Below are 144,179 nucleotides of genomic sequence, written 5' to 3'. Positions count from 1 at the left end.
ACGTAATTTTAATTAATTTTAAAATTAATAATTGAATTATTTTCTTGGATTTTAATTTTGAATATTGTAATTATAATAAATTCTATTTATTCTAATTATTTTACTAAAATTAAAATCATGAATTAATTTAAATACGACTGAAATTAAATTAAACTTTTTGGATTCAATTATAAATTTATATGAGCTTTAAATTTTAATTAAATTTGTATGTTTCCGGTTAGACTTGAAATACATTTTTATGTTTAAAATTAGTAAAGCATATGAATTTATTGGTTTAAGTGGGAGCCCTTTTAGTCATAAAACTCTTGATTAGGTCTACAAATCCTTAAGGTTAAAACAACTTGATTTGAATTAATAAGGACTGAATAATTGGTAGATTATTGGTGCCCTTGATTAATTGCTGCAAATGTTTACGTGATGCATAATGTGTTTTACTAACCAGCTATGTGGGCCATTCATGATAATGAATGGGTGAATGGTATATATTGTATATGTACTGTTTTGCAGGTTATGAAGTGACTAGTATGGCCCAAATAGGATAGAAAATATGGTCTGCGTACCATTAATTTGAATGTAATTGGTCTAAAGTACCAAAGTTGTTTTTCAATTCAAATATGGTCTGCGTACCATCAAATAGTTGTAATTAGTTATAGCTTATCCTATTTGAAGAAAATGGTGCCTCCCACGGAGATTTTCAAGACGGACTTTGAAGTCAAAGCTTCAAGATGAAGTCGGGCCATACTAGATCACATTTATCTTATGCATGTTTTAAGTTATTTATTGCTTTTAAATATGTCTTAAAATGCATGAGATCAAAAGCTTGATTATGTTGCATGATTAAGGATTTTAGTTCACTTAAAATCTAACCAACATAGTAAGAGCCTTAAGTTCCAAACTTAAAAATTGAGTTAAAAGGTGCCATGCCAAAATATACACTTGCTTGGATATCCTTTACATCAATCTAGTAATAGTTTTCGCTCAGCGAGGTGTTACTTATTGGTCCTAAAGGGGCAAGGTACACAAATAATTGTGAGTACACGTTAGTTTTGGTGAAACTCAACGATATAAGTAAGGAGTCCTTTTATGTCGTGGAAAAATCGATAGGTTTACCTAATAAGTTCTTAGACGTACCTATCAACCAAGAATAGTTTCTAGACTATTAGCAAAAGGCTTTTGCTTACCTAAGATGTTTTAGGATTAAGTCGACAAACTGTGCTTAGTTCTTCAATGATTTTAGGGTCTTGGAATCATTTTATTCACACCTTCCGGAACACATAGTTCGAATAAAATGCTAATGACTTGTTTAAATTGCATGATTGCTTTCATTTTCAAGTTATTATTCATGATAAATTTTTAGACTTTGCATGCTTCAATGTATGTTTTAATTATTGTTTATAATTAAATATCTTGCACTGCAATAAATCCTTTTAGAAAGGTAACAGTAAATTTCCTCGATTGGTAGTGAATCCAAGAACGATTCACGGAAATGAGAGAAAGTGAGCAATTTAAAATGTACGTTTCTTATAGCGACTTTTATGGTTGTTTTCGAATATCAAAGTCGAATGGCAAACCAATTGGTGCTTGTGAATTCAAAATACACTGTAGTTTTGAGATCATAAAGCATTGAGTTTAACACGCTCAGCTTTACCAATGGTTAACAACCTAATATCTTTGTCGATTTAATTCTCGAATGAGTCTAGTCCCTAGACATTCGAATAGATCGATGCTTAGAGAACTTTAGAAGCTTCTGGTAAGATCATCTAGTTGAAACAAAATATTCAACATAAATTAAAATGGTAAAGAACCTTGTTGGTGACATTGGACATGTCTAACAAAGTATAAAAGTCAACACTAAAGAATTCAATTCTTAAGACTATAAGAAAGGGTACAAGAAATAGGAAAACGAGGAACAAATGAAAGGAATTTACGATTCCGTTTCTACCTATAAATTTATGTTTAAAGAGAAGTGACCTAGCAATCAAACTTCCTTGGTATCATATACCGCTTGAGGTTCTTACTTCGGTAATAACTCAAACAATGGAAGCTAGGATACACTAATGACCTACAAGTGGGAAATGAAGCATGGCAATGCTACATTAGTTGTAGGGTCATCTAGTTTGTTTTAAGTCCTTTCAAAGGCTGGAACTTAATGGCTATTTTGTTCCATAATCAACATACCTAAATTTCTGTTTTCAAACACAGAAAGACTCACATTCAAGAAAAACAAAAACAATGTTTGTTTGTTTATTTGAATGAAATGGTCAATTACAGGTTGAGTCAATATGCTTGATTAAAACAAACAACTCTTTAAAGAACTTTACTAGGTTCAAATCAACCCCTTGATTTGAGTTCCACTAATCTTTGGCACTGTTGCTTAGACCATATCAACAAGTTAACATTCAAAAGCTCTATTTTGATAGACTTTTGAAAATTGATTGATTTCTAGATCAATTTAAGACAACTAGTCTTACTTGTTGAAAGTAACAAAAGATATGAACTATTGTTAGAACGCCTAGACAATAGAGTTCAAAGCTAAAGAAAGATTTTATGACTTTATTATTTCACATGGATTTGAGTGAATATAGGTTTATTTACTCAAATGTGATATAAATTTGAATCTGTTTGGCTAGTTCAAAGATTCAGAAGTATAAAATCCACTTGGCAAGAAATCATAAAGATCTAGGTTAGATCATGTTCATGATTACTTGAGACCAAATATGATCATCAATGATTGTGTGTTCACAATCTAGGTCCATAAGATATGGCATATCTTAGTTGGGATAATCGAAGTCAATTAGTACTTGATTCGATTAATGATGAATCATAAAGACTTTTCCTATAATTTCTAAAACAAAATGCTCAACTACCACCAAACTAAACCAAATTCGTCAAAGCTTTTGAAAAAGTAATTTCAGAATAACTTTTCATAAAATATCTAGAGAGTTGCAAAACTCAGTGGGAGCTTAGTGTTTGTCATTCGACAAACTAAGGCCCAAGTATAGATATATGTTTCATTGTGATTTATTCAAATGAGACACAAGGGTATTGTTTCTACCACGAATTTTTGAGAACATAATGTTTGTTTGCTCGAAATAATGTCCTTTTGGAGATTCGTTTCCAAAATGACAAGTGGGAGAAAATAGACCTCGAAAGTCTTCGAGGCGAACAACAAACATAAACGGACATTCCGGAGGCTTTTCGAAGTGCTTCAGAAAATCCGAACTTATTCTTTAAGGACTTTAGAAGTGGCTTTAAAGAATAGACATCTCTTAGAAGACTTTACAAGTGCTTCAAGGAGAACAGAATATTCAAAGGACTTTCAAGTGGCTATTGATATTCTATTGTTTGATGTTCTATACCCAAGTAGGCATAGAATTCAAGTCACTGAAACTATGAGATTCTTCTATTAGATAGTGAAGAAACATAGAGATCAGGTCAATGAAACTATGAGATTCTTCTATTAAATAGTGAAGAAACCTACAACTTGCAGTCAAACTATTATCATGTAGATTAATGAGTTTGTGACTTGTAAGAAAGCTATGACGAAACCCAGATTCCCTAAAATGGTTAGAGGCCATATATAGACTCAAATGTTTTAAATGGTTAAAGGCCATAAAACATACTCAATGTTTTGATGACAAAATTGAAATTTTGTTGATTTGCAAGAATAGGTTCACACCTATTGGTTGCAAGTTTGTTTTAAGGATAAAAACCATCAAACATGAAATTGTGTTCACACACAAAGCGTGATTAGTTGCTAAAGGTTACAAGCAAATTCATGGTGTGAATTGTGTTGAAACCTCATGCATAATCGTAATGCTCAAGTCTATAATTCAAGCAATGATTGCATATTGGTACATATAACAATTGAATGACAAAACGTATTCCTCAATCAAATGTTGGAATAAACTATGTACATGGTATGTCATAGGATTTGTGGATCCAAATAAATGCTTGAAAGAGAAAGCTAGCTTATAAAATCTAAGTACAGATTTAAGCAAGCAATTGGGGATTGGAATTATATTTTAATGAAGCTAATAAGTATTTTAGTTTCATAAAATTTACATGATTCTTATAGATATATAAGAAGATTAGTGGGAGTACATAAAAATTTAATTGGTCCTATGTGTATCACACACATATCTCTCTATTGTAAAATAACATTCAAATGCTAATGACTTAGATTTGAGATTATTCATCAATGATGGACCATGGCGAAACTTAGTACATACTGGGTATTAAGATCTATTTACAAAGATCTTATATTAATGTTTTAGATTAAGTAATGGCATTTACTAAATCAAACACGAATGACTCCATTGGAGATATTCGACCCATGTGAATAAATCTAAGTAAAGAATGTTTGAACTATGTATAAGCATTTACTAAGTTAAACATCCAAGGATCTAAGTAAGATTCTTAACCTATAATATATGTCAAAGAATTTAGCTGGATTTAGTATCTACTGAAACTAGATGAGCTAAAGTTACATGAATAGAATTCAATTGGGAATTATTCTACAAAAGAATTTATCATGTATGATATAATATGAGGATCGCCAAAAACGTATCGTATGACTTTAGGCATGACGAACATATACCAATCTCTATTGATCTAAGTGAAGATCAACTAGATTGAGATCAAGAATACTTATGATACTTGAAAAGGTACATAGGAATAGTTCTTGATTCAAGGAAACAAAGATATGCTAAATATTGATGCTACACGCATAAACACTGGCAAAGGATCAAGCAAGACCCTTTGGAGTTAACCATTGATAAGGACGAGCTATAGAGCATCGTGTTTTGAAAATGGCAACATGGGTTGGAGACCATGAGTTGTTGCGTGGGAAATTAAAATAATAATTTCTATGTTCCAAGATATAGTTGGAGAATCTTCCACATATCTATGAACTGCATGGATAGGTAAATCCAAACAAAGCATCACTAGCAACCTATACAGTTGAAGTAAAAGTAATTATTGCCTAAGAAGCAATAAAACAGGGTTGTTTAAAGTTCTTCACTGAACTTGGGTAGATCACCTATCTGCTGGCTTGATGGTTCTTCATTGAAAAATGCGTAGAACCACTCTTGAAGCAAGAAAAACGTCTGCTAACTTGATGGTTCTTCATTGAAAAATGAGTAAAACCACCATCGAAGTAAGAAAGACTAGATCACATAATAAACAAACTCGAAAAGATCTTATCATCATATCTCGAAGAACATTCGATGAAAAGTATATTAAGATTGGCAAAGCATGATAACTAAACCTATGCAACAAGTGAGAAGCAACACTCACGTTGTAGCATTGGAAATCAAGCATAGCTTTGAATTCCATGAATTGTTTTAGAAGATGGGTTTGAGGCCCATGGTTATAAAACATTGGGGTTGAACATTTATCATATATGAAATGTATTTTCATATTCCATTTAATCTTGGTTTAGTATTAAATGATGAGTCCCTTCAATTTGACGATATATTCAAGATAGACTGTCAGGACCAGTCCTGTGACTAAGAAATGTCTATCAAGTGAACTTGAATGTCAAAGGTTGAAAATGGTCCCTAGTCGGAGTTTTCTATAAAATTGGACGCATAGAAAACGTTAGACGATTAGAATGCAAGATGACCAGTAGTTCTGTTTCTTGAACTATGTGGACATGGCAATGTCATAATCATTTGCATAGATACTTACTTTGGGAAGACTAGTATCGGACAAGACCTATGAAACTTTACTGTAAGAGATGAAAATCTGTCATAAGTAAATTTCATTAAAATTATTAGACACTAAATCCTCAATACCTGAGTGATTTGAGATTACTTGTTTGAGAACTGGTTGCTTTGACGTTGACCAACCGTCGCACCGTAAAAGGAGGCTATAAAGGCAACGCTCAGGTAATCACCTATCAAACGAAGTCTAATCTCAAGATCACAAGATTGGGATTGTCCTCCCATAAATCGGGATGAGATGCTTAAAAGTTGTACAAGGCTACTCGGAGAGCTAGAAACTGTGAAATGCATGGCCGTGCTCGGATGAATCATAGGCTATGATTATCTGTTTATTTGATCAGTTGAACTCTGAAACCGAGGAACACCTCTGGACATAATAAGGATGACAACTCTTACCTTATGTTCAAGAGCAAGCATCGAGCGACAAAGGAATTAGGAAATGCACACTTGTCCCTAAGGACAAGTGGGAGACTGAAGGAAATAATGCCCTTGGTCCAAGTATGCATTCTATGTTAAGTCTAATAAATGCGGTTCAGTATTAATTAACAAGTTAATAATTCAGTGAGATCAAGTGAGCTGAATGCCTAGCTAGAGGCCGCTTCAGTTCAAGTGGAATTAATGATATTAATCCACAGCTTACTCTTGACTGAACCCGTAGGGTCACACAAATAGTACGTAAACGGATCAAGTATTTAATGGCATTAGATACTCCATCTATGGATATTCGGAATCGACGGATCTTGGTTTCAGTGGGAGCTGAGATCGTCACAGGCAAGAAATGAATACTCCGGAAACGATGATATTGCCGGAAACGGAAATATGGATCGTATCGGAAATATAAATATTATCCAAGTCGTAGATGTTGCCGGAAACGGAAACATGGTACGTATCGGAAAATGTTATCGGAAATGGAAATATTACCAGAATCGGAAATATTGCCGGAAACGGAAATATTGTCAGAATCGGAAATATTATCGGAATCGGAAAATAATTCCGGAAACGGAAATATTAAATATTTGTTCGAAACGGAAATTGATTCCGGAATCGGAAATATTAAATATTGTTCGTATCGGAAATGAATTCCGGAACCGGGAATTTAATCGGAATCGTATCGTACGAATTAGCATCGGACGAGGCCTGCCGGACGAAGGCCCAGCATGAAGTCGGGCCATCGCCCAGCAAGCCAATCGCGCGCCACAAGCCCAGCCAAGGCAGCGCCCAGGCCTACCGCAAGGCAGGCCCAGCGCGCGCCAAGGCCACGGCTGCATGGGCCTCGCTGCGTGGGCTGCTGCTCGCACGCACGCGCATGGGCGGCCCTTGTGGCTGCCGTGTGTGTGTGAGTTTGTGTTCATGCATGATTCCTAAAACTATTAGAATTAGTATATGATTAAATTCCTATTCCTAAAAGGATAAATTAATTAATTAGAGTTCTTGTAGGATTCTAAGTTTAATTTATTCGTATCCTACTAGGATTCCAATTCCCTTTCCATAACTCTATAAATACGTGCCTAGGGTCACATATTTTCAGAGATTAATTCAAGTATTCAAAGTGAGTTTTGAGAGAAAAATTCAGCCATATTTCTTACCTAAGATTGCCGAAAATTCTAGTACCTTAAGGGCGATTCTAGTTGGTCAATCTTAAGGCGGATCCGGACGTGCTGTGGACTATCTACGGAGGGACGACACTTGGAGTCCTAAAGACTTGTTCTTGTTCGGTTCGGGCGCAGCTAGGGAAGGCACACAACAAAGAGTATGCATCTAAATTATGCTACATGATTATGTGTAAATAATATGTGTTCCTGGCTAAATGGTTTTTCCGCATGATTTATGAATTGTCATATGTATCATAACCTAACAAGAGTATGCATCTAAATTATGCTATATGATTATGTGTAAATAATATGCATTCCTGGCTTAATGGTTGTTTCCGCATGAGATTGAGTTTGCATATAAGCTTTAAAGATCTTACCAAAATAAGTTATCGAGAATTAGTCTATCTATCAGATTGATGATATCAATGAATGTTATGAAATTCGAAAAGTATTATGAATGATTGAGGAATACGATGGAGTTGAGAATAGAAATCGACAAAATGACATGTCTGTAAAACCAGGTAGTCTGAACTAAGTTTCTGGAAGCTAGATAAAGGCATGCTTGATGTCTTAGAATTTCGGCCAAATCCAAGGTTTGTTGACTTAAAATACTAAGGATGAGTAACAAAGTCTTATGTCTAATGATGTAGTTCCTTTCACGTGATTGGACTCGAACCCCCACAACGAACGTAGTCAACAAAGTTGTTTGACGCATAAGGAAATATCGAAGATCGAAATCAAAACAAATCGAATAACGAAAGTCAACGACAAGAATTCCTGTAGCAAAGAAGGCAAGAGCAAACGAAACCGCGATATCTCCAAATAGTCGCATGAGAATGATATAATGTATGGATCATGATGTTTTTGTAAACGTGTTATGAATCAACCATGCTCATGTGTTAGATCAAATGTTATGCTTATGTTGAATATGGAATTTTCAATTTATGAACTATGTCTATATGATATGGATTATGCTTATGCTGACATGATTATATTGGTAATCTAATTGTTATACATGGAAGCCATCTCTGATGGAAGTTCTCCTGAGCTCAGAGTACGAGAATGATATAATAAACGACTTTTACAAATTATTCGAGTATTGAAATTGGTTGATAAATATTTATTTTCACTACATATACATATATTTTCAGAATTGTAATTTAATTTGCATTAAAAGTTACTGTTTTCGGTAGAAAATATAAAGTAAAATGGAGCCTAGTCTATGCTAACAAGTTTGCCACTTTAAGTTCTTTGCTCCTCGATCCTATTTTATGAAGTAAAGTAGAGATACGAAAGACGATGGCGGAATGTAATTGACCTTAATGACGATTAAGGATTAATATATAATTTTGCCCCTTTTGTATTCTTTACTCTTCGATTCTAGGTCTCGAGTTGAAGCGGAGTCCTAAAAGATGATGGCGGAATGAAGGCTAGACATTGTCAGAATTGAAATTGTGAAATCTTGGTTTTAAAATAAAACATCATACTTTTATTCGAGTGTTTTCAATTTCATCAATCATTTTCATAAATCTAATTTTCAAGTTTCGAGGACGAAACTTTTTCTAAGGGGGTAAGAATGTAATACCCCGCATTTTTAAAACTCGATTAATTATGCTTAATTATTTTTATTTAATTTAAAAACGTTTTAAATTAGAATTTCGAACTTTATTTAATTAACGAAGTTTTATTTCGCTTGAATTTTTAATATTGTTACACGAATTACTATTTCTAGATTTTTTAAATTTTTAAATTATATTTTGTAATATGTAAAAGATTTTTAATAATTTCAAAAACGTTCTTATCAACGACTAATTTTATTCGAAAACTAAATTTATTTTATTAGCACTTTATAAAAGAATTATTCTAGAAATTAATTTTATGATTCTATTTTCATCCGAAAATAGCAATAAAATTCTGAAATTTGTCCCACAATGGTAGATTTACCAAAATGCCCTTTTGACCAATTGAAACCAAGTCAACCAATTCCTTTTCTCCTCTTCTTTGTCGTGTAACTTGGCAACTGGCAGCCATGGTGTTTGCCATCTAATCTATCTAATTTCTCTAGCCTTGCTGATTCACTCCCCTAAATTCCTAGATTCCATTACTCATCACCTTACTTTCTTACATTTGTCATCTTCAACCTTTGCAAATTGAGATCATCACTTACGTAGATGAACAAACCCATTGCTATAAATAGCTGTTATGTTAGACTGAAATTTCAAGCAAAAACAACCATCAACAAACAATAAACATCTCAATTTCAATTTCAATTTCAATTTTAAATTTCAATTTCAATTCTTGCACTCACCACCACCACCGACTGCCTCGCCGGAAAACCACCACCAACGCGACCACCAAGCATCACCCTAACCTCCCAACACCACCTTGACCACCCAGAACCACCGTGCCCAACCTTCCCTTCACCGCCTCCCCTTTCGCGGCCATCCCCCCCTGTCTCCCTCTCCCTCCGCGGCTCCGCGCTCCACCTCCCTCTCCTCCACCACAGCTGCAGCCACCTCCACCACCCACCTCCGACGCGCAGAACCGCCCAGCGCATTGTGCCGCCCCGACCTAGCCGTCACCCTTCCTCCTTCCCCTATTCCGTCGTTCCTCTTCCTGCCCTCCTCTCTGTTCTTTCTTGCGTGAGTTTTAGGAACTGTGTTCCTATAAACAAGCTTTGGGTTTTATTCTACAATTCAAGTAAGCCCAACTCCTATCTTGGCCCAACTCTCTTTACTAAGTTGTTTTACTCATTCTAATATTGTTGGTATCTTTTACTTATTTATTCTAAAATTGTTAATATGTTTTACTTAATATGTATTATTCAAATAAAATTAATATGTTTTACTTATTTATTCTAATACTGTTATTTTATACAAATAAAATTGGTAATTATTCTAGATTTAAATTTTACCTAAAACTTGAATTTAACTATACATTTTATTTAATTATTTCATATTTAATTGATTTATGACTATAAACTAACAATATTATTTAGAAAATATTAACTTTATAGTATTTGTCGTTTTAACATTAATTCAATAATTTAATCTTTTAAAAGAATTCGGAATCGGAGCTCAGGACGAACGAATCAAGGAAAAAGACTTAGCAAATTGCGGAATTGAGGTAACGGTTATTGCTAGTACCCGTAATCCCTTCGAAATGTATTTATGAATGATGTTATGAATGATTGATGTTTTATAATGATGTTTTATGATTTGCGGGATTACAAGTATGATTTGATTGAATTGATTTACGATAATGCAGCTTTATGCAAAGTATTGATTTAATGAATTATTATTCCTGAAAGAATGATTTTATGAAATAATGAGATTTAATGATTTTATTGAACTATCTTGATTGAATGAGATGTTCCTGATTAATGTTCAACTAAAAAGAAATGTAAACATGATAAATGAAAGTGCAAGAGCTGGTCAAGTTTCCCTGTTATGGAGCCTAGGCTCCCCCTGATAAGAAGCACTGGCTTCCCCTGATATGGAACCAAGGTTCCCCCTGATAAGAAGCACTGGCTTCCCTTGATATGGAACCAAGGTTCCCCCTGATAAGAAGCACTGGCTTCCCCTGTTATGGAGCACTGGCTCCCCCTGTTATGAAGCACTGGCTTCCCCTGTTCGTAGGAGACGTCCTACCATGTTTTCCTGTAAAGTTCTGACGACCAAAATAATACTCTTAAAAAGGAAAATGATTAATGAAATGATGTTCCTGAGATAATGATGTTCCTGAAATGATGTTTCTGAAATGACGTTTCTAAAATTATGTTTCTAAAATGATGATGCTTCTGAAATGATGATTTATTAAATGTTTTACTATATTCTATTCTCCCTGTGTTATTAAATAAAATGAATTGAAATGATGTTACGATTCTAGGGTAACTCGTTACTGAGTCTTCGGCTCACCGTTTTGTTTTCTGTTTTAGGTACTGCTGGGATTGACGGAAACGAGTAGTGGCGAGGATTTCACTATAGCTATGTTCACCTAAGTTAATGTTAAGTTGTAACAAGTTTAAGTAAAGATTCTTGATTAATGTACTTGGATTAAGGAATTAATAGGAATATTATATTATTTGGAGATTTAATGATAATTAATATGATGGTTGCCTCGTAATATGGAGTTTAATAGCTTATGATTGATAATTGCCTTGTAATTTCCAAAAGGGAGTTACGGCAGGTAATGGGCCGGCCGAATTAGGATGTTTTCGCTGCTAAGTATGCTTAATTAAGTGAATTAGAGGTCGGGGTGTTACAAAGCCAAAGATAAAGTTCTACATCCAAGCAATGAAATCATCTTCCCTGCTTTGCCAGACAATCTGCAACTATATTTGCAGGCCCGGCTATAGGGCGGTCCGGGCGGTGCTATAACACATGGCCCAAACATTTGGTGGGCCCAAAAATTACAGACTGTTGGCCGGGTTAAAGAAAACCCCTTCTTCTTCTTCAATTCTCTTCCCCGTGAAACAGAACCCCAAAATCACTCATCAAAGTCTCTCTCCTTCCCATGTTTTGATCTCCAAAAACTAGTCAATTAATTCTCTTAATTCCTTTAATTATCTCTCCTAAAAACTACTAAATTCACTGAATTCAATTCGTCTCTGATGAATTAAAAAGTGATACCGCAAGTTTCACGGTGTCTGTTGTTAGCAGATACTTAGCAAATACGGGTCGATCCTACAGGGAGACAAGTTCTATTAGTTTTTGCCCAATTATACGAACTGCTTCAATAACGAAAGTTGATTTTGGATATTATTAACTAATGAAGCTAAAGCAATAATGTAAATGTGAAATTATCAATGAATTAAAAGGTCTAGGGCGTCTGTTCGGTTCACCATTCTTATACCAATCCAAGAACACAATTCAATCCAGAAATGAATAAACTAAGCCGAGTAATTAAAGTACATGTTAATCCTACGGTCGGGTCTTAACACTTTCAATTCAACATATGCAGTACGGTCGCTAACATAATCAGAATTGCCAATTGTACTAAGCCTCTAAAAATACGATCATTAGATTCTAATTTCTATTAGCTAGATAATCAATTCATGAAATTGGCCGATAACATGAATCAACAATTAAAACAAATCAATCGGAATACTCAAGCAATAATCTATAAATTAACAAACTTTATGCATAATAATCATGGTATAAACATGGCTTCCCTTACTTAGCCCTAGAATACGACTACTCGCTCATAATTGAATTAACAAACATGATAGAAATAATAAACATGAATTTCATAATCAAAGGAAAAATTAAACTAAGGAACGAAAACAATAATAATAAATTAAAGCAAAAAGAAACGATTCTTGAATTACCTCTAGATTGATGAATTGAAAATTGAAAAGCTAGGGTTCAACAATGGGAAAAGGGAAGAAAAACAAAACTCACGTGAAAAGCGTTCTAAGGGATTCCAGACGTAAAAAAAAAAATTAAAGCATAAGGGAATACATTAATTCCCTTGAGGTATTTTAGTGTTTCCTAAATTCTCAACAAAAAAGGAAAATAATAATAATTACATAAGTTATCATTTAATTGAACGATCACGAGAAACGACGCAACGAACCCGCATGGAAGTAGCTGTGCGGAGAAACCAGCGGGCCCGCTGGTGGGTCGCTGGTTTTCACGCCCAAGGGGAAGATTGGGCCATCGTTTTGGGCTTCGGGCGAATCGGATAGTCAAGCCATCTTGTTTATGTCATAACTCTTGTTCTACAATGCTTATAAGGACGTGTGACCTGTCGTTGGAAAGCTCTTGAAGTCTACTTTCTAGGCCAATAAAAATCGCCTCATTCCGACATGTAGAACTTGAGATATCATCAAAAGAGTGAACGCTTGTCCGTTTTGATGCTTAGAAAAATAGCGTTTAGCTTCGTTATTGACTCAAAATTATCCCTAGAGATATGCAATGATCCTCGAGTCAACATTCCATCCGTTCATTATCCAAATCAACTCATAACACTCCGAAAGCATCCAAATGACCGTAAAATCACCTGAAACATTAAGAAAACACAAACGGGGCGTAATAGAGTACGACAACGATAACTTATGCAAATGTGATCCTAAATGCAACTAAAATGATATAAATGCCTAATAATGAAACCTAAATAAAGCCTAAAATACCCTACAAATATGACTCATCAGTCTCCTACCTTTTCTCCAATTATGAAAAAAGTTCCATTCATCTACTTCCTCCGTTCCGGAAATATCGCACCATGGTTGACTTTTACTCATTTAACCATTATTTTGACTCTTAATATATCAAATTGTATGCAAATAAAGATTATAAAAAAATAATATTAAGAAAATATATATCGATACGAATCTAACAAGACCCCACAAGACTAAAATTTCCTTACGTACAAATCACAAAAAATGACCAAAGTCGTAGTGTGAATAGTGTAAAAAACAAATGGTGCGATATTTCCGGAATGGAGGAAGTATATTTTTGTGTCAAGATCTACAATTTCGAATTATTTCAATTCAAAGAGGGGAAAATCGAAAGTATCAACATCTATAATTTTCTACAACTCAAAGAGGGGAAGCAATCAATTTCTTCTCTTTCTCCAATTGACAAGAAATCAATTCAGGTTGTATCTATCTTTCTTAAAAATTTTATTTTTGTAATTTATATGTAAATTTAAATTGTTGTTTGATTTTTCAAATGCTCTGAAATATTGTAATTGTAATTTTTTTTTTCTGTTTAATTTTTCAATAATTGAATTATACCAAAACGTGAATGAAAAAAAAAAGAATGGGAAGAGTTTGGAATTAAGGCTAAAATATTTCTCACAAAAGCCGTGATTCAAATATGCAGGGCCGGCTCCGACGATTTGGTGGCAAAAAGTTGTATGCTTCATAATTTCTTATAATATTTCATACGGCTTTTGTGAGAAATATTTTAGCCTTAATTCCAAACTCTTCCCATTCTTTTTTTTCCATTCACGTTTTGGTATAATTCAATTATTGAAAAATTAAACAGAAAAAAAAAACAATTACAATATTTCAAAGCATTTGAAAAATCAAACACCAATTTAAATTTACATATAAATTACAAAAATAAAACTTTTAAGAAAGATAGATACAACCTGAATTGATTGCTTGTCAATTGGAGAAAGAGAATAAATTGATTGCTTCCCCTCTTTGAGTTGTAGCAAATTGTAGATGTTGATACTTTCGATTTTCCCCTCTTTGAATTGAAATAATTCGAAATTGTAGATCTTGGTACAAAAATATAGATGAATGGAATGTTTTTTATAATTGGAGAAAATATAGGAGACGAATTCAGTGAATTTAGTAGTTTTTAGGAGAAATAGTTAAAGGAATTAAGAGAATTAATTGACTAGTTTTTGGAAATCAAAACATGGGAAGGAGAGAGAATTTTATGAGTGATTTTGGGGTTCTGTTTCACGGGGAAGAGAATTGAAGAAGAAGAAGGGGTTTTTTTAACCCGGCCAACAATCTGTAATTTTTAGGCCCCCCAAATTTTTGGGCCCTGTGCTATAGCACCGCCCGAACCGCCCTATAGCCGGGCCTGTGTGGGATGTTGTAGAAGAGGATCAAAATGTCAAACCAACACCAACTATTCGGGTTCGGGCAAAATACGCGTCAATCTACCATGAAATTTACATTAATTCCTAGTCTTCATTTGGAAAATATATACGCGTCAATCTACTTGGTTTTTCTGATGATGATGAAAAATTGTAGGGGAATTGAAGAAAATGTTAGCATAGCCAACAGGGTTGCATCATCAAGATATGAAAGTGTATTGCAAGGATAAGGAGAGAGATACGAAGGAGTTTCTGGATATTGTTGGGGTGAAGGATAATCGAAAATGGAATTTGAGAAGAAGAGAGAAGGAGAAAGTTTTTTTTTTGTTAATGGCATCGTTAAGGAGCAAACACAGAGAAGGAAATGGGAGGGAGGAAGCTTTAAAGGGAATTGAACCTGCTGAATTAGCTAATAGTCATTGCCACGTAGGACAGGTGACCTATTTTTGTAAGTCGCAATTTAATGAGGTCTGTTTAAAGAAAATAGGTGTCAAAAGTTGATTAGTGTGAGATATTATATTAGTGGGACTGTTATTGGAAGATCAGTCAAATATTGGATTATTAGAATTAATTTGTTTCGAAACTTATTTCACTATAACTCCTGTAATTGTTCGTTTTCATGGTACCACGTACTTGCATTCATCAGAATGCACGTACCCTTTAGTTTAATTTGGATGAGACCACATAAATCTTCCCATTTTCACTTGATGACAAATTGATTCGGGTTCATGAGTGCTCCATATATATAAACTTGTGAAGTGATAAAGGTCGCAATTTGTTATAAATTATTTTTGTCGAATAGGTAGCGTGTCATGTTATGCCACGTACTAAAAAGAGGAATTAACTAAAGATTTTCTAAAATAAATACAATATCATTAGAATTATGTTAAAAAAGGTAGGCAATGTTTATATCTTTATTTCCAACATATTTTTTTTTTTTTGAAATAACATGTAAAGGACTTAATTTTTTTTCAAAAAACACACTCACATATTATTTATGGAAAATTTTCCAAGTACAACCCTCGAAACTTTAATCTTTACTAGTTACAACCTCAAATTTTCATCTCTATTATATAAGCCAAGAGCTAAGGGCTTTTTCGTAACCTCACGTTTCGTGTCCCCCATGAAATTTACAAAAATACCCTTCACAGTTTTACTCCCAAACCCTTCGCGTTCTCTGCCATCCGCCGCTTCACTCTCACTGATTTTCTCTCTCCTCCCTTCAGTCAATCTCTCCTCGATCTCATCCTCGATCTCACCTCAGGTAATTCATTCAATCAATTTCTGTTTTTTAATTTTTTTAATCAAATGCGTTTCGTTACTTCTCCTCTCAATCATCTGACTCCGACTTCACTCACCAGCCCAACTTCGTCACTGAATCGGAGCTCCGTAATCTAGGGTTTATCGACGATTCTCAATTTATGATTTTCAGCTTTAATTATTTCTAATATTTAGTTCTCAGGTTATGGTTTTCAACTTTAATCTGGTTGATGTTATTCAATTTGTAGAAAAATTAATGAAAATTATGTTATTGGTTTTACATTGGTGGAGTTCAAAACAGTAATCGTTTTTGTAAACGACGGCTTCTCTTTAATTAAAAAAATTCAGTCATTTTTTCTCTGAAATTTTGAATCAATTTGTGCTTTTTTGTGCTTTTTTTTTCCTGAAATTATGAGTTCTTTGTGAATATATTTTTTTTTTTTGCTGAAATTGGATCTGTGATGGGATGATAATGATGGAGAAATATGTAATAGTCGAGAATTTAATAAATGGGATCTGTGATGGGACCTGATGGTATTGTTTGTTTCTTATGGTCGATTGATATGGATAATGTTAGGTTATGATACATATAACTGAATATAAATCATGCGGAAAAAGCATAAAAGCCAGGATTTCAAATTAATTTCCACATAACAATTAGCATAATTTAGGATGCATACTCTTTGTAGCGTGCCCTCCCTAGCTGCGCCCGAACCGAACAAGAACAAGTCTAGGACTCCAAACGTCGTCCCTCCTTAGATAGTCCACAGCACGCTCGGATCCTCCTTAGGTTTAATTAACTAGAATTGCCCCAAAGGTACTATGAAATTTTCGGTTTTTATGACAAATAAAAATCTGAGTTGGGCCCGCACGAGGGGCGCCATGCGCGCGCGCTGAGGCCTGGCCCAACGATTGCTCGCAGTCCACGAGGGGCGCGCGCCTGCTGGCCTTGCTCGCGCTTTGGCTGGGCTTTGCTTGCTTGGTCGCGCGGGCTTCGCTAGGCGTTGGCTCTAGCTTCGTGCTAGGCCTTGCGTCTAGCAAGCTCGTCCGATGTTTTATTTCGTACGTCGCGCTTCCGATTAATTTTCCGATTTCGGAATTCATTTCCGATACGAACAATATTTAATATTTCTGATTCCGGAATAAATTTCCGTTTCGAACAAATATTTTATATTTCCGTTTCCGGAATTATTTTCCGATTCCGATAATATTTCCGATTCCGACAATATTTCCGTTTCCGGCAATATTTCAGATTCCGGCAATATTTCCATTCCCGATAATATTTTCCGATACGTACCATGTTTCCATTTTCGGCAACATCTACGACTTGGATAATATTTATTTTTCCGATACGATCCATATTTCCGTTTCCGGCAATATCATCGTTTCCGGAGTATTCATTATTTGCCTTTGACGATCTCAGCTCCCACTGGAACCAAGATCCATCGATTCCGAATATCCATAGATGGAGTATTTAATACCATTAAGTACTTGATCCGTTTTACGTACTATTTGTGTGACCCTACGGGTTCAGTCAAGAGTAAGCTGTGGATTAATATCATCAATCCACTTGAACTGAAGCGGCCTCTAGCTAGGCATACAGTTCACTTGATCTCACCGAATTATTAACATATATAATTAATACTGAACCGCATTTATTAGACTTACCATTAAATGCATACTTAGACCAAGGGCATTATTTCCTTCAGTCTCCCACTTGTCCTTAGGGACAAGTGTGCATTTCCTAATTCCTTTGTCACTCGATGTTTGCTCTTGAACATAAGGTAAGAGTTGTCATCCTTATTATGTCTAGAGGTGTTTCTCGGTTTCAGAGTTCAAATGATCAAATAAACAGATAATCATAGCCTATGATTCATCTGAGCACGGCCATGCATTTTACAGTTTCTAGCTCTCCGAGTGGCCTTGTACAACTTTCAGCATCTCATCCCGATTTATGGGATGACAATCCCAATCTTGCGATCTTGAGATTAGACTTCGTTTGATAGGTGATTACCCGAGCGTTGCCTTTATAGCCTCCTTTTACGGTGCGACGGTTGACAACGTCAAAGTAAGCAGTTCTCAAACAAGTAATCTCAAATCACTCAGGTATTGATGATTAGTGTCTAATAATTTTAAAGAAATTTACTTATGACATATTTTCATCTCTTACAGCAAAGTTTCATAGGTCTGTCCGAAACTAGTCTTCCATAAGTAAGTATTTATGCAAATGATTGCGACATTGCCATGTCCACATAGTTCAAGAAACAGAACTACTAGTCATCTTGCATTCTAGCCGTCTAACGTTTTCTATGCGTCCATCTTTATAGAAAACTCCGACTAGGGACCATTTTCAACTTTTGACATTCAAGTTCACTTGATAGACATTTCTTAGTCACAGGATTGGTCCTGACAGTCTATCTTGAATATATCGTCAAATTGAAGGGACTCATCATTTAATAAACCACAAATTAAATGGAAAAATGAATTCTATTCATTAATGTGAATGGTTAACCAATAATTTTTTACAAAGTATTAAACTCTAAAACTTTAAAACATTAAGTAAGGACATCATAGCCATTCTCCAACATGCTTGATTCCCATAGCTGCAGTGTGCGAGTTGTGTTTCGCCTGCGGCAGAGGTTTAGTTAATGGATCTGAGATGTTGTCATCAGTTCCAATCTTGCTTATCTCGACTTCTTTTCTTTCAACGAACTCTCGTAGAAGGTGAAATCTACGAAGTACATGCTTGACTCTCTGATGGTGTCTAGGCTCCTTTTCCTGTGCAATAGCTCCGTTATCATCACAACATAGAGCTATTGGTCCTTTAATGGAGGGGACTACACCAAGTCACCTGTGAACTTCCTTAGCCATATAGCTTCTTTTGCTGCTTCATGTGCAGCAATGTACTCCGCTTCAGTTGTAGAATCCGCAATGGTGCTTTGCTTAGCACTTTTCCAGCTTACTGCACCTCCGTTGAGGCAGAAGACAAACCTAGACTGTGATCTGAAATCATCCTTGTCGGTTTGGAAACTTGCGTCCGTATAGCCTTTAACAATTAATTCATCATCTCCACCATAGATCAGGAAATCATCTTTGTGCCTTTTCAGGTACTTCAAAATATTCTTGGCAGTAGTCCAATGTGCCTCTCATGGGTCTGACTGGTATCTGCTCGTAGCACTGAGTGCGTACGCAACATCGGGCGTGTACATATCATAGCATACATTATTGAACCAATCAATGATGCATATGAAATCCCACTCATTCGTCTACGCCCATCTAGTGTTTTTGGGCACTGAGTCTTGCTTAGAGTCATTCCATGAGACATGGGTAGGTAGCCTCGCTTGGAGTCTTCCATATTGAACCTTTCAAGCACCTTATTGATATAAGTGCTTTGACTGAGTCCAGTCATCTTCTTAGATATATCTCTGTAAATCTTGATGCCCAGTATGTACTGTGTTTCTCCTAGATCCTTCATCGAAAAACATTTCCCAAGCCAAATCTTGACTGAGTTCAACATAGGTATGTCATTTCCGATAAGTAATATGTCGTCGACATATAATACTAGAAAAGAAATTTTGCTCCCACTGACCTTCTTGTATACACAAGATTCGTCTGCGTTCTTGATGAAACCAAAGTCACAGACTGCTTCATCAAAACGTATGTTCCAGCTCCTTGATGCTTGCTTCAATCCGTAGATTGATTTCTTAAGCTTGCATACCTTTTTAGCATTCTTTGGATCCTAAAAACCCTCAGGCTGTGTCATAAACACAGTTTCTGTTAAAACGCTGTTTAAGAAAGCGGTTTTGACATCCATCTGCCATATTTCGTAATCGTAATATGTAGAGATTGCTAACATTATCCGAATAGACTTTAGCATTGCAACTGGTGAAAAGGTTTCATCGTAATCCACACCGTGGACTAGCCTATAACCTTTTGCAACCAATCTAGCTTTGAAAACTTTAAGTTTCCCATCCTTGTCCTTTTTCAGTTTGAAAACCCATTTGCTTCCTATGGCTTGGTAGCCATCTGGCAAATCGACCAAATCCCAAACTTGGTTTTCAGACATGGAGTCTAATTCAGATTGCATGGCTTCTTGCCATTGCTTGGAGCTAGGGCTCGTCATAGCTTGTTTGTAAGTCGCAGGTTCGTCACTTTCAAGTAAGAGAACTTCATAGCTCTCGTTCGTCAAAATACCTAAGTATCTTTCCGGTTGAGATCTATATCTCTGCGATCTACGTGGGGTTAGATTTCTAGATGGTCCTTGATTCTCACCAGATACTTCTAAAGATCTATGAGTTTCATCCTGAATGTCATCTTGAGCATTCTCTTGAGTTTGTTGTTCGACTCGAATTTCTTCGAGGTCTACTTTTCTCCCACTTATCATTTTGGAAATGTGATCTCTTTCCAAAAAGATACCATCACAAGCAACAAACACTTTGTTCTCAGATGTATTGTAGAAGTAATACCCCTTTGTTTCCTTTGGGTAGCCCACAAGGATACATTTGTCAGATTTTGGATGAAGTTTGTCTGAAATTAATCGTTTCACGTATACTTCACATCCCCAAATCTTAAGAAAAGACACTTTTGGAGGCTTTCCAAACCATAACTCACATGGAGTCTTTTCAACAACTTTAGACGGAGCTCTATTTATAGTGAGTGCAGTTGTATTTAGTGCATGTCCCCAAAATTCTATTGGAAGTTCGGCCTGACCCATCATTGATCTAACCATGTCTAGCAAGGTTCTATTCCTCCATTCCGACACACCGTTACATTGAGGTGTTCCAGGAAGAGTCAATTCTGATAGAATTCCACATTCTTTCAGATGGTCATCAAATTCATAGCTCAGATATTCACCGCCTCTATCAGACCGCAGTGCCTTAATCTTCTTGCCTAATTGATTCTCTACTTCACTCTGAAATTCCTTGAATTTGCCAAAGGTCAGACTTATGCTTCATTAGGTAGACATAACCATATCTACTGAAGTCATCAGTGAAAGTGATAAAGTAGCTGAAACCACCTCTAGCATTTTCACTCATTGGTCCACATACATCTGTATGGATTAAACCTAATAGTTCAGTTGCTCTTTCTCCAACTTTAAAGAAAGGTTGCTTTGTCATTTTGCCAAGTAAATATGATTCGCACTTACCATAATCCTCTAAGTCAAATGGTTCTTGAATTCCTTCCTTTTGAAGTCTTTCTATGCGTTTCAAGTTAATATGGCCTAATCGACAATGCCACAGATAGGTGAGATCTGAATCATTCTTTTTGGCCTTTTTGGTATTTATGTTATAAACTTGTTTGTCGTGATCTAATAAATAAAGTCCATTGACTAATCTAGCAGATCCATAAAACATCTCTTTAAAATAAAACGAACAACTATTGTCTTTTATTAAAAAGGAAAATCCCTTAGCATCTAAGCAAGAAACAGAAATGATGTTTTTAGTAAGGCTTGGAACATGGAAACACTCTTCCAGTTCCAAAACTAGCCTAGAGGGCAACGACAAATAATAAGTTCCTACAGCTAATGCAGCAATCCGTGCTCCATTTTCCACTCGTAGGTCGACTTCACCCTTGCTTAACCTTCTACTTCTTCTTAGTCCCTGTGAATTGGAACATAAGTGTGAGCCACAACCTGTATCTAATACCCAAGAAGTTGAATTAGCAAGTATACAGTCTATAACGAAAATACCTGAAGATGGAACGACTGTTCCATTCTTCTGATCTTCCTTAAGCTTCAAGCAATCTCTCTTCCAATGCCCCTTCTTCTTGCAGTAGAAGCATTCAGATTCAGAAGTGGGTTGGCTCACCTTCTTCTTTTCAGATTTGGTGCCGCCAGGTTGCTTAGTCGTGCTGGCCTTGTTGCTACCTTTCTTAGCATTCCTCTTCTTGTCAGCTTTCCTAAACTTGCCCCCACGCACCATAAGCACATCTTGCTTATCACTTTTGAGCGTCTTTTCAGCGGTCTTCAGCATACCGTGAAGCTCAGTGAGAGTTTTGTCCAGACTATTCATACTGTAGTTCAGCTTGAACTGATCATACCCGTTATGAAGAGAATGGAGGATGGTGTCTACAGCCATTTCCTGAGAGAATTGCTGATCCAGCCGACTCATATTCTCAATGAGTCCAATCATTTTGAGAACATGTGGACTTATGCCTTTCTTAAGCTTGGTCTCAAGAATTTGCCTATGAGTCTTGAATCTTTCGACTCGAACCAGATCTTGGAACATGTTCTTTAACTCACTGATGATCGTGAAAGCATCTGAGTTGATGAACGTTTTCTGTAGATCTGCACTCATGGTTGAAAGCATTAGACATTTTCTCTTTCCAGGACATACTCCTTTTCTTCCTTCATAAGAACTATTTGCAAGTTCCTTTGCCAGTCAAGGAAGTTTTTCTCGTTCAACTTCTCCTTTTCGAGAATTGATCGGATGTTGAATGAATTGTTGTTTGCCATAGTTAAAACTACAATTGAAAAAGAATAAACAAATAAATAACCATTCACAGTTTCTCTTAATAAACTTTAAATTCTAGCAAACATGCATAATTAATCATTTATTAAGCATTTTATTCAAGTTATGTGTTCCGGCAGGTGTGAATAAAATGATTCCAAGATCCTTAAATCATTGAAGAATTAAGCACATTATGTATTTAGACTCAATTATAAAATATTTTAGGTAAGCAAAGCCTTTGCTAATAGTCTAGAAACTACTCTTGGTTGATAGGTACGTCTAAGAACTTATTAGGTAAACCTATCTCATTTGCCACGACATAAAAGGACTCCTTACTTATATCGTTGAGTTTCACCAAAACTAACATGTACTCACAATTATTTGTGTACCTTACCCCTTTAGGATCAATAAGTAACACCTCGCTATGGCGGAAAACTATTACTAAGATTGATGTAAAGGTTTATCCAAGTAAGTGTTATTTTGGCATGGCACCTTTTAACTCAATTTTAAAGTTTGGAACTTAAGGCTCTTACTATGTTGGTTAGATTTTAAGTGAACTAAAACCTTAATCATGCAACATAATCAAGCCACAATCTCATGCATATTTAAGACATATTTAAAGCAATAGATAACTTTAAGCATGCATAAGATATAAATGTGATCTAGTATGGCCCGACTTCATCTTGAAGCTTCAACTTCAAAGTCCGTCTTGAAAATGGATTGGAAACTCCGTCTTGAATTTCACCATGGGAGGCGCCATTTTCTTCAAATAGGATCAGCTATACTTTAAACTAATTACAACTATTTGATGGTACGCATACCATATTTAAATTAAAAACTTTGGTGCATTAGACCAATTTTATATTCAAATTAATGATACGCAGACCATATTTTCTATCCTATTTGGGGCATACTAGTCACTTTTCAATAACCTGCAAAACAGTACATATACAATATATACCATTCACCCATTCATTATCATGAATGGCCCACATAGGTGGTTAGTAGAACATATTATGCATCACATAAACATTTGCAGCAATTAATCAAGGGTTCCAATAATCTACCAATTATTGAATCCTTATTAATTCTAATCAAGTTGTTTTAACCTTAAAGGATTGTAGAGCTAATCAAGAGTTTATGACTAAAACGCTCCCACTTAAACCAATAAATTTACACGCTTTACTAATTTTAAACATAAATTGTATTTCCTAGTCTAACCGGAAACATACAAATTTAATTAAAATTTAAAGCTCATATAAATTATTTATTGAATCCTTTATTTTATTTCCAGTTGAATTAAATAAATAAATTTAAATTTATTTAAGGTTTTAATTTTAGTAAAATAATTAGTATAAATTAGAATTTATAATAATTAGATTATTCAAAATTAAATTCCGAGAAAACAATTAAAATTACAAATTTTAAAGTTAATTAAAATCGTTTCCGAACTGAAAATTCAAAATTAAATTCAAAGCGCATCAATCGTAACAAGACGAGGCACTTGGGCTTGCGCCCAAGCCCCATCGAGTCACGAGGAAGCAGCGCCCCAACGATTGATCGCACAGCAATGCACGAGCAGGCCACATGCATCGTAGCCAGCCCAGACCACGCTGCGCGCAACCCGCCTCACTCGTCGCGTCTAGTCTGTTCGCTGGGCGAGGCAGCGCGCGCTGTGGCGCAGCACCCATCGCTGCCCACACGCGTCTGCTCGCTCGGCTCATGCCTTGCCCCCATCGCCCATCGTGCAGCACACACGCCCAGGCAGCAATGCCTTGCGCGCGCGCCACACGTTTGTTGCTCGCTGCATTCATACCGCATGGCGACGAGCTCCCTTGCTCGTCGTCGCATGCCCGCACTATACAACACCCCTTAAGGGTAACACGTAGCTTCCTTTGCTTTGTGCGTGCAACATTCATGAGCGAATTATATAAAAATTAAAACTTTTTAATTCAAATTTGTAGACAAATTAATAAATTATATTAATTTCATAAATTTAGGGCGAAAAATCAAAAAATTATTAATCAATTAATTTCCGATTATCATGGATTCAAATCTAGGTCATAAAAATTTAAAATTTATCAAAAATTAACAATTTTTATGGTGGTTTTTAATCATTGATACCTAATTAAATCGTCAATTAATTATGAAAATCAAATCAAATTCTAAATTATTCGAATTTCAACAAATTAATTACAATTACAAATTAGGTTGTATAATTAACAAGCTTAGGCACTTAAATTTGTTAAACATATACTGTAGGTCAATCAAAAATTCAAGATTTAACAACAAGAAGCGCAAATATTTAATTCAACATCATAAAAATTACAAATTTTGCGTTCGAAAAACTAAAACCTCCAAAAAGTCATAGTTAGGCTTTGAATTTGGGAATTCTGAGTTCGGCCGGAAAAAAGTGTTTTGTCAAAATTTTAGAATGCCTTTTACATGCAGAATTGACACAAAAATCACTCGATTTCGTTGAGTAACGAAGAAACTGCCGAAAAACTGCCAACATATAATTAAATAATCGCTAATTTGCAATTAATTACAATTACGAAATTAATCACCCCTTTTAATTCCTTGCAAATTTATAAAATTTAACCATGTTAAGCAATTATTATGGAATTAATTAGAGGCTCGTGATACCACTGTTAGGTTATGATACATATAACTGAATATAAATCATGCGGAAAAACCATAAAATCCAGGATTCCAAATTAATTGCCACATAACAATTAATATAATTTAGGATGCATACTCTTTGTAGCGTGCCGTCCCTAGCTCGCCCGAACCGAACAAGAACAAGTCTAGGACTCCACACGTCGTCCCTCCGTAGATAGTCCACAGCTCGCTCGGATCCGCCTTAGGTTTAATTAACTAGAATTGCCCCAAAGGTACTATGAAATTTTTGGTTTTTATGACAAATAAAAATCTGAGTTTTAAGCCTAAAACTTGAATGAATACTTGAATTACTCGTTATGAATTGTGAACCATGATCACCTATTTATAGGGTATGGGTATCGGATATTTGAATCCTACTAGGAAACAAATTAACTAATCTGAATTTAACTTAAATTCATTTAATTAATTATCTAATATATTTAGGAAATCAATCTAAACGAATCCTAATCGATCAAGGTTTCGTACACAAACACAAACTCACACACACGCACAGCAGCCCACGAGGGGCGCCATGCGCGCGCCCTGAGGCCTGGCCCAGCGATTGCTCGCAGCCCACGAGGGGCGCGCGCCTGCTTGCCTTGCTCGCGCTTTGGTTGGGCTTTGCTTGCTTGGTCGCGCGGGCTTCGCTAGGCGTTGGCTCTAGCTTCGTGCTAGGCCTTGCGTCTAGCAAGCTCGTCCGATGTTTTATTTCGTACGTCGCGCTTCCGATTAATATTCCGATTTCGAAATTCATTTCCGATACGAACAATATTTAATATTTCCGATTCCGGAATAAATTTCCGTTTCGAACAAATATTTAATATTTCCGTTTCCAGAATTATTTTCCGATTCCAATAATATTTCCGATTCCGACAATATTTCCGTTTCCGGCAATATTTCCATTCCCGATAATATTTTCCGATACGTACCATGTTTCCATTTCCGGCAACATCTACGACTTGGATAATATTTATTTTTCCGATACGATCCATATTTCCGTTTTCGGCAATATCATCGTTTCCGGAGTATTCATTATTTGCCTTTGACGATTTCAGCTCCCACTGGAACCAAGATCCGTCGATTCCGAATATCCATAGATGGAGTATTTAATACCATTAAATACTTGATCCGTTTACGTACTATTTGTGTGACCCTACGGGTTCAGTCAAGAGTAAGCTGTGGATTAATATCATTAATCCACTTGAACTTAAGCGGCCTCTAGCTAGGCATACAGTTCACTTGATCTCACTGAATTATTAACTTGTATAATTAATACTGAACCGCATTTATTAGACTTACCATTAAATGCATATTTGGACCAAGGGCATTATTTCCTTCAGATAATGCCATTAAATTTATTAAGAATTTAATAAATTCCATTGCAATGTTTGCTAAGAATGTTGCCGTGAAAAAGATGTGACATCCTTTTGATGCCATCAAGATTTGAACCATGTGGACTAAATCAGGTTTATGCAATGAGATATGGAACAATACCAGTATTTCACTCCACTGGAGGGCTTCGAGTGAGTATTAAGCAAGATTACGAATCAGAATTTTTATGGATAGCTTATGCTGCTTCATTTCATGTTTCTCAGGTAAGGGATTAATCTATTTGTGTTATTTGCTCTTAATTTCCGAGTTTTGTGAGTTCTATTAATAGAGATATAAGTTGTTAAATATTTTAGGCATCTTTAATTAATGATGGTTGATTATATATACTTCGTATGTTGTACTCCCTCCGTCCCTTAATACTCGACCCGGTTTGACCAGCACAGAGTTTAAGGGACTTGAATTGACTTATTTAGTTTAATAGGTAGTAGTTGATAGTGGGGTATTATTTTAATGTAGTTAGTGGGAAATGTGTAAAGATGTGGGGTTGGGGGAGAGTAGGGTTGGAAATTTTAATTAATTTTTGTATGGAGTAGGGGTAGGTGGGTTAATAGGGGGGAGTGAGAAATAATATAATATTGTTAGAATATTTCCATTTTTAGAAACAGGTCAAGTATTAAGGGACGACCCGATAAGGAAAACAGGTCAAGAGTTAAGGGACGGAGGGAGTAATTGATAAGCAATTGATGAAACACGGTGCATGGATCAGAGTGTATTTTATGCTGTTAACAACAAGTTAAGGCTTTTTCCTTTTTCCGGTGGTGGGCGTGGTGGTAGTGGTGGGGAGGGGGGAGTACAAGAAAATACAAATTTCTTGGTGAGGAAAAGTTATGTACAAATTTCTTGATTTTGATGGCTATTTAATTTTGTTGCTTAATTTTGCCAGAATTAAAAGTTTTATAATTTTGCTTCATATAAATATTTTTAGGAAGTCACCTTGGCTGATCCATAAGCAGAAACCAAAGGAATGCCTGTTGAAAACAACCAACACAAAAAGAAAACGACGCGAATAAGCAAATGACATTTTAGAACAACTCCAATGAGGGAAGGCCGGGCTATTCTGCTCACAGGTCAATCACCTCCAAGTTTTTTGGGGGGGGGGGGTGTTTGCAAATATTGAATGTGGTTTTATGTTGATGTGTTGGATATGGCAAGTAATTAAAGTTAGAAATAAGCAAGTAATTTTGACCTTTTTTTGGTATGAATTAGGTTTTCGGATTTAAAAAATAATATTCTTGGCTTAATGATTTTTTTTAAGTAGGGATCTTGCTCTGTTGATCTTCTCCACTAATACCTGTCAGTCAAAGTTTGGATTTCGTAAAAGTTTATGCAGTTTATCTACATTCTCAGCATTTTGTTAAAATTCTGATATTATCTCGCACGCATCGCGTGCATATAAGACTAGTTTTTATTAATTACAACTCAAACTTAACTCTGCACTTTAAATTACAACCTCGGGCCAAATTCCGGCTAACAACATCGGAAAATGATATCATAATTATAATTTCAACCAATTTCTCCCAATTAAATAAATTTGAAAAGAAAAGAAAAGAAAAACCAATCTTCATCCAATCTTCATCACGCATCATCACCATCAGTAAACTGTAAACAGGGCGCATCATGACCATCATCAGACATCACACATCATGATCTTTACCATCATAGACCAAAAACAGCCATGGAGATTGAGGGTTCATATGGCTAAAAATTCTACTAGAACCCGATTCAACCTCCATTTTCGGGAGAAGAAATAGGTTTAATTCAAATGACTTAACAGTCTCTCATCGTCATGTTTCGTTCGACTTGAACCCTACACGGCCACATCCGACATTCAAACAACCCCCAGGGTTTCATTTGAAGTCCTGGGAAGTGGGGAAAAAACCTAATTTGAGTTTACAATAAACAACATGATAATGGGAATATGGAAGTTTTCAAGAGATTCAAAGGGGTGACTTGGGTGTTGAATAATAGCCATCAAAATCAAGAAATTTGTACATAACTTTTCCTCACCAAGAAATTTGTATTTTCTTGTACTCCCCCCTCCCCACCACTACCACCACGCCCACCACCGGAAAAAGGAAAAAGCCTTAACTTGTTGTTAACAGCATAAAATACACTCTGATCCATGCACCGTGTTTCATCAATTGCTTATCAATTACTCCCTCCGTCCCTTAACACTTGACATGTTTTCCTTATCGGGCCGTCCCTTAATACTTGACCTGTTTCTAAAAATGGAAATATTCTAACAATATTATATTATTTCTCACTCCCCCTATTAACCCACCTACCCCTACTCCATACAAAAAATAATTAAAATTTCCAACCCTACTCTCCCCCAACCCCACATCTTTACACATTTCCCACTAACTACATTAAAATAATACCCCACTATCAACTACTACCTATTAAACTAAATAAGTCAATTCAAGTCCCTTAAACTCTGTGCTGGTCAAACCGGGTCGAGTATTAAGGGACGGAGGGAGTACAACATACGAAGTATATATAATCAACCATCATTAATTAAAGATGCCTAAAATATTTAACAACTTATATCTCTATTAATAGAACTCACAAAACTCGGAAATTAAGAGCAAATAACACAAATAGATTAATCCCTTACCTGAGAAACATGAAATGAAGCAGCATAAGCTATCCATAAAAATTCTGATTCGTAATCTTGCTTAATACTCACTCGAAGCCCTCCAGTGGAGTGAAATACTGGTATTGTTCCATATCTCATTGCATAAACCTGATTTAGTCCACATGGTTCAAATCTTGATGGCATCAAAAGGATGTCACATCTTTTTCACGGCAACATTCTTAGCAAACATTGCAATGGAATTTATTAAATTCTTAATAAATTTAATGGCATTATCTGAAGGAAATAATGCCCTTGTTCCAAATATGCATTTAATGGTAAGTCTAATAAATGCGGTTCAGTATTAATTATACAAGTTAATAATTCAGTGAGATCAAGTGAACTGTATGCCTAGCTAGAGGCCGCTTAAGTTCAAGTGGATTAATGATATTAATCCACAGCTTACTCTTGACTGAACCCGTAGGGTCACACAAATAGTACGTAAACGGATCAAGTATTTAATGGTATTAAATACTCCATCTATGGATATTCGGAATCGACGGATCTTGGTTCCAGTGGGAGCTGAAATCGTCAAAGGCAAATAATGAATACTCTGGAAACGATGATATTGCCGAAAACGGAAATATGGATCGTATCGGAAAAATAAATATTATCCAAGTCGTAGATGTTGCCGGAAATGGAAACATGGTACGTATCGGAAAATATTATCGGGAATGGAAATATTGCCGGAAACGGAAATATTGTCGGAATCGGAAATATTATTGGAATTGGAAAATAATTCCGGAAACGGAAATATTAAATATTTGCAAATATTGAATGTGGTTTTATGTTGATGTGTTGGATATGGCAAGTAATTAAAGTTAGAAATAAGCAAGTAATTTTGACCTTTTTTTGGTATGAATTAGGTTTTCGGATTTAAAAAATAATATTCTTGGCTTAATGATTTTTTTTAAGTAGGGATCTTGCTCTGTTGATCTTCTCCACTAATACCTGTCAGTCAAAGTTTGGATTTCGTAAAAGTTTATGCAGTTTATCTACATTTTCAGCATTTTGTTAAAATTCTGATATTATCTCGCACGCATCGCGTGCATATAAGACTAGTTTTTATTAATTACAACTCAAACTTAACTCTGCACTTTAAATTACAACCTCGGGCCAAATTCCGGCTAACAACATCGGAAAATGATATCATAATTATAATTTCAACCAATTTCTCCCAATTAAATAAATTTGAAAAGAAAAGAAAAGAAAAACCAATCTTCATCCAATCTTCATCACGCATCATCACCATCAGTAAACTGTAAACAGGGCGCATCATGACCATCATCAGACATCACACATCATGATCTTTACCATCATAGACCAAAACCAGCCATGGAGATTGAGGGTTCATATGGCTAAAAATTCTACTAGAACCCGATTCAACCTCCATTTTCGGGAGAAGAAATAGGTTTAATTCAAATGACTTAACAGTCTCTCATCGTCATGTTTCGTTCGACTTGAACCCTACACGGCCACATCCGACATTCAAACAACCCCCAGGGTTTCATTTGAAGTCCTGGGAAGTGGGGAAAAAACCTAATTTGAGTTTACAATAAACAACATGATAATGGGAATATGCAAGTTTTCAAGAGATTCAAAGGGGTGACTTGGGTGTTGAATTGTTGATGATATGTTTTGTGTTTCTCCTAAAACTCAAATTTGGTTAACTCTCAAAAAAGGTTGGAGAGGGTTTTGAGGAGAGATAAAGTAAATGTGAGGAAATACTTTACTGATTTAATCCACAATTTGGAGTTTCTTAAAACCCTAAAAAACTCTTTGATTGATTACTATTGTATATTTGCGAGAAAATTTCTTCGATTTTCAAATAGATATTAATAGGGTGTCAAAAATTGACCCGATCCGAGAAACCGACCGAAACCGACCGACATCTGAACCGAATATATCCGAGAAGTAGAGGCTCTTGAATCAGATCCGAACCGATCTGACATTGATCCGAAATCCGATTTGACCCTTGAATCAAAGACCAGAACCCGATCCTCTAACAACCCGAGGAGACTCGTAACCCGATTAGTACCCGATTAGCTTTAACCAAACCGAACCCGCATCCGACCCGATAGCAATCCGAAATCCGATTTTACCCGATAACAACTGCAATCGACCCGAACCGATAAAACCCGATATCCGATTTAACCCGCATTGTTCTTGACCCGATCCGAATGAACCCGAAACCGACTTTCAACCGAATTATCACCTATCCGACTTGAATCTACCCGACATCCAAAAATAACCCGACTCGATTTAACCCGATAGCCAAAAAGTAACTACCCATACTCGATTTTATTCTATCCGATTTGATCCAACTAAAATTTAGTCTACTCATTATTAATATGACTCACCTAAACAAGTGAACTATTAATTACCTAAACTCCAACTCGATATACACATTTTTGTCATATCATAGCTAATTTATTGTCATTATTCCCATATAATTAAAGGTCTTAAACATTATAAAACAGCATGAAATTAATTAAAAATTACAATACTAGTTTTTTATATCTTTGGTCTTCCCATTTCAGTATTATTTAATCAACCAAGAACTTAGTTGATGAAGTTTGGTTCTACAAATATTATACTTCAAAACATTTGTTAATCATTATTACGTTAGAGCGAAAATGTAACCTTCAGACAATTACAATATTCATTGTTGGGATATTTAATTGTCTAAATTTAACTTTATAAGTTCGCTTTTACTTAATTTAGATATCTTCTATCACATTTATTTTACTTAACACTCCACTATCTTCTATCACATTTATTTTTTTTCTTAAGCAATAAGTAATGTCAATCCTTCGGGTGAGTTTTATGGAAACAAGTATTAACACTCCACTATGACACTATCTTCTACCACATTTATATTTCAATAAATAATACGGAGAATCTCACTATCTCATTTCACGTCTACTTTTACAATAAATTAATATTTATATGAACAATAACTTATCTTCTACTCCGTAAAATTTAGTGTCAACGAATCTTGATAAGTGTAAAGGTTAATTTTGGACGGAGGAAGTAGAATTCTAAAAATTCATTATTTGGCATGAGATATTAGAATAATAAAGCGATATGATTTGATAGTGAATTCAATAGTTACTCGATCCATAAAACATAAGAATACTACCAACCCGATCCTAGCTCAAACCGCAAACTCAATATGTAATTGACCCGGATCCGAGGTATGACCGATCTGAACTTGACCCTAACCCGAGACTCACGATCCAAACTTGACCCGAAACCGAGATTTTATCCGATCCAGACATGACACATTCCAGCAGTAAACCGGTTAAAATATTAAGTGAATTCGACATTCACCTGAACCCGAGACTTATCCGATCCGAACATGACCCGTACCCGCAGTAAACCGGTCAAAATGCAACCGTATCCGATATGCACCCGAACCAAACTAGACCCGAACCAAAATAAACCGACACAAAACCGTTTTTAACCCGAACCGGTTCAAACCGAACCCGAGATTTAGCCGAACCGAAATTACCCGACCCGAAACCGACTCGAACCCGAAACAATTAATTACCCGACTTCACCCGAACCCGAAGTTATCCGAACCGATCCGAATTGACCCGGATAGAAACATTCACCCGACATTATCCGATTTCGACAGGACCCGAACCGTTTATAACCGATCCAAAACCGATCCGATGACCCGATTTGACACCCCTAGATATTATGAAGGAAAATTTGTAAATATTAATCCAACATTTGCCCGGTTTTCTTTAATTAAGCCAACCTATGCAATATTTTTGAATAATCCAACCTTTATGACCCAACTACTATTATTAAGCCTGGGTGACCGGTTACCTGTTACAAAGAAAAACGTTGACAACCTAAAGTTGATTTTCTAATTTTTTTTCTTCCAAAAAACCCTTAACCCTTCTCTCCTCTTAACCCTTAACCCGGATCCAACAGTTGATTGGTTTAACCCAGTCATAGCAATTGCTGATTATTTTTGACGAACTTCGAATCTAGAGGTATGAGGGATAAACAATGGTGGAGAAGAGGTAGAAGAAAAACGATGAACAGAGGAGAGAGGAACGAAAATTGTAAGGGTTATATTGCCACGTAAGGGTGAATCGGTTACAATAGGTTATTAACTTGCTAGGCTTACTAATAGTAGTTGGGTCATAAAGGTTGGATTATTTAGAAATATTGCATAGGTAGGCTTAATTAAAGAAAACCGGGCAAAGGTTGGATTAATAATTACAATTTTTCCTATTATGAATTGGGTCATTTGTTCCAGAGAAACTTTTGTATGAGACCGCCTCACAGGAAAGACCGCCTTATTGGCAGCCCCGTTGGCAGCCATGTTGGCGCATGTGCTAATTTTTTTTTTTAAAAAAAAAATTTGAATTTTTTTTTCAGGCTTAACTAATTGGACTTCAAAGTTAACTAATTTGATTTCAGGCTTAACTAATTGGATTTCAGGCTTAATTTTTTTTTTCAATTCGATTTTTTTTTTCGAAATTAAAATTTTCAATTTTTTTGGGTACTAACTAAACTAGTGTAAAACATAACTAAAAGTAATAAAATCATAACTAATTGAATAACAAAATAGTTAAGGTATAAAAATAAATAGTTATTAATTTTAAACAAACTTATTATTAACTAAAACTCATAAAATCTTAACTAATTAGTTGCAATGCTTAACTAATTGATTTCAATGCTTAACTAATTCGTTCATTGCTTAACTAATTGGTGTCGTTGCATAACTAATTAGTTTCGTTGCTTAACTAATTGAATCTCAAAGTTAACTATTAGTTCTAGTGGTTAACTTAATTAAATCCAGTGCACAACTAATTACTTACAGTGCTTCACTAATTGGTTTCAGTGATTCACTAATAGGTTGCATGGTTTAACTAATATGTTACATTACTTAACTAATTTATTACATTGCTTAACTAATTGGTTCTGAAGCTTAACTTATTAGTTTCATTTTTAACTAATTGATTTAATTACTTAACTAATTATTTTCAATGCTTAAAATTTTAGATCTTAACCAAAACTCTGAAATTCGTTATCTGAAACTCAAAAATACATAACTAAAGCTCCAAAAATGTTAACTAAAACCAAGAAAATCGTAACTTAAACTGAAATCATAACTAAAGCCCTGAATGAAAACTAAAAATACGTAACTAAAACTCAAAAAACCTTAACTAAAACAAAAAAAAACGTGACTAAAACTTAAAAATTCAAGAAAATCAGTCCAGCAATTCCACTAAAAAGACCATTATTTCAGAATTATAACTAAAACTAAAACATAGTTATTCTTAACTAAATACCAAAAAAAGTGTAACTAAAACATTACAATTCTTAACTAAAACTAAAACTAAAACGAAACACCAGTATATTCGACCAACATCAACAACAGTCACAGTGCTTCAAGCTACGAATCATCAGTCTGGTGCGATTCTCCTCCCATCGGCCCACCGCTGTTCAATATATATTCCTTTTCATTCCGTTCTCCTCCCATCTCCGCGCCGACGCGCAACCACAACCATCAGCAGGCCCGCGACTCTCTCGATCTCCTTCACCTCTCATCCTTTATCCACCTCAGCCACCACCGTCGTTCGATCCTCCGTTCCATTCCGCTTTATTCTCCCATCTCCGACGGCTGTTGCAACGAGGCGAATCACCGGCGCCACCTTGATCACAACCACCACCTGCTAGAAAAATCAAACAAAAACCTAATTTGTAAAATCAACAAAATTAATTAAAAAGCTGAAAAATAATAAACCTAAAACTATTGATGAAGAATGGAGGAGAGATGAAAGAGTTACGCTATCCTATTTCGGCTATTCCGCCATAGAAGCTCCGACATCGAAGCTCCGCCATCGCCTCTGTCAAGCCTTGCGCCGCCGTCAAGCTTATGGAGGAGAGATGAAAGAGTGAAGCTTATGCGCCGCTGTCAAGCCTATGGAGAGGCTCCGCCGTCAAGCTTATGGAGAGGAGAGAGAGGGGCAGTGTTCAGGAGAGAGAGAGAGGGGCAGTATTCAGGAGAGAGAGGGGGAAATGAATTAGGGTTTGGGAAAATGAAAAGAAAAGGAGTATATATATTGCCGATGTCAGTAATTTACGTGGAAGCTTAAGTGACAACAAGGCGGTTTTTCTCGTAAGACCGTCTTTTACAAAAGTTTGTATTTGTTCCATGTTTGATTGATGGCGCTGCTTCTTTTTGAGGATATTTTTAATATTACCAGAATTGATCCTGATGGCAAGAAGTTCGAAAAAGATATTCTGCTAAATAAGGAATATCTTCAACTGGAAATTAAATTACTTCTATTTCTATTTGAATCCATTATTTTATTTTATAGACAGAAAGATCGTGTCTATTAGGAACAGAAGTCGTGAAAAACTTGTGACTAACATCAAAGCTTTGTGCTTGTATCTTGTTTGATGATGATGCTTGATGTTTGATGATGATGAACATTGAATGAAGATTGGTTAAATGTTTTTTTTATTTTTCAAATTGGTTGGAATTATAATCATGTCATCATTTTCGGACAACGTTAGCCGAAATTTGTCCTGAGGTTGTAGTTTAAATGAAAAGTTAAGTTTTACTTAAAGTGAAAAGTTAAGTTGTAATCAACGAAAAATGAAAGTTTGAGGTTGTAACCCATAAAGAGAGAAGTTTCTGAAGGAAATAATGCCCTTGGTCCAATTACGTATTCAATGCTAAGTCTAATAAATGCGGTTCAGTATTAATTATACAAGTTAATAATTCAGTGAGATCAAGTGAACTGTATGCCTAGCTAGAGGCCGCTTCAGTTCAAGTGGAATTAATAATATTAATCCACAGCTTACTCTTGACTGAACCCGTAGGGTCACACAAAATAGTATGTGAACGGATCAAGTATTTAAAGGAATTAAATACTCCATTTATGGATATTCAGAATCGACGGATCTCGGTTCCAGTGGGAGCTGAAATCGTCAAAGGCAAATTATGAATACTCTGGAAACGATGATATTGCCGGAAACGGAAATATGGATCGTATCGGAAATATAAATATTATCCAAGTCGTAGATGTTGCCGGAAACGGAAACATGGTACGTATCGGAAAATATTATCGGAAATGGAAATATTGCCGGAATCGGAAATATTGTCGGAAACGGAAATATTGTCAGAATCGGAAATATTATCGGAATCGGAAAATAATTCCAGAATCGGAAATATTAAATATTTGTTCGAAACAGAAATTAATTCCGGAATCGGAAATATTAAATATTGTTCGAATAGGAAATGAATTCCGGAATCGGAAAATTAATCGGAAGCGTGTCGTACGAAATAAACATCGGACGAGCTTGCTAGACGCAAGGCCCAGCACGAAGCCAGGCCCACGCCTAGCAAGCCCAGCGCGCAAGGCAACGCAGTTGCAGCCAAGGCACGCAAGGCCCAGCGCAAGGTCAGGCCCAACGCGCATGGCAACAGGCGCGCCCAAAGCTCGTGGGCTGCAGCGCTGTGGGCTTCTCCGCGTACGCGCATGGCCAACACCCCTTGTGGGCCGTGCACGTGTGTGTGTTGAAGTTTGTGCATGTATCAAATCCTTAAGCAATTGGGATTAGATTAAAAATTAATTTCCTAAAGTTACTAGTTTTAATTAATGTCTAATTCTAATAGGATTTGATTACTTGAAACTTAGTAGACTTCTAATTCCATTATTCCAAACCTATAAATATGTGATGGCATTCACAATTTATGGACACATAATTTCAAGTATTCACATAGTTTAAAGGATTAAAACTAACGTTAATTTTGCCTCAAATTATTCGAACAAACATAAAACTTTAGGTGCGATTCTAGTTAATTAAATCTAAGGTGGATCCGAACATGCTGTGGACTATCTACGGAGGGACGTCACTTGGAGTCCTACACTTGTTCTTGTTCGGTTCGGGAGCAGCTAGGGAAGGCACGCTTCATAATTATGTAACCTAAATTATGCTAATTGTTATGTGGCAATTAATTTGGATTCCTGGCTTTATGGTTTTTCCGCATGAAATACATATGATTTGTATGTATCATAACCTAACACTTTCGAGGGTTGTAGTTGAGGATCTTTAACCAAATTGATTACTTTACAATTTATTTACCAAAATGGCTACTTTTATATTCTATTTCCCAAACTACCCACTATTTATTTACCAAAAATGACTATTTTGACTTTGAGGCAAAAAAAACCAATGAACTGGTTTGTATTTTTTTTTAAATAAAAAATAAAAAAAAAATTGTATATAGTGAACCGTTATATATATATATATATATATATATATATATATATATATATATATATATATATATATATATATATATATATATATATATATATATAGGCTCACGTGAGAAGGGCATCTTACGTGAGAAGCGTGAGAAGCAATAAGAACCCTTTGATTAAAAGAACGAGTGGCCGCGATTACACGATTTACCGCCAACTTTCACTACAACCCAAAAAAAGCTCCACATCACTCACTCTTTTTTCTCCTTTCTACTCCCTCTCCTTCTTCCCTGTACTTCTGCTGAAGCTCTTCGGTAATGGCGCCCAACATTTGTCAATTCTTTCACATCCACAAAATCAGCAATGGGAAAATGGTGGATTTAAATACCTATGGAATTATGGATTTAGGCTTCTCTGAGACCATGAGTATTGTTTGGATTTCAAATATGATGTATCCAATTTGCATTTTTTTAACTGTTAATTTTTCGTCCGTAGGTTGAGTATTAATTGGGAAATTGAATGAATTATGAAAAAACGAATTTTATTCAATGTATCTCAAATGCATTTTTTATGTTTCTACAATGTAAATGTAATGTATCTATGACATATTGGTGGTGTATTTGAGTGTCTTTTGTACTGGAGACGAACAAAAAGAGGGATTTGACATTTGGGATTTGGGCATTGAGTATTTTTATTTTATGTGCTCGAAGGTTGCAGCACCATAGATGACATTAATTTGCATTAGGTCCATATTTTGATGTATCTGTAGTTCATAGTTGATGTACCTGCAAGGCTTTGTTGATGTACCTATAAAGATTTGTTGATGTATTTGCAAAATATACCTAACTTTTTGGTGTAAATTTGATGGTCTAGTTTAATTAGCATAGAAGGTTAACGAAAAGAGAAAGAGGAAGAGAAGGGAGTGAAGAGTAGATTACAATTACAATACGTGGGAGGTGAAAATGGGGTTGATTGCTTTCATCAAAGGGAGTGAAAAGAGTAGATATCATTGTTAGGTTATGATACATATGACAATTCATAAATCATGCGGAAAAACCATAAAGCCAGGAAAACATATTATTTACACATAATCATTTAGCATAGTTTAGATGCATACTCTTTGTTGCGTGCCTTCCCTAGCTGCGCCCGAACCGAACAAGAACAAGTCTTTAGGACTCCAAGTGTCGTCCCTCCGTAGATAGTCCACAGCACGTCCGGATCCGCCTTAAGATTGACCAACTAGAATCGCCCTTAAGGTACTACTTATTTTCGGCACTTTATAGGCAATTGTGTAATTGAATTTTGCTCTCAAAAACTCACTTTGAATACTTGAATTCTCTATGTAAATATGTGACCCTAGGCACCTATTTATAGAGTTATGGAAAAGGATTTGGAATCCTATTAGGATACTAATTTATTTAATTATAATCCTACTAGGACTCTAATTAAATAAACTAAATCTTTTAGGATTAGATTTAATCATATGAAAAATCCCGGAAGCTTTAGGATTCGAGTAGCACACAAACACACACGCACGCACAGCAGCCCACGAGGGGTGCCATGCGCGCGCGCGCGTAGCCCGCGAGCTCGCAGCCCACTGCCGCAAGCCCACACGCTGCCGCAGCCTTGGCGCGCGCTGGGCCTGCCTTGCGGTGGGCCTGGCGCAGCCTTGGCTGGTGCGTTTGTGGCGCGCTGGCTTGCTGGGCGATGGCCCGGCTTCGTGCTGGGCCTTCGTCTGGCAGGCCTCGTCCGATGCTAATTCGTACGATACGCTTCCGATTAATTTCCCGATTCCGGAATTCATTTCCGATACGAACAATATTCAATATTTCCGATTCCGGAATCAATTTCCGTTTCGAACAAATATTTAATATTTCCGTTTCCGGAATTATTTTCCGATTCCGATAATATTTCCGATTCTGACAATATTTCCGTTTTCGGCAATATTTCCGATTCCGGTAATATTTCCATTTCCGATAATATTTTCCGATACGTACCATGTTTCCGTTTCCGGCAACATCTACGACTTGGATAATATTTATATTTCCGATACGATCCATATTTCCGTTTCCGGCAATATCATCGTTTCTGGAGTATTCATTTCTTGCCTGTGACGATCTCAGCTCCCACTGAAACCAAGATCTGTCGATTCCGAATATCCATAGATGGAGTATTTAATGCCATTAAATACTTGATCCGTTTACGTACTATTTGTGTGACCCTATGGGTTCAGTCAAGAGTAAGCTGTAGATTAATATCATTAATTCCACTTGAATTGAAGCGGCCTCTAGCTAGGCATTCAGCTCACTTGATCTCACTGAATTATTAACTTGTTAATTAATACTGAACCGCATTTATTAGACTTAACATTGAATGCATACTTGGACTCATGTTTCGACTCGAGCCAGATCTTGGAACATGTTCTTCAACTCACTGATGATTGTGAAAGCATCTGAGTTGATGAACGTTTTCTGTAGATCCGCACTCATGGTGGCGAGCATTAGACATTTCACATTCTTGTTGGCATCAATCCAACGATTGAGGGCTGCCTGAGTGACCCGGTCGCCTGCGGCTTCGGGCATCGCCTCTTCTAGGACATACTCCTTTTCTTCCTGCATAAGAACTATTTGCAAGTTCCTTTGCCAGTCAAGGAAGTTCTTCCCGTTCAATTTCTCCTTTTCGAGAATTGATCGAATGTTGAATGAATTGTTGTTTGCCATATTAAAAACTACAATTGAAAAGAATAAACAAATAAATAACCATTCACAGTTTCTCTTAATAAACTTAAATTCTAGCATACATGCATCATTCAATGTTTATTAAGCATTTTATTCAAGTTATGTGTTACGGCAGGTGTGAATAAAATGATTCCAAGATCCTAAAATCATTGAAGAACTAAGCACAGTTTGTCGACTTAATCCTAAAACATTTTAGGTAAGCAAAAGCCTTTTGCTAATAGTCTAGAAACTATTCTTGGTTGATAGGTACGTCTATGAACTTATTAGGTAAACCTATCGATTTTGCCACGACATAAAAGGACTCCTTACTTATATCGTTGAGTTTCACCAAAACTAACATGTACTCACAATTATTTGTGTACCTTGCCCCTTTAGGACCAATAAGTAACACCTCGTTGAGCGAAAACTATTACTAGATTGATGTAAAGGATATCCATGCAAGTGTATATTTTGGCATGGCACCTTTTAACTCAATTTTTAAGTTTGGAACTTAAGGCTCTTACTATGTTGGTTAGATTTTAAGTGAACTAAAATCCTTAATCATGCAACATAATCAAGCTTTTGATCTCATGCATTTTAAGACATATTTAAAAGCAATAAATAACTTAAAACATGCATAAGATAAATGTGATCTGGTATGGCCCGACTTCATCTTGAAGCTTTAACTTCAAAGTCCGTCTTGAAAATCTCCGTGGGAGGCACCATTTTCTTCAAATAGAATAAGCTATAATTAAAACTAATTACAACTATTTGATGGTACGCAGACCATATTTGAATTGAGAAACAACTTTGGTACTTTAGACCAATTACATTCAAATTAATGGTACGCAGACCATATTTTCTATCCTATTTGGGCCATACTAGTCACTTCATAACCTGCAAAACAGTACATATACAATATATACCATTCACCCATTCATTATCATGAATGGCCCACATAGCTGGTTAGTAAAACACATTATGCATCACGTAAATATTTGCAGCAATTAATCAAGGGCACCAATAATCTACCAATTATTCAGTCCTTATTAATTCTAATCAAGTTGTTTTAACCTTAAGGATTTGTAGACCTAATCAAGAGTTTATGACTAAAAGGGCTCCCACTTAAACCAATAAATTCATATGCTTTACTAATTTTAAACATAAAAATGTATTTCTAGTCTAACCAGAAACATACAAATTTAATTAAAATTTAAAGCTCATATAAATTTATAATTGAATCCAAAAAGTTTAATTTAATTTCAGTCGTATTTAAATTAATTCATGATTTTAATTTTAGTAAAATAATTAGAATAAATAAAATTTATTATAATTACAATATTAAAAATTAAAATCCAAGAAAATAATTTAAATTATTAATTTTAAAATTAATTAAAATTACGTAAACTGAAAATTTCAAATTAAAATTTCAAAACGATCTAATCGCAACGCAACAACCTTACGCATCGCACGCCCATGGGCCACACGCACACAGCCATCGCTGGCCATGTGCGCGCAGCCCATGCGCTGCCTTGCATCGCTGCTGCTCACCAACGCAAGGCATCACGCATGGTGCTCGCTGCGCGCGCCAGCGCTCGACGCACGCGAGCCATCGCTCGCCAGCGCTCGCTTCATGCGAGCCAGCGCTCGCTGCGCGCTCTCGCCAGCGCTCGCTTTATGCGGGCCATTGCTCGCTGCGTGCGCTCGCCAGCGCTCGCCAGCGCTTGCCAGCGCTCGATCCTGCAAGCCATCGCTCGCTGCGCGAGGCATCGACGCTGGGCGTAGCACTCGTGGCACGCGAGCTTGCGCTCGCTGCGCGTGAGGCTCCGCACGCTTGCGCGAGGCAGTGCGCGCTGTGGCGCAGCTCGCTTGCTGCCCACACGCGACTGCTTTGCCTTGCTTTCGCCCTCGCCCATTCGTCCATTGCTCACAGCCCACGACACAAGGCAGGGCTGCTGCCTTGTAGTCGTGCACCATGGCCTTGCTCATTGCATTCGTGCCGCATGGGCGACGAGCTCCCTTGCTCGTCGTCACATGCCCGCACTATACAACACCCCTTAAGGGTAACACGTAGCGTCCATTGCTTTGTGCGTGCAAGTTATATGAACGAATCGCATAAAATTTAAAAAATTTATATTTAAAATTAATGACAAATTAATAAATAATATTAATTTCATAATTTTAGGGCGAAAAATCGAAAATTTATTATTCAATTGATTTTCGATTAACATGGATTCAAGTCTAGGTCATAAAAATTTAAAATTTATCATAAATTTACAATTTTTATGGTGGTTTTTAATCATAGATATCTAATTAAATTATAATTAATTATGAAAATGAAATTAATTCTAAATTATTCTAATTTTCAACAAATTAATCATAATTACAAATTAGATTGCATAATTAACAAGGCTAGACATTCAAACTTGTTAAACATATACAGTAGGTCAATCAAAAAATTCAAGATTTATCAACAAGAATCGCAAATATTAAATTTAACATCTTAAATTTACGAAATTTTGCATTCGAAAAACTAAAACCTCCGAAAAGTCATAGTTAGGCTTCGAATTTGAGAATTCTGGGTTCGGCAGAAAAATACTTTTTTGTCAAAATTTTAGAATGCCTTTTACATGCGAAATTGACACAAAAATCACTCGATTTGGATGAGTAACGAAGAAACTGCCGAAAAACTGCGTACGTATAATTAAATAAACGCAATTTGCAATTAATTAACAATTACGAAAATTAATCACCCCTTTTAATTCATGCAAATTTGTAATATTTAACCATGTTCATGCAATTTTAGATTATGAAAATAATAAGAGGCTCGTGATACCACTATTAGGTTATGATACATATGACAATTCATAAATCATGCGGAAAAACCATAAAGCCAGGAAAACATATTATTTACACATAATCATTTAGCATAGTTTAGATGCATACTCTTTGTTGCGTGCCTTCCCTAGCTGCGCCCGAACCGAACAAGAACAAGTCTTTAGGACTCCAAGTGTCGTCCCTCCGTAGATAGTCCACAGCACGTCCGGATCCGCCTTAAGATTGACCAACTAGAATCGCCCTTAAGGTACTACTTATTTTCGGCACTTTATAGGCAATTGTGTAATTGAATTTTGCTCTCAAAAACTCACTTTGAATACTTGAATTCTCTATGTAAATATGTGACCCTAGGCACCTATTTATAGAGTTATGGAAAAGGATTTGGAATCCTATTAGGATACTAATTTATTTAATTATAATCCTACTAGGACTCTAATTAAATAAACTAAATCTTTTAGGATTAGATTTAATCATATGAAAAATCCCGGTAGCTTTAGGATTCGAGTAGCACACAAACACACACGCACGCACAGCAGCCCACGAGGGGTGCCATGCGCGCGCGCGCGTAGCCCGCGAGCTCGCAGCCCACTGCCGCAAGCCCACACGCTGCCGCAGCCTTGGCGCGCGCTGGGCCTGCCTTGCGGTGGGCCTGGCGCAGCCTTGGCTGGTGCGTTTGTGGCGCGCTGGCTTGCTGGGCGATGGCCCGGCTTCGTGCTGGGCCTTCGTCTGGCAGGCCTCGTCCGATGCTAATTCGTACGATACGCTTCCGATTAATTTCCCGATTCCGGAATTCATTTCCGATACGAACAATATTCAATATTTCCGATTCCGGAATCAATTTCCGTTTCGAACAAATATGTAATATTTCCGTTTCCGGAATTATTTTCCGATTCCGATAATATTTCCGATTCTGACAATATTTCCGTTTCCGGCAATATTTCCGATTCCGGTAATATTTCCATTTCCGATAATATTTTCCGATACGTACCATGTTTCCGTTTCCGGCAACATCTACGACTTGGATAATATTTATATTTCCGATACGATCCATATTTCCGTTTCCGGCAATATCATCGTTTCCGGAGTATTCATTTCTTGCCTGTGACGATCTCAGCTCCCACTGAAACCAAGATCCGTCGATTCCGAATATCCATAGATGGAGTATTTAATGCCATTAAATACTTGATCCGTTTACGTACTATTTGTGTGACCCTACGGGTTCAGTCAAGAGTAAGCTGTGGATTAATATCATTAATTCCACTTGAACTGAAGCGGCCTCTAGCTAGGCATTCAGCTCACTTGATCTCACTGAATTATTAACTTGTTAATTAATACTGAACCGCATTTATTAGACTTAACATTGAATGCATACTTGGACCAAGGGCATTATTTCCTTCAATCATTACTCCACGTGGCTGGGACTGCATCACACACCAAACTACTAGTAATAACGTGGAAGCAAAAATCAGCGTTAGATTTAGGTGATCCGACGGTTGGGAGCACTTCTCACGGTTCTCACCATAAAACACCTTCTCACCGGATCCCTTCCCTATATATATATATATATATATATATATATATATATATATATATATATATATATATATATATATATATATATATATATATATATATATATATATATATATATATATGTAGGGGAGGGATCCGGTGAAAATAGGTCCCTATGTGAGTATACTAGTATATATGAGAATGAATCTAATCCGTAGGATTAGATTCAATCTGATGGCTAGGATTAAATGATGAAACAACCATCCACCTTCCCCATTAAAAACCACGTTTCTTTCATTAAACCCCATCCACTTTCTCTCTCTAATACCTCCCTCTTCACTTTCTCTCTCTCGCGACTCTCTGTTCTCTCACGAAATTTTCTCTCTCCTCTCGACAAAACCATATTCAAAGCTCCAAGAACGGTATCAACCTCCTTCATCGCCGGTGTATTGTTGATTTAAGGTATTTCGAGCTCAATTGTTCTATATTTCTTCTCTCTTTCTTCAAGTTCCCCTAATTTTAACCTAATTTGTTCAATTGAAGATGGCTGGAGCAGAAAAACATGAAGGTAAGCAAAATTCACAAATTTTTAACCTAATTTTGAACTTCTTTCTTTGTTTTTATACATTAATTGAAGTTATCTTTGTTAAATTTTGATTTACAGCAAAAAGAACCACCACAAACTAGCAAACAATCCAGAAAATCCACAAGAGTAAGTATTCGATGCTTTAATTTTAGCGAAATTTATTTATTAATTTTCGAATTTTTTGTAATTATTTTCGGAATGCTTCTAATTAATTTGTTATTATCAGTGGTTATATTTTTTGTTAGAACATATAGCTGAACTGATTAGAACATGTAGCTTAACTGATTAGAACATATGGAAATAATGTACAGAGTATATAGCTTTACTAGTTGAAAGTTTGGAACATATGAATTCAATTGTTAGAACATATAGCTTATGTTTTTAGAACATGTTGGTTCACTAGTTAGAACATATAGTTTCGTTGGTTAGAACATATAACATATGTTATTTTTTAATATAATATCCATATTAAAAACATAACTAAATTTTGGTTGCGATTGATTTAGCGGAATTACCTGTTGTGTTGAGCTTTGGTTATGGTTGTTAGCTACTGCAGTCTGTGCAATTGAGCTTCAGGTTTGGCTAGCAGTTAGTCCAAAAGTCTATTAAATCTCTCAAATAGTAAACAAAATCTCTCCAAAAGTAAACTAAATAACAATGAAACATCATCTCTCACTGTGCTAGAACATATAGCTTAACTGCTTAGAACATGTAAGAGTAATGTACAGTGGTAACAATCCAAACAAAGGCGAGAGAAGCCATTAACGAACATTAAGCCTATTGTCTTTTTTCTGTCTTCCTTTATGTTGTTTGTCTTTTGTAAGCGATTTGTAATTAAGAGGGGAGGGAAGTGAGTATGCAGGCATGTTGATTGTATTAGGTGAAAGTGGGAGAGTAGAGAACCTCTTGAACGTTCTCAAGCAATACATGTTTACAAGCTTTAAGCATTTATCAATACAAATTACAATCTTTCCTTTAAACTATGAGTTTGAGTGAGTGAGTTCATTGCATGATGACCAGCAGAACCACCTGGACTTTCCATTTGGATAACAAAACCAGGTTCATAAGACCATTATCCATTTATGACTCATGTTAGTAACCAATTCGGAAAGAAAAATAAGTGTATCAGTTTAGAAAGGTACAAAAATCTTGCAGGGAAAGTGCAATGGTCTGTTTTTTTTTGTTTTTTATGCTAATGTTCCCAGAGGAGTGTAATGGATGTTCAACATCAGAACATGTACTTTGTTAATGCATAACATGTCCCTTAACTAGTTAGAACATATTGCTCAACTTGTTAGAACATATAAGTTTAATTGTTAGAATATATACTTTAGCTGGTTAGAACGTGTAGGTTTAATTATTAGAACAATTAGATGAAATGTATAGAACACATGGTATTGGTCCTTGGAACCTATATTAAATGAGTTCAGAACATAACTTTAATTACTTCAGAACAAAAGATAAGTAACTCAGAACATATACTTTGTTAATGCAGAACATGTTCCTTAACTATTAGAACATATTGATCAACTTGTTAGAACATATAAATTTAATTGTTAGAACATTATCTGCATTATTTATGGATATTTATGTTTTAAATTTCATAAGAAGATGTTCAGAAACTAGAAGGATATGTTCCAATATTCTCTTCTTGTATCTAATATGTTCCTGAATCTGCTTTGGGTCTGATTTTTTGCCCGTTTTTATGACAATTTTGGCCAGGTTAGCTATGTTGCGTTTTCATGTGCAACATTATGGGCTAGTATAGTTGTTGCAAAGATTGGGTTTGGTCTAAGTGGTTGATAGTTGCTGGTGTAGGCTATTTGTTTTGCAGGGAGGGTTGTCGCAGGTAAGTCTAGGGTGGGCAGCGGTTCTGCTTTGTTTGGTTGTTGCTAGAAGTTTTGTCTGTGTGGTGTTGTTGCAAGTAATGGTCGTCAATGCTTGGTGTTTTGGTACAATGCCTATTAGCTCAATTGGTAGAGCTTTGTGCGGCTGCACAATGATGTAGGTTCGAATCCTACATAGGCAACTCTTTCCATTCCATTTATAATATTAATTTATTCTCCTATTTGATGATTCTTTGATTTTGAATCACTTTTGTTTACTTTTGAATTTGTTTACTTACTTTAGAACATATGCATAAATTTTTAGAACATTAGCCTTAGTTTGTAAAACATGAAATCTAACACTTGAACTGAAGGCAACAGTTTGTGGAGAAACTAGCTAGGGAGCAGGGAAGCATGACTGAGATAGCCAAGATGTATGACCAACATAATTCCTCATTAGAGGAGTATGATAAGAAAGCTGGTAACTGCTCTGGACCTTTATGCATAGCAGTTGACAACAAATTATCACGAGTTGGTGTCGATATATACCAATGAGGTGATAAGTGAGGATTCAATGGACTTAAAACCACTGCAGGGGTGTCTTTGTTGCTGGCTTTACTCACAGGTGAAATGAGAAATTTGTTTGATTGTGAGCCTTGTTTACCAACATCTGAGGCCCTATCCCGAACAACTAAAAAGTATTCTCGAGCTGGTAGAGCTGCACTAGTAAGCTTTAAAACTATGATCAACAAGGACACGACTGACATTCTCGAGTCATGGGTGGATGTTTAAGACACTTAGCTCAGCTTGTGATGGAGGGTATTTCTCTTGTAAAACCCATCCCTATAAATACATTGGAGCTAAGTTGTGTGTTCTCAATAACCTATGTAGGATTTGAACCTACATCCATGTGCAATGGCACATCGCTCTACCATTTGAGCTAATAGGTTTTAACAAAATATTCAAGAAAAAAAAATGCATGTAGTACTGTCTATAGAAAATAGAAAAATGCAACAACAACTTGGATTATAGAATAATAAAGAAACATATGCACCAATAATTAGAACATACACAACGATAATTAGAACATACACAATGGGGATCGGATAAATATATTACTGTAACGAAAATTAGAACAGTAGTCAACGGTCAACTTAAACCATAATCTACAAAACTAAACTACACTCCACCAACTTCATTAAGTAGTCCGGTCTTCACAACTCAATGTCTGCTTGCTAAAAACACTCCAACTGACCATCAACAACACTAGTAGCATGTCAATAGTATATTCCCTGTCCAAAAAAAAAATACACTTGTTGGAGTTGGCTACAAGATGTCAAAGTCCAACAGCCTAGTACATTATAAACAGAGTCACATAGAGCATGAAGAAAAAAAACAAAGGAGGCTGATATAAGAGACTAATTAAGGCCGTTGCATCCATAGCTTAATGTTATCCCTAATGACCCCTCCAGATACTAAACTTCCAATTCATGGTTTCATTAATTGAGTAGGACCACTGAGGCAAAGTTTCATGTATTTGGTTGGATGCTGCACCACCATTAGCTCATCCACAAGTCGAATTACCCCCTTCTATCTGTATTTTATAGTAGAGCAACTGAAACCAAGCACAAGTAGGCCTTGAGGAGATTCCCCCCATACTTAAATGGGTTCATAAACTCTTCAGTAGAAGTATGTCATTATATATATAGCTAGTTTACATAATCTATGTGCCACCATCTACTGTTTGTAATTCCTTGCTTGCCATTGGTGTGACTACACTCACTAGTGGTGTGACAACCACCAAGTTAGAGAACACGTAGCCTGTAGGGTCTCGGGTCCTAAAAGAGCAGCTACATGGCCAAATGTTCTAAAAAGCAATATATCAGAACATAAAAAACAATGTAAAGCAATAATTCAGAACATCAAAAACAATGTCACCGGAATTAAAATCAACTATACAGAACACTAGAAGAAACTATTCAAAACAAAAATGACTATTACTCAGAACATTTAAAACAATTGTTCACAACATGTAATGCAATAATTCAGAACATCAAAAATAATTTCTCAGAAAAGTAGAAACAACTATACAGAACACTAGAAAAAACTATGCAGAACAAAAATGACTTTTACTCAGAACATTTAAAGCGATTATTTAGAACGCTAAACATCTGACACATTATAAGAAAACTCACTGAATTCCATCAATGATGAGGTTGGATTGTGATGAACTTTCGATGTCATTGCTCAAACAGAAGAATATTGATCTGTAAATCAAAAAGCATGAAACATACACATGATTGAATCCGAATTTTAACACATAAATTTTAAAAAAAATTGAGCAGAACAATTCGATAATAAAAAATCTCAAAACAATAACAAATCCAAATCAAAAAAACAAAATAAAAACAAATCAAAAAATCAAAAACAAAACAAATCAATAACATAGTGAACAATTCGGTAATAAAAAAACAGCTCGTGAAATTCGAAATAAAAAAGCAGCTCACGAAATTCAGCAAATCGATAATAAGAAATTCCATAATTGCAATTCGATAATGATAAATTGAATTCGATAATCAAAACTAGGTCAAATATCGAAAAATTATCACGCAAAATACACAAATCAGAATCGCGAAATTGAACACAAATTGATAAAATACCTTTAAATAAGCAATTAGATGAATGTATTCGAGAATATAATTGAATTCTGAAGCGAATTTGAGATCAATTCGACCTTGATTGAGGTCCTGGTGATGGCGGCAGTAGAGGAGAGAGAGAGGAGAGAAAGCAGAGGGAGAAAACATAGGTTAGAGAGAGAAAGAAATAAGCGTGAAAAGGAAAGGAGATTGGTTAGGTATATCTTGAACAAATTTACAAAAATGCCCTTAGGAATCCCTTGATTTTCAGCTGTTAGATTAGAAATTATTCAAAGGCCAAGATATGTTCTCACATAGAGGGGGTGTTCTCACATAAGCCTTCCTCATATATATATATATATATATATATATATATATATATATATATATATATTGGGGAGGGATCCAATGAGAAGTACTCTTATGGTGAGAAATGTGAGAAGCTATATCAGCGCTTGGATTAAACAGATCCAACGATGTTAATTAAGCCTGTGCTTTATCGTAATATACTACGTCTTGCTTCCACCTTTTTATTACTGTGTTGCAAAACTGAAAAATAGTGTCTAGGTGGAAAGATTCCCACGTGACTCACGCACTCACACTTCAAAATTTATCTTTCTCTCCCACCTCAGCTTCTTGCCTTCTACCTTCTTCGATCCATCCGCACCAGACCAATATTAAAGACATTAAAACACACCCCCTCTTCTCCAAGACTCCAACCTTCCATAATTCTATACCAAACCCCTCTTTCTCTCTCCTTCATCTTCACTTGGATATGGATACTCAAATACATTAACAAGACATCACAGATACAAAACGCTTACATTGTACATACATCACAAATGCATTAGAGATACATCAAATAACATATGATTTTTTTGTCATTATTGTCCTCAGCCGAATCAACGAGGAAAAGACCACAATTTAAATTATATGCAATTCCAAGCTAAAAATGCCCACTAAATCCACTGAGATAAAAAGACAATTAACCATTAAAAAAATTGAACCAAACATCAGCTATATACGGAGAAAGCAAGTTTAATCATCAACTACTATCAGATACATCAAAAGTCAATTTTAGATACATCAAGTATAAATTTTAGATACATCTACTATCAATTTCAGATACATCAAAAAGAATTGTTTCGTTTATTATACATATTTCAGATTGTAAATTATGAAAGATGGGAATAAATAAAGGTAATGGTAACGCTTTAAATTTTCTTGGGAGCTGTAGAAATGGAGGAAAGCGAATTGGGGAAGAGAGGTTAGGCTCGTGGACTACAGCTGAGTCCTTTTTCTTTAAACTTCCGAATTTTACCATATTATCCTTAATGAAACGCGTGTAACGTGAGCCATCCGATCAAACATATCAACGATTTAGCAAATTAAAGAACTCCATAAACTTAAATTTAAGAACTCCATAACTAACCATTGAACCAAAATTTGTCCAAAACAACCTGTATTCCCCAGTAGTCCAGTAGAACTTGATACTCAAGAGAAAAATTGAATGACATAAACAAGGCAATGAACCCAAATAAAGGTAGAAAACGAGATATCCGTACACATTTAAATAATATATGTTAAATCTCAATCAAAGTATACACTTCTCAAAAATAAAAGTAGTCCAATTTCTTCGGAAATCAGACTATTTTGGACCCTTTGTCTTCATTTAATTCATCTATTGTCTCTTAAATTCAATAAATTTTCACCATATGGACGGAGTTCGTCCTTGTTCGTTAGTCTCTCTATGGTGGAGTTAGTTGTAGTATGTTTGGTTTGTCGTTCACTCGTAGTGGATTTATGTAGAATTGATCCGTTGGTAAAGTTTTATGCGAGATTGCAACATATATCAATTTTCCGAGTACATTCAAATGAATCAAGTGGAAATAATTCTCGCTGCTACAACAAATCGTTAGACCCTCTCTCTGAAGAGGCTGCATGTTCCAGCGTTATATACGGGAGACGTTCTACAGTGCAAGATCTATTCAACGACCGTAGTTTTGATGAAGGAAACCTTTATTTGATTCAATTGGCACTAGAGGAAAAAACCTTTTAGGTTGCTCATCAAAGGTTGCCCTTATACAACAAGAGCAACCTTTGATGGCTAAAAAAAAAAAAAATTAAATTAATAATTTTTTTCCTCCAATTTGAAACAAGCGCAACTTAAACCTAGCAATTAATTCCAACTTGCGCAGCAGTCACATAACCCCGTACGTACTTCCATCCATACTCACGTCGATCTCCTTCTTCTCTCGTCCACAGTCAAACCCTCACCGCCCACCATCACCGCCCACTCCTCTCCTTCGACGCGCGTCCGGCCGTTCTTCTTCACCGGCCTCCAACCACCGGCGCAGTGCATAATGACGTGTGGCCTCTAACTCAGCTGTTCTTCTTCACGGCCTAGCTGCGGCAACTTCACCGGTGACGAGGCACTGAGCCTCCTCTTCACCGGCCTCCTCTGAGGCACTGCTTCTCTTCACCGGCGACGAGGACCCACTGTTGCGCCTCCTCTGCTCCTTCTTTACGTACCGGCGACGCAATTCTCTTCACTCACCACGCAATTCTCTCCATATTCGGTGGTTGATGTTCCTAGGTATGGTGTAATTGCATAATTTAGTTAAATTACACCTTATTTTCTATGAAATTGCTTTGTCGATCGGATTTGTTCTTGTGGTGGTAGTGGTAGTGCGTTGGTTGATTTGGTGGTGGTGGGAGTGGAGGGAGGGGGACGTGGCAGTGGGGGAGAGGACGTGGAAGTGGTGGGTGGAGGTGGTGGTGGACAGTCATGAGTGGAGGTGGTCAGTGGTGGTACGTGGGAGGGTACTGTATTGCATAATAATAATAATACAAATAAAAATTATAAATAATAATAATAATAATAAAAATAAAAACTATAATTATAATTAATAATAATAATAATAATAATAATAATAAAAATAATAATAAAATAATAATAATAATAATAATAATAATAATAATAATAGAAGTACAAATACAATTAGAAATAAATAATGACAATAAAAACTAATTAAACCAATTAAACTTTAAAATTTAATAAAAACAAAGAAAACAAACGAGTTACGAAAATAAGGCCTAAATCTTTTTATTATCAAGAACGAAATTCCTTATTTTTAATTTGTTGATCTCATCTGTATGCGGCCTAAAATCTTTTTATTATCAAGAACACAATTCACTTTTTTGTAATCTAATAGCTTCTTGCTCCTATGTGCAGGCTAGACGCTTCCCCTTTTCAGTAGAAAATTCAATTGTCGATTGGTTTTTAGGTGAGTTTTCCTCCCTTTATACTTTATTATCGAGCATTTATGCATATATGTTTACTGTTTACATTATTGGCTAGAAGTAAATGCATCATCATCATATACCTAGATACCCGTTCAAGACTTACTCGTTAGGAGTAAGTCTTGAATAGTCCCCGGTTTGGGACTGTTCTTGGACGTCTAATCTCACTTAGGAAGTGAATGTATATCTTCTTTTTGATTCTAAGGAATATACTGGCTCGTCGTTTCCCTATTTTGTTCTCTGGGTACATATGTAGGTAATAACTTACCTACATCGTGTACTTGGTGAACAGTAGGGAAATGCTGCCGGATTTTCCTTAGAATTGAATAGTTGACATGCATTCACTAGTGGGGTTAGACGTTCAAGGATGGGTTAGGTTGGAGTGATAAGGACCTTTGGAAGCATGCATTCATTCGATAAATCAACTTCTGTATGCATATGCTAAAGTGGTAGAGTTTTTGTTTTTCTATGCCAATTAAACGGGAGTTTTGGTTTGTTTAGAAGTTCCCGGAGATGGATCGTAGTTGGATGTATGGTAGACGTGACACAAAGGATTTCATGCATGGGGTTTCGGAGTTCTGTATGAGTGCTTTGCAACATCAAGCTAGTACGGGGGTCAAAGAGTTTTTTTGTCCTTGTTCCGATTGTGAGAATGTGAACACGGTCAATAATATTTTGGTGATTAGAGATCATGTATTTATGCGTGGTTTTAGACCTAATTACCATGTATGGGTTTATCATGGTGAGAGTGGAGTGTACGTAGGTAATTCTAGTAAGAATGTTGTGCATGAACAAGAAGAAGCTATCTATGTGGAAGAGGAAGCCGATTGTTTTGAGGATGACGATAAGGTTGAAAATAGTATTGATGATGATAATGATCGTGTGGAGGACATGTTACACGAGGTCGAGGATGAGGTTCGCAATCGTGTTTTTGAGTGCTTGTCTAAGGCGGCTGAAACGCCACTGTATCCTGGTTGTACAAAGTATAGCAAGCTTTCCGCTGTGTGCACACTCTACAATATCAAGACAAGCGGAGGCTGGACTGACATTAGTTTCACTGAGTTGTTGGTGGCGCTAAGTGATATGTTATCGGCTGGCAATGAACTTCCTAGGTCGAACTATTATGCCAAGAAGCTCATGTGTCCCTTTGGTTTAGAGTACAAGAAGATACATGCTTGTCCAAATGATTGCCTGCTATATCATAAGCAGTATGAGAATTTGGATAAGTGTCCACGGTGCGGAGTGTCGCGTTACAAACGCAAAGGGGTAAGCGAGGGTAAGAATGTGTACCCAGCTAAGGTGTTGTGGTATCTTCCCATAATACCGAGATTCAAGCGCCTGTTTTCGATAAAAAAAGATGCAAGGAATTTGAGGTGGCATGCAGATCCTGATCGAAGGAAGAAAGATGGTTTGCTTAGACATCCTGCTGATTCTCCCCAGTGGAAGACTATTGACAAGCTTCATGACACTTTTGGTAAGGAACCTCGGAATTTGAGGCTTGGGTTATGTACGGATGGGATGAATCCATTTCGCACTCTTAGCTCCCAACATAGTACATGGCCAGTACTTTTAGTCATATATAATTTACCTCCTTGGTTGTGTATGAAACGCAAGTACATCATGTTGTCGCTTCTTATATTGGGGCCTAAACAGCCGGGAAACGACATATATGTCTACCTTGAACCTCTCGTTGATGATTTGAGAAAGATGTGAGATGAAGGGGTTTCCGTATTTGATGCACATGCAAATGAGACGTTTAGATTGCGTGCAATGCTTTTTTGCACCATAAATGACTTCCCTGCTTATGGTAACTTATCCGGGTACAAGAACAAAGGAAGGAAAGCATGCCCGACTTGTGAAGATGATACACAATCCAAATATATTTCTGAATGTCACAAATATGTGTTCTTGCGAACGCGAAGGCTTCTTAGACGTGATCATCCCTATCGTAAGATGAAGACAGCATTCGATGGGGATGTTGAGATGGATGTCGCCCGTAGAACGTTGACTGGTAAGGAAGTTTATAAGCGGGTTAAGGGTGTTGAAACGGTCTTTGGCAAGTCAGTGAAAGACAGGGTTACAACTGGATTATGGAAAAAAGAGTCCGTGTTCTGGAAACTTCCATATTGGAAAGATCTACCGGTTAGGCATTGTCTTGACGTCATGCATATCGAGAAAAATGTTTGTGAAGCAATTCTTGGGACACTTATGAATATTCTGGGCAAGACAAAGGATACCAAGGGAGTGCGAGAATACTTTAAAAGTAAGGGGCTTCGTCCAGAGCTGTGGCCTCAGACTTCGGAAAATAATAGAAGGAAGGAAATGGAAACAGGGGGTGCCAAGACAAAAGGCAAAGGCAAAGGCAAAGAAAAGGGCAACGACAAAGGGAAGAAGAATACCCATTACTTGCCTCCGGCTTGTTACACATTGTCCAAAGTAGAAAAGCGGTTATTTTGTGAGTGCTTGTATGGCATTAAGGTTCCCTCGGGGTACTCATCGAACATGAAAAGATTTGTGTCTTTAAATGGCGAGTTGAAGTTGACAAGTATGAAATCTCACGATTGTCATGTCATGATGCAAACCTTCTTACCCATTGCAATTCGTGGGATATTGCCAAAGCATGTGAGACATACTATTACTAGTCTTTGTTCATTTTTCAATACGATATGTAGCAAAGTGCTTGATTCGTAAACACTCCATGAACTTCAGAACAAAGTAATTATATGCGAATTTGAGATGTATTTTCTGAAGGAAATAATGCCCTTGGTCCAAGTATGCATTCAATGTTAAGTCTAATAAATGCGGTTCAGTATTAATTAACAAGTTAATAATTCAGTGAGATCAAGTGAGCTGAATGCCTAGCTAGAGGCCGCTTCAGTTCAAGTGGAATTAATGATATTAATCCACAGCTTACTCTTGACTGAACCCGTAGGGTCACACAAATAGTACGTAAACGGATCAAGTATTTAATGGCATTAAATACTCCATCTATGGATATTCGGAATCGACGGATCTTGGTTTCAGTGGGAGCTGAGATCGTCACAGGCAAGAAATGAATACTCCGGAAACGATGATATTGCCGGAAACGGAAATATGGATCGTATCGGAAATATAAATATTATCCAAGTCGTAGATGTTGCCGGAAACGGAAACATGGTACGTATCGGAAAATATTATTGGAAATGGAAATATTGCTGGAATCGGAAATATTGCCGGAAACGGAAATATTGTCAGAATCGGAAATATTATCGGAATCAGAAAATAATTCCGGAAACGGAAATATTAAATATTTGTTCGAAACGGAAATTAATTCCGGAATCGGAAATATTAAATGTTGTTCGTATCGGAAATGAATTCCGGAATCGGGAATTTAATCGGAAGCGTATCGTACGAATTAGCATCGGACGAGGCCCGCTAGACGAAGGCCCAGCACGAAGCCAGGCCATCGCCCAGCGAGCCGCACGCAGCAACGCACGCCTCGACCAGGCCCAGCCAAGGGCGCACGCGCGCGCAGCACCGCACATGGGTTGTGCGCTTGTCGTGGGCCGCAAGGCCTGCACGGGTGCACGGCTTGTACGATGCGTGTGTGGGAAATCCTAATCCTATTAGGATTCGTGCGAAGATTAAAATCCTAATCCTATTAGATTTGCTTTGTTATTTAGAATCCTAATAAAGTTCTAATTAACAAATCCACATCCTAGTAGGATTACAATTCCTTTTCCATACCTCTATAAATAAGGGCCTAGGGTCATTATTTGAAAACACGATTCAAGTATTCAAAGTGATTTTTGAGAGCAAAAATTCAGTCATATAATTGCCTACAATAGCCGAAAATTCTAAGTACCTTAAGGGCGATTCTAGTTGGTCAAGCTTAAGGCGGATCCGGACGTGCTGTGGACTATCTACGGAGGGACGACATTTGGAGTCCTAAAGACTTGTTCTTGTTCGGTTCGGGCGCAGCTAGGGAAGGCACGCAACAAAGTGTATGCATCTAAACTATGCTAAATGATTATGTGTAAATAATATGCTTTCCTGGATTTATGGTTTTTCCGCATGATTTATGTTTTGTCATATGAATCATAACCTTACATTTTCCACCTTTGTTCTTTGACATAATGGTTCATTTAATTTGCCATCTTGTTCGAGAAATTAAGTTGTGCGGTCCAGTGTTCTTGAGGTGGTGTTATCCTTTTGAGAGACACATGGGTGTTTTACAAGATAAAGTGAGGAATCCTGCACAACCAGAAGGTAGTATGATTCAAGGCACCGTGGGTGAAGAAGTTGGAAATTTTGTGGCCGAGTATTTAGCAAAACTTGAACCGATTGGACTTCCTACATCCCGGCATGAGGGAAGACTAGAAGGCAAGGGTACAACTGGGTCAAAATTGATCTCACCTCCTACGCATAAGCTGTTATAAGCTCACTTATATGTGTTGCATCATATTCTAGCCGTCCACCCGTATTTGGTGATGCATAAGCAGGAATTGGCTAATGAATACCCTTCCAAAGGGGAAAGAGAATTGACGCAATTGCATAATAGAGAGTTCATTAAATGGTTCCAAGATAAGGTGATGGGTGAACTAGAAGTAGCTGGTAATACTGTTTGTGAAACTGTTCAGTATCTAGCTCTTGGTCCTGAGGAAGCCGTGCAGTCATTTCAGGGCTATGATGTCAATGGATACACATTTTGGACCGAGCGCCAAGATCAGAAGTCGTTGTCAGTGCAAAATAGTGGTGTCTCCCTTGTGGCGTCATCAAGAGAGTATGCTAGTGCTAAGGATAGATCTCCGATTGATGCCGAGTTGTCTTACTATGGGCGAGTCCAAGATATATGGGAGCTTAAGTACGGAATAAAATTGACTGTTGATCTGTTTTGGTGCAAGTGGGCTGACAATAATAAGAGGTGTGTAAAAAGGGATGATCCTTGTGGGTTCACTCTTGTAGACCTGGGTCGTTTGCGTGAGACTGATGAGCCATTTATACTTGTATCACAAGCTAAGAAAATATTTTATATAACCGACCCCGCCGATAAGAAGTGGTCAATTGTTGTACCGGGAAAGAGAAGCATCCTCGGTGTCGGTGATGTTGAGGATGAGGACGAGTATGATGCTTTTGATGATACACCTCCTTTCACCAATCCCGAAACTGAAGTGACAAACAATGTGGATAATGACACAAATTACATGCGTTCAGATCACACGGAAGGAATACTTGTTGATGATGAAATCTAGCAATGGTTAGAGGTATGAACTAAACAAGTCAAATTGGCACAACATCTAGCTTTTTAATTTAGTTCTTGTCACTGTGTGTTGGACCGTACTAACAGGCCACATGTTCAATTGGTCTACAGTACATGAATCAAGAAAACACAAGAGGCGACTTCAGACCAGCCTGAAGAAACAACCAACAAGGAGCAGTTGGTGGTGCAAGACTTGTGTATTGCGTTGGTGGTGCAAGACTTGTATATTGTGTACTGAAGAAAACCATATTGATGCAATGTACTTGTGTATTGTGTTGTGTTGAAATTTGTAACCTAGAGTTACTATATTGGGCGTAGTCACATTTTAGCTATTGGTAGTATGTATTGTACGTATTTGGTATTTTGGTATTTTATATTGTACATATTTTGAGCCTGACTATTTGGGCTTCGGCCTCGTAGTCTTGCTTTGTTTTTAAGTTCATTTCTTTTAATATAAGTTTGACTATTTCCTCTGTGTGCTTATGTTTGAAATGTTTAGAATGTGGACTATATATATGTCATTTTGGGCCATATAAGTTTGTCATTTTGGGCCATAGATAACTTGAAATGAATCTTAGAAACATCTAAAAAAGGTTTAGAATTTGGACTTAGGTTCATTTGTTTAGATTTGGGATCGAAAATGCCATTTTTGGCCATAAATGACCTATATCGACCCAAATGACCCATAAGCGTGCATAACGAACTTGAAATGAGTCTTATAATCATATAACTAATCATAGGAATCATTTTATATATTGTGATAATTATTATGCAAATTATGTATTTGTTTTGTGACGTGGTTTTGTTTCTTTAATTTCAGGTATAGCTCTATCATGGATGATAATGATGACCATAGTATGGATGAGCTGATGGATGATGACGATGACCGTAGTGAGGATGGGGATTATGATGCAGCGGTGGAGGAGGATAAAGGTGAGCCGGAAGATCGTGAACATGATGAATAGTTACATAGAATTGATCAGTTTGAGGTTATGGCGGATAGGGCACCCCCAATTGAAAACCATCAACATGTGGTGGCAAATGAAGTTAGCACGAGTAAAAGTTTTAAAAAGCGTGTGAAGAGAAAGGGGAGAGGGCCAACAAAAGGACTTGGGGTGAGAGAAGAGATGTACTTGGAGTACAATCAATTCGATAACCCTTGTGGTAAGTGGCGCCGTAAGTATGCAACATTTATAGGCCTTTGTATGCGGAAGATTTCAATTTTGTTGAAATGGGAGGATGTACCCGAGGGCTTGAAGAAAACTTTGTGGGATGATACAATGGTAAGCCTAATTTTTAATTCTAGAAATTTATCTAATCGTGTACTTGATGTCCGAACTAGAGCATGCTAATAGTCCGAGCATAACTAGGGCATGCACAACTAATACGTCCGAACATAACAACGACATGATTAGCTGCTGAACAGATCAGAAACTGATCTGTTCAGCTGAGGATCAGCAGCAACAGATCAGCAGCTGAACAGATCATTTTCTGATCTGTTCAGCAGTTGATCTGCTGCTGCTGATCTGCTGATGAACATATCAGTTTCTGATCTGCACAGATGAACAGATCAGTTTCTGATCTGTACAGTTGCAGATCAGCAGCAGCATATCATCAACTGAACAGATCAGAAACTGATCAGTTCAGCTGCAGATCAGCAGCAGCAGATCAGCAGCTGATCTGATCAGTTTCTGATTTGTTCAGTTGATGATCTGCTGCTGCTGATCTGCAACTGTGCAGATCAGAAACTGATCTGTTCATCTGTGCTTGTTGACGTATAATTTTATTGAAGTTTTGCATCCTTCCTTTCCGTTTTCGCCACTGAGGCAGTTTTCGCCCTAGTGAGGCAGGTTCATAGGTGGAAGTGACATTCCATGATTTTGCATTATGTAAAATGAAGTTATAATTTGATAAAAGCCCCTTTTCGTGGTTAAGGATAAGAAATAGGTGCTCGAAAAGGTATTAAGCTTTTCCTTCTAGCACAAGGAATCCTCCCCTTCCCCCTGCAAGTTGTACATTCCTTTTTCCGGTCACCAATTCACCATATATATGCACGATATGAGGTGAAGACTGAATTTGTTTTTCTAGCTTCATATTATGTCTATCTTTATCATAGCTCATCCTTAATATGCTGATTCAACTGATGGATTCAATTGACGAGTATTTCTTAGTTTCCAATTGTTCTCTACAATATGTGTTTAAACTTACCTATACAATTCATAGCATACCATACCAAAATCCAGACAACAGAACATTTACCTATGTGGGATAAATAGGCTAATGGCCTTGTAATCTAATGGGGTCATAGGCAGATCAGCACAGATGAACATATCAGTTTCTGATCTGCACAGTTGCAGATCAGCAGCAGCAGATCAGCTGCTGAGCAGATCAGAAACTGATCAGTTCAGCTGCTGATTTGCTACTGCTGATCTGCAGCTGAACTGATCAGTTTCTGATCTGTTCAGTTGCAGATCAGCAGCAGCAGATCAGCTGCTGAACAGATCAGAAACTGATCAGTTCAGCTGCTGATCTGCTGCTGCTGATCTGCAGCTGAACTGATCAGTTTCTGATCTGTTCAGTTGATGATCTGCTGCTGCTGATCTGCAACTGTGCAGATCAGAAACTGATCAGTTCAGCTGCCGATCTGTTGTTGCTGATCTGTAGCTGAACTGATCAGTTTCTGATCTGTTCAAATATTAGATGTTATATTGATGTGTTTTAATGAAAAGGCTCGGGAATATATGCTCAGGACTATACATGTTAACTAACATTTCCATTTTTATTTGTTTGTGTAGAATCAATTCCATATTGAACCTTCCCTTGCTAAGAAGGACGTTTTTGAATCTGATCTACGTATGAGATTCAAAAATTTCAAAGCCAAGTTGGTGAGTGGCTGGATATCTAAGACGAGAGAGAGAACTAAGGCAGAGAAAGGTGAAAATGAAGGAGAAAATGATGGTGAAAATGAAGGTGAAAAAGAAGGTGAAAAAGCGCCACCTATAAAGCTCCCTTTTGACATTTGGAAGCACATCACACCAGAGGAATGGGAGGCTTTTGTTGCACAAAAAACAACTCCACATGCAGTGGTAAATTTTCAAATAATCTACCTACGTACTTAATAAATTTATTGTTTACATTTTGCATTGAAGTTGACATGTATACTTTGTAGGAAAAGCGCAAAAAGTGTTCTGATTCTGCAAAGAAGAAAAAACATAGTCATCGGCTAGGTCCCGAGACTTATGAAGAAAAGAGGAAGAGATGGAAAGAAAAAGGATTATACCCCAACAGTGGCAACACCCGTGCCAATGATTGGTGGTGTTCGATGCATAGTCTCGACAAAAACGGGAAATATATAATTGTTAATCCCGAAACAAAAGAGGCTTGTGATAAACTAGTAAGTAAATGGAGTGATTTTCAATAATTTGAATTTATATATATATATATATATATATATATATATATATATATATATATATATATATATATATATATATATATATATATATATATATATATATATATATATATATATATATATATATATATAAGCATGTGCTGAAGGCAAGGTTTCTACATTTTTAAACAAGGATCCCTTGTACATGACTCTTGGACCTGCCCCTCCCGGGCATCCAAGAGCTTTTGGAGGGGTACGTGTTGGCTTGAAAAAGGCGTATGGTGAAGAATATCGCAAGCCCACCAACTCAAAATCCATTGCTTCTTCAACAGCTTCAGATATTGCTTCGATGAGAGAAGAACTGAAGAAGGAGATAACTGAGGCAATCCTACAACAGATGGGCTTACAAAGCTTGGAGTTGCCCCGCCGTAGCCCTTTGGATTCATCAAGCCAACCAATTCTTGACCTTCAACCACCTACTGAAGGTCAAGAACCTACTGGAGTTCAACCACCTGCTAGAGTTCAACTGCCTACTGAAGGTCAAGAACCTACTGGAGTTCAACCACCCGCTAGAGTTCAACTGCCTACTGGAGTTCAACCAACGTTTGAATTAAAGGTGAGGTGAATTATAGAGTTTTAATTTAGTAATGTTCTTATATAAATTTTGGAGTTTTAATTCATTCAATAACGTGATGGCTATTTTTACTCGTGATGGTTGAATGTTAGGAGGAGACGCCTTGCGAACTACTACACCCGGGACAATCAAATGGTGATAAATTGTATGTGGTGGCTGATGCGAATGCACAACCACAAAGTGACCGGCCACTAGTCCACTTCAAGCAAGTCCCGAGTGGTTATTATGCGGTCAGCCCATACAATGTTCATGAAGACTATTTGGATTGGATACTTCCGGTGCCCAATGCTTTTCTCCATACTTTGGGCGATGCCTCCGGTTCTTATGTACTATGGCCATTTGCATGGGTGAAGTTTTCAGACGAGGTGCTTTGTGTTTCTAATTCCACGCCTTTCTATTTTGCATAACATTTCCTATATGTTTCGATAAACAAGTTTTTTCATAATCTCTTGGTTTTGTAAATTAACCTTGCAGATCATCAAGAAACTAAAAGCGCCACCAAAGACAGCTAAACCAAAGAAACCACCAACTCAAGCTAGCAAAGATGGTCAACGATCAATGGAGTTGATTGCAAAAGGAAGTTCACAAGTCAAGAGTCAAGACTACAAACTTAAATCATCGAAAGGTTCAGTTTCTCATGCAAATTTACTTGTGGAATCAGATGTGTTTGACTCTCTCAGTAAGGCGTGCAAATGGTTGCATAGTCTTGTTAGTGGGTTATCGGGTGATAATGCTATTGGAGTTGAGATGGACATGTCATTATTCCACTTTTTCGAGCATGGCATAGCATGGGTAACTAAAGACGATATATGTGAATTCCTTAAAGGTGATATGCTTAATATCTCAATGATACAAGTCTTCATGAGGTAATTAATATAGTTAGTTATGGTAATATATTTAATAAGGTAAATGGTGTGCCAAATTTCGATTATTCTTATGTTTGCTTGTTCTTTAGGTCACTTCAGTTCGATGATTTTAGTTCGGATAGTCATATTGGGTGGTTGGATCCACAATCAATAAGTGGTGCTAGTTGCATGAACAATCGAGCCGAAGTCAATCAATATCCCGATTACGGTATCCGTCAATGCACAAAAGCTAAAAACAAGTTCATATTAGCCCCGTACTTTGAAGAGTATGCCTTTGCTTTAATATCTTTATTGTCCTACATTAGTGTCGATTCTAATGATATTTTGTGATTTTAGTGGCATATTATGGATTATTAAACCACTATTTTGTGATTGCAGCCTCCATTGGATGCTCCTTGTGATATGTGTTCCAAGCCACACAATTTATCAATTTGATTCTTGTCGTCGAGATCCATTACGATCCGTGTTGGTCAAGTCACTATTGAATAAGTACATTCCGTAATTTTTTTTTTTGTACATATCAAATAAAACTTGCAATCATATTTTACATTCAAGCATTTAATGTTAATTAATGTCCAATGAATTGTGGAATTGCAGAGTGTTGATGAAAATGAATGTCAAAAAAAGCGCAATTCCTCAATGGAAATCAGTTAAGGTAAATAATAATTTGTTCACTACTTATTGTACGGCCAAAACAATTATATTTCCTATTAATTTATGTTCTCTTTAATCTAGTGCGCCCAACAAGAGGGTGGGGACGAGTGTGGCTATTACGTGATGAAATTCATGCATGACATATTCAAAAGTTGCAAGGAAGTTCAAGATCTGGAAAAGGTACATAAAATAGTATATTTATGATGTATTATTAGGCTAGAAATTAGTTTAAAAAAAATATTCGCCTATAATTGGCATGAACCGTCAAAAATGTCATTTTGTGCCAAATATGACCTATCGTAATTGCCATGAAATCTGTCACTTAGTTTCTCTTATAATTTTCATATGTTCTTCATTTTTCTTTGCGCTATCGGAATATTATTGATATCGGAATGCTTCTCATGTGACATTTATGCGTTAATGTGTGTTACAAGATACAACTAATGTTAATAACTCATTTGTAGCTCTAAAAATGAGCAAACGAGCAAAAATAATATCGCAATGAGAAAGTTGACAATGGACCAAAGGCCTGTCACAACTGATCAGTTTCTGATCTGCACAGTTGCAGATCAGCAGCAGCAGATCAGAAACTGATCAGTTCAGCTGCTAATCTGCTGCTGCTGATCTGCAACTGAACAGATCAGAAACTGATCAGTTCAGATGCTGATCTGCTACTGCTGATCTGCAACTGAACAGATCAGAAACTGATCAGTTCAGCTGCTGATCTGTTGCTGCTGATCTGCAGCTGAACTGATCAGTTTCTGATCTGTTCAAATATTAGATGTTATATTGCTGTCTTTTAATGAAAAGGCTCGGGAATATATGCTCGGGACTATACATGTTAACTATTCGCCTATAATTGGCATGAACCGTCAAAAATGTCATTTTGGGACAAATATGACCTATATCGTCCCAAATAGGCCTTATGAGTGCATAAAGAACTTGAAATGCATCTTAGTAAACTCTAACTAAGCATATGAAACATAAAAAAGATTTAGAAAGTGTCATTAGGTTCATTTGTTAGTAGTTGGGATCGAAAATTCCATTTTTGGCTATAAATGACCTATATCGACCCAAATGATCCATAGGCGTGCATAAAGAACTTAAAATGAGTCTTATAAACATATAACTAATCATATAAATCATGAAAAAGGTTTAGAATGTGGATATAAGTTCGTTTGTTGGTAGTTGGGATCGAAAATGCCATTTTTGGCCATAAATGACTTATATCGACCCAAATGACCCTTAGGCGTGCATAATGAACTTGAAATGAGTCTTATAATCATATAACTAATCATATAAATCACGAAAAAGGTTTAGAATGTGGATATAAGTTCGTTTGTTGGTAGTTGGGATCGAAAATTACATTTTTTTTCCATAAATGGCCTATATCGACCCAAATGACCCTTAGGCTTGCATAACGAACTTCAAATGAGTTTCATAAACATATAACTAATCATATGAAACATGAAAAAGGGTTAGAATGTGGAAATAGTTCGTTTGTTGGTAGTTGGGATCGAAAATGCCATTTTTGGCCATAAATGACTTATATCGACCCAAATGACCCTTAGGCGTGCATAACGAACTTGAAATGAGTCTTATAATCATATAACTAATCATATAAATCATGAAAAAGGTTTAGAATGTGGATATAAGTTCGTTTGTTGGTAGTTGGGATCGAAAATTCCATTTTTTTTCCATAAATGGCCTATATCGACCCAAATGACCCTTAGGCTTGCATAACGAACTTAAAATGAGTTTCATAAACATATAACTAATCATATGAATCGTGAAAAAGGGTTAGAATGTGGAAATAGTTCGTTTGTTGGTAGTTGGGATCGAAAATGCCATTTTTGGCCATAAATGACTTATATCGACTCAAATGACCCTTAGGCGTGCATAATGAACTTGAAATGAGTCTTATAATCATATAACTAATCATATAAATCACGAAAAAGGTTTAGAATGTGGATATAAGTTCGTTTGTTGGTAGTTGGGATCGAAAATGACATTTTTTTTCCATAAATGGCCTATATCGACCCAAATGACCCTTAGGCTTGCATAACGAACTTCAAATGAGTTTCATAAACATATAACTAATCATATGAATCATGAAAAAGGGTTAGAATGTGGAAATAGTTCGTTTGTTGGTAGTTGGGATCGAAAATGCCATTTTTGGCCATAAATGACCTATATCGACCCAAATGACCCATAAGCGTGCATAACGAACTTGAAATGAGTCTTATAAACATATAACTAATCATATAAATCATGGAAAAGATTTAAAAAGTGTACTTAGGTTCATTTTTTGATATTTGGGATCGAAAATGCCATTTTTGGCCAAATATGATCTATATCGAGCTAAGTGAGCCTTAGATGTGCATAAAGAACTTGAAATGAATCTTAGTACACTCAGAAAGTTGTTTTCGCGACCAATATAATTTGTGTTTTCGCATATGAAACTTAATTTAATTTATTGGTTTGCATGTACGTTGTTCTTTTAAAGGTATTCACAACTCCAAGGGAGGGGCCCTTCACCAAAGAGGAGTTGGATGAAGTTCGAGACAAGTGGGCTACTTACTTCAACGATTGTGAATTACCTCAGTGTAATAATTAGAGCAGACTTGTAGTTATTCGTGACTCTTACATTATTTTGTTATTTATCGATTTAATTAATTACATTTGAATTAATTCGGAAATATTATTGGAAATTTGAAATTTATATAATTTTTGAGGAATGTCAAGATATTGTTTGGTGAAACAGTATTCTATAAATTATAATGCAGAATTTTATATTGCAAAATATCAGGTACGACCGTGCAGATTTTTTTTAAAAAAAAAAAAAAAAGAAACTCAAAAGTTGCCCTTGTTTGCAACAAGAGCAACTTATGTGCAGCTTATAAGTTGCCCTTGTTTCAAACAAGAGCAACTTATGTGAAGCTTATAAGTTGCCCTTGTATGTGACAAGGGCAACTTATAAGTTTCACATAAGTTGCCCTTGTTGCAAACAAGGGCAACTTATAAGATTATAAGTTGCCCTTGTTAAGGGCAACCTTTGATAATTTCACAAAAGTGACCCCCCCATATGTTGCCCTTGCAATTGGCAACCTATAAGCCTATTTTAAGGGCAACCTATAAGGTTTTTTCCTCTAGTGTTGTCAAGTATTTGTTAAATTTATATTTCTCCTATAGATGTCGTAGGACTCTTTATTAATGAATTAAATTATTTTTTTCAAAAAAAAAAGAATAATTTGGTATTTACTACCTTAAAAATATTCGACTTTTGTAGTTACTACTTTATGAAATTTTAATTTTAAATTACTATCTTAAAGTCCCAATATTTTTTTGTTTACTACCACTTGACAATTTCCATCCAACATTCTGTTACGTATGGCCCACTAACAACTAGTTTTTGATGTCAAAAAAAACAACTAGGTTTTTTATTTTCGTTCTTATATTCTTTCATCCAACCACGCTTTATACAATTTTTTGATTGATTTCAGCAACTGATTCTCTTTAAGATCAAGTGGTTGCCGAAATATCGTTAGAGTTTCTACATAATATGATTGGACTTTTGGTATATTTCTGTAATAAATCTCATTTTGAAAGGTTTTTTTGAAGGTAATTTTGCAATTCTGATATGATTGCAATGAAGGTACTTTGAGCTCTGTAATGTAGGGAAGGAAATTAGGGAATACTCCAGTTGAATATATTATCATTTGGGTTTTTTTGGTTTTTGTTGAAGCTCAGTTTGTTAAACATTCGACGACATATTTCAAGAGAGAGAAAAAGGAAGATGATTCTTGTACAAATCTATCACTAACAGTGATTGTGGACTGGTGATGATTTTCTTATTTATTTACTTTTTTTCTCCTTTTTTTGGTTCTTGGGTAAAAATTGGAATAAAGAGCTCCTATTAGTAGAGAGAATTGAGATTCTTGGCACTGAGATCAGGGTATCCACTTAGATGTCTTAAATCCCAATACTTTTCTTAGTTGGGAGTCTTGGGAGTATGGGAGTATGTGTATCAGTATTACCCCATGCTCAATTCTGAGGATCCTTGGGAAAAATTTTCTATCAGGTATTTCAATTTTGAGTTACCAAGGTTGAAGAAGAGAGAGAAATTACAGAAGGTGAATTGAAGGAGAAGAGAGAGAAAGTGAAGCACATTGAAAAGAAGGAGGGAAATAAGAATTAAAGCCATTAGTGGACCCCATTTGACGAGCTTTTGGATGGAAACTATCAAGTGGTAGTAAACAAAAAAAATATTGGAAATTTAAGGTAGTAATTACAAAAGTCGGATATTTTTAAGGTAGTAAATACCAAGTTATTCCCAAAAAATTTACACTTCTCAAATTTGCTCAAGTAGGCAATTAAGTTTGTAAGAACAAGAGCTTTTGTCATATTAGGAATAAGAATGCAAGTGAATTAATTTCCAGAATTTAAATCACCCCCAACTAGTAGGGAACTAGAGAAGAAAATTTAGCAAATGCATACCGAACCCAAGCACGATGAGCAAATGTTACCCAGAAATGGTTACAATTTCTTATTTGAATTGAAACCAAAATCCCAGAACATTGAATACATTCGAGTCTCAGATATGCATGAAAAATAAGCCTTAAATGCTCAAAGAGAAAGAAAATTACATACTTTTCAATTTTCCTCTTGGAATCTTCAACCAGAAAATGTTAGGGTTTATGAATGCCGATAGTCAATTGGGAAATTGGAAAACGCCAGAATACAGTTAAGTCGACTTAGGTATTAGAAAATTAAAAAGAACCCAAAAAATATACTTCCCCTGTTCTTATTTACATGAAACAACTATTTATTTATGTTTTCCAATGCATGATTTCAAACATTAATATATTCAACTATGGATAAGAAAAAACTATAATAAATTGATATTCAAAAAAATATTTATTGAGACCAATCTAACAAGATCCCTCACGACTATGTTTTTTCTTAAGTATAAATCACAAAAGTAAGTTAAAGGAGTTTGTGTGAATAGTGCCCAAAACACAATTGTGTTATATTAATAAGAATGGAGGAAGTATATAATAAATGTGGCCTCTACGAAAAACCCCAAATCGGTTCACTATTTTGTTTAAAAAAAACTTAAACCAACCCGATTCACTATTAAAAAACAACTCAAACCGATTCATTATAAATAAAAAAAAACTCAAACCAGTCTGTTGGTTTTACTTCAAAGTCAAAATGGTATCTAGTCTAGGAAATAAAATTCAAAAGTATCTATATTGGTATATAAAATTGTAAATGTAGTTAGTTTGGGTAAAGATCCTGTATTGGAAACCGCGTACCTGAGGAGGTCGATGACTCGAATGAGGGGTTATATCAAATTTACATTTGCCAAATATTGGTAAAATTATTATCGAGAAATCTAACGGGTTCGAATGTATTTGTTTACACTTTGTTGAACCGGTTGGATTTATAATACTTTGTGAATGGTGGTGCAGACGATAATTCCTGGTCAAATTATTGTAGATATATTTGTTTGATAAATAATGAAGGGTAATCTGATCATTTCTCAAGCTTCACTACACTCCAAAATAGGCCACCTATTGACAACTTTCAATGATTGCACATAGCAGCTAATGGAAGATCAACCTAGATGTTAGGGTAGCCGTTTTTCTAGAATAAATGGATGGCTTTCTTTGGTTGTAACCTAGCAGTATATAAGGCAATGTATGACCATTATAAACCTAATGAGAAATGATCTAATCTTCTTCCTACTCTCTGCCTCTCTCTTTTATTCTTTCTGAAATCCTCTTGCATCATAGGCAAATATTAGTCTTTATGGTATAAGAGTCACTGATGCAAAATCAGGATACATTTCTACAAAAATATTGATCATTTCTCAACTTAAACACATCACACATCAACACAGCAAACAATGCAGCAATCGGCCTTTAATACAAGATATATTCTTGAAACTTTCTAAACCCAAATTCTGTGAAAGATCTCAGTTTTGAAATGGCCACAGATACTACTAGTGTTCTGTACCTACACCCTTCTTATGGCTCTTACTCTATTACAGTTGATAAACTGAATGGTGTCAGTGATTACAGATCCTGGAAATAGCTCTCACGTCCAAAAGGAAGATTGGATTCGTTCTGGCGACTGTGCTAAGAGCAACATATGCTGAAGATGCTGCTAAAACAGAACAATGGGACACCTGCAATTCTATGGTAATTTCCTGGATCCATGCTTCACTATCTGATAGTATCAAAAAATCAGTGCTTTATTATGTTAACACTGCTAGGGAAACTTGGGTGCAACTTGAAAAACGTTTCTTTATGTCTAATGGATCTAGGAAATATAAATTGAATAGAGATTTATACAATCTGAGACAAAATGAATCCTCAATAAATACTTATTACACTAGCATGAGAACTTTGTGGGAAGAGCTTGATGCTATGAATGTGTTGCCTGTAATTGCTGAAACCAGTACTGAAATTAGAAATCTCTTGAGTACAATCTCAAAATATCAAGAAGAAAGTAGACTCTTTCAAATTTTGAATGGCCTAGATGATGTCTTTGGATCATTAAGGAGTCAACTTCTCAAGTTAACTACACTCCCAACCGTTGAGTCTGCTTGCTCCATGCTTCAACAAGAAGAAAGTCGAAGAGAAGTGTTACAACTTCCTAGACATGACTCGGACCTCACTGCTATGTATAGCAGAAGTGGATCTCAGTCTACACAAAACAACTACCATGAGAGAACAGTGATGTGCTCTGCGTGTGGTGTGAAGGGCCACAGCAACCACAGATGTTGGTCTGTTGTTGGATACCCAAAGTGGCATCCAAAATACAAACAGCAACCAATGAGAGGCAATACTAGGTCTCTGGACCAGAAATGGAACACTAACTCAAAGCCAACACCTAGAGTGGCTGCAATTTCCCAAGCCTCATCTCAGGGAGGTGAAAGTGTCACTTTTACTCAACAATAATTTGAACAATTGTTCAAAAATCACCCTGCAATGAATCTTGCATCTCAAAAGGGAAACGAAACAGCTGAAGAACTAGAAAATTTCTCTGGGATGGTCTCAAGCTGTGATGTTGTGAACAGTTCTGAATAATGGATAGTTGACTCAGGAGCCTCGGATCATATGACAGCCTCATTGAGCAATCTTACAGATCCTAAAGAGGTCAACAAGCACCTGAAGATCAACTTGCCTACTGGAGCAACCTCAAACATCTCTCATATTGGGACAGCATACCTTCACAACTCCTTGGCTTTGAAGAATGTATTATACGTGCCAAACTTTAGACACAATTTGTTGTCTGTGAACAAATTGGTCAAGGAAAGTCAGTGTGAGGTCAATTTCTATGGCACCCACTGTGTCATAAAGGACTCTAACACAAAAATGATCAAAGGTGTAGCTAAAGTGAGGAATGGTTTGTACTATCTGATCAATACACCATTCGATTAGTTTCACACAAAATCTCACTCTGAGGAAAACTTAGCTGCAATGAGTTCTCCAACTTGCTTGACTGTTGTATCTTCAATCAAACTTGTACCATTTGCAATATGGCATCACAGGTTAGGTCACGCATCTCTTGGAAAGCTCCAACACATTGACTGTGTAAAGAAAATAATCATAAGCAACAACCAAGTATGTGTCACTTGTCCTATGGAAAAACACACAAAACTACCCTACCAGTTGAGTGAATCTCATGCTCAAACACCGTTTGAATTGATCCATATGGATATTTGGGGACCGTACAAGCTATGCACAAGAGGGAAGTACAAGTACTTTCTAACAATAGTGGATGACTACTCAAGAACAACATGGGTATATTTGCTGCAGTAGAAATCTGAGTCCTTGACTCACCTTCAAATATTCTACAATTTTGCTAAGACTCATTTCAATAGAAAAATCAAATATCTCAGGTCGGATAATGCCTTGGAATTTGATGATGGTCCTTGTCAAGAATTCTTTACAAAGCTTGGAATTGTTCACCAAACTTCGTGTGTGGATAGGCCCCAACAGAATGCTAGGGTTGAACGGAAGCACAAACACATATTGGAGATAGCTAGGGCTCTCAGATTTCAAGCTGGATTGGCATTGTCATATTGGGGTGAGTGTGTTATGACTGCAGTGCACATAATTAACAGGCTGCCAACTCCTATTCTAAAGAATAAAACTCCTTTTGAAATGTTGTTTAAAACAACTCCCGAGTACAGCCACATGAGAGTTTTTGGTTGTCTTGCATTTGCTACTAATACTTCCAGGATTAAAGATAAGTTCCAGCCTAGAGGAATACCATGTGTTTTTCTAGGATATCCTGCAACACAGAAGGGATACAGACTTCTAGATTTGAAAACCTTCAAAATATTTGTGTCAAGAGATGTTTTATTTCATGAAACAATCTTCCCATATCAACTACAATCTCTTGACCAAATCATGAAACCAATACCTACCTACCTACCCCATACAAAAAGCACCTCTCATATATTCCTAGATGATGATCTTGTAGATGATCAACCAACCACAAACACTCAAACAGTCACACAAAACCCTTCTTCTCCTCCCATCTCACTTAATCAAAAATCTATCCAAACTTCTTCTCACCCTCTAACCTTTTCAAATATTGAAAGTTCTGAAAATTTTCCTGAACCTGAAATCAGACAAAGCTCGAGAACCTCCAGACCACCGGGATGGATGAAAGATTATTACATCATCCCTGGTGCCAAGAAGGACAAACAGATCGCTAATGTTGCAATTCAAGAAATACAACCTGAATTTCATTGTTTCCTCACCATGCTTACAGAAAATGATGATCCCATATATTTCAAGCAAGCTTTAACTGAACAGAATTGGGTAGATGCCATGAATCAGGAATTGGAACAATGTGAAAAAAGTGGCACTTGGGAAGTTATAGCTTTGCCACCGGGAAAAAAGGTGATTGGAAGCCAGTGGATTTACAAAAGAAAGTTTAAATCCTCTAGAGAGTTTGAGAGAAACAAAGCAAGGATAGTAGTGTTGGGTTGCAATCAACAATATGACATTGATTATGGAGAAACATTTGCTCCTGTTGCCAAGATGACAACGTACAGTCAGAGCGTTGTTGGCTATAGCATCCATGAACGACTGGTACACCACTCAAATTGATGTCACCAATGCTTTTTTACATGGAGACCTTGAGGAAGATGTATACATGTCCCTTCCTCAAGGATACACTGCTTTTGGAAGTAGAATCAAAGCATCTAAGGATGGGTATAATCCTCCAAAATGTGGAAATTTGGTGTGCAAACTGAAGAAATCATTGTATGGACTCAAGCAAGCTCCTAGACAGTGGTTCTCTAAACTCTCAAATACTCTCATGTCCTTTGGTTTTCTTCAATCAAAGGTCGATTACAGTCTGTTTACTAAACATACAGATCAAACTTTTACAGCAATCTTAGTATATGTCGATGATTTTTTAATCACTGGAGACAACCTCCATGAAATAGACAGCCTCAAAAGATTGCTATCATCTCAATTTCAGATGAAGGATTTAGGTCCACTACGATTTCTTGGCTTGGAGATTGATACCTCCTCTAGAAGCATCTTGGTGTCTCAAAGGAAATACATCAAGGACTTGCTTAAAGAATATGGTATGACTAACACCAAACCATTGAAACTACATGTGGATACTCATCTGAAGTTGACTGCAGACAAAGGAGACCCTTTGTCAAATCCGACATCATTTCAGCAGCTCATTGGAAAATTAATCTACTTGACTGTAACCAGGCCAGACATCTCATTCACTGTGCAACTACTAAGCCAATTCATGCATTCACCAACTACGGTTCACATGCAAGCAGCAAAAAGATTGTTAAGGTACCTAGCTGGTACTTCTAATCAAGGCATTCTCCTAGCTTCCTCTTCTGCTGTACAACTGACTGCATATTGTGACTCTGATTGGGCAAGCTGTTGTTAGGTTATGATACATATGACATTACATAGATCATGCGGAAACAACCATTAACCCAGGACAACATATTATTTACACATAATCATATAGCATAATTTAGATGCATACTCTTTGTTGTGTGCCCTCCCTAGCTGCGCCCGAACCGAACAAGAACAAGTCTTTAGGACTCCAAGTGTCGTCCCTCCGTAGATAGTCCACAGCACGTCCGGATCCGCCTTAAGATTGACCAACTAGAATCGCCCTTAAGGTACTAGAAAATTTCGGCACTTTTATGAGCAAGATGTGTGTTTTAATTTTCTCTCAAAAAACTCACTTTTGAATACTTTGAAACTTATTATAAATTGTGAGCCCTAGCCTCATATTTATAGGGGTATGGAAAGGGAATCGAAATCCTATTCAGATACAAATTAATTAAACCTAGAATCCTAAAAGAACTCTAATTTAATTAATTTATCAAATAGAATTAGGAATTTAATCATTAACCGAACTCTGCATGTTTTAGGAAACGTGCACGAACACAAACACTTGCACACACACGCACGGCAGCCACGATGGGCCCCATGCGTGCGCGCGAGCAGCAGCCCACGCAGCGCCCGCGCGCGCTGCGCGCTGCGCGTGCTGTGCGCGCTGTGCGCGCTGCGCAGCCTGCTGGGCCTGGCCTTGCGCTGGGCCTGGCGTGGCTGTTTCTGCGGCGCGCTTGGCTTGCTGGGCGATGGCCTGGCTTCGTGCTGGGCCTCGTCCGGCAGGCCTCGTCCGATGCTTATTCGTACGATGCGCTTCCGATTAAATTTTCCGATTCCGGAATTCATTTCCGATACGAACAATATTTAATATTTCCGATTCCGGAATTAATTTCCGTTTCGAACAAATATCTAATATTTCCGTTTCCGGAATTATTTTCCGATTCCGGTAATATTTCCGATTCTGACAATATTTCCGTTTCCGGCAATATTTCCGATTCTGGCAATATTTCCATTTCCGATAATATTTTCCGATACGTACCATGTTTCCGTTTCCGGCAACATCTACGACTTGGATAATATTTATATTTCCGATACGATCCATATTTCCGTTTCCGGCAATATCATCGTTTCCGGAGTATTCATTTCTTGCCTGTGACGATCTTAGCTCCCACTGAAACCAAGATCCGTCGGTTCCGAATATTCATAGATGGAGTATTTAATGCCATTAAATACTTGATCCGTTTACGTACTATTTGTGTGACCCTACGGGTTCAGTCAAGAGTAAGTTGTGGATTAATATCATTAATTCCACTTGAACTGAAGCGGCCTCTAGCTAGGCATTCAGCTCACTTGATCTCACTGAATTATTAACTTGTTAATTAATACTGAACCGCATTTATTAGACTTAACATAGAATGCATACTTGGACCAAGGGCATTATTTCCTTCAGTCTCCCACTTGTCCTTAGGGACAAGTGTGCATTTCCTAATTCCTTTGTCGCTCGATGCTTGCTCTTGAACATAAGGTAAGAGTTGTCATCCTTATTACGTCCAGAGGTGTTCCTCGGTTTCAGAGTTCAACTGATCAAATAAACAGATAATCATAGCCTATGATTCATCCGAGCACGGCCATGCATTTCACAGTTTCTAGCTCTCCGAGTGGCCTTGTACAACTTTTAAGCATCTCATCCCGATTTATGGGAGGACAATCCCAATCTTGCGATCTTGAGATTAGACTTCGTTTGATAGGTGATTACCTGAGCGTTGCCTTTATAGCCTCCTTTTACGGTGCGACGGTTGGTCAACGTCAAAGCAACCAGTTCTCAAACAAGTAATCTCAAATCACTCAGGTATTGAGGATTTAGTGTCTAATAATTTAATGAAATTTACTCATGACAGATTTTCATCTCTTACAGTAAAGTTTCATAGGTCTTGTCCGATACTAGTCTTCCCAAAGTAAGTATCTATGCAAAAGATTATGACATTGCCATGTCCACATAGTTCAAGAAACAGAACTACTAGTCATCTTGCATTCTAATCGTCTAACGTTTTCTATGCGTCCAATTTTATAGAAAACTCCGATTAGGGACCATTTTCAACCTTTGACATTCAAGTTCACTTGATAGACATTTCTTAGTCACAGGACTGGTCCTGACAGTCTATCTTGAATATATCGTCAAATTGAAGGGACTCATCATTTAATAAACCACAAATTAAATGGAAAAATGAATTCATTTCATTTATTGTGAATGATTAACCAATAATGTTTTACAAAGATTTAAACTCTAAAACTTTAAAACATTAAACAGAGACATCAAAGCCATTCTCCAATATGCTTGATTCCCATAGCTGCAGTGTGCGAGTTGTGCTTCGCCTGCGGCAGAGGTTTATTTAATGGATCTGATATGTTGTCATCAGTTCCAATTTTGCTTATCTCGACTTCTTTTCTTTCAACGAACTCTCGTAGAAGGTGAAATCTACGAAGTACATGCTTGACTCTCTGGTGGTGTCTAGGCTCTTTTGCCTGTGCAATAGCTCCGTTATTATCACAATACAGGGCTATTGGTCCTTTAATGGAGGGGACTACACCAAGTTCTCCTATGAACTTCCTTAGCCATATAGCTTCCTTTGCTGCTTCATGTGCAGCAATGTACTCCGCTTCAGTTGTAGAATCCGCAATGGTGCTTTGCTTAGCACTTTTCCAGCTTACTGCTCCTCCGTTGAGGCAGAAGACAAACCCAGACTGTGATCTAAAATCATCTTTGTCGGTTTGGAAACTTGCGTCCGTATAGCCTTTAACAATTAATTCATCATCTCCACCATAGACCAGGAAGTCATCTTTGTGCCTTTTCAGGTACTTCAGAATATTCTTGGCAGCAGTCCAATGCGCCTCTCCTGGGTCTGACTGGTATTTGCTCGTAGCACTGAGTGCGTACGCAACATCCGGGCGTGTACATATCATAGCATACATTATTGAACCAATCAATGATGCATATGGAATCCCATTCATTCGTCTACGCTCATCAAGTGTTTTTGGGCACTGAGTCTTGCTTAGAGTCATTCCATGAGACATGGGTAGGTAGCCTCGCTTGGAGTCCGCCATCTTGAACCTATCAAGCACCTTATTGATATAAGTGCTTTGACTAAGTCCAATCATCTTTTTAGATCTATCTCTGTAAATCTTGATGCCCAATATGTACTGTGCTTCTCCTAGATCCTTCATCGAAAAACATTTCCCAAGCCAAATCTTGACAGAGTTCAACATAGGAATGTCATTTCCGATAAGCAATATGTCGTCGACATATAATACTTGGAAAGCAATTTTGCTCCCACTGACCTTCTTGTATACACAAGATTCGTCCGCGTTCTTGATGAAACCAAAGTCACTGACTGCTTCATCAAAACGTATATTCCAGCTCCTGGATGCCTGCTTCAATCCGTAGATTGACTTCTTTAGCTTGCATACCTTTTTAGCATTCTTTGGATCCTCAAAACCTTCAGGCTGTGTCATAAACACAGTTTCTGTTAAAACGCCGTTTAAGAAAGCAGTTTTGACATCCATCTGCCATATTTCGTAATCGTAATATGCAGCGATTGCTAACATTATTCGAATAGACTTTAGCATTGCAACTGGTGAAAAGGTTTCATCGTAATCCACACCGTGGACTTGCCTGTAACCTTTTGCGACCAATCTAGCTTTGAAAACTTCAAGTTTCCCATCCTTGTCCTTTTTCAGTTTGAAAACCCATTTGCTTCCAATGGCTTGGTAGCCATCTGGCAAATCGACCAAATCCCATACTTGGTTTTCAGACATGGAGTCTAATTCAGATTGCATGGCTTCTTGCCACTGCTTGGAGCTAGGGCTCGTCATAGCTTGTTTGTAAGTCGCAGGTTCATCACTTTCAAGTAATAGAACGTCATAGCTCTCGTTCGTCAAAATACCTAAGTACCTTTCCGGTTGAGATCTATATCTTTGCGATCTACGCGGGGTAACATTTCTAGATTGACCATGATTCTCACCAGATTCTTCTAAAGATCTCTGAGTTTCATCCTGAATGTCATCTTGAGCATTCTCTAGAGTTTGTTGTTCGACTCGAATTTCTTCGAGGTCTACTTTTCTCCCACTTGTCATTTTGGAAATGTGATCCTTCTCCAAAAAGACACCATCTCGAGCAACAAACACTTTGTTCTCAGATGTATTGTAGAAGTAATACCCCTTTGTTTCCTTTGGATAGCCCACAAGGATACATTTGTCAGATTTTGGATGAAGTTTGTCTGAAATTAATCGTTTGACGTATACTTCACATCCCCAAATCTTAAGAAAAGACACATTTGGAGGCTTTCCAAACCATAATTCGTATGGAGTCTTTTCGACAGCTTTAGACGGAGCTCTATTTATAGTGAGTGCAGCTGTATTTAGTGCATGTCCCCAAAATTCTAATGGAAGTTCGGCCTGACCCATCATTGACCTGACCATGTCTAGCAAGGTTCTGTTCCTCCGTTCCGACACACCGTTCCATTGTGGTGTTCCAGGAGGAGTCAATTCTGATAGAATTCCACATTCTTTCAGATGGTCATCAAATTCATAGCTCAGATATTCACCGCCTCTATCAGACCGCAGTGCCTTAATCTTCTTGCCTAATTGATTCTCTACTTCACTCTGAAATTCCTTGAATTTGTCAAAGGATTCAGACTTATGCTTCATTAGGTAGACATAACCATACCTACTGAAGTCATCAGTGAAAGTGATAAAGTAGCTGAAACCACCTCTAGCATTTGTACTCATTGGTCCACATACATCTGTATGGATTAAACCCAATAGTTCATTTGCTCTTTCTCCAACTTTAGAGAAAGGTTGCTTTGTCATTTTGCCAAGTAAACATGATTCGCATTTACCATAATCCTCTAAGTCAAATGGTTCTAGAATTCCTTCCTTTTGAAGTCTTTCTAAGCGTTTCAAGTTTATATGGCCTAATCGACAATGCCACAGATAGGTGAGATCTGAATCATCCTTTTTGGCCTTTTTTGGTATTTATGTTATATACTTGTTTGTCGTGATCTAATAAATAAAGTCCATTGACTAATCTAGCAGATCCATAAAACATCTCTTTAAAATAAAACGAACAACTATTGTCTTTTATTAAAAAAGGAAAATCCCTTAGCATCTAAGCAAGAAACTGAAATGATGTTTTTAGTAAGACTTGGAACATGGAAACATTCTTCCAGTTCCAAAACTAGCCCGGAGGGCAACGACAAATAGTAAGTTCCTACGGCTAATGCAGCAATCCGTGCTCCATTTCCCACTCGTAGGTCGACTTCACCCTTGCTTAACTTTCTACTTCTTCTTAGTCCCTGTGGATTGGAACATAAGTGTGAGCCACAACCTGTATCTAATACCCAAGAAGTTGAATTAGCAAGTATACAGTCTATAACGAAAATACCTGAAGATGGAACGACTGTTCCGTTCTTCTGATCTTCCTTTAGCTTCAAGCAATCTCTCTTCCAATGCCCCTTCTTCTTGCAGTAGAAGCATTCGGATTCAGAAGTGGGTTGACTGACCTTCCTCTTTGCAGATTTGGCGCCAGTTTGCTTAGTTGGGCTGGCCTTGTTGCCACCTTTCTTAGCATTCCTCTTCTTTCCAGATTTCTTGAACTTGCCCCCCACGCACCATAAGCACATCCTGCTTATCACTTTTGAGCGTCTTTTCAGCGGTCTTCAGCATACCGTGAAGCTCAGTGAGCGTTTTGTCCAGACTATTCATACTGTAGTTCAGTTTGAACTGATCATACCCGCTATGAAGAGAATGGAGGATGGTGTCTATAGCCATTTCCTGAGAAAATTGCTGATCCAGCCGACTCATATTCTCAATGAGTCCAATCATTTTGAGAACATGTGGACTTACGGGCTCGCCTTTCTTAAGTTTGGTCTCAAGAATTTGCCTATGAGTCTCGAATCTTTCGACTCGAGCCAGATCTTGGAACATGTTCTTCAACTCACTGATGATTGTGAAAGCATCTGAGTTGATGAACGTTTTCTGCAGATCCGCACTCATGGTGGCGAGCATTAGACATTTCACATCCTTGTTGGCATCAATCCAACGATTGAGGGCTGCCTGAGTGACCCCGTCGCCTGCAGCTTCGGGCATCGCCTCATCTAGGACATACTCCTTTTCTTCCTGCATAAGAACTATTTGCAAGTTCCTTTGCCAGTCAAGGAAGTTTTTCCTGTTCAACTTCTCCTTTTCGAGAATTGATCGAATGTTGAATGAATTGTTGTTTGCCATATTAAAAAACTACAATTGAAAAGAATAAACAAATAAATAACCATTCACAGTTTCTCTTAATAAACTTAAATTCTAGCATACATGCATAATTCAATGTTTATTAAGCATTTTATTCAAATTATGTGTTCCGGCAGGTGTGAATAAAATGATTCCAAGATCCTAAAATCATTGAAGAACTAAGCACAGTTTGTCGACTTAATCCTAGAACATCTTAGGTAAGCAAAAGCCTTTTGCTAATAGTCTAGAAACTATTCTTGGTTGATAGGTACGTCTAAGAACTTATTAGGTAAACCTATCGAATTTGCCACGACATAAAAGGACTCCTTACTTATATCGTTGAGTTTCACCAAAACTAACATGTACTCACAATTATTTGTGTACCTTGCCCCTTTAGGACCAATAAGTAACACCTCGCTGAGCGAAAACTATTACTAGATTGATGTAAAGGATATCCAAGCAAGTGTATATTTTGGCATGGCACCTTTTAACTCAATTTTTAAGTTTGGAACTTAAGGCTCTTACTATGTTGGTTAGATTTTAAGTGAACTAAAATCCTTAATCATGCAACATAATCAAGCTTTTGATCTCATGCATTTTAAGACATATTTAAAACAATAAATAACTTAAAGCATGCATAAGATAAATGTGATCTAGTATGGCCCGACTTCATCTTGAAGCTTTGACTTCAAAGTCCGTCTTGAAAATCTCCGTGGGAGGCACCATTTTCTTCAAATAGGATAAGCTATAACTAATTACAACTATTTGATGGTTCGCAGACCATATTTGAATTGAAAAATAACTTTGGTACTTTAGACCAATTACATTCAAATTAATGGTACGCAGACCATATTTTCTATCCTATTTGGGCCATACTAGTCACTTCATAACCTGCAAAACAGTACATATACAATATATATACCATTCACCCATTCATTATCATGAATGGCCCACATAGCTGGTTAGTAAAACACATTATGCATCACGTAAACATTTGCAGCAATTAATCAAGGGCACCAATAATCTACCAATTATTCAGTCCTTATTAATTCTAATCAAGTTGTTTTAACCTTAAGGATTTGTAGACCTAATCAAGAGTTTATGACTAAAAAGCGCTCCCACTTAAACCAATAAATTTATATGCTTTACTAATTTTAAACATAAAAATGTATTTCTAGTCCAACCGGAAACATACAAATTTAATTAAAATTTAAAGCTCATATCAATTTATAATTGAATCCAAAAGTTTAATTTAATTTCAGTCGTATTTAAATTAATTCATGATTTTAATTTTAGTAAAATAATTAGAATAAATAAAATTTATTATAATTACAATATTCAAAATTAAAATCCAAGAAAATAATTTAAATTATTAATTTTAAAATTAATTACGTGAACTGAAATTTTCAAATTAAACATTCAAAACGATCTTTAATCGTAACGCAAACACCCTACGCGTTGCACGCCCATGGGCCGCACGCACACAGCCATTGCTGGCCATGTGCGCGCAGCCCATGCGCTCGTCGCATAGCTGCTGCATCCCCATCGCAAGCCTCCGCACGCATTGGTGCTCGCTGCGCGCGCCAGCGCTCATCGCACGCGAGCTATCGCTCGCAGTGCGCGCGCGACATCGCTCGCTGGGCGCGCGACATCGCTCGCTGGGCGCGCGAGCCATCGCTAGCTGGGCGCGCGACATCGCTCGCTGGGCGGGCGACATCGCTCGTTGTGCGCGCGAGCAATGCTGGCTGTGCGAGCGAGTCCTCGCTCGTTGTGCGCGCGAGCAATGCTGGGCGCAGCGCTCGTGGCACGCGAGCTTGCGCTCGCTGCGCGCGAGGCTGCGCGCTCTTGTGCGAGGCAGCGCGCGTTGTGGCGCAGCTCGCTTGCTGCCCACACGCGACTGCCTTGGCTCGCCCTTCGCCCATGCCCATTCGTCCATTGCTCGTGGCACACGACACAAGGCAGGGCTGCTGCCTTGTGCTCGTGCACTACGCCCTTGCTCATTGCATTCGTGCCGCACGGGCGACGAGCTCCCTTGCTCGTCGTCGCATGCCCGCATTATACAACACCCCTTAAGGGTAACACGAAGCGTCCATTGCTTCGTGCGTGCAAGTTTTATGAACGAATCGCATAAAAATTTAAAATTTATATTTAAAATTAATGACAAATTAATAAATAATATTAATTTCATAATTTTAGGGCGAAAAATCGAAAATTTATTATCCAATTGATTTCCGATTGTTATGGATTCAAGTCTAGGTCATAAAAATTTAAAATTTATCATAAATTTACAATTTTTATGGTGGTTTTTAATCATAGGTTTCTAATTAAATTACAATTAATTATGAAAATCAAATTAATTCTAAATTATTCTAATTTTCAACAAATTAATCATAATTACAAATTAGATTGCATAATTAACAAGACTAGGCATTCAAACTTGTTAAACATATGCAGTAGGTCAATCAAAAATTCAAGATTTATCAACAAGAATCGCAAATATTTAATTTAACATCTTAAATTTACGAAATTTTGCATTCGAAAAACTAAAACCTTCGAAAAGTCATAGTTAGGCTTCGAATTTGAGAATTCTGGGTTCGGGAGAAAAATAGTGTTTTTGTCAAAATTTTAGAATGCCTTTTACATGCGGAATTGACACAAAAATCACTCAATTCGGATGAGTAACGAAGAAACTGCCGAAAAACTGCGTACGTATAATTAAATAAACGCAATTTGCAATTAATTAACAATTACGAAAATTAATCACCCCTTTTAATTCTTGCAAATTTGTAATATTTAACCATGTTCATGCAATTTAGATTATGAAAATAATAAGGGGCTCGTGATACCACTGTTAGGTTATGATACATATGGCATTACATAGATCATGCGGAAACAACCATTAACCCAGGACAACATATTATTTACACATAATCATATAGCATAATTTAGATGCATACTCTTTGTTGCGTGCCCTCCCTAGCTGCGCCCGAACCGAACAAGAACAAGTCTTTAGGACTCCAAGTGTCGTCCCTCCGTAGATAGTCCACAGCACGTCCGGATCCGCCTTAAGATTGACCAACTAGAATCGCCCTTAAGGTACTAGAAAATTTCGGCACTTTTATGAGCAAGATGTGTGTTTAAATTTTCTCTCAAAAAACTCACTTTTGAATACTTTGAAACTTATTATAAATTGTGAGCCCTAGCATCATATTTATAGGGGTATGGAAAGGGAATCGAAATCCTATTCAGATACAAATTAATTAAACCTAGAATCCTACAAGAACTCTAATTTAATTAATTTATCAAATAGAATTAGGAATTTAATCATTAACCGAACTCTGCATGTTTTAGGAAACGTGCACGAACACAAACACTTGCACACACACGCACGGCAGCCACGATGGGCCCCATGCGTGCGCGCGAGCAGCAGCCCAGGCAGCGCCCGCGCGCGCTGCGCGTGCTGTGCGCGCTGCGCAGCCTGCTGGGCCTGGCCTTGCGCTGGGCCTGGCGTGGCTGTTTGTGCGGCGCGCTTGGCTTGCTGGGCGATGGCCTGGCTTCGTGCTGGGCCTCGTCCGGCAGGCCTCGTCCGATGCTTATTCGTACGATGCGCTTCCGATTAAATTTTCCGATTCCGGAATTCATTTCCGATACGAACAATATTTAATATTTCCGATTCCGGAATTAATTTCCGTTTCGAACAAATATCTAATATTTCCGTTTCCGGAATTATTTTCCGATTCCGGTAATATTTCCGATTCTGACAATATTTCCGTTTCCGGCAATATTTCCGATTCTGGCAATATTTCCATTTCCGATAATATTTTCCGATACGTACCATGTTTCCGTTTCCGGCAACATCTACGACTTGGATAATATTTATATTTCCGATACGATCCATATTTCCGTTTCCGGCAATATTATCGTTTCCGGAGTATTCATTTCTTGCCTGTGACGATCTTAGCTCCCACTGAAACCAAGATCCGTCAGTTCCGAATATTCATAGATGGAGTATTTAATGCCATTAAATACTTGATCCGTTTACGTACTATTTGTGTGACCCTACGGGTTCAGTCAAGAGTAAGTTGTGGATTAATATCATTAATTCCACTTGAACTGAAGCGGTCTCTAGCTAGGCATTCAGCTCACTTGATCTCACTGAATTATTAACTTGTTAATTAATACTGAACCGCATTTATTAGACTTAACATAGAATGCATACTTGGACCAAGGGCATTATTTCCTTCAGCTGTCCCATAACCAGAAGATCCACCACTGGTTATTGTATTTTGCTTGGAAATTCTCCAATATCATGGAAGGCTAAAAAGCAATCGGTGGTGGCTAGATCTTCTGCAGAGGCAGAATATAGAGCAATGGCACTAACCGCCTGTGAAGTAACATGGATTAAGTCTCTGTTGAAGGATTTAGGTATCTCTTACTTAGCTCTTACTTAGCTCTTACATTACTTTTCTGTGACAATCAAGCTGCATTGGCAATAGCAGCAAACCCAGTGCTCCATGAAAGGACAAAATATGTCGAGATAGACTGCCATTATGTCAGGGATATGATCAAGGAAGGCAGTCTAACCACTCAACATGTTCCATCACATGGTCAGTTAGCTGATGTTCTAACCAAGATATTACCAGTTCAGCAACACAATGATCTTCTACTCAAGCTTGGAGTCATCTCTCAATCTGCCTCTCACCTTGACGGGGGTAATGAAGGGTAATCTGATCATTTCTCAAGCTTCACTACACTCCAAAATAGGCCACCTATTGACAGCTTTCAATGATTGCACATGGCAGCTAATAGAAAATCAACCTAGATGTTAGGGTAGCCGTTTTTCTAGAATAAATGGATGGCTTTCTTTGGTTGTAACCTAGCAGTATATAAGGCAATGTATGACCATTATAAACCTAATGAGAAATGATCTAATCTTCTTCCTACTCTCTGCCTCTCTCTTTTATTCTCTCTGAAATCCTCTTGCATCATAGGCAAATATTAGTCTTTAATAAAAATTGGCAGAAAATTTGTATTAAACTCCTATTTTCTTTTTAGTTGGTGTGATATAATTTTTTTCAGTAAAAAATATAAAATCACTTATGATTTTAAATCGATTAGTGATGATCTTCCCGTTTTTGAAAATATATCTATTTAGAGTAGCTAAGTTGGGGTTGATAGTAACCGAAGGAGGGCCTATTTTGAGAAATAGACCGTTAACTTGTCCTAGTATCTATAGGGTTGAGAGTAACCAAAAAAAACACTATTAAATAGGTTTTCACTTAATATCTGGTTTCGTATGAAGATATTTTTCATTGATATCCACAGATGATAAACAACTTGAAAAACACTTGATCGAATATACCTAGGTGTTTAATGAAAAGAAATTAGCCTTAAAGTTGTTGGGTTTCATGTTTCTTATCCCAATAATAAAGGTGAACTGATGATAACTAAATTTTGAGTTCATAATCGTTTATATCAAAAACGATTTTATCAAGTTTATATTTGATTAAAAATGCTGAAAGTATTACCAAGTATCCAACGGTTTTGAATGTACTACGTATCTGTTTACACTTTGTCGAACCGCATAGATTAATAATACTTTGTTTGAATGGGTGGTACGGCCGATAAATGCACTTGTTTGTTAAAAATTAGCAGATAATTTGTAGTGTATTAAGAAGCATCATGTTGGAGACCAAGAGGAAACACCTGAAAGTTTGAGTATACAATTAAATAAGTTCAAAATAAAAGGTGCGGAAAAAATGATCATGTTTTGTGGATTGTTGATGGTGATCCTAAGAGAAGATCAGGGTGAAATGAAATATAGAAGGGGGAAAACAAGACATGCATTCCGCCAACCTACTATGTCAGTTACGAAGTCTATTCTACTATTGTGTTATTTTGTTTTTGAATATTAACTAAATACCAGTTAATTAGATGTTGTTTTTATTTTTTATTTTTTCTTAATTCAACCTCGGGAAGTGAGTGGATTGAGTGGATCGGATAATGACTACTCTCTCCAATTTTGAATATTAGTCATTTTTTGACTTTTCCACCTATTTCAACTCAATATTTAATCGTAAACAAATACGTATGTAAAAAAAAATAAGATTTTGATATTGTGAAACTACAAATTGAGACGAATAAAATATGATCTCACATGAATATGTTTTTGAAATATCTATTGGAAAAAAATTAAAAGATTCCTTTTAATTACAAATAGTGTCAAGATTCCAACTAGGACTAATATTTGAGAACATAGGGAATATGAAGAATTAAAGAAAGTGCGAGAAAATCTTTTGAAGGAAATAATTCTATTGGGTGGACAAAAAGGTGAAATTTTTTGGATTGTAACGTACTTTGTGTTATATTCTTATTTGAAAAGAATCAGCCGTATTCAGTTTCATAACTTAACACTTATTACTCTTGATCATAATCATATAGTTTTATAAGTTAAGTTGCATTACATCAGTTTATGTGCTATTTTTATTGTCTAGACATATGGATTTGCATTAAACGAATTGGCGAAATTCTCCACAAGATGGTAGACAATTCAATAGCTAATGAAATTGACGTGGAAATTGAGAAAATGATACATGTCCCATTGGAAAAATGATAAAGGTATATCCCGTTGGAAGTATGTCAAGTACAAGTGTATTTTATTATTGCTATTACGAAGCACATAGTAGAAATATTATTATTTATTCGAAATATTAGTTACGAATCTTGATCTTCAAAAATTATATTATTGTCAAACATTATAATGAAAGATCAATTAGTATAAGATTCACATGATAACGTATAGAGTTACATACAAGTATTTCAAAATCAAACACATAAGAATACCCAATTTATTTTATTTTTATTTACGAAAATATAATTTACTATACTATTATTTATTTAACACATTTTGATGAATAAAATCCTCTTGAATATCTGTTTATGTTTGTTGTTCGACTCAAAAACTTTCGAGGTTTATTTTCTCTCACTTGTCATTTTGGAAACGAATGTCCAAAAGGACACTATTTCGAGCAAACAAACATTATGTTTTCAAATTTTGTGGTAGAAATATTACCCTTTTGTCTCATTTGAATAAATCACAATGAAACATATATCTATACTTGGGCCTTAGTTTGTTTGACAATAAACACTAATCTCCAACTGAGTTTAGAAACTCTTAGATATATATTATTATTTTTCAATAGCTTTGACGAATTGGTTTAGTTTAGTGGTAGTTGAGCATTTTGTTTAGAAATTATAGGAACAATATTTATGATTCATCATTGATCGAATCAAGGACCAATTGATTTCGATCATTCCAACCTAGACATACCATATCTTGTGGGGCTAGATCGTAAAATTATAACACACAATCATTCATGGTCATTTTTGGTCTTAAGTAATCATCATCATGATCTAATCTAGATCGATCTTTATGATTTCTTGCCAAGTGGATTTTATACTTCTGAATCTTTGAACTACCCAAATAGATTCAAACTTATATCAAATTGAGTAAATAAACCTATATTCACTCAAATTCAGGTGAAATAATAAAGTCATAAAATCTTTCTTTAGCTTTGAACTCTATTGTCTAGGGATTCTAACAATAGTTCATTTTTTTGTTACTTTCAACAAGTAAGACTAGCTTGTCTTGAATGATCTAGAAATCAATCAAGTTTCAAAAGTCCATCAAAATAGAGCTTTAGAATGTTAACTTGTTGATATGGTCTAAGTAACAATGCCAAAGATTAGTGGAATTCAAATCAAGAGATTGATTTGAACCTAGTAAAGTTTTTATTGTTAAAGAGTTGTTTGTTTTAATCAAGCATACACGACTCAACTCGTAAATGACCATTTCATTCAAATAAACAAACAAACAATGTATTTGTATACATTGAATGTGATTATTTCCGTGTTTGAAACAGAAACTTAGGTACGCCAATTATGGAACAAAGTAGTCATTAAGTTCCAGCCTTGAAGGGACTTAAAACAAACTAGATCACCCTAGGTAGCAATTCCATGCTTCATTTCCCACTTGTAGGTCATTAGTGTAGCCTAGCTTCCATCATTTGAGTTGTTACCGAAGTAAGAACCTCAAGCGGTATATGATACCATGGAAGTTTGATTGCTAGGTTACTTTTCTTTAAACATAAACTTATAGGTAGAAACGGAATTGTAAATTCCTTTCACTTGTTTCTTGTTTTCCTATTTCTTGTACCCTTTCTTATAGTCTTAAGAATTAACTTCTTTAGTGTTGACTTTTATACTTTGTTAGACATGTCCAATGTCACTTCAACAAAGTTCTTAACATTTATTTATGTTGAATATTTTGCTTCAACTAGATGACCTTACTAGAAGCTTCTAAAGTTCTTTAAGCATCGATCTATTCGTCTGTCTAGGGGCTAGACTCATTAGAGAATTAAATGGACAAAGATATTAAGTTGTTTAACCATTGGTAAAGTTGAGTGTTAAACTCAATGCTTTATGATTTAAAAACTAATTTGTATTTCGAATCCACAATCACCAATTGGTTTCCCATTCGACTTTGTTAGTCGAAAACAACCATAATAGTCTATATAAGAAACGTACATTTTAAATTGCTCATTTTCTCTCATTTCCGTTAATCGTTCTTGGATTCGCTACCAATCGAGGAAATTTACTGTTACCTTTTATAAAAGATTTTATTATAGTGCAAGATAATTAATTATAAACAATAATTAAAACATACATTGAAGCATGCAAAGTCTAAACATTTATCATGAATAATAACTTGAAAAAGCAAGCATGCAATTTTAAACAAGTCATTCGACATTTTATTCGAATTTATTGTTCCGACAGGTGTGAATAAAATGTATCCAAGACCCTCAAAATCATCAAAGAATTAAGCATGCTTTGGCTTGTCTTAATCTAAAATATTTTAGGTAAGCAAATCCTTTGCTAATAGTCTAGAAACTACTCTTGGTTGATAGGTACGTCTAAGAACTTATTAGGAGAACCTATCCCATTTGCCACGACATAAAAGGAACTCCTTGCATATATCGTTGAGTTTAACCAAAATCAACTTGTACTCACAACTAATTGTGTATCTCAACCTTTTAGCATCAAGAAGTGACACCTCACTTTGGCGGAAAACTAACACTAAGCGACCTAAAAATGTACTCACAATTAATGGTGTACCTTACCCCTTAAGATCAAGAAGTGACACCTCGCTTTGGCAAAAAACTACCACTTACTTGACATAAAGGTTCTATAAAGTAAGTGTTATTTTGGAATGATACCTTTTAACTCAATTTTAAAGTTTGGAACTTAAGGCTTTTACTATGTTGGTTAGATTTTAAGTGAACTAAAATCCTTAATCATGCAACATAATTAAGCTTGAATCTTATGCATAATATCATGACATATTTAAAGCAATAAATATCTTAAAACATGCATAAGATTTAAATGTGATCTAGTGTGCCCGACTTCATATTGAAGCTTCAACTTCAAACTCCGTCTTGAAAATGGATTGTAAACTTCGTTCTTGAATTTCACCATGGGAGGCTCCATTTTCATCAAATAGGATTTGCAATAATTAAAATAATTACATCAAATTGATGGTACACATACCATATTTAAATAAAGACTATGGTGTATTAGACCATATTTTACATTCAGAATTAATGGTACACATACCATATTTTCTATCCTATTTGGGCCACACTAGTCACTTTCCGCAACCTGCAAAACAATATAGTTACAATATACCATTCACCCATTCATTTATCAATGAATGACCCACTTAGCAAGTTAGCAGAAAATATGCATCACATAAACATTTGCATTAATTAACTAAGGCTCGAGAATCTACTAATTATTTAACCTTATTAGTTGTAATCAAGTTGTTAACCTTAAAGAAATAAGGACCTAATCAAGAGTTAAACCAAATATGAATAAAAATGCTACCACTCAAACCGCGGATTATAAGCTTTACTAATTTTTAAACATAAAAGTGCTATTCCAAGTCCAATCGGAAAAACAATATTTAATTACAAATTTAAAGCTCATACAAAATTATTTTAAATCCCTTTATTTGATTATCAATTAATTAAACAAATGAATTACAATTTATTCAAGGTTTTAATTTTAGTAAATAATTAATATAAAATTAATTATAAAAATGAAACTAATAAAATTAAATTCCGAGAAAAATTATAAGCATGAAATAAAATTAATTAAACTCGTTGCTTAACCGAAAAATCAAACTTGCACAAAATTTTTATGTATATGTTTTAATAGATTAGTTTGAAGATACAACCTCCACTTCATTATGTATAAGATTTAATACATTAGTTTGAAAATACAACCTCCACTTCATGTTCCTATAAAAAAAATGTATTATAATCAAATTAAAAACAAAATCTTACTTTGAACGTAACGCATTATTTTGAGTATACTTTCGTAAGTTATGGGAATTACCTCCCCAGTAGGATTGGCATCCATAAATTGGTTGATCAATTGCTCATCGTCACTAATTCTAAGCACAGTGTATTTTTCCCAGTTTTGTTCAAGATTGTACTTAGAAATTTGAATTTTAAACAAAAATCTTTTATGTAAGAGCATACTGAGTTATTCGGGAAATGAATCACTTTTAGTATCCTAAAATACAAAATATACAATGTAAGAGTATGTTAGTATAGGATGGGGAAGTGGTACTTGATTAGTAAATTATTTACAGGTACAAGATAATGTAAAGATGCTACCAAAATAAAATAATAACTTACCCAAAACATATCTTATTTTAAAATAAGTAAATAAATTACCTTGTGCGACTTATTTTTTAAATCCATTGCTGATATTGAAGTATTTGAAAAATTTCTCGATCAAAAATGATAAAGGTTGCAAATCCGTTGTCGTCTTCCACTGTTACGGTGACCTTGTACCCGATACAACATCATTCGTTATTTGTTAAATAATAAAATAATTTGTAACTCGTTACACACTAATTGTTTCTATAGAAAATATACCTTGGTGGTGCAGATTTAACATGTGAATCACATTTTGAGCACCAAAACGTTCCACCTCCTTCACAATCAACTTTCTTGTTACAAAGTTTGCATGAATTATAATACTACTCCGTATTTGGTTTCATTTTTCTATAGAAATAATGGATGCAAGTATCACGCAACATTCCTGCAAAATTTATAAAAAGAGTAACTACGCAATAACATTATTCCTATTCGGTGATATTCAAATCTATAGTAAATGGAATTGTGTGCAATAACATATATTTAAATGAAACTGATGTGTTTGACAATATATAGTTGATGCATACACAATAATTTTATTACCAAGTTAATTGTTGGAGACACATATTATTGCGGAAGTACGACAAGAGCAAAACGTTGCTCTTATGCTATTGTCAAACACTTGCTCGTGCAATAACATATCATTACCTTATTTTTTTCGCATGTCTCACCCAACCGTAAAAGTTCGGACAATACTAAGAACTCATCATATATGGAATGCGAACTTTGACTTGACAAGTGAGTTAGTTTTGATGAGTGACAATCTCCATCGAAAATACTATATAAAAGAAATAATAATAATAAAGTAACAATTCAATATATGGTAAAATATGAGTATGTCCTATAGAATACCTTTTCTTGAACTCATTCATTTCGGGCATGTCTTCATTGACCAGTATTTTAGTTGCAAAAAGTGAATTTCAATTTGAAACTTCACCTACATCAAATACGTTATTGTAATATAAACACGACATATATAATTGTAATATGCACTATGGTTAATAAAGATAGTCTACATCCGTTACAATTTTTATTACCTTTGAAAACCTTGATTTGAGAAAATTGAATAACAACGATAATTCGTCCATTATGACTTTCGTCTTATTTATAGGCAACCATTTGTTGAGCATATTTTCCCCATAATGCGCATTTTAATGTGTTATTGCTACCAAAAAAAAGATTAAAGAGATTGTCATATGAAATATAAAAATATCATATAAAATTATTAATTTAGAAACTTGGGTGATTAAATTGTTTACTAAGTATCTTCAATTTCAAGTTGCAAAAACCAGTTTGGGGTGTTGGTTGTTGATTTATCTACCATATCACCTACGCCGGAGACTTCTCCAATTACATCTGCAAACATATAAACGTGGAGATTAAATAATCAAACCAAATGAACTATACATGCGAAATAAATAAGTCGAAATCATATATACCAACTAAAATCGCATCATCAACTTCATTCCGAAGTATTTTGTCAGAAGAGACAAGTTCCAAACCATATAAAGGGAGTTCATCATCTCCACATTCCTTGACTATAGTCTTGTAAAAGAAATTAATTCTGTAGGTATGGATAGTTGGCCTATGTTTTCCCAAATTTGATTATACTCCAAAATTAGCAATAATGCGCGAAGATCCTTCTTTCATAAGAATTTTAAATTTTTCATTGAGAGATTTTTTTATGATGGCTTGAATTTTAGACCCTTGAGACCTAAAAAAGATTATGAGAATGATACTAAACAATATGAAAAATCTACAACAAAGATACTTTGTCACATACGAAATAATTAAAAATACCCTTCATCAATCAAGACCATTTCTATGGCCTTAATTTCATTTTTTTTTGTAGTATTCTGGTTTTTCCCAAAGCTGTATAACTTTAACTTTTATTTTCCAGTTCTGCTTAAGCGGAGTTATATCACTAATCATAGTTAATGAATGAGCCATCTATAACCTATTAAGTATGTATACGATAATTTTTTAAATATATGGTTATATTGTGTCTTAGATGACTTATATACTGATGGACTATTAATATATATGGTATAAAACGTACTTATATATGTCAATTATATTCTTAAAATTGTGTAGACCAAACCTGGACTTTTGTAGGCAATGCATTATGCTTAACAATGATACGATACCCATGCAATCATCAAATCCATTTTAGTATTTTTTAATGCTAGCATATTCTCAAAATTATTGCTATTAACGTATATATATCTCTATATATGTTAAATTTAGAATAATTTAGTTATTAACGTATTACGTATATATGTTTATATAGAATAATTTAGAATACTAAATTATTATTCTGTAACTTAGTTAATAGCTAAATTTAATAATTTAGTATTGTACGACAATAAATCAGGATTGCACGGCCTTAAAATTATATTCTCTGAATCTTTAACATACATAGACATATATACATAAGAATATTTGGATTTTAGGTATACGTAAGAATATATATGTCTATACTTAATTAATTTCCGTATATCTTTTTAATGTACAAATCTTTAACGTATAGTAAGTATATTTTCTTTGATATGCACAAATCTTCAACGTATAGTAAGTATATTTATTGTTAATGTAAATATTTTAATCAATCAAATCTGATTAAGTGTATTTTAACATTAATTAATTACATAGTTAAGTTAATTTATTTAGGGGAAGGGAAAAGAGTGGTAATTTTTGTAATGACAGAGCGACATGTGTCATCTTAGGTTTTAGGGGCTTCTCTTTTAGTATAGTTATAGATAGATAGATTTTCTATAGTGTATTACTGCGTAGTTATGTAATAATACGAGTAACACGAATATTTAGAGCATTGTTAATTGTGGGGTTTTTTTTGCACTTGGGGAAAAATAAGGGGGAAAATGGAAATTTTAGGGTTTAATGGTGGGGAAAATTTTGCTCTTGGAGTGGGGAAAATGAAAATCCCCATGGCATGAGGATTTTTTGCTTTTGGATGGGGAATTTTCAGCCAATCATGACGTGCCATGTGGTATGCCATGAAAGTCTTTGTAACAATTGTTTTTCAAAATGCCATTTTTTTATATTTCTGATTCATAAAAAAATAAAATAAAATTACTACCGGTCATAAAATTTTAAGATCTACATATAGACATCCATATTGATATAATTTAACCAAAAAAATTCTCCCTCTAATTTGATTATTTACAACTATAATTACCAAAAACTTAATTACTCATTCTCTAATTTTCTGTTTTTTATTATTTTTATTATTATTATTGGTGTTGTTAGAGAAAGAAGTAGTTGTAAAGTGAGGGGTGAGGTGTTTTTATTTTGCTCATGGATAAGAGGGGGGTGGGGAAAAATAAAATCCCAATGGAAAAAAAAGAAAATGATGAGTGAGAAAGTGGGTAGAGAGAGAGGGATGAATATTTTTTTTCCCATTAGTTAAGAATGGCCTTACCGTCTAAAATAACTAGATAATATTAAACTCGATCATTTTACTAATCTAGTGTTAGAGAATAATCTAAACCAACACAATACTGAACACATAGAAAGCTATTTTGATAAATCCCAAATTCCAAATTCAATACGTCAAGAACACATAACTAGTCTTGATATGATTTTGACATAAATAAATTCGTAGATCATTATGTGCAAGTGCAACTACCGAAATTAAAGATGACACAAACCCTGAATAAATTTGAAGTCTAATTTCAACCAAAACTAGCTTTTGAGCCCGTTTAAAGAACGGACGATTGTATAGTGGTTATTTAGTTTATCTTTTTAAGTTCTAATTTTAGTGAGCTTGTGATTTTAGAGTGAATATATGATTTAAATAGAGGTAAATTTTGAAAATTGAAATAATACATAAATTAAATAGTGAATTAATATTGATTGTTAATCGGGGAGAGGAAGTGAAAAATGTTAAATGAATAGATTGGTGAATTGATGTTGTATGAGGAAGATGGAGTGAAAGAGGCGATTGGAGTTGTATAATACGAAGTATATCAAACAACAAAGAAAAAATAAAAAACCAAAATAACAAATGACATGTGTATCTAATCAAATGTGTTGACACATGTCATCTAATCAAATGCGGTTCCCTGGGTATAGATTAACCAACAACCCGAAATGATCACCACAACAAACATGAACGGACCAACACCTCAAATTTCCAAACCTGGACCAAAAAAAGACTCCAAATTTATCACATTGAGCAAACATCAGAGGAGTGGGAGAGCGGGGTGACCATGCCGAAATCACTGTCGCCGGAAAGGAGTTCGATTAACGAAAACCCATTCATTTTATCACAAAAGTTTCAGCAATGGCGCCAACATCTACTGCAAATTTCTTTTCCACAGCCATGCTAAAGGTTGAATTCTTACTTCCTGCTTCAATTTTTCTGCTAATACTTGCTAATTTCAGAAGATGGGTTTGTTGATTTACTACACTTGAGTTTGATTTTAATGGAAATGTACAAAATTTGGTAATATGATGGACATTCATCACCAATTTGCTTTAGAACAACTATCCAATTTGGAAATATTGGTCAATTTATGATCGAGGGTTGTAGGAATTTCGTTAATTTCAAAAAGATGGGTTTTTAATTTGAAAATTTTGGTTGCTTAGTTTTTGTGGTGTGTACTATTGCTATGAAGACACCCACACAGGGGCATAGGGCAATGATGCGGGCAGGATTCAATCTCAAGTCTTCGGTTGCTTAGTAATTGTGTATATTATGTAATTCATAATTGCCTTGGTTTTGTTGATGAATAATACCAGAAATGTGAATTTTTACGCGAAAGCATTTGAGTTATTGGCTCTTGAACTAAATGTTGTTGAATTTTTACATCAGTGCTCGTATTTCAAATACGTAGTTATCCAAATTCCAGCATCATATTAAGACTAATATCTAATTTGTGGTTGATTTGAATCTCATTTGATGTGCCAAGTAACTTAAATATTACTCAAAACTGTGATATGGTTTAACTTAAATATAAAATGATGAATCCATCACATTCTTACTGATGTGTGAGGCTGACATTTCAAGAATGGTAAAATATTGTGGTAATGGTATTTGGGTGTATAAGATATTGTTGTCTTCTAGTTAAACAACCAGAACTTAATACATATTTACGCTAAAGATTGACGATTTTTCAGGAAGAAATGGAGAGCATCCTTTGAAACACAAGTTCATTTGGTCAACAATTAATTGAAAAACTCTATTTTCTTGGCGTCCACAACCTTTCTTCTCCTTATAAAAACCTGCATTGTTTATGAGCAAAAGTGTGATGACCAACGGTTTAGGAAATACTAGAAAAATGCCAAGTTCCGCCATTTTAGCCATTGGTGGGAAATGTGTGAGGGAGGCAAAAAGAGAGCCCCTTTGGGATAGAGTGAATCTAATCTAATATCTAATTACCTAACCTTCATCCTCTTCACATTTATATGTTTCAATTCCTTCATTCCCTTTTTGTCACATCTAAACCATTTCTAATTTTTATGGACATTAGTTTGTTTACTTGCCACTATGCATTTGTTTTCTTATTTTTTTTGGTTTTTCAGTTCAGGAAGTGATTAGCTAAGGTTTTAAACCCACTTCTTATCACCTACCAACTTTTTCCCCGCTTTCCCAACTTCCTTTGTTTGTTTACCTTTTCTCCTTCTAACTTTTATTCATTTCCCCCTGTTGATTATGGGGGCCTTGCTCCGGAATGTGTTCATCATTGATCCTAAAGGGCTAGAATTGTCCCATAAGCATCAAAGGTTCATGGCAAAGACCAGGAAAAAAGGTTTTGTGCATTGTCAAAGTGGCAGCAACGTGACAAAGAGCGACAAGTTTTCACCCATTTTGTCCGAGAGATCCACGTCGAAAAACCAAGGTCATGGGGCAGCTATAATGGATCCAAGCAGCAGCTTGGTGTTGAACCCGAATGGGAAGAATTCGGCTGAGATCATAGCAAAGGACCTGACGCCTTATAATGGGGCAAGTACGTTAGCTCATGCACAAGAGGGGATTGGGATTGTCAAGTTCCTCAGAGGGAAGACTTTCTTTGTCACTGGTGCAACTGGGTTTTTGGCTAAAGGTGCTCCTATTTTATTTTTATTTTTTCTTACAGCCTTTTTAAATTATTTAAGTTGGATAACGAGCACTTCGATGCGTAACTGTTTTCACATTTTCTGAGTGGGGTTTTTAAACTTTGCATGCAGTTCTTATAGAAAAGATCCTAAGGACAGTGCCTGATGTTAGTAAGATTTATGTCTTGATCAAGGCAAAGAACAAGGAAGTTGCAATTAAGAGATTAAAAAATGAGGTACTTTCTAATCTAGTGAACACATTTGAATGCTTATGCTTTCTGTTTACGTTATGCTAAGTAAGAACTTTTGTATTGTTATAAGATCATGAATACAGAGATTTTCAAGTGTCTCCAACAAATCCATGGGAAGTCATATGAAACCTTCATGCTAAGCAAGCTCATCCCGGTGGTTGGAAATATTTGTGAATCTAATATTGGTTTAGATGAGGCTTCTACGAGTATGATTGCTGAAGATGTAGATGTTATTGTGAATTCAGCTGCTAATACAAATTTCCATGAAAGGTCAAGTACTTCTTAGTTTGAAATTTTGTCCTGTTTTTCTCGTTAAAATCCCCTTCCGTGCCCTTTTCTACAAATTGCATAAATGATCATGTTGTGGTACTAAGACTTTCTTGTTAATCCAGGTATGATGTAGCAGTTGATATTAACACACGTGGACCAGGACGGGTAATGGCCTTTGCAAAAAAATGTCGGAAGCTTAAGCTCTTCCTGCAAGTTTCGACTGGTAAAACATCACATCTCAACTCCCTTACATTGCCAATAAGAATATTTCGTGTGTATATTGAGGAAAAATAAAATTTATGATAATTATCTAAATGCAGCTTACGTGAACGGACAAAGGCAAGGGAGAATTATGGAAAAGCCATTTAGGAAAGGAGAGAGCATCACAGAGGAGAATCTTGTAAATGGGAATCTACCATGTTCAATTCCTCTTTTGGATGTTGAGGGCGAGCTAAACCTAGCTTTTACATCAGCAGAAACTTTTGAAGATAATAAAGTATCCCAGAAAATGAAAGAGTTAGGTCTAGAGAGGTAAGAAATCCTTACTCGATTAGGAAAAGTGAAGTATTACTAAACAGAGCAATTATACTATTATAGATATAAAATAACATTACAATGTGTGCAATTGTGTAATTTACTAACAGGGCAAGGAAACATGGGTGGCAAGACACTTATGTGTTTACCAAGGCTATGGGAGAGATGCTACTCGGGAGTACGAGAGGAGATGTTCCAGTGGTCATCCTTCGTCCAAGTGTCATTGAAAGCACTTGTAAAGATCCGTTCCCTGGATGGATTGAAGGCAATCGGTAATATAATAAACCTGATATTGTGCTAGATTTCAGTTTAGCATCTCCCTTCATCTCTTATACATCTTTGTATGAATTTTCAATCCAGGATGATGGATCCAGTAGTTACTTACTATGGAAAAGGATTGCTGTCTGGTTTCCCAGTTGATCCATTTGGGGTGATTGATGTGGTAAGCAGCCATACATACCGTCCTCTTGCTTTTAGTCATGCATCTTAGAAATTTTTTATGTTTCAAGGTCACTCTTTATGAAAACAAGCCAGCACAACTTGAAACACAAAGATTCCTCCCATTTGAGTGTAGCCTGATTCAAACCTATGATAATATTAAGCATTCAGGAGGGCTTTAGTAACCCATTGGAAAAGCGGGCAGCTTTTAATGATTAAAGGTGATTAGGAGTTAGGGTAACCCCAACATGCATGTATCCTACAAACTTTTAACATTGTGAACACTGATATCATTGAATCTTTGATCTAGCTAACCTAAGTTTCCCCGTGTTTATTTTGTCCGTTCTTCGAACTTATGCTTAAAAATGGTACGAGTAAAATCTTGGGGTGAGACGTTTCACCCTCACTTATTGTGAGCCGTTAAAAGTTATCCTTATTTCTCCTTTCCTGTGAGTATATCTTTCCTTAATTGGAGGTTTTGGTTAAATGAAATGGAGCAACTCTGTTACTAGATTGATCAGTAAAGCATTAAAGAGTAACTGTGGTGCCTTTCATCCGGACTCATATTCATAGTTCACAACTTTCTTCTGTGTGTGTGTGTGTTTTTTTTTTTTTTTACAGGTTCCAGCTGATATGGTTGTTAATGCAACATTAGCAGCTATAGCTAAGCATGGAACGGGTGGGAAATCAGAAATAAGTGTATACCAAGTAGCTTCATCAGTTGAAAACCCGTTGGTTTATGGAGATTTAGGTGACTTGCTTCACCAATACTTCACGAGATGGCCATGTATAGACGCACAAGGAAGACCAATTCAAGTGGAGCCCTTTAAGTTCTATGGATCAATGGATGATTTTTCATCTCATATTTGGAGAGAGACAGTACGTTACATGAGTTCGTCTATGATGCCGTCACCTAATGGAAAGCAAACCAAGAAAATCGAAAATATTTGTAGGAAAGCTGTGGAGCAGGCTAAACACCTTGCCAGTGTATACGAACCTTACAGCTTTTATGGTGGAAGGTAACTCACTGGAAAACTAGGTCTCAATAATTTAACCAAGATTTAGGAAAACTATAGCTTTTTTCTGGCATGTAAGACTTGTGTTGTGCAAAATGCAGGTTTGATAACAGTAGCACAAGTTCATTGATGAAGAGCATGTCAGACGAGGAGAAGAGGACATTCTGTTTTGATGTCGGGAGCATAAACTGGACGGATTACATATGCAATATCCATATTCCAGGTCTAAGGAAGCATGTCATGAAGGGAAGAGGGCAGGGAACCTAACTTTGTAGTTGTTATATCAGTGATTGTTAATTAAAATCAAAATCGTTTTGTGTTAATTTTCAAAAATAAATTAACTTGTATGCTTATTATAATGCCATTTATATGATTAACTCGCTTGACAGAATTGAAAGATGTTGTCCTTGAATAAACGAATGTAATTTATCAAGTATGTAATGACAAGTTCCTTGAAAAGGTTTTACTACTTTGTATCTAGAGGATTTTTGCCACAGTAACAAACTACTTGATGAGTAGTTGATTCATTTCCATTTTGCATTGTATTTTCTTCATGCGTCACAATTTGTGCATCAAATTATGAAAATCCGACAAAATTGTTTATGGTAAAGTATAGGGTTTGTTTGTAGGAACTTAACTTCAAAATATGAGCACTTCGTTTTCCTTGCAAACTTGAGAAAGTTGTTCTCATTATTGAAAAACCTACTCATTTTCCCATAGTAGTATATCCCTTAAGATCACTTATATTGGAATTCCACAACCTCAACCTTACTTTTTGGTTTGGGCATATACTTCGTAGTTCTTACATCACTACGTATCTCCGACTCATATACGTTACGTAATCGTTGCCCCTTGAACAATGTTAATTAGAACATCATCTAAAAGAGACTTATTCTTTACAAATCTCAACCACCACAATCAATTAAATTAAAGTACCACCACTAACATATTTCGGAGCTTGTGAAACCAAAACCCAAGGTACTCTAAGTCTAACGCACGCCTTGTTTACATCACATACTAGAGCATCTAAATTCGTCTATCTCAATGTTGTGCCAAATCTAGTGTAGTCTTCGGCTAAGGTGTTTAGCCCGCGCCCACCTGGGTATTATCTGGCTTCAATAGCAATTTGAGTAAATTTGTATCGTATGACTTGAGTCGCTTAGAAATTTCAAAACAATTGCCTTGATTGGCATATCAAGTGGCATTCTCGTAATTATAATGAAAAAATATACAATCTAAAAATTGCGATATACAATATATTTGATATTTTTTAAAATAAAAATAAAAAAGTAATTTTAATATAAAAAAAGATTGTATATTTAAATATGTAGATTTGACAATTATTTACGAAAATACCCGTTGGTGGAGCTCATAGTCGGTTGATGATTTAACCCGGAATTGTTCTCGGAACTCGGGTTACGCAATCGGCCCGAAACCAAATAAATAAGACAAAATCGGTGCTCTCAAAACCCCCCTCCTCCTCTCAAAACCCTACAAGAAAAGCAGCATCTTGTCGTTGTAGTCGGAGGCGCCTCACCTCTCTTTCTCTGTTGCTGCTATTCTCGGTAATTTATCTACAACCGACATTTCTGTTGTTTTTATTTGTATTTTTATTGATTCAAATCTAGATTGTTAAGCCTGTATTCTGTTCATTTAGGGGATTTTGTTGTTTAGGGTTTTTCGTTTTAATTGACAATTTAAAGCCAAGATTTGAACATTTTAACAAGCTTGGCTTGTTTTTAGACATTAGATTTGATTGAGTAATTTAATGTATGCTGTAATCAATAGTTTACTGTGTTTCTCAACATAAATTTGATTAAAGATCCGAACCTGCAGTTTCTGCATCAATGGCTGTCACATTTTACGATCTGAGCTCCGATGCTGGTTTGAAAAAGCTCGACGAGTACCTCCTTAGCAGGAGTTACATCACTGGGTGAGCCTGATCATTTTAATTGCGTAGTTTTTTTGAAATTCCAATTACATATTGATCTGTAGTCTGATTGTGGTGCTTTTCTGTATGTCTGATATGCTAGTTACCAAGCCTCCAAGGATGATCTCACCGTGTATTCTTCCGTCCCAAAGAAATCTTTGGATGCGTATGTGAATGTATCCAGGTGGTACAAACACATCGATGCGCTATTGAGGATCTCGTAAGATTACAATTTACTGCTATGAGCTTTAGTTTGATGTTCTTCTGATTTGGTTCAGTTATTGTTTATGAATTCCAGGGTTTTCTTTTTGTTAAGATGGTTGAATGTTGTCTTGTTGTTTTTTCCATTAGTGGCGTGTCTGGTGAGGGATCAGGTGTTACAGTTGAGGGTAATGCTCCCGCTTCTGACGTCGCCACTCCCCCTGCTGCTGACTCTAAGGTGGAGTTATCTTTAAGTTGTGTTATTGGGTTCTATTTGGTTATAATGCTGTGCAATTCTGAAAAACTTTCTGCATTGTGCTTTTCTGCTATCTGATCCATGTGATTGAAATATTTTCAGGCTTCAGCTGCCGATGAGGAAGATGACGACGATGTTGATCTCTTTGGTGAAGAGACTGAAGAGGAGAAGAAGGCTGCTGAAGAACGTTCTGCAGCTGCAAAGTCATCCATTAAAAAGAAAGAGTGTGAGTATAAAATTCCTGTCTGTTAAATGCTAAGTTCATACTTCTTCTGTTGAATGGACGTATTTAGTTTGAGTTTGGAGTGAAATTGTACAAGAAACATGAAAATTATACACATGACACCCAATCCTATATACCGATTTGCGTATGAGCCCTCCTACGTTTCGTAACCAAGCTCTTCATATAGCACATCCTTTCTTTGTAGCGTTGTTTTGATGTTTTGTTTTCTCATTTGTTGTGCAGCTGGAAAGTCATCAGTCTTGTTGGATGTGAAGCCATGGGATGATGAAACTGACATGAAGAAGCTTGAGGAAGCTGTCAGGAGTGTCGAGAAGGAGGGTTTGCTATGGGGAGCATGTATGTTTGTTTACAACTATGTTGATTACATTTTGTTTCGATTTCCATTTTAATTTACTGAACTGAGTTCATTTTGTTTGACAGCCAAACTCGTGCCAGTTGGGTATGGTATCAAGAAAATGACAATCATGATGACAATCGTGGATGACTTGGTCTCCGTTGATGATTTGATCGAGGATCATTTGACAGCTGAGCCGATCAATGAGTATGTGCAGAGTTGTGATATTGTGGCCTTCAACAAGATTTGAGAGGGATGATGCGCTTTCTGCATCTCCAATCTAAATGTTATCATGCTACTATTTTGTTAGAAAAACTGGCTTTGTGCCCATGTTGAGTTGCTTGTTTCAAGACCATTAAGAAGTAGCAATAATATTGTGTTTTTTTGCCGCCTTGTCTTCCTTTTGTGAAATTTATTTATGCTGCCTACTGTGGCCTGTGGGTAGGTTGTATTGTTTTGGTGTGAAGTTGTAATTCACTGAAATTAGGTTAGGAGAAGAGTTGAATTAAATCGGGTCTTGCGTAAAACAGGGCCAAGCAAATTGCAATAACACGGTCTGTAGATCTTTGGCGATGAAATTTGTGATGATTATGTCAGGACGAGGAAAGGATGACATTCTGTTTTTATGTTGGGAGCATAAACTGGATGGATTACATATGCAGTATCCAAATTTCAGGTCCAAGGAAGCATGCCATGAAGGGAAGAGGGCAGGGCAGCTAACTTGTAATCCCTCCGTTCCCAAATAAGTGTTATTTTTCTATAAATGACGTTCCTTATAAGTGTCAACTTTTCATTTTTAAACATACAATTTTCTCACTTTTCCTTGTACTTTTCCTTTTTTTTTTTCTTTCTTAAAAAAAACATTTCCATTCATTACCTTTTACCATAAATGATACTTATTTAGTAACAGAGGGAGTACCATAAATGATACTTATTTAGTAATTGAGGGAGTAGTAAGTATCCAGGTTCGTTAGTTATATCCAAATACTTTTGGGTTACTACCTACATTTTATAGTAAAAAGATGATGCGAGTAAGTGTGGGGATCAAAAGAAAAAGAAAAATATTAATATAATGGGAGTGAAGATCAAAACATGTCAAAAAAAAAAGTGTATCTCTTTTTTAAAAAAGCCGTTTAAGAAAAGTGTATCTCTTTAAAATACAGAGGAAGTATTCAAAAATAAATTAAAAGAAGTTACTTAATCCCCATAAAAAAATTACTTAATTATTGTCTCTTGAACGAATTTAAAGCAATTCCGAATTACTTAATTATTACTTAATATGAATCATAATATAGGAGTTAAATATACCTTTGATGCGTGATTCCCGAGTATCCAAACAATGACCAATTCGGAGACAGGATCCAAGTGTGATTCCTCTACTTAGTCCATACGAGCACGGATCAAGATCTCCTTGTGTCGTTTGCTAGAACGGATGGAGAAGATGAAAATGTCTCTCTCACTTCCACAAGGAAGGGATGGATTTGGAGTATTGAACAAGGTTAATGATTTATTCAACTTGTGTTTAATCATATGGTCATCACGTCTATTTATAACGTTTATAATAGCTTGATAACCAATCCTAGTAGAACTAGAAAACTTAGTAATCCTAGTTAACCTTAACTACTCCAAAATCCTATCCAACACCAAAGACAATCATGGGCCTTGGGTCATATTGAGCATATCCAATACTCTATTGTGTGTGACCTTATAGGACCCGGTTATATTAGTAGTAGCCCAATAATAATTTTCCCACATATCATAATTGGTTTCTAGCAAAACATTATGATCACTTAAATAACCGGATTATTAACCTCTATTATTAATCTTAATCTATATTTAGTGATTGTCATCTTGATTAAAGGACACATTCCTTCACCATGGACGTACGACATACCACCAAAAACCATTTATGAGGCATGTTTTCATAGTAGAGCTAATCAAACTCACTCTGCCCCGTTGTTGGGCTAGCTAGTCTTGGGCCAAGGTGGTCAGCCCAAGTCTACCACGTATGACTCGGCTTGATTAGCCTATTTTAGCTGATTAAGCTTATTCTGGAACTCGGGTCAATAATTTATGAACACGAGTCGATTATTTGCGATTGCGGGTTGCAAAATCGCCTCAAATTGCCAGCCCAGCTCGTGACAATCCTTGACCAACTGTTTCCCAAGAAAGATCTGGGCTTTCAAGTTTCAACCATTGACATTTGAGTCAATTGACAAGGTAGGTAGGTCTCCACAAAACTTGACCAACTAGGGGGACATGACATCCATCTATTCTTCAGAGTTCAGAATTCACATTTCACAGCATAGTCCAATATCATTCAATACTATAAACCAAGAAAGCACCCAAATAAACAAGATGCTGCGCAAATCATTATCATCGAATCTCTTAGATTCCTTGATAAAAAGCCTGAAAATCCAAAACCCAGTTCTAAAATCGGCTACAAAAAGCTTCAGCAGTTCAATTTACGACTGGGATTCGAGCTCTGCTGCAAAGGAGAAGGTGGATTGCGTTGTAATTGGAGCTGGAATTGTAGGGATTGCAATCGCAAGAGAATTAGCTTTCAAAGGCAGAGAAGTTTTGGTGCTTGATTCTGGTCCCACATTCGGCACTGTCACCAGTTCTCGCAACAGTGAAGTCATACATGCTGGCATTTACTACCCTCATAATTCTCTCAAGGTTTATTTTTTCCCTCTTTTTATTGAAATGGATTGATAATATATGCAATTCAGAAAATGGGGTTGCTGATTTGGTGTTATAATATGATCTAGGAAATTTTCTTGATAAATTTGGAGTTATTGATCTACATGTGCAATCTTTTTTTGACCAAATGCATATGGTATTTGCTGAAATGCTAGTGCCTAATTGTGGTATGTTTTTGAACGGGGACTGGGTGCGGGAACACAATTCACTACCTGCTTTTGTGGAATTAGTCCAAAAGTGTTCTAGTGTATCAATTTGCACCGATTGCACGTTTACAGACTGTAGTTCATGGGGAGAGTAGCAAATTAGGTGACACTGTTACATGGTGTTTGCCTGGTATTAACATGACGAAGATTGCAAATTTTCTGTTCCACATATATTTTGTAAAAGTGATTTCATGTGCCCAATAGCATTTGCCAAATGGCACTTGACTTCTATCAGATTCAATTGCATAAAAATAGGACCTACTGATTTCTAGAGTGTATCATCTTCAAGAGGCTTAAGTTGTCCAATTCAGGGAGGATGACTGGTGCAGTGGTGCTACCTCGGATGATATGGTGGTTGATGTGTAATGTGGGTGACTGGGTGGTATGTGATTATGTTTGTGATTAGGTAGCATACACCATGGGTTGCCACTTGCCAGTAGTGCATGTATTTGTGATGATTGAAGTGGATGTTGGTGGGTGTGGACTCTGTGGTGGATTGGTGATGTTGGGGTGGTGGTGCCATGGTAATGGAGTGGTTTATGCTCCGAGATGTGTTTTATAGAGTTGGTCAGGAATGGGAATTCACTAGTAACAATAGTATGGTTGGAGATAAATAGATACTGAATTCAATAGGTACATTATTAGTTGCTCAACATGTCATAAACCTGTGTTGTGGTTTGTATAAAAAGTTCAGAATATGCTTTATTGATTTAATATAGTGGGCTAGTGGTTAAACCTAGAATTACATCTATGAACTCTTTTCATGAGCAACCGATGTTTTGCAAGTTTGTTGGCGCTTATGGAAATTCTCAATGTGCTTGAACCCCCACTCCTTCAGGCTGTATAGAAATCGAATATGCTTTACATAGCAGATCAATTAGAAAAACTTTTGATGCCCCATAAGGAAAGATCAAAAAAGCTACATCATAGTGGATTTGCATGTTTAATATGTTGTTCTGGTCAAAATTATATATGGTTTGAACATTACTCGATGTTCATGTTTTGAACTTGGGAAATCCACAGCCCTAGCTGCTTGATCTGGATTCTGGGTTTTTGAAGAATTATAATGTATATCTTGCAGGCAAGATTTTGTGTCAAAGGAAGAGATATGATCTACAAGTATTGTTCAGAGCATGATGTCCCTCACAAGCAGATAGGTAAGCTTATCGTTGCTACACGGGCATCAGAGATTCCAAAATTGAATGAGCTGTTGGTCCGTGGAACTGAAAATGGGGTTCATGGTCTGAAATTGATGGAGGCATCTGAAGCTATGGATATGGAACCAGAACTGCAATGTGCGAAAGCCTTGTTTTCACCACTTTCAGGGATCGTTGATACCCATTCTCTGATGCTCTCTTTACTGGTAATTATTTAATGTTCCTTGTCAAAATGGCATTAAAAAAGCTCGAGAATTTTCTTTTGTACTGGTTGTCTTTGAAGTAATGATTGGAAAATGACAGGTTGTTGCTGGGAATTGAGTTCAGGGAGAAGCTGAAAATTATGGAGCAATATTTTCTTACAACACGACTGTCCTTGGGGGCAACATAAAAGGAAACCAGATTGAACTTTTTGTGACGGGAAGCCAGAATCTGGACAACTGGAATGAAGGGGATACTTTGCAACCTGAACTTAGGCTTCTTCCTGAGGTTGTAGTCAATTCAGCTGGCTTGGCCGCTGTGCCCCTTGCTAGGAGACTAATGGGCCTTGATAATTCTTACATTCCCGCTGCCTATTATGCTCGTGGTCACTACTTTTCTCTGTCAAAAACTAAAGGTCCCCCTTTTAGGCATCTGATATATCCAATTCCAGAAGATGGTGGACTGGGAGTTCATGTAACAGTAGACTTAGATGGCCAGGTGAAATTTGGGCCTGATGTTGAATGGATTGGTGATGTGGCTGATATCGCAAGCTTCTCAAATAGGTAAATTTCGTTTTCCCCGAGAATGAGAGGCTCCTCTTTCGTGTTTTCATATTTTCAATTTTGTGTTATCTTATTCGATTAACTGAAGAGAAACCCTTAGATCTTTGCGCTCTATTCGTGTTCATAATATTGGTAATTTATTGGCTTTAGAAAAAAATTTCCGGTCTTTGAACTTCTGGTAAGTTATTGGCTTCAACATACTGTGTCCTGTCCTTGAACTTCTGAAGGTCAAATTATCTTGTAGCGATCCAGATTGGTCATAACTCATAAGTAACAATTATAACTTCTGATCTGCTTGGTCCTTAGCATGCTCTGCAAATATTTTACAAACTTTGCCTTGGGCACCATGATTATCAGTTAGTGGCTGAACTGTGAAGTGAGATTCTGATTTCTTGGTAAACTGATCAAGGCTCATCCGCAGATATTGAATGCTTTTTAAAGCACAACAGTAAAACCCTACTTCCTCCGTTCCCTTTTGTTCATCCCGTTTGGAATCGGAGAGGGAACTAAGAAAGTTGGAATCTTGTAATGATTGGGTGTAAGAGAAAGTATTAAATTTCAACTTTATAAATAAAGGATAAAGAGATAAATGAATAAAGAAGAAAATAAGTGAGAATAATGAAAATTATATAAGGTTGGTGGGGAAATCTATGGGAATAAGTGGGTAGATGAATGGAATAAAGGTATGCTATGATAGGTAACTAAATTGTAGAATGAGGGTAATTTGGGAAAAAGTTTGCCAAAAAAGGAAAAAGATTCCCAATGGGAATAACAAAAAGGAACGTCAATTCGGGAAACGAGAAGAGCTTTAAGGAACATAGGGAGTAGTATATAGGCCTTGCCATTGCTGAAGATGCTTATTTTTTTGAGGAAAGTTTTGAAAAGGCTAAAATGTATGTTGGAACAACCATTACTCTAATGACCTGGACTTGTTAGAGCTCCCCAAACTTTCCTTGTGGTGGGAGTATATTAGGTGGTTGTTATTGACTTGTTTTAATTGAGTTTATGACTGAAAGGGGTAGATATGACGATTTGGATTCAGTAACATTGATGTTTTCTCTCTTCCAGGTTTGATTACTCTGTATGTCCTGATCACAGTAAAAGATTTTATCCAGAGATAAGGAAGTACTATCCTCAACTGAAGGAAGGATCACTAGACCCGGCTTATGCAGGGATACGGCCAAAAATCTCTGGTCCAGGGATGTCCCCATCCGACTTTGTTGTTCAGGTCAGGTCTATACTTGCTAGTTAGTACACACTTACAGGTTATGATTTCTGTGATTTTCAAGAATTCCTCATGCTAACATTTGTATCAAACAGGGGCAAGATGTTCATGGAATACCTGGACTTGTGAACCTCTTCGGCATTGAATCACCTGGCGTGACTGCAAGCATGGCCATCGCGGAGCATGTGACATCGAGGGTCCTCCTATCTGATGTAAACTAATGTACACAAAGATTCAGGATTCCATCTTCAGCTTGCTTTGGTCAATATACATCGAGTCCAATTCACAGGTGGCATCTCTGAAACTACATAACCATTTTATACAATACACAAGACGCGAACTGGTTTTAGGCGTAAAGGAGTCCGTTCTTTTTGTTATGCCATGCACGATATCATCCTCTCGAGTCCGTTCACTCTCCAGATTATTATTTGCAAAGGAAATTGAAGGATAATCATAGTTCTTGAGATCCATCATCAGTTTAAAGAACATGACTTTTGTGAATTATGTACTTGCAGACAGGGGAGGATCACGGGGCCCGACCTTTAATGCTTATTTAAAGTATTAATTATACAAGTTAAAACGTACTTCGTACTTATAAAATGTTACATATTGCATTCAACGAGTGATTGACTTTTCAAACCTTAGCCTCTCTTACCTTTTTAGTCAAGATTCGCCACTGCTAGTTGCACGCAGGCAAAATCTGTAAAAGATTCATTATATGCTCATTCTGTTATGATTGTAGTGTAGTACATTAGATTCTCTCTCATGCTGGCATGTTGATTCCACCTACTTTTATGAGCACATTATGAAGTCATCCCCATAGGCCATACCCATTCATGCAACATGAGAAAATTATGAAAATCACATGATGTTTTCAGGGCTTTTTGCAATGATTGTGAAAATGAAGTTTACACCAGTTACGGCAACAGCTGGTTGAGGCATATAATGTGCAAAGATGTGTCAATTTTTAAAATTTAATTCAAAAGGAAATTAAAGAGAAAATGATAAGGGGAGGGAGCTCATAAATCACACTCATTAATACTCTATCCGGCCCTTAAAGATTGATTCATTTGACTTTTCACCATATCCATAACACGACTTAATACGTAAATAACTCTAATTCTACCCGTGTAAAAATTATAAAAATTTAACAAAATACCACATGACTATATAATTTCTTGGACGTTAATGAGAATTCATGATCAAAGTTTTTAAAATTTGACCCAAAAAATTTCAATGGAACAATGTTTTAGGGATGGAGGGAGTATACCACAAAATATGGGCTTCACACAATTGAAAAGTACAAAATTAGTTGTTCTCTAAAAAGAAGTACAAATTTATGTTTTTTTGTTTTATAACTTTCTTTCTAAAGAAGGTACTAATTGGTCCATTCAGATTATAACGGGGGTTTCTTCCAAAGTAAAATTTATACTTCGTATGTTAAGTTCACATCGACATTTGCAAACCATAAATACATTAGTAACAATGACATTTCAAAAATTTCAAATTTGATATCCATTTTAACTACTCTAATCTAGCGTGAATTTATTACTATCCTTAAATAGAAAAGAAAAAGAATTTGGGCTCTTCCCAAATGGAATTATGCAATAATTGAATATTCAATCACACTTTTAGATCATCTATCTATCTATATAATAAAACAGATACCAAAAATAACACGTGTCACTTTCGGGTGAAAATTTTTCCCGCTAAACTTTTTTTTATTCATTTATTTGTTTCAATAATTTTTTATGGAAAAGATTCAGTATATTTGATATGGAGGATCTAACTTTTTTGTAGCACTGTAGCTGGGCCACGAAAGCTTCCGGCGATAGCAAGATGGCTCAACTAGTTTAGCTGCTCTTTGTTTTTCGTTGTTTTGATAGTATAGTTTATTTTTGTCATTTATTTTTTATATCTAGCATGTAGCTTTGTCTTGTTCCCGGGGTTATATTTCCTCTTTTATCACACAAAAATTAACTACAAAAAAATCTTAAATCGAGTATCGTAGTTAACATGTAATATTCAAGATATTCCATTCCGATTCGAAGCGATATCAAATAATTAAAAGATTAAAATATTTTTTTCGAAATTAAATCGATAATCAATACTCAAAATAAATTATGAATGTGACATCCAGAAAATTTTATCGAAATAAAACCGATTAGTTAAAGCTCAAGCTCATAATTTAGAGTGAGGAATGAGGATCATACAAAACCTAATTCTTTAAATGGAAGAATTAAAAACGTAAAAAAAAGATTTTCCGAGTGAAACGTGTAAATGGCCGTCGACCGTCGTCCTTCCCACGCTATAGGGGGTTGATGTTGATTCAATTCAATCCCGGATTTTCTTTTTCTCTCTCTGTTCCCCACTTTCTTTCTCTCTCTTCCCCCAAATTCACACCAATAAAACTCACAAAAATCCAAAATTTCCTGCAACAAAAAACCCTCTGCCACTAATTAACCAACGCCAATCTCCTCTCACTCTCCATTTTTTATTTATTTTTGCCCTAAATAATTCATTTCCCATAGTTTTCAATTTGACCTGCTCGATTAATCCAGCTGATATTTGCAAAATCTGGAGTTTGCTTTTTGATTTAATCATTTATTTGCCTTTTTTTGTGAACTGGGGTTCTTTGATTTCTCTCTCTTTTTGGTACGTCAACAGTCCCAGATTTTGACCTCTCTGATATCATCAATTTCTGGGTTTAATTTAAGCTTCTTAGTTTAAAGCGTGACTTCATGATAGTAACGGTCTAATTTACTAATTTCCCCAGAAATCCAGTTTTGGATTTGTGATTTTTTGAGAATTGGTGCCTCAATTTGATGCAAAGCTCCGTTCTTATTTCTGGTAATTTTTTCTTCTTTTGTTTGAATTTTATCTTTTACCCTTATTGGATCTTGATGGAACTGCAGTAAATGTGAGCTATATGCTGAGTTTTGATTTGAGGTGTAGTTGTTGTATTGCAATATTTGATGGGTATGTTTTGGAATCAGTAAATGGTAGCTTAAGCTCGAGTTATTATCATAATTTGTGTTTGAATTAGGTCTTGTTGATAACAAAAATGGTATAAATATTATGTTAGAGATGCAATCTGACAGTTAATGGACTTAAATTCTCATAATTGCTTCTTCTAATATAATGCTTGATGATGATCATACACTTATTGGAGAATTCTGTTACTTGTTTGGGAGATGTGAAGATATTTTATGGGCATGTTTGAGCTGGTTTATTAGAACATTTCATGGACTTGAATGATTGATAGTTTATGGCCTCTTAATGAATGTAACTTTTGTTAAAGGAGATGTAATTGAGGCTTCGAGCATTCTAGGGTATTCAGTGTTTCCTGCTTCTTGGTAGTTTTTGATGGATGATGACTGATGAGTATCCTTTTGTGTTGTAGCTAGTTAGAGAGTATCATGTAAAGTGAGTAATAGGTTAGAAGGATCTTATAAGACAAAATTAAGTACTCAGAGTGATTAATGCTGACTTCTTTTTCTTCTGTCTGGTTATTGCAGGCTATTCGACATGTACCACACTAAAAAATTCTCGACAACGAGCTTGATGCCGCATAAAACACAAGGGAGTGAGCCAGTTGCCAATGCTGGAGCCATGGGAAATTCTTCCATGAAAAACTCACCTCCTCCTGGGGGAAGTGGAAAACAACGACTAAGATGGACTGAAGAACTTCACAACCGTTTTGTGGATGCAATCACGCAACTTGGTGGACCAGATAGTGGGTATTTTCTTTTGAGCAATGAAATTATGTTGTTGGGTTAAGCATAATCATTTACTCTTGGAAACAGTAGTAATTTACTGAAGTACATTAACTGCATATCAAATTTATGGTTGTTGGGATATTTACTTTATTCTGTAGGTCACTAATTAATCGAAATGATATTTTTTATTTACTTAAAACTCATAGCCTCATACAAATTGTTTTTTGCCTTTCTGATTGTTACGTACGTAAGGTAAAGTTTTTTGGGTGAAATCCCAGGTCAAAGGAATAGATGATAATGTTTCCTTTGTGTGTGAGATGACAATAATCAAGTCTTTTTTGCTTACTGTGCCTGTGTCAGTCCGTGGAATGGTGGTCACCTTTTATTTTGCGCGGAGTTTGCAAGAACTTACATGATAAGAATTTATATCCTGTCTTTCTCAGCTTGTGGAAATGTGATATATAAGTTATTGAATGGTGGCTTGTCTTTTGATTGGAGTTTTCTTGGTGTAAGATATGGTCTCCACCCCCCCTCCTCCATTTGGTTATATACATTGTGGAAAGATTTCCGTTTCTCTATTCTCTATCCAGCATTTGAGGAAATATTTTCCTTGTTTGATAGCTGGATGACTAGACCTAACCGAGGTTATAACTATTAAGAATCAGGTCAGCTGCTCACCAGCAAAGAACCAATTTAGAGAGGGTGTGGTGTCAGGTTATTAAGAAATAAGAAGTCACTTTTTTTCTCCTCGTCTTCTAATCCATTATTGAGGTTCTATTTCGGTTTTGCATTGAATTTTAACACATGCTTTGCTTGTTCTCTCAATCACTGAAGCCTGTCCTTAAAACATGAGATTTTATACAGTTAAGCTATGTTACCGATACCCATACCGTACCGGACACGGGTACGTGTCCAAATGTCCAACACGACTATTTTATGGAGAAATTGCATGATTTTGGTCCAAAATGAAGTGTCTAAGTGTCCATATCCATGTTTGAGTGTCGAGGATCCGACACGGGTATTTGAGGTAAAATAAAGAGTTCATATAACGTAGCGATTATGACAGTTAGCAGAGTACCATGTAGTCCTGATGAAGTACACAGTCTCATGGTGTTAGCGATTATTCCACCTTTTTTTTTCTCTTTCCCTGTCTGCCCCATGGTTTAGCCATTTCTCTGGTTGTGCAGCTTCTTGATTAGTCCTCTTCTATTCTCGGTGAACGTACCATATCAGGAATCTCCTCCTATTCTTCCGTTAAATGACCTTGTGGCTCGACTGGTGTATGTCGTAGCAGCTTTGCAGCCTTTGCTTATAATGATTTCTATTTTTTATTTCTTTATTATGAAGCACATAGTGGACAAATGTCATACATATCTACTTCGGAAGTATAAATATTAAGTTGGTAGGGTCTTGCATATTGTAAGGATTGATTAGAAGATTTAGTCTTGTATTATCTGAAGATTTTTATTTATTATTAGTTTGAGATTATACTAGGTCTTAGATCTGGAAATTATTATTACAGTAATATTATTCTTTCTTATTATCTTTTATTCTTGTTGCTGTCATTACAGGTTGGTATCATATTTATAATTTATAGGCGAAGCTCTAAGGGATACCTGTTTTATTTTTCAGAAATAGAAGTAGACATCTCCAGTACTCCCTTCTTCCCCTTTTGTTTGGTCTCATTTAGAATATTCCATTTGAAGAGAGAATAAGTTTGACCTTGCCGTATATAAGAAAATATAAAATCATGTTGGATCTTGTTAGATTAGTCTCGATGTGTGTTAGATACTATGCAAAAAGGAAAATGGGACAACAAAAAGGAACTTAGGTAGTATCATACAAGTATTCATTTGAAGCTTTTTTTTTTTGAAGTGCTGACAAACTTGTTTTTCTGTTAGTGTGGTCGATATTTGTGTTTGCTTTACTGATAGTTTCTTGCAAATGAAAGATTTTCCAAAAGTGTCTTGGGTACTATTGCTTGTTAATGCAGAGATAATCGGTTACTCTTCATCCATACTAGTTAGGGAAGTTTGAAATTTTTTTTGTGTCTGAGATGCTCTTGGTGTGGCAAAATATAGTATCCTTGCATATTACCATTTTTGAAATTGTTGCTTTTACAGTCTTATGCAATTGTTCATTGCCAAGAAAACCTTGAGTAATTATTAGTTGACATGTTGAACGTATGACATTTAATTATTATTTTTGCTTTGCAGGGGCAACCCCTAAAGGAGTTTTAAGAGTGATGGGTGTACCCGGACTTACCATCTACCACGTGAAAAGTCATTTACAGGTCCATCCTCAGTTTATTCCTTTTCGCTAGTATGTTCACATTATTGGTTTATTCTCTTGTAAAGATCAGTATGTTCTGTTAATTTTAATTGCTTCAAATTTCCATTCATGATGCTCAACCAACCTAGTTGAATATCTTCTTCCTGCAGAAATATCGCCTTGCTAAGTATCTGCCAGAGTCGCCTGGTGATGGTACAGGTGGGTATATACTCCTTTGATTTTGATATATCTTCTTTAATTGTTGCGTACTGAATCTAGAAATTTATTGGCTATAGTAGGTGCCAAGGATGAAAAGAAAGTTTCTTTAGACGGCTTAAATGCAGATTCTTCCCAGTGAGTGTCTCCTAATTTCACCCAATCTACACAAGCAATTTTTTGAACCTCCTGCAGTTGCGTGAGCTTACACCACTGGATTTGGGCAGTGATGCTACTATTTGTTTTTAACTCCTTACTTTTACTGCTTTTCAGGGGATTACAGATTAATGAGGCACTTAAAATGCAAATGGAGGTCCAAAAACGTCTTCATGAGCAGCTTGAGGTTTATTCTTATGGCTCTGTTCTTTTGTTTATTGGGGGGAAAGGATATCATTTGTGGTTATCTTACGAGAACTTCTTGCTTTCCCTCTATCCTTCACGATAGGCCACATTTGATTTGAGGTCATTTTTAAGGAATGTTCTAGAACATCATAACTATTCTTCACAATTTGAAATTTTTTCATTTTCATGTTACCGTGCAGTCTTTCTTTGGAATGTAACGTAAGAGAAAGCTCCAAATGTAACGTAATAAAGAAAGTGGCCTATTTATTTGGAAAGACTAAAAAAATAGAAATGTGGTCTATTATTTTGTTGTGAGAGGGATAAATTTATTTCATTTCCAAAAAAGAAATCTCTGACCTAAATCGTATTGCTGATTGGCTAGTATAGCTATATTGGATACCATCTTACATCTGAAACATAGAAAGTATGCTTCTGAAATCAGTGAACAAAACATCGAAGCTACAAATGAGAATTATATGGTGTTTTATTGTAGGTTCAAAGGCAGCTACAAATGAGAATTGAAGCACAGGGGAAATATCTACAGAAGATAATAGAGGAGCAGCAAAAACTGGGCAGTGTCCTAAGAGCTTCTGAAGCGTTACCATCATCCAACGATGAAGAAGAGGAGAGAGAAAAGTCGTTAGATTCTCAGCCAGGTAGGGAAGAAGCTTCCACATCTCCTCGGAAGAAGCAGAAGTTGGATGATTCATCAACAAGCAACGTCGTTGATATACTCCCGGTTCATTTAGAAAATAGCCCGAAAAAGGCTCACCTCGACCAATGGGGTCGTAGTCTATATGGCTGCCCTGCTGGGTTTGGGCTCGATTTGGAAACAGAGTTCAAGAAGCAGGAAAACAGTGAACGTGAACGCGAACAAAGAATTCCATCGGAATTGGATTATCCAGGTAGTTCGAAGTAGGGGCGGGCAGAAACCGCATTTAGAAATAGGGCTGGTAATCTTGCATTGCACACCTGTTTTTGTAAATAGTATTATTATTATTATTATACAAATTTGTAACAGTGTAATTTACTTGTAGTTGATTTTGTGTAAATGATCACACCTTTGAAGTTGAAGTGTCATATTTGGACTTTGGAGATGAAACTTTTTGACTTGTTAATTCTTCTACAAACCCTCCATGGACTCTACCAGCTAATATTGACAACGTTCTACAACAATATTAGTATGCCGTGAATAACTTACATAATAATATTCGAATTTGTAACATATCTTACACGTACAAAGACCCTCCATTTGGAGTATTTGATTAGGTCAAGATTATATTAGTTGGCTGATAGCTTTGCCTCGTTAAAAATACATCATAGGATGGCACTTATTTGAGATTGACAGGAATCAACAAATAACTTCTATTTGGTGAACGTGCTACTCTCACAATGTGGACAATAGACAATAGTCCATATGAGCACAATTGAGTACCAATACAAAATATGTTAGTACCAATAACACAAAATGACTTGTATTGGTATTTCTTAGTAATTTTGCGTTTTTGATACTGACATAATATGTGTTGGTACTCAAAATGATTGTATTTGGGTCAATTGTGTTCATATAGACACTCGCCATTATCCAAGACTCAAGACTAAGTTTGGGTTGCTCAAGCTCGGCTCTATCAGCAATTCAGCATCACACTTGCATTCAATCTCTTTTTATCTTGCTTAGGTTAATGATAAATTTTAGCAAATTATGATTGTCATTATGATTCATGATTTGCGTGTATGAAATATATTTGTTTAATTTCTCGAATCAAATCGATGATCATTATCAAACACGATTCCGGAGATACTGCTTGGATTCAATACATTATGCTCATACCAGATCCATATTATCATACGGATATGCTGGATTTATTTCAAATTTTACCTTTTTTTTGCAAATTTCAATATTATGATGCGTGCCTCACTCACAATTACATTTGTTTATTTCAATTACATTTAATTTAATTTCATTTCTTTTTATTGTTTTGCATTGGTCTCCGGAGCAACACTAAACAGGATTACATGAGTAACTTTAATGAATAAAGGGAGTACACTGGTACAATATTATGTACGTAAGAACATAAACCAATGAGGTCTTGATATATTAGTTAAGGCCGAGAGCATGTGTACAATAGATTAAAATATACGAGTTATAAACGAGGCGTCCATGAACAATAATTAGTCGAATTCGATGATGTTCGAGTAAAGCTCGTTTAATAAACGAGTCTTAAATATTTGCTCGAGCTTGTTTATTTTCTTAATGAACCAACTTTGACCGAGCTTGTTTGCGAGTTGTTCACGAACATGTATATCGGCTCATTTAGTCATTGGCACCCTACAAATGACCAATCCATCAAAAGTCACCTAATTAGGTTGGTTAGTTCAATTCCTTTTTCTGGTACGTAGTATTTTAGTTTGATTTGGTAAGATTATTTGATTTTATTTCCAGAATAAGATTTATGTAAATGTAAATTCCAAAAAAGGACAAGAAAATTCCCAGAATAAAATCCAAAAAATAATGTCGTTTTTAAGTCACATGATCTACTATTTTCCCTTCAAGTAGGTCATAGTTTGTCAGTTTGGTGTTGGTTTTTTGTCCAAAATCAGTTCACTTGCTAGGTTGAATTTTGTCACTGAAAATCTCATTAAAGAATGAAGATTATTTCATTCTTGTTATGGCATGCATCCTTTCTTCTCCTCGCCTTCTTCAACAATGGTAATGTTAAGGATTCGTTCTCATGTACTTTTTGATCATTTTGTAGTTTTTTTTCCCTTTTTATAAAAAAATTTGACGCGAATGAGCTAAAGGGAAATACAAATTATAAGTGGGCGGGTGATTCAGTGAAAAATTCAAACATGTGACATAGTGACTTATTGTATGAACGAATTTTTAATATTGTTTTTGATCCTAACTAATAAAATTTCTGTTTTTCGATTGATACAGGAGTTATCATACATGCTTTGCCATATGATTATTCAGCAACTACAGAGGTACTCAACTCATTAATATGTTAATAAAACATTTTCTTTTAGTAAAATCAATAAAATGAAATCCAAGTTTTTTTTGTTCAAAAAATACGACGAAATCCTAGTTCAGGTGTTATAATGTGAAGAGAACACACCTTTCACTCTTTCAGTCGAGAAAATCCTAAAATACTGCAATCCCTAGTCGACTAATAGTAGTGTAATAAAATGTTACTGTTCAGATAATCTATAAAATTAATCTGTTAATTTGTTTTGAAGTGTTTGAAAGAACCTTGGAAAGTTCAATATGGTGGAGGGATCATACAAAATCCAGAATTCAATAATGGTACCGCGAAATGGACAGTTTTCAGACAAGGGAAGATCCAAGAAAGGATAACGAGAAATGGGAACAAGTTCATCGCAGCTAGTAACAGAACACATCCATCTGATGGCCTTTCTCAAAGGGTTTTTCTTGTAAAAGGAAAACTTTATGCATTTTCAGGTAACATAATTAAAAGCTTCATTATGTGTTGTTACTAAGAAATTTAAGCATGATTTTCAACAATAATGTGGATTAATGTAACAGCATGGATTCAAATAAGTCAAGGCAGCGAAATAATAGCTGTTAAATTTAGAAGCCAGAGTGGTGGTGGTGACTATCTCCATGGTGGTACTGTCATAGCCGAGCAAGGATGTTGGAGTATGCTTAAAGGTGGTGTAGTTGCTAATTTGTCTGGCTTAGTTGATTTAACTTTTGAGGTAAATGTTGTCAAAATTATACTGTAATAGTTTTACTTAGGGAAAATAATTTCTAAACTTAATTTTATGCCTTAAAATTTCTGCATCATAGTATAAGTTTTTAACTTCTGTAAATGCAGACCAATAACACGAGTGTTGAAGTCTGGATTGATAATGTATCATTGCAACCTTTTACTGCGAAGGAATGGAGATTCCACCAAGAAACAACCATTGCAAAGGTACAAAAAAGGCCAACATATTTTTACAGTTATTGTGTTGGATATTGACAATCTTTATTAGTTTTTGTTGGATATAATGTAACAAAAGTGTATGGTTTAAACACTACTATTTGTGAAAATGAGTTTGTCTCACGTTGGTAGAAATATATAAGTGTGGGTTTTCAAGTCTAGTATTTAATGAAAAGTGGATAAGCCAACATTGAAAGAAAAAATGTTTTCCTTGTTTAAATATGGCGAAGTGTTACTTTGAGGTGCTTTTCCTAGTGGTTTGGGCTAGAAGGAGCATCCTCACTTACAATTAATGTTTCATTTGACATACACTAAAAAAACATTTTTCCTCTCATACACTAAAAAACATTTTCTCTTTTTCTTTCATTTTCGGATTTTGCAGTATTATTTCCTTCGGTTCTTGGCTTACATAATAACCGCGTTCATGTAGGTGAGAAAGCGTAAGGTGAAATTCCAAGTGACAAACAAATTGGATGCAAAAATTACTCTGAAGCAAACACAGGCAGACTTTCCTATTGGATGTGAAATGAACCTGAATGTCTTAAACAACACTAAGTACCGCGATTGGTTTATTGCCTCAAAATTCTCAGTAACAACATTTGCAAACGAAATGAAATGGTATTTCACAGAGAAAAAGACACAAGGGAATGAAAACTATACCATTCCTGACGCGATGCTACAATTCTGTGAGCAAAACAACATTGCTGTTCGAGGTCACAACATCATTTGGGACGATCCAAACCACCAACCCACTTGGTTTAGTTCCAAAATCAACCCAGAGGAGTTGAGAAAACTAGTTGAAAAGAGACTGACATCAGTTGTTCCTAGGTATAAAGGGAGATTAATTCACTGGGATGTTGTTAATGAGAATTTGCATTTTAGTTTCTATGAAGATAAACTTGGTGAAAATGCTTCAGCAGAGATTTATGGTAGAGCACACGAGCTAGATGAGAAGCCAATTTTGTTCATGAATGAGTATAGTACGATTGAGGTTAGCAAAGATGTAGCAGCAAAGCCTGCAAATTATGCAAGAAAGTTGAACAACATTGTATCATATTATATGGAAAGGAATGGTGGTAAAATGTTGCCTATGGGAATAGGTTTGCAATCGCGGTTTGCTCCTGGTCAGCCTAATTTTGCTTACATGAGAGCAGGATTAGACTACTTAGCTTCTTTGGGATTCCCTATTTGGCTTACTGAAGTCTTCGTCGATGCAGGGGAGAATCAGGTACACTTTTACTTGTTAACTTACAACTTGTGCGCGCTTAATTACTTTTGTTGTTCTGCATGTAACCGAGGTGTACCTTCCTCTGCACACAGCCCATACCACGTGTGCAGGGCGCGTCAAGGTGTGTAGTACGCGTCCTTGCAGCCTGCAGGGGATATTTTTTTAGGGGTAAAATTAGTAACATTTAAATTAGCAACATGAACAAAAGAAAATTCTGTTGCATCCCATGATCTTACTATGTAAACTATCTACTTCATATCGTATTGCATTATACTAAAATTGACACCAAGAGTGACACGTGTCACTTCCTGGTACAAAATTTTCCCGTCAAAAACATTTATTTTTAATTTTCTATCCTTTTTTATTAAATGGAAAAAAAAATTGTTTATAGATTATGGAAATAATATGTCACATAGTAATTTGCAAATGATTTTTGGCAATATTTTAGTCAAATCGTTATAAATGAAAAATATATTTATTCAATATTTTGGTCAAATCAGTATATTATTATATCGAATATTTTGGTCAAATTAGCGTATCTAGCATATCTATTACTATGTACTAAAAGACACACCAGGAAAGACACGTGTCAATTCTTGGTGTGATATTTTTCCCGCCAAAAATTACTTTCCCAAAAAAGTAAAATATATAATACGTAGTTTATATAACAGAAATTGCGTACTCCATATGAGATTAAATTAGTATAATCAAGATTTATAAATTATCTAGTAATGTTATGGAGATATTGCATTTGTGTAACGGGTTAATTTGGTGAAAATGATGAGCAGGCAAAGTACCTAGACGAAGTATTAAGGGAGGGATACGCGCACCCTGGAGTTAAAGGGATAGTGATATGGCCAACTTCACCATTTAGCAAGGAGTGCAAAATGTGCTTGATTGATGTCAATCAGAACTTCAAGTCCACACCAACTGGAGATGTTGTTAATAAGCTGATCTCGGAATTGAGGAACTCAAAAGAGATGGAAATTTCAGCTGATGAACAAGGATTGTTTGAAGCAGTGTTGCCTCTTGGGGATTATGAAGTTAGTTTAAGGAATCCTGAAACAATTTCTTGTAATAATAAGTTGAAGATCAAGGTTACTGAAAATTCAGATAACTTTGTCCATGTCAAACTAGATCATACATCATGTGTTAAGTAAGGAGTTAAATAAGCAAAGAGGTTGTTAAGCAAAAATGAATCAAGCAAAGAGTATGAGGAAAATAAATAAATTCAACAAACTGCCAGAGTAAGTTCAAGCTTTTCCAATAAAAAAAAGCGGATTATTATTAAATTTTTTGAAGGGTGCACCAAGAAATTGCTGCATTTGTAAGGAAACACCAAAGAATTTTATTTAATTTTTATTTAATATTTTTTTTTGTAGGAAGCACTAATAATTTATGTTGATCCTTGTTTATGCCAAAATTCGTATGGGGGCGACTTTCGGCTAGGGTCGACACTAACTAAGCAAAGAATCAACGACACAAATAAAGAGGCACGACACAGAGGAGTGTTGACGCGGAAAACCCAGGAACAAGGTAAAAAACCGCGGATAGCTATGAGGCTATCAATCCACTAAGTATTCTATATGATTGTTTATGCTTTTCTTTCTGAGAATCGATAACTAAAATCCCAAGTACAATAATGAATAATGAAATAGTTTATGACTTAAGAGTTTCGGTGCTTGAGTGAACATGGCTCGCTTATCATTATCTTCGTCCTTTTATAGGGTATTCTCAACGGTCTAATCGGTTGAGAAAATCCCACAAAGATAGGAGTATCTTCATCACACGTCTCTTCAGCCTTCAACTGCTTCCGCGCTTCTCGCGTGAGTCTTGGACTCGTTCTTGCTAGCTTGACGGCGCTGCCTATCATGGGCTTTAGGTCAACTTATCTTCATCAGCCCGTTTCTCGAGGACGCGTCTCAGTTGCTTGTACTTTGTCGCCTGTCCTTCGTCGGCTATACCTCGTTGTATGATGCTACGTCGGACGTATCTCCCTGGAGCTGTGTTTACCTGCGACACGATATGACCTGGCTGACACGACATGACCAAACGTTAGAACGGTTACGTCGTTAGTCCATAAAGTGGGATAACAGTTTGCCCCCAATTGTGAATTTGCGGAGTCACACAAAGCAAAAGAAACAATTCAAATTAAAAAACCGTCTTCAACTGCCTAGTTCGTGGGATAAAACCGTTCAAAATTCTAGAGTAATAAATACCAATTCACGACATGCAATAAAGTTCTTCACACCAAGTTTTTCAAAAAATTTCTAGATCCGAAAGCAGGAGAGAGAAGAGGGAGAAAGCGAAGTCGATTTTCGCACTGAGTTTGTTCGATTTTCAGGTAAAATTTGCTTTCTTTTTCGATTTCCTTGTAGATTTTTGTAAGTGAGATGGGTAGATCTAAGTCGGTTGTAGCGAGAGGAAAGGGGGAGTCGGGTTCCACTCGGGTTAAGTCCCTTAACCCGATATATTCTACTGTGGTGGATCCGGCGGCTTTTGTTGAACTTGCTGGTTTGCCGCCGTCGGCGGAAGTGAAGATTCCCGGCTCGGATGAGGAAGCCTTTGACTGTCCAGAGGGGTATGTGGTTATGTATGAGTATCCGTTCACAATTGGCTTCAAATTTCCTTTCACTCCTCTAGTTAGGTCCTTTATCGAGGTTTTCCATTTGAGTCCGGGTCAGTTGATGCCCCAGATATGGCGGGTTTTCACGGTGGTGCATGGAGTTACTGCGAACTGGCGTACGCCGTTTGACCTGTCTGATTTGATGTACTCTTACGACCTAGCACTGCAGAAGTGTTGTAGGTATACCTTGGTTACGAAGAAGGGGAAGACGAACTTAGGTGTTGGTTTAGGTGTGAACGACAGGGGTTGGCAGAGTCGTTTTGTCTTTGTAGGCAAAGATTCTCTGGGAGATAAAGGGCGGTTTCTGGTCGAGGGATGGACGACGGAAGGTAAATGTGTCGTTTTATCTTTGTTTCTCGTCGTTTTACTGAACGTCGCCTTACTTGGTTTTGTTTTGCAGTTGTCAAGGCGTCGTCGTTGACTGAGTTGAACGCTGATTCTGAGGATAAGTATCGGAAGTTCTTGGGTTATTCTGTCGAGGATAGGTCTTTCAGTCGCGACGGAGAGTTTTTAGACGAGCAGGAGGTGGACCGGTCAGGCGACGTCGCCGAGGAGGAGGAGATAGACGAGGGATCAGGTCAACTGACTCGTCGTCGGAAAAGGTTGGATTTGCTTGAGGAGGTAGTGGCAAACTCGTCGTCCGCCGAAGGTGAAGTAGGTGATATGGCTGACAACTCAGGTATTTGTCGTTTGTTTATTTCGGGGTTTGTATATATTTTTGTTTTTGTTTTGGATAATGTTTGACCTTTATTTTTTGTATTGGGTGTAGAGCATACTCTTTCGTCTCGGCCTGTGTCGAGGATGTCTCAGAGCGAGATTCAGGAGCGTGCAAGGAAGCGACTGAGGTCGTCCTCGACTTCTGGTGGACGAGGTATGACGGTTGTACCTCGGTTTTCTGCGATAGGTTCATCGGCCGAGACGCCTGTCGTCATAGGAGCCGAAGGCTTTCATCCGATTGCTTCGTCGTCGCCTCCACAGCCGTTCAAGGCGTCGTCTGCTGCTGTCGACGTTAGTAAAGTGTCTACTTCGTCGGCCAAGAAGCGACCTGTCGAGACGGATCCTGTCGAGGATACGGTTATCACTTTGCCCCCAAGCTTCTTGGGTGATGAAGAGGCGTCGGTTATATGGCCTTTCGCTGATCGCTTGATCTTGCCTACGACGTATCGACGATACCACGAGGTGGATCCTCTTCCTGTCGCGTCGGACGTCGCTGAGCTTAGTCTGCGGGTGAGTTTTATTTAGTTTTTTTCTTCTTTTTTGTTTGTGAAAGATGTATGTTGTGTAAATTTGTTTTGGCATTGGTTTTGCGCAGGCGTCGCAGGCTGCCTTGGCTGTACGTAGGCAGTGTTCGTTGCTGTGCGACGAGGTGACGAATGCAAGGCAGCTGACGGCGACGGCGAAGAAGGCGGCCGCGTCGTGGGAAGCGAAGTGGAAAGCTGCTGAGAAGAAGGTCGTGGATCTTGCTGCGGTGATTAAGGCCAAGGGCGATCAATTGAAAGGTAAGGATAAGCAGTTAGCCGACGTGGCTAAAGATCTGGAGAAAGTGAAGGAGGAGTTGACCTCGACAACAGAGGAGTTGGATGGATTGAGGAGCTTGTACGACGCCCTGCAGGAGGAGGCGAAGGACGTCGAGGCTCTTGCTATATGGAGGACGCGGGCGCAGATGATGTATTCCTGCCTGATTGGGGAGACTAGCCTTTGGCCGTGTCAAAAGGAGGTGGATGACTATCTGGCTAATGGCGGTACCATGGCTGACCTGTCGGTGCCCGTGGTGGATTCGGAGGAGTTGGCGAAGACGGCTGACACTGCTAGTACTGAGGCGACGGAGGTGGATGCGGCTTTGTTGGTGGTGAGTGCGCCTGTTCCGGACCAAGAGGGGGAGGTTTTAGCTGTTGGGTGCGAAGAGGGGGCCCTTGCCGTCGTTTCTCAAGACGAGACGGTGGACGTGGCGTCGGTGGAGGTGCCAGTCGTGCCCCCGGAGCAAGAGCCGGAGCAGGAAGTCGTGGTCTCTACCCAGGAAGAAGGGATGTAATAGTTTGTAGTTTTCGAATTTTCTGTTGGTTTTTGTGTTTTGTTGGTGAATTTCTTTACTCGTCGTCGATGGCGGCGACGAGGTGGTTTGGATGACTTGTGTTTTGTTTTTGTGTTTGGAATGTTTTTATTCGTCGTCGGTAGTGGCGACGCTGTGTGTGGATAATGTTTAGTGTTTGAAATTTCGGAAGTCGTGGCCTTAGGGGTCGCGCGTCGTGTGTGTTAAGTTTGTTTTTCTTTATGGTTGTCCCGTTGCGTTTTGATGTCTTAGTTTCGTGTAGCAGATGCTTTGCAAGTAATAAGTATTGAACCGACTGATGTGTAAAATCATACCTGCGTTGTTACTTCGTTGTCTCTTGCGGTCTCGCTCTGAGTCGTACGTTGTTGCTTGTGGATGTCATTCGTCGTGCGTCTTGCATTCTGCAAAAGAGAACAGGGGTCGCTAGGAGGATTGGCCGTTGGGGATGCCGACGGCCCTCCGATGCCTAAGTCAGTAATGGTTTTTAAAATAAAACGATAAAGAAAAGTAAAGACGACGATACGGCGACTGATAAAATTGGTTACGACGAGATTTCAAAAATGGTAGAGTTTAAGATGTGTTGCGTTCCAGCTTCGGGGGACCGACTTGCCATCTTTGGTAATGAGTCTGTATGCCCCCTTTCCGACGATTTTGTCGATCAAGTACGGTCCTTCCCAAGCTGGTGCTAACTTACCCGCGTTCAATTCTTTCGTGTTTTGAAATACTCTGCGCAGTACCCAATCTCCTTCTTTGAACATTTTCACTTTGACATTTTTGTTGAAGCACTTTGCCACGATTTGTTGCTGTGACGCCATCCTTATCAATGCTGCTTCCCTGAGATCTTCTGTGTTGTCGAGGTTTTCGCTGAGTTCTACGTCGTTTTGCTCTGGCGTCATGAGTCCATATCGTGCACTGGGCAGCGTCACTTCAGGGGGAAGTACTGCTTCGCACCCGTAAACGAGTGAGAAGGGAGTCTGTCCCGTCGCCGTCCTAGGCGTCGTCCTGTTGGCCCATAGGATGGATGGCAATTCTTCTGCCCATCGCCCCTTCTTGTCGTCCAACCGCTTTTTCAGCGACGCGATGATCGTTTTGTTGCTGGATTCCGCCTGTCCGTTTTCTTGGGGGTATCTGGGCGTCGACGTCTTTAGCTCGATGTTCCATGTTTTGCAGAAAGCTCTTGTCTTGTCGCTGATGAATTGTGATCCGTTGTCGCAGATGATTTCTGACGGTATTCCGAACCTGCATATTATGTTAGTCCATATGAACGAGCATACCTCTTTGTCCCTTACTTGTTGGAACGCACCTGCTTCTATCCACTTGGAAAAATAATCTGTTAGGGCTAACATGAAGACCTTTTGTCCTGGGGCGACGGGCAATTTGCCAACGATGTCCATCCCCCATTTCATGAAAGGCCACGGAGTTAGGGTTGGATGCAAGAATTCGGATGGTTTATGTGTCATACCTGCGTGTCGTTGGCACTTGTCGCACTTGGATACGTACCTCATGGCGTCCTTAAGCATTGTTGGCCAATAGTATCCATTTCTTTTGATTCTGGTTGATAAGCTTCGTCCTCCTTCGTGTCCTCCGCATTCTCCTTCGTGGTATTGTTTCAATAGCGTTTCCCACTCGATCTCTTCGGCACATCGCATCAACATTCCGTTTGCTGATCGCTTAAATAGTACGTCCTGCAAAATAACATATCGTGAAGCTTTGAAAAGTATCTTTCTGGCGTCTAGCTTGTCATCGGGTAGAGTTTCGTGCTTTAGGTAATCGAAGATGGGTTTGGTCCAACTGTCTGTGTTTAAGGTTGATAGGACGAGGCTGGCGTCTTGTGGTATGTCTTTTTCGACGGCGGGCGATAGTAGGTGCACTAGAGGTATGGTCGAGAATGGTGATTTTCTGAGTGCGGATCCTAGGTTGGCAAGGGCGTCGGCTTGCGTGTTTAGGTCTCTTGGGACTTGTTTGATGGAGAAGGGTTTGAATTTGGAAGTTAACTCTTTTGCTTTCTCGAGATACAAGGTCATTTTTAGGTCTTTAGCTTCGTAGTCGCCGTTAATCTAGTTGACGATTAGTTGTGAGTCACTGAAGATGTTGAGTTCGCTTGCCCCTAATTCCATAGCTAATGTCATTCCGGCGATTAGCGCCTCGTATTCTGCTTCGTTGTTAGTTGCCTTGAAGTCGCAGCAGATTGCCTGTGCTATCATGTCCCCTTGTGGTGACTTCAGTACGACGCCTAAACCTGCACCACGAAAGTTAGATGAGCCGTCGACGAAGAGTGTCCATATTTCTTCTATGTTGTTGATGAGTTTGACTTCGTCGTCTGCTATTCTCTCTAAGTCGGGGCTGAAGTCTGCCACAAAATCTGCTAGAGCCTGCGACTTTACAGCCGTCCTTGGTTGATACTTGATGTCGAACCTTCCTAGTGCCATTGTCCACTTCTCCATTCGACCTGTCAGTTCTGGCCTACGCATCACAGACTTGATTGGATAGTTAGTCATCACCACTATTTGGTGAGTTTCAAAATAATGCCTTAGTTTTTTGGCTGCGGTAACGAGTGCTAAGACGAGTTTTTCGAGGGAGGAATACCTGGTTTCTGCTTCCAGTAGTGACTTACTGATGTAATAAATGGGTAGTTGTTGTGCTTCGTCTTCTCGAGCTAGGACCGCGCTCACTGCCGTCGAGCTAACGGCTAAATAGAGTTGTAAGACTTCTCCTTCTTTTGGTTTGGATAGGAGGGGCGGCGACATCATGTATTTTTTGAGGTTCTGCAGGGCTGCTTCGTGGTCGTCGGACCAGTTAAACCCCTTGTTTTTGCGTAGGACGTCGTAAAATAATCGGCACTTGTCCGACGACCGTGATATAAAACGGTTCAGTGCCGCCACTCTCCCTGTCAAGCGTTGTACCTCTTTTATGTTCCGCGGGGATTGAATGTTGATGATCGCGCGCACTTGGTCGGGGCTGGCCTCGATTCCTCGTTGGGTGACGATGTAACCTAAGAATTTTCCTGCGGACACTCCGAAAGAACATTTAGTCGGGTTAAGTTTCATACCGTACTTTTTTAGTATGTCGAAGGATTGTCGTAGGTGTTCCACGTGATCGTCAGCCTTCCTCGATTTCACCAGCATGTCGTCAATGTATACCTCCATTGTGTCTCCGAGTTGGTCTTTAAACATCTTGTTGACTAATCTTTGGTACGTCGCACCTGCATTTTTAAGACCAAAAGGCATGACTTTATAACAATAAATTCCTCTATCCGTTACAAAAGATGTTTTTTCCTGGTCGTCTGGGTGCATAAGGATTTGGTTGTATCCTGAGTAGGCGTCCATGAATGTGAGTAGCTCGTGTCCGGCTGTGGCGTCGACCAGGGCGTCGATGTGCGGCAGAGGGAATGGGTCCTTGGGGCAAGCTTTGTTGATATCTGTGAAGTCGATGCAGACTCTCCATTTTCCGTTCTTTTTGCTGACGACGACGACGTTTGCTAACCAGTCTGGATATTTGACCTCTCTGATCTTCCCTGAATCTATCAGGTTTTGTACTTCTTCGTCTATGATTTTATTCCTTTCGGGTGCGAACTTACGTCGTTTCTGTTTTACCGGTCTGAAGCTGGGGTCGACGTTGAGCTTGTGGGTAATCACGTCTGGGCTAATTCCTGTCATGTCCTCGTGTGACCAAGCGAAACAGTCCGAGTTTTCTCTTAGAAACGACACTATCTGACTTTTGATGTTGTCAGGCAGTGAGGCTCCGATCCTTATGACTTGGTCTGGCTTTGTCTGGTCTAGTACTATCTCGTCGATTTGTTGGTCGTCGGGGTCGTCCGACGTCGACCCTGGCTGTAATTGCTAGATGGGTGACTTGGATGGTTTCAGTGCTGTCTCGTAACATTTCTTCGCATCCCTTTGCTGCCCTTTGATTTCCATGACCCCCCACTTGGTTGGAAATTTGATTGATTGGTGATATGTTGATGGCACTGCCTTCATTTTGTGGATCCATGGTCGTCCTAGGATGACGTTGTACGCTGATGGACAATCGACGACGTTGAACTTGGTCATCATGTTGACGCCTTCTGCGTATGTAGGCAACGATATCTCTCCTACCGTCCGTAGTGCTTCTCCACTGAACCCTACCAGGACTGTTGATCTCCTTACTATGTTTTTCTCTTCTAATCCCATTTCTTGTAGTGCTTCCAAGAACAGTACGTTGGCTGAGCTTCCGTTGTCGACCAGTATCCTTTTGATCAATGCGTTCCCTATTGGGAGCGATATTACCAACCCGTCGTGGTGCTCCCGCTGTGTATCTACAGAATCTGAATCGTCGAAAGTAATAGCCATTGCAGTCAGGGACCTGTGTAGTGCGACCTCGTCTTCGGTTTGTCCCTCTTCTACGGTCTCAGATTCTCCCCTGTTAATTTTTTTAGCTGCAGAAGAGGTTAGTTCACAAATATCTGAACCACCGGAAATAACATTTACCACTTTATTGAACGGTGGTGGGTCTGGTCGCTCGCTGCTTGTCGCTGGGCCGGGCAGGGTGGTTTGCTCTTTGGAAAATGTTTCTTTTCCCTTGTCGCTCAACAGTTCCTTTAGATGCCCCCGTTTCAGGAGGTATGCGACTTCCTTTCGGAGGGAGATGCACTCCTCGATTGTGTGTCCGTTGTCGCGGTGGAAGTCGCACCATTTGCTCATGTCCTTCATGGAGTCCGGTCTGTCGTTCTTCCGGGGCCATCTGACTGTTCCACCTACATTTTGAAGGGCGTTCACCACACCTCCAATGTCGACGTTGAAGCCGTAGTCGGAGATGTTGGGGTGTTCGACCCGCTCGTTCCTGTAAACATTGTTAGTATCATAATACTGATTGACACTTTGTACCTGGTTTTGCCGAACATACGGTTGGTGTCGCCAATTGTTGTTCCTTGGGGTGTACGATCTTCTGTCGCTGCTGCCCCCCGTCGATCGTTGAGATGCTGTTCGGATAACCTCGTCGTCTTCGATTCGCATCTGGGCGGTGGCCCTTGATCGCACCTCTTCGAAAGTTGCACAGGGGTATTTGGTTATTTCCCGGTATAGCTCCGAATTGGGGATGAGGCCTCTCTTGAACGCCTCAATAGCAGTCCTGACATCACAATTTTTTATACCAATTTTTTCACAATTAAAACGGTTAAAATAATCGCGTACCGACTCGGTTGGCCCTTGAACCAACCGATAGAGATCACTGGTTTGTTTTTCTAACTGGCGACTGCTGGCGAATTGTTGATAGAAGGCGTTGATGAGGTCGGACAGACAGGAGATGGATCTGGGAGGGACGTTCGTGAGCCATTCCAAAGCTGCTCCATCAAGGGTGCCGCCGAATGATTTGCACATAACAGGTTCCACTAGGTCGTGCGGAATCCCGATCTGCCACATGCGCTGCTTGTAGAAGTTGACGTGCCTATAGGGGTCGGATGTCCCGTCGTACAGGGTGGTCCAGGTTGGGAGCCGGAGTGTGTGCGGAACTGTCACTCTAGCGATCGCTTCGCAGAACGGCGACGCGGCATATCCGTCGGTCGGCTCGGTCTCCACTGGTGTAGGTGCCCCGGGGAACCTGGTCATCAACTTCATCAGGCGGGAATAGTGCTTTGTCATGCGTGCATCCATCTTGTTCAGGCGTTGGGTCACCGGATCGGGAGCTTCTTTGTCTTCTTCCTCACGGGTTTCCTCCTCATCGTCGGTCACGTCTTCAAAGTCATCGGGCATCTCGAACGTTAGCTTTTTTGGCTTCCCACCTTTGTAGCGGGACTGGTGCTTGTTGCTCTTTACAGATTCGAGCTCTTTCTGGAGGGTTTCATTGGATGCCCTCTCTTGGGCTAGTTCGGCTTGGGCTTTCTCGTAAGCCGCCTTCATCTCTGCGATCGTCATCTCTCCAGTAGTCATGGTGAGAGGGGTGCTTTTGTGTAAAACCTAGTTAATGTCCCCACAGACGGCGCCAAACTGTTTATGCCAAAATTCGTATGGGGGCGACTTTCGGCTAGGGTCGACACTAACTAAGCAAAGAATCAACGACACAAATAAAGAGGCACGACACAGAGGAGTGTTGACGCGGAAAACCCAGGAACAAGGTAAAAAACCGCGGATAGCTATGAGGCTATCAATCCACTAAGTATTCTATATGATTGTTTATGCTTTTCTTTCTGAGAATCGATAACTAAAATCCCAAGTACAATAATGAATAATGAAATAGTTTATGACTTAAGAGTTTCGGTGCTTGAGTGAACGTGGCTCGCTTATCATTATCTTCGTCCTTTTATAGGGTATTCTCAACGGTCTAATCGGTTGAGAAAATCCCACAAAGATAGGAGTATCTTCATCACACGTCTCTTCAGCCTTCAACTGCTTCCGCGCTTCTCGCGTGAGTCTTAGACTCGTTCTTGCTAGCTTGACGGCGCTGCCTATCATGGGCTTTAGGTCAACTTATCTTCATCAGCCCGTTTCTCGAGGACGCGTCTCAGTTGCTTGTACTTTGTCGCCTGTCCTTCGTCGGCTATACCTCGTTGTATGATGCTACGTCGGACGTATCTCCCTGGAGCTGTGTTTACCTGCGACACGATATGACCTGGCTGACACGACATGACCAAACGTTAGAACGGTTACGTCGTTAGTCCATAAAGTGGGATAACAATCCTTCCTTTTGCTTATTTTACCTTTTAATTACCTCCACTTACCATTACCAAACAATTTTAAAACTGCAATTTTTTTATTGGAAAATTTGCCAATTACTACCTAGGTAGTTTGTGAATTTGTGAATTACTATCTAACTCTTTAAAAGTTGTAAATTACTACCTAGGTTTCTAACGTTTGTTGTCAATTATTACCTAGATGTCAATTAATCCACCTTCACACTAATTAGGCTACTAATTACATCATTAATGAATAAAAAATAAAATAACCCAAAAGTTATCCCAAAAAAAAACCCAGATTATTTTTAGTTCATCATCTTCCTTGACGGATGTTCTCCTTGCTTAGCTCCTTCTTCTGATCCAGTAACCTTACCTCTCATTAATGAATTTTTAGCTCCTTCCATGGTACAGGCTTATGAATTTTTAGCTTCTTCCATGGTACGGGCTTATAAATTTTAAGCTCCTTCCATGGTACAAGTTTAAAATGTATAAGTCAATACCATGGTCGAAACTAAAACTCATAAGTCTGTACCATGGTACAAGCTTAAAATTCATAAGCCTGTACCATGGTACAAGCTAAAAATGCATAAGTTTCTAAAAAAAAAATTCGGACAAAAAAAAAGAAACTATTGTGAAGACTCGGCCATTTTGTCGCCTACGACATGATGGTGGTGGCCGGAGGTAGTGGTCGTCGATGGTGGCCGGAGGTGGTAGGGTGGTGTGAGAGAATTGGAAAGTAAGATTAGGTAAGGGTACTAATGGAAAATAAGGAAAAATAGTGAGACGGTTTTGAGTAATATGGGGCGGCTTTTAGCGCTCCACAAAATATATTCCCTTTCTAATTTTTTAGCGCATTTCCTACATAACTTCTTCAGACCATGTAAAATTGAACATATCTTGTTGGATTTTTATAGGAAAAGTGGGCAAAAAACTTCTATATTTCTTCCGTTTGTTATTGAAGGACAGTATGCTGGGCTACTGGCTGAGTGATAAAAAACCCCTAATTAATTGATGCTAACTGCCTAACCAATCTCTTAAACAAGAGAAATTTTGACAGAGCGTAATCACAATCAAGTGAAATTCAAGAGTACGCTAATTCTTGTAATCGACCCTTGGAAGGCTGGAAACAAAAGATAATATTATGAACAAAAGAGGAGAAATAAATGTATGAACTGCAAATGGTATTATTTACTTGTATCTTTCAACAATAGAAAAACAAACATGTACCAGTAATTGGCTAAACCTAAGCCCTACATAATCGACCACAGAATCAACCATTCTAAAGAAATCTCACAAAAACGTCCACCTATATCCATCAAAATTAATCGGCTAAGCCTAAAAACAATATCCATCAACAAATATTACATGAAAATATTTTTATTTCCAAAATTGTCAATTGGATCTCGAATTAATGTCCATCAACACCATTTCTACAAATAATACTTCAATGGATAAACTGTTACTGCAAGCCTCTTGAACAAAGTTCTTTGGTTGGAACAGAAACATATCGTCCTGATTTCCTAAAGCGTATTAGTGTAACAGGAAAAATTTAGATTTAGCACTTATCACTTTTTCTCTTGCTATATTCCACACTTTCTTCAAATCTTGTAAACCTTCATGTCTTGGGTCTGCAGTCTTCAATTTATCGTAATCACTTTTCGACTCTGATATCATGATAGAAATTTAAGGACGCATGCGGAAGTTTTGATGGACCTGAATAATATAACAAAATCACATTTTTATCATTGATTACATTGATAAGAATTGAACAACTATATTTGCGATTGTACATATCTCTCGCTTACTCCCTCCGTCCCTTAATACTCGCATCAATTTGTCCGACACAAAGTTTTAGTCAATTTAATCGACTTATTAATTTATTAGATGGTAGTTGATAGTGGAATATGTTTTTTAATATAGTTAGTGGAAAAAGTGTCAAAAACAGGGGTGGGGGTGGGTTAATTTTTGATGCTGGTTAAGAAAATAAGAATATATGTGGGTCATGGTTAAGTGAGAAAAATGATATAATATTAGTAAAAGTATGCCATTTATAGAAACGAAGCGAGTATTAAACGACGACTTTATAAGAAAAGTGGGGCGAGTATTAATGGATGGAGGGAATATCGCTTTGGTAAAACCTTGTTTCTATCCCTCATATATTCTGGGAGCTTTCTTGATTAGCCCACCTCTCAGCTCATGCATATACAACATATTTATAGTTGTTGTATCTTACTTTCTAGATTTCTCTACACTTGTTTAATATTACATATTTCCACATCACATGTCTAACATATTTCTAGATATATCATCACTTGATTTTTCATTACATATCTAGATTTTTCTAGTGTAACCTCTAATACTATCGAATTAAAAACCTCAAAAACTTCTCCTTTATCCAACACTAGAAACAGAAAATTCAAATAAATAACAACATATTAAGATCCAGTTCAATTCAATAGAAGGAGATTAAATAAGAAAACCATGTGAAATATGTTGCATATTTTGGTAATAGATCTAACTAACAACTACATTGTCAGTTAGCATTTGCCTTTGTGAAAACAAGAGGCAGGGGTATTATAAAAAACAATAGGGTTACAATGTTACATACTTACAGGTACAACATAGAACAATAAAGTTGAACAATTTGCCACACTAGGTTCAAGTTCTTCCAATGAAAAAAAAAAGCGGATTATTATTAGAAGTTTTTGAAGGGGTGCACCAAGAAATTGTTGCATTTTGTAAAGAAAAACCACGGAATTTTATTTATTTATTTATTTTAAAAAAAAAATTGTAGGAAGCACTAATAATGAATGTTGACCCTTCCTTTTGCTTATTCTTTTAGTTACCTCCATTTATCATTACAAAACAACTTTAAAACTCCATTTCTTTTACTTGATTGTGACCGTGAAAAGTTAAAGACTAAAAGCAAAGCAAAATCAATACCTAGTATTTAAAAATCAAAGCCACTCATAACATGGTGACATTTGACATCTCCTTCCTTTATTCCTCTTTTTATTTTTAAAATCCATTTATCTTGAACACGTCAGTGTCAACACACAGGCCCAACCTGTAATACCTCGTATTTTTATAATATTTATAAGTATATTTTATTATATTTATAAAGCATTTTACGATTTATTATCATTTAAATAATATTTAAATGTATTTTATTTAATGTATTTTAATTAATTAGAATATTTATTATTTTAATTAATTACGAAACGAATTTAATTCTTGAGTCGGGAAATTAAATGAGTTGCAAACGATTTTTAAAGGCTTCGGGTTTTAAATGAAAAGTCCAATTCGTTTTATTAAACGAGCCCAATCAAAAGAATTTAATTCAAGTCCTAAGCTAGCCCAATCATTTAATCCCCTAAGCCCAATTCTAATTTCCTAAGCCTAGCCCATTAACAATAAGGAGCCTATAAATAGGACTCCTCATCATTAAATGACCCCCTATTTTGTCATAAACCCTTTTCTCTCTTTCTTGCCCAACACTCCTCTTTCTCTCTCCTCCTTGCTCGTCCGGCCCTCGTCCCGCACACGAGTTCCCGCTGCTGCTCGTGCCCCTTGCACGGCACATCGCCCCTTCCCCCTTGTGCGCATGTGTACGTTGTTGTTATGTGGTGCTGCCTTCCCTCGCCCAGCCGCACGCCCACACTCCCTCTCGTCTCTCTTCTCTTGCCCGTAGCCCGCAGCGAGCACTCGTGCCCTGCGCTGCTGCCGTCCCTTGTTGCTGCTCGCGTGCTCGCGCACACCTTGCTCGTCCCCTTGCTCGTGTGCTCAGCGCACACCCTTGCTCGCCCCTCTCTCTCGCACGCTGCGCCAGCCCGCGCGCTGCTGCTGCCTCGTCCCCTCGATCCCGCGCGCGCACCCGCACCGAGTTGTACGTGTGTGTGTTGTTCGTGTTCGTAATTCGATTTCTTTTTCGCCCAATCACTCTAATTCGTGGTTGTTCCGTGCTATAGGCCGGATTGGTATAATTCTCTTCTTCCTTACCTATTCTATTTAAATTCCGTATTTTAAATTATTATATTAATATTGTTTTTAGTAATTAAAATGCTGGAACCGGTTATGAATACCGTGGTTTGAGGATTTGCGTGTTGTAATTCATTAGGTTTGTTTTAATTACTAAAGGATGAATTTTCAGATCTGTTTAGTGAATAAAGCATTGATTTTTACGATAATAAACTAGTTTTATTGGGATTTTCAAGTTAGAGTTTTAACCTAGACCTAATGAGTCAATTGATTAGTATAATTAGGTGATGATTTTAATTCTGATAATCAATTATATTTTCAGATTTGAATAAAGGCTTAAAGTGTTGATTTTTATTGATTTTAAACGCGGAAAAAGTATGTTTTTGTACTAGGGATTGATTTTGCAAATTGAGACGATTATATTATTGAAAAACCATTGAATTCTAAAGTTTAAAGGAGGTTTTAAATTTTATAAAGTTGCTGGAAATTTAATGAACATGGAAATAATTTAAGTTTCATTATTTTGATGATAGGAGGTGATTTCTAGTTGAGTGCTCGTTATTGCAAAGTGGCCCCTACGCTTAGGTATTCAAGGTACGTACAAGTCTAGGGCGACCACACCTTTTGTCAATGACATTACATGATTGTTGATGATGTGAATTATATTATGTGGAATCATGTTTATTTTGGTGAACGAGCATGTGATTTGTGATGTTTGGATTTATTGGATTAATTGTTGAACAAGCATGTTGAAATTATTATGAGTATGGATTTCATTGTCAATCATGTTGTTCAATATTTATGCATGTATGGTTTGTTTCACATGCAAGGGATGGATTATTTATTTGTATGCTTTTGTACGGGATGTCTAGCATACTTTGAGCCAATCATTCGTACCTCGTTGTACTACTTATTTTACCACATGTGAAGGGTTAGCTCACGTAAGCCCCCGCACATGTAGGGTTCAGTTGGGAATATTGTGTATGAAATGAATTAGGATTTGTCGTGCAAGGGCACAACCCTCATGTTAATGTGCATGATGTGGAGTCTCACTTTGGTGATGAGGAACATGGTAGTAATTTCACAAGTGTCTTGCCTTGTTGATCACAAGTCCTAAAGCATTTAAAATAAGATTGTTTTGGTTGTTGTTTATTAATTGAATGAATGTACGTTGTTGAGTCTTGAGTTCACCTCTAATAAAATATTAATAAACGTAAAGTGCAACCAGAACAAGCTTCAAAACTCTTGGAACGTATATACCTTGAGTATGAACAATGGGGGGAGTCTTGTCGGAAAGCTCGTACTCCTACTAATGATACAAGACGTTGTTTCTGTTAGGTTATGATACATATGATATTACATAAATCATGCGGAAACAACCATTAACCCAGGAATACATATTATTTACACATAATCATATAGCATAATTTAGATGCATACTCTTTGTTGCGTGCCCTCCCTAGCTACGCCCGAACCGAACAAGAACAAGTCTTTAGGACTCCAAGTGTCGTCCCTCCGTAGATAGTCCACAGCACGTCCGGATCCGCCTTAAGATTGACCAACTAGAATCGCCCTTAAGGTACTAGAATTTTCGGCACTTTTGAGCAAGATGTGTGGCTGAATTTTTCTCTCAAAAACTCACTTTGAATACTTTGAAACTCGTTATAAATTGTGAACCCAGGCCACATATTTATAGGGTTATGGAAAGGGAATTGGAATCCTATTCAGATACAAATTAATTAAACCTAGAATCCTACAAGAACTCTAATTTAATTAATTTATCAAATAGAATTAGGAATTTAATCATTAACCGAACTCTGCACGTTTTAGGAAACGTGCACGAACACAAACACTTACGCACACACACACGGCAGCCTCGATGGGCCGCCCATGCGTGCGTGCGAGCAGCAGCCCACGCAGCGAGGCCTGCGCGAGCCAAAAGCCCACGCAAGCACCCGCGCGCGCTGCGCGCGCTGTGCGCGCTGCCACGGCCTGCTAGGCCTGGCCTTGCGCTGGGCCTGGCGTGGCTGTTTGTGTGGCGCGCTTGGCTTGCTGGGCGATGGCCTGGCTTCGTGCTGGGCCCTCGTCCGGCAGGCCTCGTCCGATGCTTATTCGTACGATACGCTTCCGATTAAATTTCCGATTCCGGAATTCATTTCCGATACGAACAATATTTTGTTAGGTTATGATACATATGACATTTACATAAATCATGCGGAAACAACCATTAACCCAGGAAACATATTATTTACACATAATCATATAGCATAATTAGATGCATACTCTTTGTTGCGTGCCTTCCCTAGCTGCGCCCGAACCGAACAAGAACAAGTCTTTTAGGACTCCAAGTGTCGTCCCTCCGTAGATAGTCCACAGCACGTCCGGATCCACCTTAAGATTGACCAACTAGAATCGCCCTTAAGGTACTAGAAAATTCGGCACTTTTATGAGCAAGATGTGTTTTAATTTTCTCTCAAAAAACTCACTTTTGAATACTTTGAAACTTGTGTATAAATTATGACCCCTAGGCCTTTATTTATAGAGTTATGGAAAAGGAATCGTAATCCTAGTAGGATGCGAATTAATTGGAATTAGAATTCTACATGAATTCTACTTAATCAATTTATCCAATAGGAATAGACATTTAATCATACACTGACTCTTGCAGATTCAGGAATCTCGCATGAGCTCAAACTCACACACACACGGCAGCCACAAGGGCTGCCCACGCATGCGAGCAGCAGCCCACGCAGCGCGGCCCACGCATGCGCGGCCTTGTGCGCGCTGGGCTGTGGCGTGCGTGCTTGCTGGGCGACGGCCTGGCTTCGTGCTGGGCCTTCGTCCGGCAGGCCTCGTCCGATGCTAATTCGTACGATACGCTTCCGATTAAATTTCCATTTCCGGAATCTATTTCCGATACGAACAATATTTAATATTTCCGATTCCGGAATTAATTTCCGTTTCGAACAAATATTTAATATTTCCGTTTCCGGAATTATTTTCCGATTCCGGTAATATTTCCGATTCTGACAATATTTCCGTTTCCGGCAATATTTCCGATTCTGGTAATATTTCCATTTCCAACAATATTTTCCGATACGTACCATGTTTCCGTTTCCGGCAACATCTACGACTTGGATAATATTCATATTTCCGATACGATCCATATTTCCGTTTCCGGCAATATCATCGTTTCCGGAGTATTCATTTCTTGCCTGTGACGATCTTAGCTCCCACTGAAACCAAGATCCGTCGGTTCCGAATATTCATAGATGGAGTATTTAATGCCATTAAATACTTGATCCGTTTACGTACTATTTGTGTGACCCTACGGGTTCAGTCAAGAGTAAGCTGTGGATTAATATCATTAATTCCACTTGAACTGAAGCGGCCTCTAGCTAGGCATTCAGCTCACTTGATCTCACTGAATTATTAACTTGTTAATTAATACTGAACCGCATTTATTAGACTTAACATAGAATGCATACTTGGACCAAGGGCATTATTTCCTTCAGTCTCCCACTTGTCCTTAGGGACAAGTGTGCATTTCCTAATTCCTTTGTCGCTCGATGCTTGCTCTTGAACATAAGGTAAGAGTTGTCATCCTTATTATGTCCAGAGGTGTTCCTCGGTTTCAGAGTTCAACTGATCAAATAAACAGATAATCATAGCCTATGATTCATCCGAGCACGGCCATGCATTTCACAGTTTCTAGCTCTCCGAGTGGCCTTGTACAACTTTTAAGCATCTCATCCCGATTTATGGGAGGACAATCCCAATCTTGCGATCTTGAGATTAGACTTCGTTTGATAGGTGATTACCTGAGCGTTGCCTTTATAGCCTCCTTTTACGGTGCGACGGTTGGTCAACGTCAAAGCAACCAGTTCTCAAACAAGTAATCTCAAATCACTCAGGTATTGAGGATTTAGTGTCTAATAATTTAATGAAATTTACTTATGACAGACTTTCATCTCTTACAGTAAAGTTTCATAGGTCTTGTCCGATACTAGTCTTCCCAAAGTAAGTATCTATGCAAATGATTATGACATTGCCATGTCCACATAGTTCAAGAAACAGAACTACTAGTCATCTTGCATTCTAATCGTCTAACGTTTTCTATGCGTCCAATTTTATAGAAAACTCCGACTAGGGACCATTTTCAACCTTTGACATTCAAGTTCACTTGACAGACATTTCTTAGTCACAGGACTGGTCCTGACAGTCTATCTTGAATATATCGTCAAGTTGAAGGGACTCATCATTTAATAAACCACAAATTAAATGGAAAAATGAATTTCTTTCATTTATTGTGAATGATTAACCAATAATGTTTTACAAAGATTTAAAATCTAAAACTTTAAAACATTAAACAGAGACATCAAAGCCATTCTCCAATATGCTTGATTCCCATAGCTGCAGTGTGCGAGTTGTGCTTCGCTTGCGGCAGAGGTTTAGTTAATGGATCTGATATGTTGTCATCAGTTCCAATTTTGCTTATCTCGACTTCTTTTCTTTCAACGAACTCTCGTAGAAGGTGAAATCTACGAAGTACATGCTTGACTCTCTGGTGGTGTCTAGGCTCTTTTGCCTGTTCAATAGCTCCGTTATTATCACAATACAGGGCTATTGGTCCTTTAATGGAGGGGACTACACCAAGTTCTCCTATGAACTTCCTTAGCCATATAGCTTCCTTTGCTGCTTCATGTGCAGCAATGTACTCCGCTTCAGTTGTAGAATCCGCAATGGTGCTTTGCTTAGCACTTTTCCAGCTTACTGCTCCTCCGTTGAGGCAGAAGACAAACCCAGACTGTGATCTGAAATCATCTTTGTCGGTTTGGAAACTTGCGTCCGTATAGCCTTTAACAATTAATTCATCATCTCCACCATAGACCAGGAAGTCATCTTTGTGCCTTTTTAGGTACTTCAGAATGTTCTTGGCAGCAGTCCAATGCGCCTCTCCTGGGTCTGACTGGTATCTGCTCGTAGCACTGAGTGCGTACGCAACATCCGGGCGTGTACATATCATAGCATACATTATTGAACCAATCAATGATGCATATGGAATCCCATTCATTCGTCTACGCTCATCAAGTGTTTTTTGGGCACTGAGTCTTGCTTAGAGTCATTCCATGAGACATGGGTAGGTAGTCTCGCTTGGAGTCCGCCATCTTGAACCTATCAAGCACCTTATTGATATAAGTGCTTTGACTAAGTCCAATCATCTTTTTAGATCTATCTCTGTAAATCTTGATGCCCAATATGTACTGTGCTTCCCCTAGATCCTTCATCGAAAAACATTTCCCAAGCCAAATCTTGACAGAGTTCAACATAGGAATGTCATTTCCGATAAGCAATATGTCGTCGACATATAATACTAGGAAAGCAATTTTGCTCCCACTGACCTTCTTGTATACACAAGATTCGTCCGCGTTCTTGATGAAACCAAAGTCACTGACTGCTTCATCAAAACGTATATTCCAGCTCCTGGATGCCTGCTTCAATCCGTAGATTGACTTCTTTAGCTTGCATACCTTTTTAGCATTCTTTGGATCCTCAAAACCTTCAGGCTGTGTCATAAACACAGTTTCTGTTAAAACGCCGTTTAAAAAAGCAGTTTTGACATCCATCTGCCATATTTCGTAATCGTAATATGCAGCGATTGCTAACATTATTCGAATAGACTTTAGCATTGCAACTGGTGAAAAGGTTTCATCGTAATCCACACCGTGGACTTGCCTGTAACCTTTCGCAACCAATCTAGCTTTGAAAACTTCAAGTTTCCCATCCTTGTCCTTTTTCAGTTTGAAAACCCATTTGCTTCCAATGGCTTGGTAGCCATCTGGCAAATCGACCAAATCCCATACTTGGTTTTCAGACATGGAGTCTAATTCAGATTGCATGGCTTCTTGCCATTGCTTGGAGCTAGGGCTCGTCATAGCTTGCTTGTAAGTCGCAGGTTCATCACTTTCAAGTAATAGAACGTCATAGCTCTCGTTCGTCAAAATACCTAAGTACCTTTCCGGTTGAGATCTATATCTTTGCGATCTACGCGGGGTAACATTTCTAGATTGACCATGATTCTCACCAGATTCTTCTAAAGATCTCTGAGTTTCATCCTGAATGTTATCTTGAGCATTCTCTAGAGTTTGTTGTTCGACTCGAATTTCTTCGAGGTCTACTTTTCTCCCACTTGTCATTTTGGAAATGTGATCTTTCTCCAAAAAGACACCATCTCGAGCAACAAACACTTTGTTCTCAGATGTATTGTAGAAGTAATACCCCTTTGTTTCCTTTGGATAGCCCACAAGGATACATTTGTCAGATTTTGGATGAAGTTTGTCTGAAATTAATCGTTTGACGTATACTTCACATCCCCAAATCTTAAGAAAAGACACATTTGGAGGCTTTCCAAACCATAATTCGTATGGAGTCTTTTCGACAGCTTTAGACGGAGCTCTATTTATAGTGAGTGCAGCTGTATTTAGTGCATGTCCCCAAAATTCTAATGGAAGTTCGGCCTGACCCATCATTGACCTGACCATGTCTAGCAAGGTTCTGTTCCTCCGTTCTGACACACCGTTCCATTGTGGTGTTCCAGGAGGAGTCAATTCTGATAGAATTCCACATTCTTTCAGATGGTCATCAAATTCATAGCTCAGATATTCACCGCCTCTATCAGACCGTAGTGCCTTAATCTTCTTGCCTAATTGATTCTCTACTTCACTCTGAAATTCCTTGAATTTGTCAAAGGATTCAGACTTATGCTTCATTAGGTAGACATAACCATACCTACTGAAGTCATCAGTGAAAGTGATAAAGTAGCTGAAACCACCTCTAGCATTTGTACTCATTGGTCCACATACATCTGTATGGATTAAACCCAATAGTTCATTTGCTCTTTCTCCAACTTTAGAGAAAGGTTGCTTTGTCATTTTGCCAAGTAAACATGATTCGCATTTACCATAATCCTCTAAGTCAAATGGTTCTAGAATTCCTTCCCTTTGAAGTCTTTCTAAGCGTTTCAAGTTTATATGGCCTAATCGACAATGCCACAGATAGGTGAGATCTGAATCATCCTTTTTGGCCTTTTTGGTATTTATGTTATATACTTGTTTGTCGTGATCTAATAAATAAAGTCCATTGACTAATCTAGCAGATCCATAAAACATCTCTTTAAAATAAAACGAACAACTATTGTCTTTTATTATAAAGGAAAATCCCTTAGCATCTAAGCAAGAAACTGAAATGATGTTTTTAGTAAGACTTGGAACATGGAAACATTCTTCCAGTTCCAAAACTAGCCCGGAGGGCAACGACAAATAGTAAGTTCCTACAGCTAATGCAGCAATCCGTGCTCCATTTCCCACTCGTAGGTCGACTTCACCCTTGCTTAACTTTCTACTTCTTCTTAGTCCCTGTGGATTGGAACATAAGTGTGAGCCACAACCTGTATCTAATACCCAAGAAGTTGAATTAGCAAGTATACAGTCTATAACGAAAATACCTGAAGATGGAACGACTGTTCCGTTCTTCTGATCTTCCTTTAGTTTCAAGCAATCTCTCTTCCAATGCCCTTTCTTCTTGCAGTAGAAGCATTCGGATTCAGAAGTGGGTTGACTGACCTTTCTCTTTGCAGATTTGGCGCCAGTTTGCTTAGTTGGGCTGGCCTTGTTGCCACCTTTCTTAGCATTCCTCTTCTTTCCAGATTTCTTGAACTTGCCCCCACGCACCATAAGCACATCCTGCTTATCACTTTTGAGCGTCTTTTCAGCGGTTTTCAGCATACCGTGAAGCTCAGTGAGCGTTTTGTCCAGACTATTCATACTGTAGTTCAGTTTGAACTGATCATACCCGCTATGAAGAGAATGGAGGATGGTGTCTATAGCCATTTCCTGAGAAAATTGCTGATCCAGCCGACTCATATTCTCAATGAGTCCAATCATTTTGAGAACATGTGGACTTACGGGCTCGCCTTTCTTAAGCTTGGTCTCAAGAATTTGCCTATGAGTCTCGAATCTTTCGACTCGAGCCAGATCTTGGAACATGTTCTTCAACTCACTGATGATTGTGAAAGCATCTGAGTTGATGAACGTTTTCTGCAGATCCGCACTCATGGTGGCGAGCATTAGACATTTCACATCCTTGTTGGCATCAATCCAACGATTGAGGGCTGCCTGAGTGATCCCGTCGCCTGGAGCTTCGGGCATCGCCTCATCTAGGACATACTCCTTTTCTTCCTGCATAAGAACTATTTGCAAGTTCCTTTGCCAGTCAAGGAAGTTTTTCCCGTTCAACTTCTCCTTTTCGAGAATTGATCGAATGTTGAATGAATTGTTGTTTGCCATATTAAAAACTACAATTGAAAAGAATAAACAAATAAATAACCATTCACAGTTTCTCTTAATAAACTTAAATTCTAGCATACATGCATAATTCAATGTTTATTAAGCATTTTATTCAAGTTATGTGTTCCGGCAGGTGTGAATAAAATGATTCCAAGATCCTAAAATCATTGAAGAACTAAGCACAGTTTGTCGACTTAATCCTAGAACATCTTAGGTAAGCAAAAGCCTTTTGCTAATAGTCTAGAAACTATTCTTGGTTGATAGGTACGTCTAAGAACTTATTAGGTAAACCTATCGAATTTGCCACGACATAAAAGGACTCCTTACTTATATCGTTGAGTTTCACCAAAACTAACATGTACTCACAATTATTTGTGTACCTTGCCCCTTTAGGACCAATAAGTAACACCTCGCTGAGCGAAAACTATTACTAGATTGATGTAAAGGATATCCAAGCAAGTGTATATTTTGGCATGGCACCTTTTAACTCAATTTTTAAGTTTGGAACTTAAGGCTCTTACTATGTTGGTTAGATTTTAA

General features: G+C 37.1%; 8 protein-coding genes and 1 long non-coding RNA gene across 16 annotated transcripts; 7 read left to right on the top strand and 2 right to left on the bottom strand.

The window, feature by feature from the left end:
* Positions 1-34,521: 34,521 nt before the first annotated feature.
* Positions 34,522-35,436, bottom strand: LOC110800794 (uncharacterized). Of its 2 annotated transcripts, none has more exons than XR_002536752.2 (2): positions 35,089-35,436; positions 34,522-34,974 (listed from the first exon to the last, which is right to left on the bottom strand). It is a non-coding gene; the product is annotated as an uncharacterized lncRNA (long non-coding RNA). The 2 variants fall into 2 exon arrangements; XR_002536753.2 differs by having other exon boundaries at positions 34,522-34,971.
* Positions 35,437-53,449: 18,013 nt separating this feature from the next.
* On the top strand, positions 53,450-54,649 carry LOC130462944 (uncharacterized). Its single transcript, XM_056831939.1, has one exon. It carries the CDS (start codon positions 53,450-53,452, stop codon positions 54,647-54,649), a length of 1,200 nt encoding a protein of 399 aa, XP_056687917.1.
* Positions 54,650-94,817: 40,168 nt separating this feature from the next.
* LOC110799879 (fatty acyl-CoA reductase 2, chloroplastic) lies at positions 94,818-99,723 on the top strand. Of its 2 annotated transcripts, XM_022005147.2 has the most exons (10): positions 94,818-95,039; positions 96,406-96,753; positions 96,878-96,981; positions 97,067-97,266; positions 97,389-97,489; positions 97,587-97,797; positions 97,911-98,072; positions 98,161-98,242; positions 98,860-99,257; positions 99,356-99,723. In XM_022005147.2, exons 2-10 carry the CDS (start codon positions 96,438-96,440, stop codon positions 99,519-99,521), a joined length of 1,740 nt encoding a protein of 579 aa, XP_021860839.1. In that variant the 5' UTR covers positions 94,818-95,039; positions 96,406-96,437; the 3' UTR covers positions 99,522-99,723. The 2 variants fall into 2 exon arrangements, with proteins under 2 accessions (XP_021860839.1, XP_056691073.1); XM_056835095.1 differs by lacking the exon at positions 94,818-95,039 and having other exon boundaries at positions 95,833-96,753.
* An 882-nt stretch (positions 99,724-100,605) lies between these two features.
* Positions 100,606-102,607, top strand: LOC110799877 (elongation factor 1-delta). Its single transcript, XM_022005144.2, has 7 exons — positions 100,606-100,819; positions 101,091-101,187; positions 101,288-101,404; positions 101,536-101,623; positions 101,744-101,867; positions 102,108-102,221; positions 102,306-102,607. Exons 2-7 carry the CDS (start codon positions 101,102-101,104, stop codon positions 102,467-102,469), a joined length of 693 nt encoding a protein of 230 aa, XP_021860836.1. The 5' UTR covers positions 100,606-100,819; positions 101,091-101,101; the 3' UTR covers positions 102,470-102,607.
* A 1,772-nt stretch (positions 102,608-104,379) lies between these two features.
* On the top strand, positions 104,380-109,040 carry LOC110799881 (L-2-hydroxyglutarate dehydrogenase, mitochondrial). Its single transcript, XM_022005149.2, has 5 exons — positions 104,380-104,898; positions 106,210-106,491; positions 106,613-107,049; positions 108,118-108,277; positions 108,370-109,040. Exons 1-5 carry the CDS (start codon positions 104,479-104,481, stop codon positions 108,493-108,495), a joined length of 1,425 nt encoding a protein of 474 aa, XP_021860841.2. The 5' UTR covers positions 104,380-104,478; the 3' UTR covers positions 108,496-109,040.
* A 1,496-nt stretch (positions 109,041-110,536) lies between these two features.
* On the top strand, positions 110,537-115,940 carry LOC110799875 (myb family transcription factor PHL7-like). Of its 6 annotated transcripts, none has more exons than XM_022005141.2 (8): positions 110,539-110,929; positions 111,051-111,124; positions 111,793-112,010; positions 114,210-114,286; positions 114,435-114,483; positions 114,561-114,618; positions 114,754-114,823; positions 115,316-115,940. In XM_022005141.2, the coding sequence occupies exons 3-8, from the start codon at positions 111,803-111,805 to the stop codon at positions 115,739-115,741; spliced, it is 888 nt and encodes a 295-aa protein (XP_021860833.1). In that variant the 5' UTR covers positions 110,539-110,929; positions 111,051-111,124; positions 111,793-111,802; the 3' UTR covers positions 115,742-115,940. The 6 variants fall into 6 exon arrangements, with proteins under 6 accessions (XP_056691070.1, XP_021860833.1, XP_056691071.1 ...); XM_056835093.1 differs by having other exon boundaries at positions 110,541-110,929; positions 114,564-114,618; XM_056835092.1 differs by lacking the exon at positions 111,051-111,124 and having other exon boundaries at positions 110,537-110,929.
* Positions 115,941-117,318: 1,378 nt separating this feature from the next.
* Positions 117,319-121,386, top strand: LOC110799880 (endo-1,4-beta-xylanase 5-like). The gene is made up of 7 exons (XM_022005148.2): positions 117,319-117,532; positions 117,761-117,807; positions 118,060-118,282; positions 118,367-118,539; positions 118,659-118,757; positions 119,197-119,994; positions 120,783-121,386. The coding sequence occupies exons 1-7, from the start codon at positions 117,469-117,471 to the stop codon at positions 121,152-121,154; spliced, it is 1,776 nt and encodes a 591-aa protein (XP_021860840.1). The 5' UTR covers positions 117,319-117,468; the 3' UTR covers positions 121,155-121,386.
* Positions 121,387-122,127: 741 nt separating this feature from the next.
* On the top strand, positions 122,128-124,691 carry LOC130465751 (uncharacterized). The gene is made up of 3 exons (XM_056834601.1): positions 122,128-123,299; positions 123,390-123,799; positions 124,338-124,691. The coding sequence occupies exons 1-3, from the start codon at positions 122,954-122,956 to the stop codon at positions 124,650-124,652; spliced, it is 1,071 nt and encodes a 356-aa protein (XP_056690579.1). The 5' UTR covers positions 122,128-122,953; the 3' UTR covers positions 124,653-124,691.
* A 3,818-nt stretch (positions 124,692-128,509) lies between these two features.
* LOC130462936 (uncharacterized) lies at positions 128,510-130,573 on the bottom strand. The gene is made up of 2 exons (XM_056831930.1): positions 129,864-130,573; positions 128,510-129,776 (listed from the first exon to the last, which is right to left on the bottom strand). Exons 1-2 carry the CDS (start codon positions 130,571-130,573, stop codon positions 128,510-128,512), a joined length of 1,977 nt encoding a protein of 658 aa, XP_056687908.1.
* Between the last annotated feature and the right edge of the window lie 13,606 nt (positions 130,574-144,179).

The sequence above is a fragment of the Spinacia oleracea genome, chromosome 1 (genome assembly GCF_020520425.1).
Source record: "Spinacia oleracea cultivar Varoflay chromosome 1, BTI_SOV_V1, whole genome shotgun sequence".
In the NCBI taxonomy this organism is placed as follows: Eukaryota; Viridiplantae; Streptophyta; class Magnoliopsida; order Caryophyllales; family Amaranthaceae; genus Spinacia; species Spinacia oleracea.
Note: the sequence above shows the minus strand (reverse complement) of the source record. Positions and strands in the feature narration are given on the sequence as shown.

Bases quoted from the DNA above. Each gene is read 5' to 3' on its own strand.
- LOC130462944 (XM_056831939.1), top strand. From the start codon at position 53,450: ATGGATCGTAGTTGGATGTATGGTAGACGTGACACAAAGGATTTCATG.
- LOC110799879 (XM_056835095.1), top strand. From the start codon at position 96,363: ATGGGGGCCTTGCTCCGGAATGTGTTCATCATTGATCCTAAAGGGCTA. The intron at 97,798-97,910 runs GTAAGAAATCCT...ATTTACTAACAG, and splicing joins AAAGAGTTAGGTCTAGAGAG to GGCAAGGAAACATGGGTGGC. The intron at 98,243-98,859 runs GTAAGCAGCCAT...TTTTTTTTACAG, and splicing joins CATTTGGGGTGATTGATGTG to GTTCCAGCTGATATGGTTGT.
- LOC110799877 (XM_022005144.2), top strand. From the start codon at position 101,102: ATGGCTGTCACATTTTACGATCTGAGCTCCGATGCTGGTTTGAAAAAG. The intron at 101,405-101,535 runs GTAAGATTACAA...TTTTTCCATTAG, and splicing joins GATGCGCTATTGAGGATCTC to TGGCGTGTCTGGTGAGGGAT. The intron at 101,868-102,107 runs GTGAGTATAAAA...TTTGTTGTGCAG, and splicing joins ATCCATTAAAAAGAAAGAGT to CTGGAAAGTCATCAGTCTTG.
- LOC110799881 (XM_022005149.2), top strand. From the start codon at position 104,479: ATGACATCCATCTATTCTTCAGAGTTCAGAATTCACATTTCACAGCAT. The intron at 104,899-106,209 runs GTTTATTTTTTC...TATATCTTGCAG, and splicing joins ACCCTCATAATTCTCTCAAG to GCAAGATTTTGTGTCAAAGG. The intron at 107,050-108,117 runs GTAAATTTCGTT...TCTCTCTTCCAG, and splicing joins ATCGCAAGCTTCTCAAATAG to GTTTGATTACTCTGTATGTC.
- LOC110799875 (XM_056835092.1), top strand. From the start codon at position 111,803: ATGTACCACACTAAAAAATTCTCGACAACGAGCTTGATGCCGCATAAA. The intron at 114,287-114,434 runs GTCCATCCTCAG...TTCTTCCTGCAG, and splicing joins ACGTGAAAAGTCATTTACAG to AAATATCGCCTTGCTAAGTA. The intron at 114,484-114,560 runs GTGGGTATATAC...TATTGGCTATAG, and splicing joins GTCGCCTGGTGATGGTACAG to TAGGTGCCAAGGATGAAAAG.
- LOC110799880 (XM_022005148.2), top strand. From the start codon at position 117,469: ATGAAGATTATTTCATTCTTGTTATGGCATGCATCCTTTCTTCTCCTC. The intron at 117,808-118,059 runs GTACTCAACTCA...TTTGTTTTGAAG, and splicing joins ATTATTCAGCAACTACAGAG to TGTTTGAAAGAACCTTGGAA. The intron at 118,540-118,658 runs GTAAATGTTGTC...CTGTAAATGCAG, and splicing joins TAGTTGATTTAACTTTTGAG to ACCAATAACACGAGTGTTGA.
- LOC130465751 (XM_056834601.1), top strand. From the start codon at position 122,954: ATGTGTCGTTTTATCTTTGTTTCTCGTCGTTTTACTGAACGTCGCCTT. The intron at 123,300-123,389 runs GTATTTGTCGTT...TATTGGGTGTAG, and splicing joins TGATATGGCTGACAACTCAG to AGCATACTCTTTCGTCTCGG. The intron at 123,800-124,337 runs GTGGATCCTCTT...TGTCAAAAGGAG, and splicing joins CGTATCGACGATACCACGAG to GTGGATGACTATCTGGCTAA.
- LOC130462936 (XM_056831930.1), bottom strand. From the start codon at position 130,573: ATGACTACTGGAGAGATGACGATCGCAGAGATGAAGGCGGCTTACGAG. The intron at 129,777-129,863 runs GTTGGTTCAAGG...TTGTGATGTCAG, and splicing joins CAAACCAGTGATCTCTATCG to GACTGCTATTGAGGCGTTCA.